Below are 132,123 nucleotides of genomic sequence, written 5' to 3'. Positions count from 1 at the left end.
GTAATGTACTGAATCCCAAGAGATTTCAAGTAGGCTTCCTTTGGCCCCCCACTGCAAGTTGCATAGACAGTGGCGCCTACGCGCTGGCAATGCTGAATGGCAATCAAGCCGACCCCTCCCGTTGCGGCATGAATAAGAACCTTGGCGCCAGGCCTGACTTGCGCCACATCTCCAAGGGCGTGCTCGACAGTAGCCGCAACTACTGGGAGTGCTGCGGAAGCCTCAAAGCCAAGCGAAGACGGAGCGCGGCGGACAAGGTTTGCGTCTGTTGTTGCATAAGTCCGCAGCGCCCCCGGAGCAATGCCGTAAACGCGATCTCCTACACGAACATGTTCGACGTCATCGCCAACAGCCACCACAGTGCCGGCGAAGTCTGCGCCAGGGGGCCCTGGATCGCCAGGATATAAATCCATGACGTTGAGAACATCCCGGAAATTGAGCCCAACGGCCCTTACACGCACTTCAACTTGGTTGTATGCAGGCGGCACCCGCGCTGCGAAAGCTTGCGGCCTCACCACCAAGTTCGAAATTGCCCCTCTCTCCGGCATGTACAATTCGAGGGCCCCCCGTACGGCTAAATCGCTTTTTTCAATCCGTGCTGCGTACAGCGTGTTGCCCCGCAGCATCAGCTCGCTTTCGTCTGAGGTTGCCATGCTTGAACGCAAGAACGTCACAATGGCCTTCGCTACATCGTCATCTTTTTCCAGCTGTTCAATATCCAGACACCCGATTTGCGTTGTCGTGCCCGTAGAGGCACCTATTTCCAGCCGCGCTGCCTTCGCCAGCCCCCAAAGGCCGGCATGGGCAGGCAGATCTGGCGGGGATGGAGTTTGTGCTTCCTCTTGCGGCGAATCCATGATGCCGCTGGTGAAGAGCCAGACGGGAGGCATGTTGGAGCCATTGCTTAGCAGAGCAGAGTAGGCTTGGAGAAGACGGATAGCTGCATGGGGAACGTCGAGGGCTGCATACTCGTCAGCCGTCAAGGCCTCCACAAAGGCGATCGCCCTCCAGTTACCACTTGCGAGGAGCTCTTGCACGTCTGCCCTGGTCGAGGGGATGTCCTCTACACTCAGCACTCTGCCGAAATCCTCGCCTCCAAGTGAATTCGAAAGCGCTTCCATGAGCTGAAGACTGCCTCCAATGACTAATACGGGCCCTTTTCCGGCGACGAAGTCTTGCGGCTGTGCGGTCAACTCGGCTCGCTTCTCCCACTTGACCTTCCAAATGAGATCTCTAGGAATGCTGGCGCCAACGCTCCCCCCAATATCCACATTTCTCAGGTAAACCTTTTCCAAGGAGGCTGCCACCTGCCAACTGTCGTCGAACAGCCTGACATTCACCATCGCTGAGCGCGAACGGCATTCGAGGAGCTCTACATGGGCCCAGCATCCCGCCTTCCCCTCCAGCTTCCGGAGCAAAATGCGGCCTGCCCCTACGGGAACCATCGAGACGTGCGCGCGGGAAGCGTGCCTCCCAATGAGCGACGCCGCAACCTGCAAAGGCGCATGCAGAAACACCCGGGTATAAATTTATGGGAAGCTAAGTAAGGGACTGCCAGCACCTCTTGCCCAGCAACAAAAGGCTCTTGGCTTGTTGTCCCCCGCAACCAACAAACAATGACACACAACTTTTTGCAGATATCCTACTAAGCAGCTCACATGAAGGGCGCCGTCAAGAAGCGCGGGATGCACCAAAAAGCCGCTTTCGAAGGAATCCTGTTTGCAGCCTTCAGGAAGCATGAGGCGAGCGAGAGCTTCGGATTCAGACCGCGAAATATGATTGACAGAGCGAAAGCGAGGCCCGTACTGCAATCCTAAGTCGAACAAGGACTCGTACAGCTGCGGAACTGAAACTGGCTGGTTGCACCTTTCCTGGAGCTCTTTCAAAGACGGGAGTGTTTCCTCCTTCTGCTGCTCGCTAAGAACAATGCTCGCGCTGCAGTGGACACTGGTTTCATCATCCCAGACGCTGCGTAGCTCGACCCCCAGGTTTTTCATGATATGGCAGCGAATCGTGAGTTCGAGATCTTGGGGAACAACGTGATCATCGGGCAAAGCTCCCCGATTCGACAGAAGGGACTGGGAGACCTCTTCGAGTTCAACTTTCAGCCTGTTGTCTCTCGATTTAGGCTCGGAGGAAGCCAGTTTCGGGGTGCTGGCCTTGCTGCTCGAAGGCGAAACAAGCCAAGCACTGGGCGCAAGCGTCGGGCTGGCATGACCAGGGGTCGACAGACCCCGCGAATCGCTATCAGCACGAGGCCTCCGTACATAAGCGTCATTGACTCTTCGCGGCGTTCGCACTGTGCGTGGACTGCGCCTGCCACAAGTGTGTGTTCCTGTTCGCGTGTTGAACTCGTACGTCACACGCTGGGAACCAATCATCATGGGCCTCTCAAAGAATACATTCTCAAGAGCGACCGCCCCAGAGGCCGTTTTCAGGTCCAGTGCGAAGGCAGCACTCGCTACAATCTCTGCCATCCCCATGCCTGGCATCATGGCTTTTCCATTGACCATGTGATCGGCGAATAGCGGCACTGCCCGGCGAGGAAACGAGGTTTCGAATAAGAACTCCCCGACCCCAAGTTCTCGATGTTTCCCCACAAAAGGATGCGGGATCTGCACCCAGGGGATCGGCTTTCTGTGATAGAGCAGCTCGTCGTGGCCGTGCAGGCCATGCTCCATCTCTAGCTGCTCACCAATGCGGTTCAGAACTGACAGGCACTTCTGCACGGATGTTGTCTGCCTTTCGCTTGTCTCCTCGTCAGCTGCCGGGAACGCAAACACCCACTCCACGTCCTTCGCCGTTTCGTCCACACTCTGCTGGCCCATCCTGATGAGAGCAGCCCTGCCGTTTATCTCCACGAGCAACTTGCACCCGGCTGACACGAGGTTGCTGATGCACTGATCGAATCGCACCGTCCGCGTCAAGTGGCGGGTCCAGTAGTGACCGCTTAGAACTTGCTCATCACAGAACTCGCCAGTCGTTGCGCAAATCATTCGCACGGACGGCCGCGAAAGCTTCACGCCGCTCATGATCCGCTCAAGAGGAGTAATGACATCCGAGAGAAGTGGAGAAGAAAAGCTTACACGGTCTTGCAAGTACTTGAAGCGCCCCGCTATGTCCAGCTTCATCAACACCGACTCCAGCTCCGACTGTATGCCCGACAGGACCAGCTGCTTCTGGCCATAGATCAGAGACATCGCAACAGATGAACTGGAACCCGCAACACCCCCAGCCTCAGAAATCGCCATTTCCACGTCCTTTTCGCCAGCTCTGCAGGCCACAGCAACGGCGTCCGATGGCAAAAAAGTCTCGACAAGCTTCGCGCGCTGGCAGGCAACCCGTAGACCGTCCTCTAAGCTCATGACGCCCGCGATAGCAGCGGCCACAAACTCGCCTACTCCAACTCCCATCACTGCATCCGGCTTGACACCCTGCGCAATCAAGCTTTTTCCAAGAGCGTATTCGAAGGCGAATAGGACGGGCTCTGCAAATCGCGTTTGTCGAAGCCACTGCTGGGGTTGCTGGCCATGCGCCCTCTCCGCAGATCTTGGCGTATCCTGGTCAGAAAAGAGAATAGAGAGCAGCGGAACGCTGACTAGCCGCTTAAGTATGTCACCGCAGTCATTTAGAACCTTGGCAAATACGGGGTTGCCGTCATAGAGCCCGCGGCATTTTTCCAAGTCCTCCACGCCTTGACTACCAAACATGAAACACACAGCCGTTGGCTTCTGCGCCTTGCATGGCCGCCGCAACTCGCACACGTGAGGCGCCTCCTGCAGGACTGCATGCGCATTTGCTCCTCCAAATCCGAAGGAGCTGACTCCACCAATGCGTTGCTTCCCCTTTGGGGGCGTTATCGGGAGGCCAGTCACTGGGCAGATGAACTTCGCCCCCTTCAAGTCAATATGTGGATTCCACGTTTTGAAATGGAGGTTCGGGGGCATCTGCTTGTGACGCAGGGCGAGTGCGGACTTGAGGAAGCCTGCAATACCTGCTGCACCTTCAAGATGTCCAATGTTGGTTTTGACGGCTCCCAAAAGAAGGGGTGAGTCCCTGCTGGACCTAAATACTGATTTGAGAGCACCCACTTCTATGGGGTCACCCAGGGAGGTGCCTGTTCCGTGTGTTTCAACAAATAGAACCTCGTCAGGGGTCACATTGGCATTGCGTAGAGCCGTTCGAATGATTCGCTCTTGCGAGGGGCCACTAGGCGCCGTTAAGCTGGCAGCTCGCCCTCCATGGTTAACTGCAGTCCCACGAACGATACAGATGATGCGGCTGTCCTCTTTCATAGCCTCTGACAGGGGTTTTATGACGATGGCACCGAGGCCTTCTCCGCGGACATAGCCATTGGCGCTGGCATCAAATGTTTTGCACCGAGCATCCGGAGCCATCATGCGAGCCTTGCAGAAGGCAACTGTGACGTTAGGTGACAGCATGAGGTTCACACCAGCAACCAAAGCAGAGAAGCAGCTTCCTGCCTTGATTTCCTGAATGGCTATGTGCAACGCTACTAACGAAGATGAACACGCGGTATCCACGGTCAACGAGGGGCCTAACATCCCCAACGTATACGAGAGGCGGTTTGATAAGATCGAGGGCGCATGGCTCGTTGCTGTAAAGCTGCTTATCCCCAGACCCATCTGAGCACATGTTTGCTGCCACTCATTGCAGCAGCATCCCACAAAGGTTCCGATATTTGCACGTAGCAAGCTGTCCTTATCGAAGCCACTGTCGTGCAGAGCCTCGTAGCCGACTTCCAGCAAGAGCCGTTGTTGAGGATCCATACTCGACGCCTGCGGGTGCCCCAGCAAGCGCAAAATACAAGGCCGCCACCTCACTACATACACCCCAGACGTGCACACTGCGTTTGCAAGAAGAACATGTGGAAGATACGACAAATTTTCAAAGAGAAACGTGCTGTTGGGGCCAACTCTCTTACCTCGGCCAAGGATATCCTGAAAAATGAGGCGTCGAAGAACTCCGCATTTTCAATAAAACCGCCTTCTCGGATGTACATTTTTCCTTCTGCGTCGGGATCAGGGTCAAAGTAGTCCTCTACATCCCACCTGCATCATAGCGAGGCAGCACACATACCCTAGGCAGCGCGTAAATGTATGCCAGCAATGCCTCTTTTGCAGCCTAAGCACGTGCGCTGCTACGCGAAAGACACATATACTGGATAAGGGCTGCTCTGCTGACCTGGACCGCGGAACCTCCACCATTGCATCGACGCCGCACATAAGAGCATCCCAAAAAGAACTGAGCGATGTACTTCCTCCTGGCAAGTTGCACGCTGCACCTACAACTGCCATTGTCATCTCCGAACCGGTGGCGTTAATGGTTAACGCGTCTTCCCCTCCTTTCCCTTCTATCTCGCGTACCAAGAAGTCTATAATATCCTCCATTGTTGGGTAGTTGAACATCAGCGTCGGCTCGATATCGATGTTCAACTTTTCGGAAACAAGCTCCGCTAGTTCCACTGCAGCAATGGAATCCACTCCCAGCTCATGCAAGGGGGCCTGCATGTCTGGAAGTTCGCCGTCATCTCCTAGCACATTTTTCGCAGCGTCGATTACTGCGTCTCTGACAGTTTTCAACACCGTCTCGTGCGTCTGTGCTGCTTCTTCATGTCCCTTGTGCGCAGATTCCGACAGCTGCTGGGTAGGAGATTTGGTAGGAGCCTGACACCCTGTTCTTGCCGCGCTTGACGAAGCTTCGACCGGATGGACGTGGTGGGTGTACGTGTGGAGGACGCCATCAAGGCTGCCATCCAGCAGCTTATCGCGAGCTAGAGACCTCCTCAGCTTACCACTGCTGGTCTTTGGTAAACTGCGAGGCTTTAGGAGCCACACCATATGCACACTCAGACCGGTAGCCGTAGCAATTACGCGGCAAATGTTTTTTACAATTTGATCGTAGCTGCTCCTGTCAAAGAGCTGTCGGCGAACACGAGCCCAGACACCCTTCAAGCCATCCTCCACGCGAAGCTCAGCAGCGATCCCCAAAACTTCATTGGAATCGGCCTCAATTGCAAAAGCAGCGACGCACCCTGGCCGAATCTGAGGAACCTCTAGAACTGCCTCTTCAATATCTGGAGGATAGTAATTGCGTCCTCTTATGATAATAATGTCCTTGAACCGTCCTGTTACATACAGTTGACCGTGGTACAAAAACCCACAATCTCCCGTGCGAAGTCCAGTAGCAGGCGTGCGATTTCCCTGTAAGTCGATTATGGACACGCGAAATGCGAGCTCAGTTTGCTCGGGCTTGTTGAAGTATCCTAGAGCCACAGATTCACTGAATGCAATGATTTCCCCAACATGCCCTTCGGGCAATTCTTTGTTCGTCTCGGTGTCCACGATTTTTACTGCAAGCATCACAGCAGAGAGCAAATGGTTCTGCCTACTTTGCACTGCCTTTTGGCGCGCCACCTAATTTTATGGCACTCAAAAGGGCAAAACTCACCAGTAACACCTTCGAATGGGAAGCCGCAGCTCACTACGTCTTGAACTTCGCCCGCAGGCCGTAAAGCAGCTTCCTCCTCGGTGAAAACTTTTACTTTGCGCTCAGCTCTCAGTGTGAGCGCATCAACGTAGAGTACGTTGGCCTTGGCTTGCCAGTTCCCTTTGCCTGTGACGATAAGCGTATGCTCGGCGAGGCCGTATGCCGGTGCCACAGTAGACGGCTTGATACCCTTCGGACCGAATTTCTGAGAATACAGAGGTGCATCACGCAATAGAGGCAGCAGATAGTAAGGTGGGCAGTTCGCAATCAATCAGGCTGAGCGCGCAGCGCTCGAACCTAGAGGGGTGCAGGGGCTTTCTTGGCCGAAGGAAGCTTTGCGCACCTCGACGAACTGCTCCACTGTCTGTCTACGAACAGGCTCAGCTCCAGATAAGATTCCGGTGACGCGGGATAGATCCAGTTGAGCATAAATATTTTCAGGCATTTTTCGCGTCACTAAGCCGAAGGCGAAGTTAGGGGCAGCACTGCAGACGCAGTCGTACTGGCTCATGGCTTTAAGCCACACCCACGGCCGTCGGATGAAGTCTATTGGCGACATTTGATATAGAGCAGCTCCACAGAATAATGGACAACAGACGAAGCCAATAAGCCTGTGGGCGCAGCACACGCATGCCATTTGAATTAGAGACACTGTGACCAGTTGTTCGCAAAGTATATATTCAATACAGAGAAGCGCTTCCTGCGTAACGCCGAGCGAAAACACACACCCTTAGACTGCACCAGCTACAACGGCGGTGCTCACCCCATATCGTGATAGACTGGTAACCATGAAAATGCTCGAACTCTGTGTCCTCGACGCGTCGTTGACACCTCGTGTCGTCTCCTCCAAAACTCTTCCAAGTCGTAAAAGTTATAGTCGCGGGTGGAAAACTGCTCAGCAGGGTCCTTGGTTTCAGAGTGAGTTGGAAACTCAAAGGAATTCCAGCACAAATGCATGTTGTGTAGCAACGACAAATGCGTTACCATGACACCTTTGGGTTCAGATGTACTTCCAGAAGTGAACTGCACAAAAGAGGCAACAAACAGGCCGCTGGTGACAAAAAAAGTGAAGGCGTGCTGCAAGCTGCTGGCAGTAATATCATGTTGGAACTAGGGCCCCACAGAAGTAGATGCACGTCAAACATTTTAAAACCAACTTACACGTGCCTAGCATACCTGAAGAAACGCGATGGAGTGAGGATCGAGAGCCGCAGGGGTGCGATTCAGCGAACTAGTTGTTTTGATCGTATCCGTGCAGATCCACTCCACATCTCTCCACCTCTTTTCCCGCGAAACCACCGACATTGCAGCAGCTACACGGCGATAAACCGTGGAGGTAAGTGCTCTTTTTGTTCCTGCACTTTCTCCGATATCACAAAAACGAGGAATGTCCGTTATTCCTTTCGTGGGATCGGGAGGATACACGGGGACTGCCGCGATGCCTGAAATAATGCAACTAAAGAATGCAATGATGAATTCTATTCCTGGAGGATAGCACAAGATCACCCGATCTCCTCTTTTTATTCCAATGTCCTCCAGGTGCTCCGCCAGCGTATATATTTGATCAAGCAGCTCCTTGTAGGTCCGTCTTTCCGCAATATCCCCCTCTCCATTGAGCCAAACCACGGCTTCTGCATCTGGAACTTCTTTTGCCCACTTTTGGAATGCAGTACCGAATGGATTGCCACAAAACCTATTCCATAATGCTTCGACTGGAGGACTCAGTGGCCGGCTTGAGGGACTTGTAGTCTCCGACGCATCGGACTGAGTCGCTGTTGACGCCTCCACCATTTTCCGCTTCATGTCCGCCATTCTCGAAGAAATGCATAGACGTGCCCCACGTTTAGAGGAGGATGTTGAAGCACTGCTAAAATAGTGAGGGCCGAAGAGCGACCCACTCAAAACACATGTATCAAAGCTTTGGTCTAAGACACATCACACCAGGTACGCCATCGAATTTGTCTTTTGCGCGGTTGCACGGCGTATGCCACCTGGTGATCCTCAAGGTGCAGAAGGAGAACTTCCGCTTCGAAATAACCTCCACAGAATTGCTGCAAGCCGACTGACTTCCTACAGGGCAGTACTAGTGCCAAAAGCAATGCCTGAAGTCAAACGGATGCATACGATGTTATTGTAATGCCTATGACCACGCCTAAGGAGTTGCTGTAATATCCTCAGGTGCAGATTCCAGGCTTATTGTGTATACTTGAGCCTAATGCACCACTGTGTTCTTCCTTCCCAGGGTTCCCTGGGTTGATGGCCGTTGGTGGAGAACCAGACGCTCCTCAGCCACAGCTTCCCGATGTACTAGACGAATATTTCCATGATCTAGATGATAGAGGCTGCGGAAATCTGCCAGCAACTCGTATTTCTGGCCGATGCTGTTGGCCAATATAGAGTCGGGTGATTCACAGACCAACCGTGCACACACCGTGGTCGCGCTCACCGAAGGATGCTGAAATCGGGTTAGACAGGAGGCTAAAGGTTCTTCCGCGTATCATGAAACTCCAAAAAGGCTTTCTAATTGAAGAAGGATGCACAATTCCAACGCAAGTCCAAGCGAAGTCGGCTCTAACAGCAACTCGCCAGCTAAGGGTCGCAGGGCTCGGAGACGGCAGCTGCAGACAACCCGTGTCTCGGCCAGCAGTGATTCCAACAGAACAACCCTATGAGAATATGGAAGGAAGTTCGCCTTATAAAACACTTCGGCCGACCTTATGTACGTGGGGGGAGGTTGAAATGCACAAATCGCTCCTTTGGAGACCCTAAGCAAACAGCAAGCAAGCAGGGAGACGTGCATGTGTGAGACGGGTCGGTGTCAGCAATGTGGAACAGCTTGGGGCTGCAACATTCGTTTGGATTTGAGCTGTGGCCTAACTAATTTTAGTCCTTTTCCCGGGGTGATGCCTTTGCCCATAATGGAAGCTTGCAGTCCCGCCTAAACGTTCCCACAGCCATCGAGGGCTGTTATGACTGTCTCCTAGCAGTCATCTTTTGAAAAACAAAGAACATCAGCTGGGAATCAATACGAAATTGCATTCTTGGCCTAAAAATTCCCTTGCTAAACTCTCCTTCAAACTGGGCGGCTCTGTTTAGGTGTCGGTCGATGCATACAAACATGGTAAGAGTATCTGGCTCAACCATGAAGCGAGCAAGATATCCTGTCACCGATGTCCGCCGATTTACGTGGAGTCACGGTGTTAACCTTTTTGGTAATCAAAGTGTAAACAACTTTGATTTGGACTTTTCACCTTTTCTCAATAAAATTCTAGCAGGATATTAAAATACATACCCCTCCCCCCGTTTCTGCATGTCGGCTGTAACGCTCCATCTAAGATCTCCCACAGGAGACATTGAACTTCCAATCCAATAGAAACCTCATAGAAAGTTTAAGGCTTTTTACAAATCGGGGCCATCACCTGCGCACAACCCTCAAAACTTCCAATATCAAGGAGGATGGGCAACCAAGGTGTATAAACCTGCACCTTCTCAGCACTCTGACAATCCATAGGTGGACGCACACAGCATCTCGAGCACCCACATACAAGGCTGCGTCTTCTTGTATCAAGATAGCAGTAATCTGCAATAATAAAGCGTATGAACAGAGAGACCAAATGGTCGATTTCTCACAAATTGTGGTTCAAATATAACCAGGGAAAGGTGACTCAGTGTAGCTCAGCCCACTGGATCCCCCTACTGCCATTTCAAACACACCCCCTCTTGCTTTGTAAATGTATGCTGAGACTAAAACGTGAAGAGCCGCTGAAGACTGCCCACCCTAGTGGCACAACCCCAGGAGGCAGCAGGCAGAAATGTGAAAGCAGTGCAGACGCTAGAGGCAAATGCTGGCTTCATCCGCCTGAATGAAATCGAAGGCAATAAAGACACACACTAGCCTAGAACGGGGGAAAAATCAAGCCAACGTCACTACTACGATGTAACGACGGCTAGCTATCATCAGAGCAGTGAAATGTGTGGGCCACTCGCTACGAGAGCAAAAAACGAGTAGAATGTATGAAGGCAAGCAGAGTATGCACTCATTCAGCAGTGCTTTCTTGCCTTCCAGAGCAATTTTGACATACAAATAGAGCCGATGCATGCCGCACAGTGAAGCTCCAAAAGAAGCATAAGGAAGATTGTAGAGAACATCTTAACACTAGGAGAGGACATTTTAAGCATGACCCATTTGCGAAGATAGTTGTTCTAAGCAGAGCATATGCTGAGGAGAGAACATTACCGAGGAACGCGAGGAGCACCGTTCTTGACACCAAGCGCTGACGAAATAGAGCCTCAAATGATCTCACAGGCCACGAAGCCCGCAGCTGCTCGTCGATAAGGCTTAGCTTTAGTCACCTCATTTTACCAGCAACTTGCGTCTAGTGTCGCCGCGGCGCTTTTGTCCCAGATTACAGAGTCTTTACAGCTTTCTCTGAGTTAATCACCTCCTTGCGGGACAGTGGCCTGCGCGGTAAGGTCCGCGAATCATTAGAGAGCTTTGAAACCTCCTTGGGTAGCCAATCTTAATAGTTCTGCAACACTTCTAGCTTTAAAGATAATCGAGAGATTTTGGAAATAACTAATATATGAGAAGAAGACAACTACTTGTATCCAACTGGCTGGGAACTTTATCGTCTAGTTACCTTCGGGCTGAACCGTAGAGATTTACAACCCATCAGGCCCAAAGCTCCAGCTTGAGACTTACAGCCGCCTTCCGCTTATCACATTCCGGTACTGGCTCTCTTTACTTCGCGTATACATTTGTGCACACTATCCAGTTGTTATCTGAGTCTCTCCGCTGCAAAGAGTGGGTGCTGAGCTCAGACCATCAGGTCCAGGGACTGCTCGGAGAGGGGCTCCCAAGTGTTGACCAAGAATTCGGGAGAGCTAGCGGTAGACCATTTTACTGTTTTATAATGAACCCATGAAACACAAGGTAGACAGTTAAGCCACGCAACTGATGTTTTGTGGACACAGAGTGGCAATCAATGCAAAAGTGTGCAGTTGGTGTATTATGCCTGCCCTTCCGCTTCAAGGTGGTTTGCAATGGTCACAACACGGTCAATGCGTTTTGGGGGACAAAGACATGCCAGAGTGCACTAACGGACTGTGGATCCGTATGTGTAATGACACTCTTGGGAAATCCGTGAAGCAGTCAGACGATATGTAAGAGTAATTGAGCTAGTTCCTGAGCTGTGACAGGGCTGGAGCAAGGAATAAAACGGGCATGTTTGCAGAGCATCGGCAAGGACGTAGGTGCAACCCTGTTCCGTAACATTGGGCAGCCAAACGATAAAGCCTACAGTTTGTTCAGTCTGGATCAGTACACAAACTGGGAGGCTTTGGACCGAGCAAGCGGTGCACGGCTTCAGCTGCTGATGATTTTGGCAGGACAGTGCATACGCCACTGCCGCAGAATCCCAGGTCACCAAAAGGACGGTGAAAACTTTTCAACTATAGTCTGACTGTAAAGACATGAGGATATACTTTGCACGAACCGGCACCGCAGAATAAAGCTAAATATACAAGCCATGGAGTCCTGGCTTTGTTTTTGAAACACAGCTGATCATCTTCAACGCCGTAGTGCTTCACCATTTGTTATTCTGGATTTTAGCATACCTCAGTGCACGCATGGAAGTGAAAAGCATAATACACACGCAGCTTTGATGCAAACTAAATCATCACAGATGAGCGTGGCTGCGCTGCGCAATAGTGGATTGCTGTGGTGTCGCGAGAGCCCGCCGGTAGCCACGTTGGTTATGACCTTGTCATACTTGACTGTGAAGTCGTACCTCAGGAGGCGCCCAAGTCCACGAGCAATTCTGCTGCTACTAAAGTCCTGGTTGTCGACATTTTCCCCCTCACATTAGATACTGGTCTTCGGAGAACAATAAGCAATAATTTGGTGCACTGGAAAACTTCTAGGACGCTAGGAGACAACAGCACCACCGTTCGGCTTCTGCCATCGTGGTCAGAATGCAATGACGCTCATAATCGGGTAGCGTAAGTACTCGAGGGTGTATAAGGCGGCCGATAAGCGTCCTTGATGCGCCATCAGCTACCTCCGCCTAGGTCATGCACTGCGCTATTAGCAAGTGAACCAGTCAAAGGAGCAGCATTTTTAGCAAACTCAGGCATGATATCATGGTAATAAAATGGCAGCCCATAGAGCTTTGCAACATCCTTGCGGATGCATATTGATAAAGGCAAGCGCCTTGATTGCATCTGTGCCAAATCTGGTTCAATGTCTGCATCCAAGGCGACCAATATCAGCATCACAATTGTCTCGTGAAGACGAGGACTTGGTGCAGCTGCAGCGCGTGCCATACGTGCGGTAGGTGCTCTTGAACGATTCGGCAGTCCTCAGATGCAGTCATTGTAAGCAGCACTCCACGCGCAATTGACAGTGTTACTAAAATTTGGATTACAGGGGCAGCTCAGTTGGAGCATAAGTAAGTTCGAACAGCAGACAGGCACACTCGAGCTTGTGAGTGCGAGGGTGGAATGTTGTTTTGTGCCTTCCTACGGAGCGAGAGAGGATTGGTGACGAAGCGTTTGTGAAGTAAAATGTCGAATGGACTCTAAGGCTGAGTGGGATGTCATGTAGTTCGCCAATATGCGGCATAGCGAACTTCTGTGTCAATGATCTTGTTCATTTCCGCATATGTGGCACCAACGTCCGGTTAGCAAAGCGATGGTGGTTAATTCCTGAACTTTTCTTTTCTGAACAGACTATTCAGCTGCTGCATACTCCTTTGTTGATGCTGTGAGGGCTGTCCAATACTGCGGAATACTGCTTGTTGCCAGCACGCGGGCCAGTTCGACACGTTGTGCTAGAGAATCAGCAGGTGTCCAGCGTGCTGCCAGCTCATCATTATTTCACACGAGCACGAGCTTTTCCCCCAAGGGTGCCCATTCCTACTGTTCTTCGGGTAAATGCTCAATCACGTGTCCTAATGAAGAATCACTTGTTAGACCAAGAAGATGGGCTGCATAGGCAGGAGCATCGTCTCCCACTGCACCCCGTAGCCGCCCACTTGAAGACTCTACTTTACCTCGTTGAGGTACCAACTCAATCTCAGTCACCGTAGATGAGTCACGCTTTGTTGAGAAGATCAGAAGGTGCCTCTGCTCAGTGCTTTGTGACACGCTGAACACCACAGCGTGCAGCGGTGGCCGTAACTGCGCCTTTCATTGGGTCGTCCATTTCGTATGCCTAGGGTTATGATGTGCTGCACGGGTCTATTCTATATTCCATAAACCATTCCTTCTGATTTGATGCAGCGTTTAACCACCCCTGTTCTTGGTAATCCCTGAGTTCTGCCTCCCGTCACCAAACCCGAGTCCTGCGGACTGCACCAACGCGTCAGCAAGCAGTTTGCACTTTTGAGCGATTTTTGGATAACAAATCCACTTTGCATCCTGTGTCGAATGACGTTAGAAATTCATGGCCAATAATTAAACGTTCATCAGCTCCAAATCGACTTGTGGTGGGTCCTGAGTTGCAGCCCTATCGAATGTATCCCCCTTATATGCGCCGCAGCCTGCTTGATGCTTTTCATTTCCATGATGCGCCTTCTTGGCTCGCCAAGCAGCCTGATTCCGCTGGGCTGAGCCCGTTGTTCAAGGCCTTAGGCTTTACATGCTCTTGTATTTCTGTATGATACGACCCAGTCTTCCACAGCAGCAGCAGGTGCGTCGTGAGGGGGCTGACTGAGGGTGCTTCGGAGAGCAGGTTTCGTATGGCCTTTTCTTTCGGTCACCTTATTCCGTATGCTGGGACGGGTGGAATAGCTCCAATATTCATGGTGTCTCAAATCTGACTTGGCTCTTTCTTCTTAGTCAAAAACGCAGGTGTTCGGCTCATTTGAATTTAGATCTGATAACTGAGTCGGCATCCACTCTGTGGCGACCTGACATGACACATCGGGCAGTCCAGGAGAAAACTACTGATAAAGCAGCCGTATTGTCTACGCTGTGGTAATCGCAAACCAAAGCTTTATGCTGCTTGAAACACCACTTTTTTGGTATATTCACATGCTTCAACTATTCCGAATTTCCCAAAACGTGCCAATGAGCTGACCGCTGCATACAACGATGAGTTAGGAAATGTGTGAATGCTTAAACAGTAGTAATCGCTGCAAGCACACACCTTTTTCTACATGCATGAAGCCAGTATTGACGGGCTTCACCCTCCAGTCAGCATACTGCAAGGAGCACCTCTATATGTGCTTCTCCAAGCGGCCGATGAATTTTTTGAGTGCTTGCCAATTCTCATATCCGTCATACTTTCTCTGGTCTCCATGACCTTATTCGCATCCGTAAATACGTTGTCGGCTAACAAGTCATGCCACATGCCTTTTTACCAGCTTTGGAGCTACTGCTTTTACATCAGCCCACAGGCCAGCCTCTGCCGCCCCGTCAGGCGTTGTGCCAATGTCCACCCTAATAGCCTGAGAATATCTTCTCGGATTATTCTCAAAGAAAGTCGGATTAGCGAATGACCGAGTAATGTGAGCAAAGCCAACCATCTGTTATAGCGATTCCCGACATCCCCACTCTACACGCAACGAGCGAATGAGCAGGGAACAGCTCGCTGCGTCGAACCACGTAGTGGTACCAACTACAAGGCTCGAGCTCCTTCCGTACTATGACGCTGATCTGTAGGCTGAGTGCAAACTTGAAGGAAAGTATTGGCTGTATTCCGTGAGGGCTCCAGCCTTGTTCCGCACTCGTCCCTGAGAGTTCCCGACATGAAGCGAGAGAGACAGCTAGGATGCGCGCTGCTGCACCCTCCGCATTCTAAGCATTCACAGCTAGCGGCGCATACCGCCCAGCGCAGACGCAGGTAACACCGCGTCTTCTTGTATAAAGCTTACTCTACTCTGCAAAAAAGATTATATGGAAACAAACAAATCGGTTAAATAATGACCTACATATTCTCAGGGCGGTATGACTCGTGCAGTAGAAAGGATGCAAGTATAACTTAGCCCGTTACATCGGATTTCTCTGGGGTTCTTCTATTTCCGCTTTATATGCTTTGCTTGCTTGGCAGTGGCTTCTATTAAGCAAAATCAGCAATACACCCTTCCAGTGGAAGGTGTTCCTCCAGCACAGCCCACGACATCCAAGTAACTTATTGAGTGAGTCATCCCTTTGGGACAAAGCTGATTTTTTCAGCAGCATGTCGGTGAGCCCAACATAGCTACTCTAATTATGATGGAGATTGGGTTAAGAAGTCCCATCATGTGAGTACTTGTCTCAGGCGACTTACTTCTCCTGATTTGATGCCAGTATGACGCCGTTGATTTTTTCTCCGATCATACAATCCATAAGTCAGTTGCATAGTATCACTTCTGCATCGTCTTGTAGTAGTCTGAGGAGGTGGAATCGCACAAACTTAGACTGAGTGGGAAAGAAGGAGGATAGCACGAAAATGCCTTGCTGTTGTTAGCAAGCAGCACTGTAGCGGGCCAGTCACACTCAGTAAGCTTCTTCTACACTAGGTACCTTTAGCCAAGAATTGAGAGTCCCTTGGAGGCTTATGCAGAGTACAGTTAACTCTTCACACGTAAAATGAACACTGCGTACTTCTGGGCCAAGCTGCAACGAGCCACTGGACCCGGTTGCTCAGGAGACCAGGATGGTTTAGAACCGTGCAAGGAATCTGCCTTTTCCTCTCATGTTGGAGCCCTGTGTGGCTATGCTCGGGAGACTTCTTTTAACCCGACAGTTAATAAATCTCTCAATGTGTGTTGTGATTCAGAGGCTACAAGCTTTCTGGTGAAGGTGACAAGAAAGCGCTACAACCATTACCCATGCAGCTGCAAAGCAACATATTTCCTAGCTTCGGCATTTAGTTTGATATTAGAGCTATTTGTGTGCATAGCCACCATAAGATGCCAATGGGAGTTTTCGTTATCTCTACAGTTGCTCTAGTAGTTGGTCTCAAGCTGTGATATGCAACAGGCAGCCACCATATTGCTGTATCAAAAACCCTAGCCTGAATCTGCCGGCCATTGAGACCGTAAAAAAAGGCTGGCAATGTGCTACGGAGCTCTTTACTGTTCGGAATTTGCATGGTCCATGCGACATTACTGCTCTGACTCAAAAGCTAAGGGCTATTAGCCCCAGAGCAATGCAATGGAGGACTGGCCAGCATGCGCAACTTCTTTGCGACGGCTATTACCGTCACCAGATATCATAAAACAGGTCCTGAGGATGCAGTCAGTATCACATGCTTAACTAGGCTACTGCATTAGTTAGCTGGGGTAAATCGATCTTGGCCGCCCAAGACCGCAATATGCCTTTCACGTCTGCAGAAAAAAGCCCAGTGCCTCCAAAGTTCAGTAGCACCTCTGCAGATATTTCAATGCAGCAAACTAGGGGTAAAATAACGACATTAGAGGTTTCATGGGATGTGGCACACTTTGCAGGAAAAGAACCGCTAGATAAAGTACAAGGTATCTGCCGGACCTACTGGAAGTCGAAAAAAACATGCAATGTGTGTATATCTTAATTAGCAAAGGCTCAGGGGTCATATTTTAAAATGTACATCATCAGCACATCTCCGCTACCCCTTCCGTGGCCAGTGCACGCTTTGTCCGAGAGGTGAAAACACGCTGCAGATCGCGCACAAATGCCTCTGCAGAGGCTACAGCTTCACTATATTCCTTCGCAAGATCCTTCTGTCCATAAAACGGCAACTTGGAATGCTTCACCGTTTCTTCCTCATCGCCTAGATCCAAGAATCTGTTCACAAGACCAGCGTTTTTCAGTCCAACACGCAGCACCTCCCGAGCATCCTTGCTGACGTCTGAGGCCGCGTTAACTACAAACTGCGACAAGACGACATCCCCAACAAGCGCATCACATCCAGCGAATACAAGGAGCTGAGAGCCGGACTGACACACGCATACGACTTCTCAGCATCGTTGAACGCAGTCACCTTCCTTACTATGCTCTAAATTCAACTACCATCCTTGCTGGTGCATTGAAGCAACTCAGCGTACGGCTCATGAGGTGTCTCTTCTATCAGCTCACACTAGAAAGCGAGCGTGCTCAATGTAAGTTATGCTTTCACTTATAGTTATGTGTGTTCAGAATCAGTGTGAATAACCCACAAGGAGGGTTCTGAAATGGGACACGAAAATGCCTGGCATGAGACGTTCCTCCTCAGCAAATGCTTCGCGCGAGGCGTGAAAGAGGAGAAGCTGCTGGTGGGACTGCAGCGGACTCTGATGCAGCAATATTGTTATAGGTCTGTCAAAATTCAGCGAATCGCCAGTCAAAACTGCAGCGCACAAGGTCAACCATTATACAATTGAGGAAAGATGGCTGTAAGCACGAGTGGCTGTGTATCGTCACTCGCAATACATATGAACGATGCGATGTAACATCTTATACATATGTAGAGTGTTACGAAGAAGCCAATGCAAATGACTGGATTTTCCATGCACGGTGCCTTCTTACTGTCTTGCAGTCGCCTCGAGGCTTCAGTGTGCTGTTGCAGTGGTACCATTCGGCTAACCGACTTCAAGGAGAAGACCCAAGAGATATCGATTGTGTCATTTCCTGTTTGAATTGCAGCTGCCAGCCAGCAGAGTTGCTGCAGTTTTATCAACAGCAGAATCACTAAAAATTTCCTTGCCCCCCAGAGGACAGATCCAGGCTTCGGACGCCGCTTTCCGTTCATGTTCAGACCTTAAAAGCACGTAAATGGAGACGCATCCCCATGTTCAATGCTACAGAGACGCGCATGCTTTTAAAGGGTACCTTGCAAAGCATACTGGAGAAGACAGCCAACCGTCACAACTGAACGACAGCAGGATCCCCAGGCGCAAATTTTCCCATGAACACCCTGGACAAGACTTAAATGTAAATATGTGGCATGTGCGATGTCAAATAACCTATTGCACAGGCCGCGCGAGGGCGTTTTCTCTGTACGAGCAGTGGATCGGCTAATACGATCCTAGGAGGCTGCAGCCCCAAAGAGCCTCCACTGCATGTGCCGCAAACCCAGAAGGCATTCGCCGATTTGCCACACATAATTTCGTGGTTTCACGTTGATAGATGTGAACAGTTCACATCCTGCTTTACCCTCTTCTCCCGTCGCTCGCGTGGAGACAAGCTTGGCCGGCTCACTTGCTGTCTTGGCACCATGGCGCCGTCAGCAATACGGAAATACTGCACCACCGTCGCCAGCCGCTCAGCGGTCAGGGTTGGCTTTTCCAGATCTGTGCGCCCCTCATATCGGCCGTTCCTTGCGTTGGCTTCCAGGGGGGCCACATCTGCGGCGGCCCCTATAACGGAAGCATTCCCATTTCTATCGCGGCGTTCTGCAGCAGAAGGCGGTATCCCCGGCAGCTTTGGTGAAGTGGCGGCTGCTTCGTCAGGCAGTGCTCCAGAAAATGTAAAGGTCATTCGGGACATGGATGCATTCGAAGCCGAGGTGTACCGGCAGCCGGCACAGCCCCTGGCAATTTTCTTCTCTGTGAAATTCAATAACCACAACAAGCAGCTGCTTGATCAATTTATGGCCATGGCTAATTCGGTTGGCTCCAATGTCAGCTTTCTCATTGTAGACGTCGACGAAGTGCCGCGTGCCGCATACCACTGTGGCGTAAGTACAACTGTGCCCATATGGGTTCTGCACACATTTTGGTTGCGTGGCTAGCATAGTTAAGTCGATGGATTCCCTTCAAAGTTCTCACCATTCCTTAATACAGAGGGGCCGGCATGGGCAGAATGAGCCTACTGATGCACAAGCCATGCTTCTCCCACGGATGCACGCAGTACGTTCCTCCAAACCAGTTCAGCTTCATAGTGGACAAAAAGCTGATGTACTCTGTGTATTCCTGGGTTGGCGTTCAGGTGGAGCAGCCGTGCACGTTTGTTGTTCAGTACAAGGGTGACGCTTTCCGGAGGCGCATCGCGGATTCTATAGGAACGAAAACTGTAAGTGCAGTTTCTTTTTCCCGAGCGTTCGAACCTCCCTATGCCGAACTCTTAGCCCGCAGATTTGCGTCGAATGCTCTCGCACACTACAGACTGGTCGAAGGCTGTCGCTTCATGGTGTGACAACTGGAAATCAGAGCGCGTTGTGAGAATGTTCTTTTTCTGCAGCCTCAGCAACTGATTGGAGATTTGCGTGCTGCCCTGGACGCATGCCTCAGTGCGCTACAGCAGCCAGAGCCACCACAGCAGAGGGTTGAGTGGTACTCCCATAGCATTCCTGTGGATAATCTGAATGTTTATCGCGTCAACTGGCCAACAGCTTGAGCGTTTGCTTGAGGAGTGGCGACCTCGGCGGGCGCCGGCATGAAGAAATAAATTTGTGGTTCTTTTTAGTGCTAGCCAAAGGAGTACGCCAAAGGCTCTCAAAATGTTTCTGTTCGGTTGCTTGTGAAATGAGCCTTTTTAGCGATACTTTATGCCACATTTGCGGGTTTGCGCACCTGTTTGGCTTATCCAGAACGGACGATGGAGTTTTCGACAAGGGCGGTGCGTCCCCGTGCTAGGCAGTTAGCTAACTAAAAAACACAATCTGTTTTTAGGGTGAAGCGATGCCACGGACTGGTCAAGCGTATCCCGTTAGATGCTCTTAAGGGCGTTGCCTATAGGCGGGGTCTTTTTTCCTCGTGTAACGGGTACAAAGTGTAGTAGGATGGAGAGAATCTAGAACCTGCCGTTCGGACGAATACTATACACTTTCAACGCCAAGTGAGGAGGCCAAACCGCTGCCTCTTATACTTGGTCCTCTAAACACACTCGCCACCTCTGACGAGCGATCTTGGGCAGAGGAACCCCGGCACTGCTAGAAGGCGCCGAAGCCTTAAGCCTCTCTGCCTTTCCTATCTTTCGTAATGGTCTTGCCGCTTGCTGAAGGGCTGTCCTCCTTCGACATTACACCAGAGGCAGGCTTCAGAGGGTCGCCCGAGTACCTTGCGTCTGTGTCGGGAAAGAAAGGCTCTTGAAACGCTGCAAGCAGCGCGCGCACTTTTTTGGGTCCAATGCCGGGGCACTGCTGTAGCGCTTGTTGCTTGGCGAGGAAGATGCTCCTCATGCACCCGAACTCCTTCGCGAGCGACACGAAATCGGCACGGTTTACTGCAGGAAGCACCCGAAGCACCTCTGCGCCGAACACAGGGAACGCGCAGGCATTAGCTAGTCGAAAGCCCACGGGAAAGGTTTTGTAAAAGATGCAAATGCCCCTCAGCACCAGCACAAAGCACCGCCCTCTCGGGAGTGCCTCTGGTACCGCGTCTCGCAACGCGAGCTTTTAAGACGAGACACTGCTAGAGGCCCAGCAGGCCAATATTTACCCACCGGCACAACGGGGTGCATGACGCGCATCTAGCGTCGGCTGCAGACAATCTGGAGCTCGGTTTTCGGACGCCTTCAACTGCTGGAGCAGTTCTGCAGCCTCAGGGGGCGAGGCCGCAACCACCAGCATGAAGCCATGGTGAAACGCGTGCAGAGTAACTTGAGCTGCGAGACATTAACGCCGAAAGTTGTCTTCGTACACGAACCTGTGAACTGGGCATGGAGGAAATTTACATCTCTTCCATCGACAGGAAGCCATAGCGTCTGGGGAGGCAGACATTTTGGTGCATACCTAGGGAGGCATGGGCCCCGTCCACGTCGTTCAGCAGGAGGAGAAAGCGCTTGCTCAGCTCACGGCACCTCTGGAGCAGAACTAAACGCTGCACCAGCTGCTTTGGGTGCAGGCGATGAAACTTCAGACTGAGGAAGACTACGCAGGTGCCAACACCCACAAGGAAGTCTGGAGCAATCGGCGCCAAGCAATAGGGAACGGAGGTAAAGTACCTGATGACATAACACGCCGTGACCCCTCTTAAACACCAATTTACAGCTTTTACTTCTACATTGGGTGTACTGTAGTAAGCAGGGAGACAGAATAATTCAAAAGTGCGCAAAGCCTAGGGCTGTCAAAAATGGTAAGAAGGCCCACATGCGTGCGTGTAGGCCGCCATAAATTTAGCTACAGTAGGCATGATAAGGCGAGAACCCACTTCAGAATTGGATTCGCTTGCTGTCTCAAAGATGCAACAACCATGCAGCTTGCTTTCGGGTGAGAAAATGCTAGAGGCTGCTGCACACGTATTGGGGTGGACGGTTGTAGATCCGCTCCGGATGCATCCGCTGGATGCTGAATCGGTTCCATCTGATATTGTGACGGCTTCTGAATCCCGCGGGTCTGCTACATGTGAGCGCTTCAGCGGAGAGAGCATTGATTCAGAAGCAGTCACACGGGTTTGCTCGGAAGTACCTGTCCTGAAGGTTCTGGCTGACGAGGCATGCGGTCGTTTGAATATTATCTGTGTTACAAGTATGATGAGTTAAAGACGTGTAAATTCATTCCCTTCAAACCTTCGTTGGTGGCCAAGAGCATGTAGATGAGCCGCACAGGAAGAGAAGGCGATGCATGTACAAGCGCATCAGTCATGGCAAGCACTACACACTCTCATTAAAAATAACTCAAAAGGAATCCACCTGCAGAGCAACACCAGCTAGCTGCAAATCACTGGGGGACATGCAATCGTTACAGCCAGGATTGACAGCCCCAAGTGCACTGAAGCCCATCTCTGGAAACTCCATTATTATGCTAGGAAACATCTAGGCTGAAAGACGTATATATTTATAAAATAGTGGTGTATGCTGTGGCTCTTCTCGATTTTGCTAGCGCTCCTAGTGAAGCACTGCCATACTCTTGCCCCAGAAAAAGGCGCACCCAGGTGCGGTATGAAGCTATTCACTCTGCAAGTACATCAATCGCCACAACCGTGCACGCATTCAATTGTAAATACTGGATTCTTTGTGAACTGAACGATTCTCTATTGCACTACAGCTCTTGCTAAGACCACCAATGGTAAGACAACTCCATGCCATGCATCGGAGTACCCTGCACGAAGTCACTAGTCAGAAGCAATAAGCATCACTTAACAGTATCGTTTTTTCAAGCCACACAAAAGCTGCCTTCTGTGTTATTAGCAGCCTACGCAGAATTAGATTGCGGGGGGCTTGATCTGCTGCAAGGCGTTGCCTGTCTGGGACTCTGAGTGACCTGGTGACAATACATGTGTTGCTCTCGCATACAAAGCCGAGTGCTATTACGGTGCAATACGCTCACAGGAGCTTCCACAGAGCATTGCTAACGAGCTGGCGGCAACTGCCAAAGCCATCGCAGCTCCTGGGAAGGGCATACTTGCCGCTGACGAATCCACTGGTGCGATTCTATACTGCCTCTCAGCTTACATGAGTGAAGCCCCTTAAACGGAGCCACCATGCACAGTGCCGTTAGCGCGCGCGACACCCCCCTCGACTGAAACACTTAGAAGAGACTGTAGCGTATCTTTCTGCACAAGCGTTTCGATGCTCACGAGGCTCGCATGAAGCGGCCTCGTTGTACGAAATCGAATTATTCCCAGTGCGCAGTTGAATACCTTCAGGGACAATTCAGAAGCGTTTCGATAGCATCAAACTTCAGAATGACGAAGCTAACAGAGCTGCATACAGAGATCTGTTGTTCTCTACCGAGGGCCTCGGACAGTTTATCTCAGGCTGTATCCTGTTCGAAGAAACCTTGTTTCAAAAGAATCAAGATGGTGTCTTGATGGTTGACCTGCTAAAAAAGCAAGGCATAATTCCTGGTATCAAAGTGGATAAAGGATTAGAGACGATTCCTCGAACTGACGATGAGAAGGCAACTATGGGCCTGGATGGCCTGGCTGAACGCTGTCAGAAGTACTACGCAGCAGGCGCTCGCTTTGCCAAGTGGCGTGCGGTGCTTTCAATTGATCCCAGCCAGGGGAAGCCTTCCGACCGTTCGATTGCAGAAGTGGCGTATGGCCTAGCGCGGTATGCGGCAATTTGCCAGCAAAATAGGCTTGTGCCAATTGTCGAGCCGGAGATTCTTACAGATGGAACCCATGACATTGCCACATGTGCACAAGTAACTGAGAAGGTACTAGCTGCAGTATTCAAACAGCTGAGTGACCAAGGAGTTATGCTGGAGGGCGCACTGCTCAAGCCAAACATGGTGACACCTGGATCTGAGTGTCCCACTAAGGCCAAGCCGGAAGAAATCGCCTTCTATACCATTCGTTCCCTTGCGCGTACCGTACCCCCAGCTCTCCCTGGAATCACGTTCCTTTCTGGAGGGCAGTCCGAGGAGGAGGCCTCTGCTAATCTCAACGCAATGAATAAGATGGGTCCCCACCCTTGGGCTCTTACCTTTTCTTACGGACGCGCTCTTCAAGCCTCCACACTGCAAGCCTGGTCAGGAAATGCTGAAAATAAAGCCAAGGCTCAGGCAGCGCTGCTTAAGAGGGCAAAGGCAAATAGCGAAGCACAGTTGGGAACATATGCAGGAGGCGCTGGCGGGGGTGGAGCAGCTGTGTCCCTTTTTGAGAAGCATTACGTGTACTAAAAGTACCTTAACAAAGTTATTGACAGTACAGAGCGGCAAGGTTTCACGCGTGCAGCGTCAATTGCTATTTCATGTCAAGCACCAAATTGTTGATTTCTCATACGTTGCTACCTTCATGCTCGATATGCCAAGTGATTGCTTACCACCGCCAAAAGTACTATGACGTCTGCGCATGCTTGATACGTTTGGCCAACTGTGCAGGCTGCACTAAGCCTTTTTACTTTGGCTAGTTCCTTAGCATTTGGATTAATGCATCCTTTACCTATGCCATGGCTCAATAGCATAATTCACACCAAAGTTGCCGAACTGCTGGTATACTTTTGGCTTCGGATCTGCGTGCCCCCCTACCTGGTTCCCGCTGGCTCGAGTATACGTGAATTACAATTTATTATGAGTAGAAGCGCTTGTCAGTAGAGTTAAAGCCATGGTCGCTACTAGCACACTCGTTTGCGTTACGCGATACCGCTTGTGGCTACGAAAGGGCAATCTTGCTAAAATACAACACTAACGGGCTATAGCTTCAGAAGGAAGCGTTTTGTTGGCTGCTGGGTGTACCGAGCGGCCAGACCGGCCAACCTCGAATTTAAGGAAACAAAAGCATCTACCATTGATTGTCGGTAAAACGTTGAAGGGTGCGTGGAACCTACCGCAGCTCGACTTGCGTACAACGTAGAAGCCCGACAAATACGGCACAGTTAACACCCATGCTTAAGCATCTAAGGATAGGGAGCCCTCCGTATTTTGTGCACTGTTGCTCTACATTCGTGTGGCATCTAAAGGCTCCTAAATGAATTGAGGAAACGACAAAGTTAGAAATATGGAACTTCAGACAAACGTGCCTACCTCGCTCAATGGCACAGTGAAAAGCTCGACAACTTTCAGACTTAGAGACTAGTCCTTAGCCCATTGGGCAGAAAATGAAGAACACTAGTGTTTTGCCGTTCATGGTTCCGTGTATTCTCGTCATAATTCACGAGGGGTCCAGCGCTTCCAACTAGGGCACTCATTATCTTTCATGGGTCACGTCGTCTTCAAGCTGTGAGTTTCACTCGCCCACGTAAGTGAGCATACAAAGCGTTTGATGGCTCCTTCGCAAGGGTTCTAAGCTGCAGTAAGAACCTTGAAAATAGAACTGAGAATGCACCAGTAGACGGGTTGGTGGTCGCAGCCTTTAAATTGGGCAGTAATCTAATACAGTGTTACACATTAATGCTCACAGCAAAGTCACTGCGGATACTATTTTGCACTCCATCAGTCAAAATGGCACAGCCAATCTTGCAAAAGGAGCGTTGGAATACTGCACAGACAGTTTATGGTGATGCCAAGCCACAGTTGTCCTGTCCTAAATCAGTGGTTGTCTGAAGTACGTTTTCTACCACACAGTTCCTACCACTCTATCGGGGCTGTTAATGTGACCCGTGACAGGACCATGTATCGTGCATACGGCAACAAAGACCTTCAAAAGATAACTTGTTGCTTGAGCTTGGTGACTTGCAATATATTGGGTTTTCCTAAAATTCCTTGCGTGATGGGCGAAGCTGGAAGCGTTGCAGCTGTTTGATAGCTCGCTCATCCAGCTCCAAAGAAAGAATTAGTCACTTTAAATAAAGCCAGTCTTCTTAGAATATTTTCTCGAGGTATAAGGTCGCCTATTAAGCATCGCTCAGGTGTGCTTTCGTGGAAGCCTGCGTGGGCATGGTGCCAAACTGCCATCAATCGACGCTACCGTCCAGGTGACGTCATATCACAGGCAAGGCACGACGTTAAAGGTTTATTTGAAAAAGTGTGCATGTTTTTGCGTCTGCACGGATAATTGGTACTCTGTCCACCAAAACTGTTGCCAGGAAGGAATATGCTAGGCAAACTTGAAAGCCTTCGGTAGCGCATGGGGCCGTACTCAGTGCTTACATTTCTACCGTAACCCATTTACTCTAATAGAAAGCACTTGTACACACGCCTTTGAACCTGTTGGGCCCAAGTCCATCACTGCAACTTCTCTGGTAGAAGTAATAGCTGCTATTGAGAGACCCTGGACGTTCACTGAAATAAACAAATACCCTGGATTTGTTAGGATCGAATTCCCTACTCAATATTGTTCAGGTGGATGTAATTTTGACTTGCTGGGGCGTTCCTGAGATGCTGCTCTAGTATCATCATTGCGTATGTTATTGTTATGCTCAGTTTCCGTGAAGGCTAGGAAGGGAGGAGTTCCTGCTGTGGAGTGTGTAAGGCTGTACGCATGCGTAACGGTAGCATTTCCTTTGTGGGTATCAAAGATTCCTATTCCCGCTACCATGCAGGAAAGCAGCACGAAGACCAAATGAGGTAATTAGACGCTTCAGATGCTGCCTGGCATTATCAGGAAAACAGGTCATTCGATTTCACAGTCGCTCCGAGAAAAGAATTATTTTCAAATCTGTGGCTTCATAGAGCACCGCTCCTTAACTGCTGACTCACTACAAACTTACTAGATTGTTCAGACGTGTTTCGAAGAAGGCTCCTGTCTTCTTGCCGCCACCCCTCGAGATCTTCGACATGAGAGGCAAAGGGAACGTAGGGTGCATGCAGCTGCACATTCTAAGCACTCCCAACTTTTACAGCTACTCGCACGGACCGTCTAACGCATACATACACAACATTGCGTCTTCTTGTATCAAGCTTAGAGTAATCTGCGATAAATGAGATATGCGGACATACAAAACACACACGCAACTTTATACTAACCCTATTTAGGTATCACCTGTCTAGTAAAAAAGTGTATATCTAACTTTGCCCCCCAAATGAAACACGTAGCAAGCATGACTGTTGCTGTGGACCTCAACAAGCTCACGGCTGTCAGTGTAGGATTCCATCCACCAGGTCTGTATCAACATTTGCAACATTCATTATCCTATTTGCTATCCGTTTCACCGAAGTATTTATGGTAGCTCAAGGCGTTGCTGCTCTAAAAAGCAAGGAGGCTTCTCACCAACCGCAGAACACTGCCTCTTCCCGTTTCCTACTCTCTGGAATGGTCTTCATTCCGACAGCTCGCGCAACGTACACTACACCAAGGAACAGCTATGATTCACATGCTCTAGGGAAGTGCAGATTTGTATTCTAAGAAAGGAAGACCTTCACAAATCGCACATATGCTGTCGAGTTAATGTTGATTCGATATCTTCTCCAGTTCCGCGATGAGCAAAGAAAGGCTCCACTACAGCTTGCACTAAATTCTCGGCCTTAGCTGCAACTTTTTGGCCCCGTGCAGAGCTGCAAAGGCAGGCTCCTACTGAGAGCCTGCCTTTCAGTTGCTTTAAGGGACGGTAAAAAGGAAGTATTTTTCATGTGCTTGTCAAGAAGGGGGACTACTATATCACCACAATGACTATCAGAAGGAACCAATAAAGAACCAAGGAGCACCAGCCGATCTGTGGCACTATAAACTTTCGCCGCGTGTAAATAACTGATCGGAGTTGGGCACAAGCATGCTGGTACATGTTGGAAGACATATAGCAAGCCATAGGTTCAAAGCTCAAACAAGGGGATATGCGTTGCGAAGAGGGCTGTATGACTGCTACCACGGAGTCGATCGCTGCTAAGCATGACAGCTCTTGCTGTCGGCAGGAGGCTCGGTATGGCCTGCTCAAACTAGAGTAGGAGCGGTCTTAATTCTTAAAGCTTTAACGGGGTATTATATAGAGGCAATAAAAACGCCAATACTAGACAAGCAGACGCGCCTTTTCGTGCCCGTGTATGCGCCTTCAGTGTTGCTGTTGGAGGTGTCCGTCTTCCCAGTCAGCTATCACGAGCCTAAGAAGACCAGCAGACTCTGTAATTCGAAGCACTTGCTATGTTTTAATGTGTCCCCCAACTCTCATCTGCATAGGTCCTGTACTCCAGCTACCAGTTAAAATTGAAGCCAAGTTCAGACAGTAGGCGAGTAAGCAGACACCCTCCTCTATTCTCGACTATCCTCTTCCCGCTCGTCAGCATGTCTGGGTGCAGCACCTGGCTAACTAGAGAGAGTTCTTCTGCAGCAGCACGCCCTGTTGCGACGCTCCAACAGCCTTGGTCGCTGCACACTGTATCACAGCGGCGATAGCAGCAACTGGAGAAACGCTAGTGCCTTTCTAGTGCAACTAGAGTTTCTTCTATTCGGTCTGCTATCCCCTGTTCTTCGGAGGATCTCTGAAGAAAGTCGTGGGCAAGGGCCTCTTCAAGAGTAAGGCGCTCCCTTGGGTTGTAAGCTAATAGACGGTACAGTAAATCCTGCAACAGCAACGGCCACAGCAGGTGCAGCACCCCCTTCCGCACTCACGCGAAGAGCGAGGCCTCAGTAACGTGCCGAACAGCAAAACCACAGAAGCCGCAGCAGTCGCAGTGGGAGTAGGAGGAGCAGCAGCAGAGGCAGCAGAAGTAGCATCAGCACCAGTAGCAGTAGAGGCAGCAGAACTAGCAGCAGAGGCAGCAGAAGCAGTAGCAGAAGAGGCGGCTGCGTCGGCGATTATACGCTGCGCTACGCAGTATCACCATCAATATCAGCAGCAGACAGCTGTTAGTGCCGCCATGGAGGGTGCTGCAGGCGATCATCTCCTACCTCTGCTCCATCCGAAATCTTGCGGGGTCCTTTGGGGATAACAAGGCCCTTCTTTGCTTCGGCGATAATGTGCTCTAACAGAAAATGCGCAACGATCTATACCAACGGATTTTACAGAGAAGCCGCAAACATAAGCCGTAAATATCCTGCAGGTAGTGTGGGTATATATTGTACTCACCCGAAGGATCGGCGCTCACTTGATGGGGAACCCGATTGAAGGGCCGTCTGCAACAGGCCAAATAATACGTAAAAGCTGTTACTCCAGCAAAATTTGGCAAGCCCCCGCAGCATTGGCAGCTGGCACGTCGATATCAGCAGCAGCAGCAGCACGACTACCACCATTAGCAGCAGCAGCACCACCACCACCATTAACAGCTCCAGAAATTTCTTTCCGAACAGTATCCACACACTTGTTAAAAAGCATCTCGAAGAGAATACAGCCCACAGCCCATATGTCGATCTGCAGCATCAAACACAGTCAGTAAACGCAGCCACAGGGTGCCATCATTCGCGCAGTAAACAGTCAGCAGCAGTGGGATAGCTGTGTTTTTAAGACCAGCAGCGATCAGGCAGGTGCTATGCGAAGGCAGCAGCAACCCTGCAGCGAATCCAGCACAAACCACCGCATCGGAACGCAGCAACCGCAACTGACCTTTTCATCTGCAGGCACCACTTCAAGCAACTCCAGTCGCTGCTCTTGCTTCTCTGTGGATGCGAGTTCTCCCTTGACATGTTCCCTCCCCATTTCCCCTGCCATCTGCTGCTGCTGCTGCTGAGGGATCTGTTGTTGTTGCTGCTGCTGCTTCTGCCGGAGGTGGTGTTGGTGCAGCTGCAGCAGCAAGCACTCGGGAGGCTGATACCAGAGAGTGCCGCCTCCGGCGAACGGCCGCGTTTCTCCGCGTGGGACGAAGCAGCTCAAGCCAAAGTCTGCCAGCTTGCAGTTGCCTTTTTGCAGCAGCACGTTTCCAGGTTTCACGTCCTACACCCACGCACCACGCAGTGCACTTGATGCGTGAAAACGCGGGGAGTTGGGCAGGCGGAGGGGGTGCTATGCCGTTTCTAAGGGGAATCTGCAACCCTGAACACCGGGTTCAGTGGACAGACACCCTAGCGTCAGAAGGGTCGCTAGGTAGACGAAGCTCACGAGGTGGTAAATACTTCCGTTCGGTTGGTGTTTCAAATAATGCAAGGCCCTGGAGAATGCACAGAGAAGCGATTCTGGCCTCAGACAGTGCGTGCATGCGCTGGCGAGCTTGCTGGCTCGACCTGCAGGGGGCTACTGGGGAGTGCAAGGAAGGCTGCAAAGGCGCTTCGGAGGAGAGTTGTGTAAGTGCAACGGGTCGATTTACTGGAGAATTTGCCGAATCCACCGGGCCGCAAGAGGCTCATCAAGTGGTCCTGAAATCTTCAAATAATGATCAAGGTCGCCCCCTGCAGCAGCAAGCCACCACACACCGCCCCCTGATGGCAGCGTTACTTCTGCTGCTGTCAACGCAGCACTCGCAAATGCGTCCACGGATTATGGCGGAAGGCTAAGCTCGGCGGGCCGCTCATGAGGCTCTGCCTCGTGTGCGAGACAGCCCTTTTCTGGAGAGCAGCGAATGGCTAGCCAGCAAAAGAGGGGGTTTCAAGTTTAGCGTCTCTGTAGATCAAACCTTCACAGAACTGGAGGATGCTGGCCAAGACGTCGTTACCCATCTCAAAGCACGCTTTCATTTCCACGATCTGCGCCCCACGCACCCCCATCACCAAACCGGAAGCCTAGAAGCGCATACTCTAGTTTCTCGTGGTTTGCAAACTCTACGCGCGATGACCTCTTCCGCACGCTGAATTTTTTAAAACCATGCGTAGTTCCTCGAGGCCAAGTCTCTGAGCTTTATGTCGGTGTCTATTCTCTCTGTGCGCCTGCACAGGCTTCGCACAGCCGGAAGGGCTACACCGCAAACTGTCCTTAAGGGCGGTGCTCACAAAAGGATGCGGTCTTATATCTTTGTGAATTTCGATTTCGTTCTGAACTCGCCGAACTATCTTAAGACGCTCCCTCTCCTTCTTCACGGCCGAAAGGACATGCAGTTTTGCGGCTGCCACAGAACACGTCAGTGGATCGAATACCTTACAAAAAAGAAGACACACACACATAGAAATCAAAACACAGGCATGAAAACATAGACATCAAAATACCCACCCACACACAAAGACATGGATATATATATATGCAGATACTTGCATCTACCCACCAAATCCCCGTGACGCTAAAACATTGGCGGGAGGCGTTATCATGTCAGCACAGACCACGCAGCAGGAAGCAACCGAGAGCAGAAGAAAGAAGGATATTAGAACTAGCGCAGAGAGAGAAAGAAAGACGAAGAAAGAAAGAAAGAACAAAAGAAAGAAGGAGACAAAGTCCACAGGACCGTTCCACCAACGGGCAAGCAAACATACATATAAATATATTTATCAAGAGCGCTGTGGGGGTTGTTGACAAGAAGTGTACGTCCAACAGCCGTGCGCGTAGGGGTAGGTTTAGTGTATGAGGAGGGATGCATAAAAAACGCGCCAACAGGGAGAGAGGGTGCAGTACCTCCCACACTTCGGCAAAGCCTCCCCTTCCAAGCATGTTTAGCAGGCGATACCCCCGCCGCAGCTGGTAGAAATTGTTGAAGGGAGAATTTGACTGAACGCAAAAAAAGCCCTGGCTCCCACTAAAAGCTCTAATGGGCTTGCTCTCCCCCAGATAAAAGGTTCTGCCCCCTGCACCTTGTTGCCGCCAATGCAAGTATTGCCCGTTCTCGCAGCGTTCTCACCTGCGCCAGCAGCAGCCTCATTTGCTTGAGGAGTCGGTAGCGTCCAGCGTCGAGCTGCCTCTTAGCGTCTAGGAGCAGTCTGTTGAGCTGCGCACCAACGGCAGCCGCAACATGGAGCAAAACACGAGGGGTAAAACAGAGGGCAGCGGCATGTCAGTAATACTCGTGGTGGTGATACCGGCCATGCGCGGAGAGCACAGAAAAGCTTCCTGCTTCCCCTCTTCTTGCTGTCTGTCTGTCTGCCTTCTACGCATTATTTTGAAGCAATATCCCGGTGTTTTTTGAAGAGAGGCTCAGGTGTTTAGACGTACGTGGAGGATGTTTGGGGTAAGGTCGGGGGGAGGAGGATTCTCGCTACCCGCCGCGCGCAGCAGCGCAAAGAGGGTCGTCTGCAAAGCACAGGTATGCACTGAACTATGGCCTTGTTGCTTGTCTCCATGCCATCAGCCTCTCACCAGCTCCCAAAGCAGAAACAGGGAAACGCCACTCACCTCTAGGTGGAGGCATTCGGTGAAGAAGGATCCATCACGATACGGATCTTGGCTAGGAGGCACGACCCTGAGCCGTAAATAATACCCCCCATTGATAAACACACACCCTACTTATAAACACACCCCCTATTGATAAACACACCCCCTACTTATAAACACACCCCCTACTGCTAAGCACACACCCCATTGATAAACACACACCCCATTGATAAACACACCCCCTATTGATAAACACACACCCCATTGATAAACACACGCCCCATTGATAAACACACCCCCTACTGATAAACACACACCCCATTGATAAACACACACCCCATTGATAAACACACACCCCCATCGATGAAAAGCGCAGCCTTCACCACTCACCACCGCGCCTCGCAAGACTCTCCCCAACGCACACATATACGGAATTTAGAGGTCGCCGAAGGGCTCCACTTGTGTGGTGTATCGACACACCCAACGAGTGGCTGCCCACTTGCATGGACACCTCAGGGGGTTCAACCTACGGTCTGTCCGTCCGTCTCTCATCGAGCCACGCCAGCTGCTGAAGTGCTTCCTGATCAAGCGCTGCAGAAGCTGCCGACAGGAGGGCAGTGTATCTGCCAATTGTTACTGCACCGTTTGCAGCTGCAGCCGCAGCAGCCTGATCGTCCTGCAGAATCAGGGGGACTGCATCCTCAGCACCTCCACGCCACGTGCTTCTGCTGTTGCTGCTGCTGCGGCTGCTGCTTCTGCTGCTGCTGCGACTGCTGCTTCCCCAAGAATCCGTGTGGCTGCTGCTGCTCTGCCCGCTGTCTCGGCTCCTGCTTCTGCTGCCCTCCATCGCACCCCACGAGGCACTTCTTGCTGCTGCACTTCCATTGGCGTGGCTTGCAGCCTCAGCGGCAGCGCCAGCAGTCTCTATCGCTGATATGTTGCTGTACTGCATCTGACCGCCGCTACAGTCAGGAGCAGCAGTCTCCTGCAAGGGAAGGCACTCCGATGCCGCTACTGCCATAGGACCTTCCAGCAGCCCCTTCTCGCTGCTGCTGCTGCAAGGCGGCTGCTCTTCCTGCACGTGAACGTACGCACACACACATACATACATACACACACACAGGCATACACGTACAGACATACATATACAGATACACAGACATACAGCTATACACACACATACATACAGACTTACAGATATACACACACATACATAGAGATATACACACACATATAGACACACATACAGAAATACAGACAGACATACACACACATACATACAGATATGCACATACACACAGACAGACATACACACACATACATACAGATATGCACATACACACAGACAGACATACACCCACATACATACACATACAGACATACACCCACATACATATACATACAGACATACAGACGCACACATACATACAGACACACACAGACATACAGACACACACAGAAATACAGATATACACATACATATAGACACACATGCAGAAATACAGACACACACAGGCATAGACACACATACACATACACACAGACACACACACACATACATACATACATACATACAGATATACACACACAGGCAGACATACGGACACACACATACACACACATAAATACACACATACACACATACACATACATACAGACCCGCACATACATACAGACACACACATACATACAGACATATACATACATAGAGACATACACAGACATACACACATACATACGTACAGACATACATACAGACATACGCATACATACAGACATACGCACACATACAGATACACACATACATACATACAGATATACACATACATACAGACACACACATACATACACACACACATACATACATACATACATACAGACACACACATACATACACACACACACACATACATACATACAGACCTACACATACATACAGACACACACATACATGCAGACCTACACATACATACAGACCTACACATACAGACACAGACATACAGACCTACACACACACATATATACACATGCATACAGACATACACATACAGACACATACACACACACATATACAGACATACACAAACATACAGACACGCACACACACACACACACACACACACACACACACACACACACACACACACATACATACATACACAGACACACACACACACATACATACATACATACACAGACACACACAGACCAAGGCTGCTACGAATCGCAGTCGCTTAGCAGCGCCACGGGTTGCAACGGTGGAAGACACCAACACTGCGCTGGCACTTTGTGTATGCGTTTTTGGAAACGGCTGGCTGAGAGTTTTATTGAACGCACATCCATCATAAGGCTCGAGCTCTCGAGGTGCTGCTGCTGCTGCTTCATAGGTGGCTTTGTTGGTACCCCCGTTGAAACCTGCTGCTGCTGCTGCTTGCTGTAAGGCCGAGAGGGGGTGTCGCTACAGCTTGCAACGCATGCCTTGGTGGTGTCTGCCTTCTGCTGCTGAGCCGGACGAGCAGCAGTCGAAGGAGCACCGTGCAGGGGACGAACCATCAGGCGCATTCCCCCTACGCTTCGGCTGTCTACCCCCGCAGTAGCAGTGCGACTTGTTAACTCCGTCGAAGCGAGAAGATTCAGCTGTTGCAGCTGCTGCAGGGAGCGCCGTCCAGGGTGTGCAGAGGATTGCTGCTGTTGCGCACATTCGGGGAGGGCGGTGCAGCGACGCTTCAATGGTGGCATTCGAGAAGCTGTCGAGCTATCTGCATGCAAGCAGACACGCAGGCAGACACCCTCCTCACCTAGCCTCTTTCGCCGCATGCACGCAACCCCCATGCCAGGCCCTGCAGACAATTAGAGCCTCGCCAGCACGAAATTCGCAGCTCTCCGCAATCCTGCAGCTGCAGCGACTTCTTGCTGTGGGTGCAGTCACTTAGAGGTCTCAGATCACCTGCAGGAACCAGCAGTCGTTTGGGAGGCAGTTCCTGAGGATGCTGCTCTTGCTGGCGCTGCTCTTGCTGGTGCTCCTGTTGCTGAGGTAGCTTTTGCTTAGACATGAGCAGCAGGTACTGCTGCCTCTGCAGCAGCTGCTGCTTCCTTTCGGCAGCGAAAAGCTCGTCTTCCGTGGAGAAGGAGTCTGCAAGCACTTGCTGCGTCTCTACTAGCAGCGCAAGTGCATCGTCGAGAGCCTGTTGCTGCCGCTCAAGCCTCTGCTGGAGGCCCTGCTGCTGCTGCTGCTGCTGCTGCTGCTGTTGCTGTTGCTGCTGCTGCTGCTGCTGCTGCTGACTCGGTTGGCGCATTAACAATGCAGCAGCTTGGCGGCCAATGTGCCGCAGCAGCAGTTGGCGCTGCTGTCTCCTCTGCCTGAAGAGAGCCGCGCGCGCAGTCGCAGCAGAGGCCTTTTTTGAACAAGCCAGCACAAGCTGCAGGTAAAGAAAAAAGCACTTGCTCAAAGCTTCCACAAAGCATGAAAAGCAGCGAGAGAGTCGCCGCGTCCACCCTGCTAGCCACGAACCCTAAGAGCAGCACTAGCAGCGCCAAGATACTACGCGCGCACCTCCGTGTATGGAGTTTCCGCTGCAGGATCCTTAGCTCGTGTTGCTGCCTCTCCAGCTTCCTCCTTTCCCCCTTCGCTGTTTCGGCTTTCTGCTGCGCCTTGAGTCTGCACCTTTCAAGCTCCTGCTGCAGCTGCTTGAACTGCTGCTGCTGCTGCTGCTGCAGCACGCGCTGTTGCTGCTGCAGCTCCAGCACGAAGGCTCGGCGCATCCGGTGATGCTCTCCACTCCAGTCTGCGAAGACGTCGCGGCGTCCATACACCCGAGAACTCTGCTCATACAGCACCATGCGCTGCTGCCTCTCGACCTGCAACAGCAGCAAAACCGCCCCCCATAGCGCAATACACATCAGATAGGACCCCTGCTGCCGCTGCATCGCTACGCTTCCAAAGCGAACCGCCTCCCCCCCCTCCCCCCCAGCCCTCATGCAACGCTACCACTTGCACCCGTCAAAGCGTCTCGCTTGCCGCTTCCCCTCGCGAATTCAAACTTTCCCACCTCCTTTGCCTCCGCGAGAAGGCGCCACAAGAGACGCGGCAACTTGTGCGTTCTGGCCGCAAGGATACGCTGGGAAGTCTGTAATCAACGCATGCCGCAGAGCAGCCACCCGATGCACAACACAAGCAGCAGCATCTCAAATAACACACACACACACAGACACACCTGCTCGACGATCTACCCATGCCCCCCCCCTTGCCAGACCACCCCTGTAACGCCGACCTAGACAAATGTAAACCTATTCACAGCAGTAACAACCGAAATTTTCCCTACAAAACACAACTATTAGTCTCACACGTTGAGCCTTGATTTGCTCCGTCAGCGCAGCTTCCACACTCTTGGCTGTCTCCCGCTGCTGCGCCAGCGTTGAGGGCCAGTGCCACACACCTAACTGAACCTCCTCTGGGGTTCTACTGCTGCCGCTGCAACTACTACTGCTGCCGCTGCAGCTACTACTGCTGCCGCTGCCACTACTACTGCTGCCGCTACTGCGACTGCGTGACTGCTCTTCATCGTGCTTTCTGTGCTTCTTCTCTATGAGGAACGCATAGCGAGACGCGAGCTCACGCCGCGCTGTCTGAAGGGCTGCAAGCGCAGCTTCTTCAGGGGGTGTTGTGCAAGGCGTTGCTCCCGACGTTGCTGTTGCTGCTCCACTGGCAAGTCGTTTTCGCAGCCACTCGGGCAGGTGCTGGGCTTCCAACAGAGCGGCAGCGTTGCAACGCCATTGCTGGAGAAAGAGTGCATGCCGTGTTGCAAGTGTGCAAGGGGGAGTTGCCGCTGCGTCGTGCCCCTCCGTGTTGACTTCTGGTGCTGCGATTCCCGCTGCTACGGTGGAGGCACTGGGAGTTCTAGGAGACGCATCGCGAGAATCCGCTGCTGCTACTTGGTGCTGCTGCTGCTGCTGCTGCTGCTGCGCATGTACGAGGATCCACGTATGCCGTGTGGGGTCGGCTGCAGACGCGACTTGACGGGAGAACTCCCGTCCAACGCGTGCTGCTGCTGCTGCGAATCCTGCGCGCCGGGCTGACGTCTCTGGACATAAAACTTGCGAAGTGACGGCGGGGAAACAAATATTCAGAGTTTGAGCAGCGGCAGCCCTAAAGGCAGGAGGCAGTATAGGGTACGCCTGCCACGCTTTGCCATCGCTGGTGCTGCCTGCAGCTGGGAAAGGGAAGGACGCGGTGGGGGGGTAGGCGTCTCCTGCAAAAGAAGGGAGACATCGCGCACGCAGCACACCCTGACCCTCCTGTGGCTCCTGATATTGCTCATTGCAATGTGCATGCCCAAAGGGTATCGGGCTTTTGTGTGTGTATGTGTGTGAGGGTGTGCATGTATGTGTATGTGTATGAGAGTGTGTTTGTGTATGTGTATGAGTGTGTGTTTGTGTATGTGTATGAGTATGAGGGTGTGTTTGTGTATGTGTCTGTGTATGAGGGTGTGCATGTATGTGTATGTGTATGAGGGTGTGTTTGTGTATGTGTGTGAGGGTGTGCATGTATGTGTATGTGTATGAGGGTGTGTGTGTGTGTGTTTGAGTTTGAGTATGGGTGTGTGTACGTGTATGAGTGTATGTGTGTGAGGGTGTGGTTGTGTATGTGTATGAGGGTGTGCGTGTAAATGTATGTGTATGAGTGTGTGTGTGTGTTTGAGTTTGAGTATGAGTGTGTGTACGTGTATGGGTGTATGTGTGTGTGCTTGTGGTAGCGGGAAGAGGGAATAAGATATGCTCGACCTGTAGTCGTATGTACAAGAGCCAGACTGGGGTGGCCCTTCTGCGTGTGCACCCGCAGAAATTTTCTGTCCTTGTGAAAACGCGTTTCTGAGACGGCTGCCAGCGCAGCCGAAGGCGCATCGTCTGCAGTCTGCATTGTCGTGCAGAGATGCAGTGTAATTCAGCAGCGCCCCCACCAGTAAGCCTCCGCTGCCGCTCCTTCTCCCCACGTCGGCTGCCTCCTTTTCAACGCCTTCCCTGCACTCGATGCTGGTGATGCTGTGTTGCTTACAGGCAGGGGCCGACTGCGGCTGCTGCGCAGTTGGGAGGCGAGCGTTCAGGGAGAGTCGCCATGAACGGATCGCGGCGTTTATTGGTACAAGCGGGAGGCGGGGGGTGGAGGGGGGGTTGTTGTTGTTGCTTCTACGACAGCAATAACTGCTGCTTCTCCTGGCGCGTATTAAGCAGGACACTCCGGATCCCTTAATTTAAGCATGTTGCCGCCTCCCACCCTTTTGCAGCTCTGCCGCGCGTTGCTAAGCTCGCTGCCGCATGCGATCCGCTGCCGCAGCCAAGGGATACCTAGCGCATGCAGCCATAGGTCCACAAGCATTCCACGCACTGCGCAAAGCTGCCCCTTTGCATTTTTTCCCCCCCCACTCTGCTTCCAAGCCTAATTTGAGCCTCAGATCCCGACCCTTTAGCCCGAAGTCGTGCACCAGTCTCCCCAGAAGTCGAAAGCCCCATGCAAGTTTGGAAGAGGAGAAAATGAAGACAGCGCAGGTTTTGCAAGGTGAATATACACCCGAGGTGCAGCAGGATCACTAGAAGGAGGAGCCTTCGCAGCTGCTTCGGCAGCGCTAGCACCGACACTGGCAAACCTGCAACCTTAGAGCTGATGCTTGTATCTCTATTCACCAAACTGCACTTGCATACTGCGGTGAAGAAAGCCTTGCAGCTGCGACTCCATACGCCTGCGGAGCTGCCACTACGGCTGCTGAAGGGGGCGCATTTCTTAAGGAGGAACGCCGCCAGTGCACGCAGTGGCCTTAAGTTTCCCGCTCAGACACCCCACCCATAGCCTGCGGTGTCGTGGCTGCCCGTGCGACTGTTGTCGAGGCATGCAGTTAATGCTGCAGCAGCTTCTCCCCAGACGTTATGTTCTCTCTCGGCTTTATCTTGCTGTAGGTCTGGCACCTGCTTGTGCTGTTGCCTCCACAGAGCCTCTAGACATCGCGCGTCTTTCCATGGAAGGGCCAGTCTTTGTCAAGTGCAGAGGCGAACGGCAATTGAAGGGAACCCTCCACGTGCGTCGTGTGCTGTAATGTAGTGTGTTGTGTATGCTGCTGCTGCTCCTGCTGGTGCCACCTCCTCCTCTGTGAAGAGGTGTTGCCCGCCTGCCCTTGCTGTGTAGCCCATCAGAGGTCTTCGTCTAGCAGCCTTGCACAGAAAGCACGCTGTATGCATCGCATTCATGCGAAGGCTTCAAATTCTGTTTTCGCGTTCATACCCGCAGCCTCCACAGCCGCTTCCCCTATTTTTCCGCCTAGCAGCAAACTGCCACCTTCCCAGAAGATTATCGTGTTATCTAGGGTGCTGTTCCTCTGTGTGGAAGGAAGCTCGCTTACTTTCATACGCATGCATGCCTGTGTGAATGTGGGGTTGCTGGGATTTTTTTCCGCGCAAAACAGGCCTATGATGTCCACCTCAATCTCGTCCTCGCAGACGCCGAGGAAACAGTTACAGTCGTGGATGAAACAACAAACAAGCTCTCCGTAAGCTCCACTCAGGCTCTCAAGCCCGTGCACTTCTGCGAAAACTAACTCTTAGGTGCAAGTTGACGTTTTCCACGGGTGGACGCCAGGAGGCCCCCACGCCAGACCCCCTTGCGAGCACTGCATGGCTGGCTGCCTCCAACACCTACACTTGCATGCTTCAGTTCTCTTCTAGGGGTATTAGGCATGAGAATGTGTTACTGCGGGTGCAGAAGACGGTCAGGAAAATGCCTCTCATTTTCGTAAGAGGCGATGCTGTTGTGCTTCTGTCGCCCCTCGAGGCGTAGAGATCATGGTGGCAGCTCACTCCCACAGCATTGAGCTAGAGCCGCTGCGCAACGCACTCACGGCCCCTCCAAACTAACTGGGAAAATTTCGTCTCTCGGTCTTCTTCCCACCTCTGAAGGTTCATCTTGTGCGCTTCCCCCTTGGTACAAGGAGGCCCCTACTGCAGTGGGGTGGTCAGAGCTGCTGCTGCCTCTCAGTATCTATCTTCTCTTGGTGAGCCTCTCGCCCCCCCTCCCTTCTGCTGGTTTGGATTCGTTTCCTCTCATAAATTTCTATCGGTTATAGTGAGAGGACCTGACAGAGAAGACCTCCCGCTATTCGGGAGCCACCCCCCGTCGAATAGGATGCCTATCCCCTACATGACGACGGCCATTTCTGCAAAGCCAGCTGTTTCTCGCCACAGCTTGCGCAGAAAGCCCTTTTCAGGAGGAGGCCTCCTCAAAGCGCCTCAGCCAGTCTACTGCGTCAGACTGAACTCCCCCTAACTAGCTAGTGTATACACCTGCCACTAGGCCGCGGCAAAGCTGAGCTGCCGATGCAAAAGACACCATAGAAACATGCCCTGAATTTAACGCTCACAACCCGCACTCCCCCCATCCCGCCCCTCTCCTCCCTGGTGTCACCCTCGCTCACTCTGATAGCGCCTGCGAGGCGCTGCTGTTAGAAAATAATGCAGTTGTATGCTGCCTCATCAAAGGGTACGGTCAGCAGCAAGTGACCCAAAGCCAGTCTTGATTTATGCGGAGGCTGCACTGCTATCCTTGCTGTTGCTATGAGTGCCATCTTCATGAGGGTTGCTTTCTGTGCTCTCCTGAGCGGTGTTGCTGTAGCTGCCGGTTCGGACCTTGTACTCTCTACAGGCCACACGACCAAGCTGTAGGCAGCCGGTGAATGCCATGACCACATTCACTGCACATCAAAACAGAATCTCACGCCGTTACATCTCTCGACTGCAACTTGCAGCACTTTCAGCACTTTGTTAAGCGGACTGACGCAGCAGCAGCAACAACCGCCATCCCCGTGAGGAGAGCGCACGAGTCTTTAAACCCTGCCTTCCCTCGCGTGCTTCCCAGACTTGCCGCTAAAAAGGTTCCAGTTCTTCGGCCTGATCACCATGCTGTATCTTGACCATATAAGACCCGTCGCTGCCACGGCTGCAACACGCAATCACCCCGTACAGCGGCAGCCGCATGCGTTGCTTTGGCCACAGCAGCAGCTGCAGCACCGACAGCACCACCAGCAGGAGCGCACCAATTTGTTGCTCTGGAGAGATGCTCGCAGCATCTTTATCCATGATATCGAGGATGTTGGCTATAGAAATCCCCCACTTCAACGTCGGTGCCCAGAAGTGGATTGTGAAGGGTCCTGCTGGATGTTCTGAATCGAAGAGGTGCAAAGAAGCGCAGTCATGAATCTTACAGAGAAAGGCGGTGTATCTCTGCAACGCGCATGTGCTAATGCGGCCGCGATTGAGGAGGCATACGACGCAGACTTACTCCAGCTTCCCCTCCCCCCCAACCCCCGCGCCTGACACGTGGATATATATGTGCACACAGGACAGGGGAAGGGTAATTGTTTACCGATTATGCTTTTTGCCTTCTGAGGTAGGGGGAGCTGCATCGCACGCCGCTGCAGCGCCGGAACGATACCAGGGAAGAAGAGCGATCGGCGGCCTGCCGCTGCTGCTGATGCTGCCATTGTACAGTGCTGCTGGGAAGGCTGCTGCTCCTAGAATTGCCTTCAGTCGTTTACCCCTAGGAAGTCAGAGAGGCGCGTTGAGGCGCTGTTCACCAAGATGTGGTATGTGCTGCGCAACGGGCACCGGGAAGGCTGAAGATAGAGGTTTGGAGTTGTGGATCAAGGTATACGGGGATAAGAAGCTTGCATAACCCCTTGCATGCTGCGTAGATTAAGCAGAGCCAGTCAAGGAGAATTCCCTATTACTGACACATATATTCACAGTTGAAGAGTGAGGTAACAGTGGCAGCAGTAGCTCCTTCCGAAGTGTGGCTGCAAGGGAGTTGCTGCCCCCGGAGTTCGCAACAGGAAAGTGCTCCGCTGTAGAGGCAAGCTGGAACGCACTTGAACGTCGTCAGCTCACTATTTACAATTTTGGGGGTTCGACGCGAACCAACAAACTGGGAAGAGGAAGGCCACTTGCAAACACCGCATGCGGTAGGACTGCGTGAAAGCCTGATGAAGGCGATGCTGTAGGTAGTGTGGATGCAGAAGGGGCACCTTCTGTGGGAAAGCTCTCCCTTTGCTTTAAATAAACATGATGTGCAACGTCTTGGTGGTCTTTACATGCCTTTCCAAGGCCGTGATTTGCATATAAGAACTGCCGCAGGAGCTTATGCTCCTGCGGCAGTTCTTCCTGTCTGGGGCAGCGGCGGAAGCCTTACTGCTGCTGATGCTGTGACTGCCGCTGCGACAGTCGCAGCTACCGCCACTATCACCGGCACATTCTGAAATTCCTCTAATATAGTGTAATAAATTTATTATTTTTCGTGTGTATCACTGTCGCCGAATGAGCAGCAGTGGTAACTGGCAAGGCAGCAGCAGTAAGGGCAGCCTCAGTACGAGCGGCGGCGCCAGCCGCGCCCAGAAGAGCTCAGATAGAGGAGGGAAACTGTCTCTGAGAACTCTTGTGGTCGTCGAACCCGCTCTTTGGCATTTCCTTCACGCAAAACTAAAACCTCTTCACGCTTAACCTGAGGATTCTTTAGACAGTACACTCGCGTCCTGTCGGAGTCGTCCGACCGATGGTTCCAACGAGCCTTAACGCTGAACCTTGAGCTCTAACCTTCTCCCCACGGTATTCCGGCCTGGTTTGGCCCATAGACACTGATCCAATTATTCTTAGCCGCAAGACTCGTAGAGCCCTGCGCCGAAGACAAGTTGATACAGAGCCAGCAGCTGTCCAACGCAACGCCTGCCGCATCCTACACGTGCAGGCTGCGGTACAACAGCAGCAAGAACCGTACAGTAGCGACAGCACCCTGTGCTGCCGCTGCAACGCCTGCTTCTAAGGACCTGTGTTTCAATAGCGTCGTAAGTGCTACTCCTCGCCCCTTACCCCGTAGAAAGGTGCAAGTCCTTAAGGATCTTTGAAACAGCAAGGGTCTAGAGGGTTACCCCGTGAAAGATCTCTTTGCCCTCAGATGCGCTTGCCAAGGAAGCCTGCTGCTGCTGCGGCGGCAGCAGCAGCTCTGCTGGTTCCCGTCCCCCTACTGGCTGTACAGCTCTCAGGTAAGGTCTTCCTCTGACCCCTCATTTAGCAGATTTTCAGCAGCATCTACGCACGCCGAAGACACTAGACGACGGCGATTGGCTGGAACGCCCTCCCCCACGTGAGGTTCTTAAAAGGAGGACTCAAGATGTAAGAACTTGTCTGCAGGGCAAAGGCTTGGTTCGACACTGTCACGGCCAGATATCCCCACCATCGAGGTCGACAGTGGTATCTCGCTGTTGCAGCGAGCGCAGCGTGTGATGCATCCGAGGGAACGGCATGCTTCTCTACAGCCCGATCGGCCGCGCTGGAAAGAGCCGGGTACCTGGCTGTCGCTCTCTCTGCAGCAGCAGGACGAGCACCATCGGTCGGAGGAAGAACAACATAAGCAGGAGCAGGAGCAGGAGCAGGCAACACGAGAAGCAGCATCCGCAACAGAGAGCTCCCAGGCTTCGGGGAATGCAGCGAGCTCTACTGCAGCCTATTCTGACTCGGCGACAGCGGCAGCCATTGCGGCTTCTCCGGAGTCCGATACAGCCGGACTTCCTCTTAAGGAGAGCCACATTTCTGCAGGAGCTGCAGCGACGCCAGCAGAAGGCAAGGTGCAAGCCAAGCACGTCTCGTCAGTGGGACTGCCTCTCCCCGCCCACCTAGAAGCTCTTGAAGCACGCATGCAGCAGAGTCTGAAGGAGACGCGCATGACGCTCAACCACAAAACGGGAGGATCCCTTCCTGAATACGGGGAGGCGGGGTCCCTTCCGATGCTTTGTGGGACCTGGCAGGTAAGAAGTCTGGGATCTAGCGAATGCTACGCAAGCCGTCCAACTCAGAACCTCTCGCATGCCTACTCCACTGGCCTTAGCACCTAAGCACGTCCCGTCGCCCCTCCTATAGCTCTGTTCTTCCTCGTCATCCGCTCTTAAGAGCATGCAGGTGTCTCAGCTTCTGCCGGGATCAGCGTCTGTTGTGTGGGGGTGTATATATGTGTCTGTGTGGATGTAAGTATGTATGGATGTGTCTGTATGGATGTAAGTATGTATGGATGTGTCTGTCTGTATATATGTACATATATTTATGTACGTGTAAATGTCTGCATGTATGTGCTAGACGCTCCCCGAGTCCCCCGCATTTGCTGCATCGACCGAAATCACCTTTTATCGCGAGAGCGACAGCGAGGCAACCGCAGCACTTGAAACGCATCGCCCGGCGCCTTACGTGACTTGCCAGTGGCTGCCACAGCAACAAATCCATATAGTGGAGACCCGGCAGTTCAGGCTGTCTCCTCAGATCGTACAAATTGACAGACAAGAGTTCCACTCCAAACAAGGATGCGAGCTCGAAGCTCTTCGTAGAGGTGACCACGCGCCACGTGCATGAAATTTTCTTCCGGCCAGCTGGCTTGCTGGGTAACCAGCGTTGCGTTCAATGAGCTGTGTTCCGCGACTAGTGTGCCTGCTTGATGACCAGAGCGCGACCACAAGGGGATTACGCTCATAGAGATGGGGAGAGATGACGTAAAGGGGTATCTGAACTCAGCGAGTTTACACCCTACGGCGCCGGAGCCACCACTACGGGCTTCTGCGCTGTGGCTTGCTTGGCTTCTCAGTGTGGGTGCAAAAGGGAACTTGGTCGGTTGCTAGCGAGAGAGACGTGCCAGCAATTAAAACGCGCAACCTCACTATAAATGTAGGTCTCCGCAGAGTGCACCTACTGCTCCTGCTACTGAGCAGCTGTCGCTGCAACACCTGCTCTAGGAAGCGTTATCCACTTCTGTGTGTGGTCATGTACGCGTGTGTATGTGTGTTTATGAATGAATATGTGTTCATGTGTATATGTGAGTGTTTCTATGTGTGTATGTGTGTGTACGTGTGTGTATGTGTGTTTATGAATGTATATGTGTTCATGTGTATATGTGCGTTTCTATGTGTGTATGTGTGTTTATGAATGTGTATGTGTGTGGGTGTATGTACGTGCGTGTTTATGTGTGTATATGTATGTGTTCAAGTGTGCATGTGTGCAGGTATATATGTACATGTGTGTTTATTTGTGCACGTGAGTGTTTATGTATGTATGTGTGTGTTCATGTGTGCAGGAGTGTGTGTGTGTGTGTGTGTGTGATCTCATGATGTATGTGTATGTTTGCATGTATGTGTTCATGTATGTATGTTTATGTGTGCATGTTTATGTTTGTTCACTTCGTGCAGATCACTTGGGAGTCTGCTGTTGTTACCGACTATCCGCCGCAGCAGGGGCAGCAGGAGCACCAAGGGGAGGCAAAGCAGGAAGAGAAGCCCCCACAGCAGGAGCAGGAGGGGACGTGCCCCGCCGATGGCAATAAAGATGTGTGGCTTTCTGCAGTGTCGTTCATCTCGGTGGACGTGGCGCGAAGTTGCACCAAGACGCAAGCCGACTCCATGTATTCATGGAGTTCTGCAGCTGAGTTCCTTGTCGAGCCGCAGGGCGTGGCCGTCTCGCACGAGGCAATCAAGCAGCGCCGACGCGTGCTTGGACTCATAAGGCTCAAGGCCCTTAAGGCCACTGTACAGACACACTGGGGCCCTAGGGCCCTCACGGCCTTCAGAGACAGACATCGCAGAGTTTGGAGTCCTCGACTCGAGTTTCTCTACCAACACACGTGGAAGCAGTTCCTCTCTGCTGCGGACCCTTGGGCTCGGTGCGCGCAGAGAATCCACATTTCCCGCCCAAACGAAGTTCTCTGGCAGAAACACTCTCCACCAGGCGAAACGCCGAAACAGCTTCGCGCGCAGGGGACTTGCCGCGGCTCTTGCCGCTGTCCTGACGACGTTGCGACGCTCGGGTGCTGCTCTTCCCACTCTTGAGGCCGTCCCCCCAGTCGATGCCTGCCACGAGCAGTGTTGTGCGCGTCTATCTGGTGAGCCTGTGCTGCAGGTCACTCTGTCGCTGGGAGGTTCTCCGAGAAGCCTGCTTCGAGCCGCCGCTGCTCGAACTCGCCGAGGCCCTCCATCGTCTCAAAGGAAACCCTCCAGGGGCGTTTGTGAAGGGCAGTCTAAACTCCACGTCCTGCAAAATCAATCACCTTGATCTGCAGCTCTCAAGGCACCCCAACGGCGCGGAGTTCCTCACCGTCCCGCTCTACCCATACAACGCCGCTACTGCCGACATCAGTCAGACTTTTTGCTTTGTTGCTGCGGCTGCTGCTGCTCTGCTCTGCTCTGCTCTGTTTGCTTTCACCACCACTGTCACTGCGCTCTCTGCTGCCGGTAGGAGCCTTTAGATTATGCTGGTGTTCTAAGGGCGGCGAGGGAAGGACGCAAGATAGTAACTTGTGGTCGAGAGGGCATGTAGGGCTTCCTTGGCCTGCAGCCGACGAACCACTTTAGGCTCAGCAACTGATATCTGTGTCTGTTCCCCTAGGCAGAAGCTGCTAACGTTGTGTGTGTGTGTGTGTGTGTGTGGCTGTGTGTGGCTGTGTGTGGCTGTTTGGCCGTTGTCTGCTCAGTTTCGCTGAGAAAAATCAGTGGCTGCAATGACGGCAGAGACATCGTGAAGGCCAAGGGTGCCCCCAGGAGACATACAATGCTGGAAGAGCAGGCGGGGGGAAAGTAGGGCAGCAGGGGGAGTGCGCATTTACGAGCGAGCAAAGTCCTTGTGCGTTACACTTAGGCCTCTGATGCACTGAAGGACCCTTTTCGGGTGCGTACAGACTCTTTCAAGACCCTTCCCGCAGAGAAGCCATAGAATTGCGGCCGCTGGTGGCTTGCTGGTGCAGTCATCACTTTGCTACAAAAAACGCCACCACGGCAACAGCGTCAGGTGCAGGTGCATCGGGGGATCGAACCCCTTGCACCGGCGGCACTAGCAACAGAAGGGGGCCTCATACTAGAAAGCAGACCCCTCTGCAAATTTTTCCAAATATTTGATACTGCGTAGAAAACTGCTTAACGGCTCTCGAGTAGTTAAGGCGGACGCGCTTGCTGCCTGCTTTAGCGAGTGGTCAGTGCGTACGCGCGTTGGGGAGTCAGTTGGTGTCGGTACTTAGACAGCCACCTAAGCAGCCGGCCGTTCGGCACTGCACGCAAGCTATTCCTCGCAGCTTGCCCTGTCCAGCAACCCTTGTCCCTCCTTATGGCTAGGAGACAGGTTTTGTAGTGCAGCGCCTGAAGCTTCCCTCTGAAAGAATGAAGAACAGCGATGGAAGGCAGAGCACAAACCTCCGGGCAGAGCACAAAGCTCTGGGCAGAGCGTGAGGCTCATAAGTCGTCAAAAAAGTCCCTGTTGGGTCGCATGTCGTGTTGGAGTTGCTGCGACTGCAATGCAGCAGCAGACAGCAGGAGGAGGCACAGGGGCGGGTAGCCTGACTCTCGGATCCAGAGAACGCAAGGCAGCAGGCACTAACGGCGAGGGGGTAAATGCTGCAGCCTCAGGGTGAGGCAAAAAACGCAGCTTGGGTGCGACGCCCGCCAGACGGTGGAGCTCACTTTTTTCAGCCGCCTCGCGACTTTTGTTTTCATCCTCTCCACCTGAGTGGCGTTGTGGATTCGAATGCGATTGTCGTGAGCTACTGTCGCTGCAGCCACAGCCCCACAGCCGCAAACTTCCCACCATGCAGGGACGTGTTCTACAAATACAAGCACACGCACCTCCCCATACACCTGCGCAACTCAGCAGCACGTCTAAAAAGGGGCACACCCAGCAAGGTCTTATCGCAATTCAAATCAAGTCGCTCGACTGGGGCTTCTCGCTCGCCGTGTGCTGCCAGGATCCCTGCACACAGCGCCTCACTCAAGCCACCCCCTCGCCTTCAAGTGTCTGCAGACGAGCCACAACACCCCACATCTCACCCTCCCCTCCCATGCCTTCAAAGCCTGCCCCCATTCGCACCCCCTCTCCCTCCCCGTCCCCCCGCGGCCGTTCTCGACGCTCGCTGCTCGTAGAAACGCAACGACGGCTTCCCGCGAAACACCTGCACGCGCTGTACATCGGAAGAACTCGCTCGATTGCTTCCCGTATCACAACGGGAAACCTACCCGCCAATCTGTTGGGATGCACCTGCACGACGCGAACGCAGCCATCACCGCAGCCAGCAAGCAGCGTGTCTTCGTCGAATTTGACCTGCTCACAAATTCCCCCCGCACGTACAAAAACACATGCATACAAACAAACAAAAACCGCAACTTGCAAAGATGCAGAGGCCGACAGGGGACTCAGAGCTCTCTCGCGCGACATCCAGTAATGCCCCCACCCCCATCCCCAGCTCCCTAGCTCCCACTAGATCCCGACTACGTGTGTGCCTTGTACGCCCCAACCAGGCCTGCTCTCTAGCTGCGTCTCCAAAGGTCAAGTCACCAGGGCGTTAACGCTCGTCTGAATATCCGTGATTCTGTCGCTGAAGTCACCAAAGTCGCCCCAACTAAAAAGGCATATCTCCCCCTCTTCGCAGCTGCAGCAAACCTTAGAACCCCCCTGCACACAGACAGACAAACAAAACGACACACACATATATATACACACACACATACATACACACACATATATATACACACACATATATATACATACACACATATATACACACACACATACATACACACATATATATATACACACACACACACAAAGCCCCCTGCGCCAAACACCAGCTCTCCAAGGCCTGAAGACGAAGAGGGAGGAAGAAGGACAGTTTCTGTCTCGCATGCATGCATGCAGTGCTGGGTTCAGTGCCGTCCGCCGAAAGATTCTTTGTAGCAACTCGCCGAGATGCACTAGAAGTACATCTGGCACGCAAGGGAAGCGGAGCATGGACAGCACCTTCGCGCATGCAAGACTGGTGAAATCCGCTTCAAGGGCATCGCTCCGCGCTTGGAGTTTAAGATTCCTCAAGTCAAAGACACACAAGTAGCCAAATCCCGCTGACAGCAAGCGACGCGAGGCGTAATACAGACCTGAGTGATGCATATATATATAATGCATACATCTATGTATATATATACATACAGCTATAAGATCGCCCTCCTATTTAAAAGTCGCGCCTCGTACGACTGGCATTTAGATTAAATTAAAAATGGGGTAAGACAGCACGGTGCAGAAACCTCAAGCGTCTTTCTGCACGCTCTTCTTCTTTGAAGCGCAAAGGCCCTTGCTTCAGCGCACTTGTGACTCCCGACATTTCCGGAGGAAACACTTTGATCGGCTTTTCTTTGCGCGTATCCCACATCGAAATCCGTCCCCCCTCATCAGCCGCCGCAAATACATTCGCGTCGATCACGGTCGCTGCCTCGAAACCCTCCCTGCACCACACAAGTCGCAGTTCTCTTTTTGTTTTTTGACGCTTGATTCCATGCCGTGAACTGGCATCCGCAGAACCTGAAGGAGCACGCAGCTCAACTAAGGCTAAAGGCAGTCCTGTCCTCAAGCGATCAAATGCGCCTTCCTTTGCCGCTCCAAACCCCAGCTTTCAGACCAGAAGTAGGCACCTTACTTGCTCTTTAAAGATCGCCAAACGCATGCTGCCGACTCGCTATCCGACACGCAGCAGCGTCCATCGGCTGCAGCGCTTAGAATAGCTGAACACCCGCAAGCCCCAACCGCCGATGCACACAGAGTCGCCGTGCTCACTGATTTGTGACATTCAGAGAAATAGCGCACATGCTACATAACAGCCTGTAGGGTCTATGCAATTGAGGCCAAGAGCTCAAAGTGTATATCTATACATGTATTTACCTTTGCCCTCTTTCCAGAAGCGCAGCGTTCTGCAGGACCGCTTGTGAGGTGTTAGGGTTTGCACTAGTGTTGGCAAACACTCCAAATCGGCTTCGCGAAAACGCTCTGGTGCCTCCTCATCCGAGGATTCACTGCTGCTGCTGCCGCTGCAGCTGCAGCGGCTGCTAACCTTCTCATCCTCCTCCCGCTGCGGCTGCTCCGCGTGAAGCCTTCGTCTTCGTTCTTCCCTCCTAAGGCTTCTCTCGCAACCTCGAAGTATCTGGCGCTGCTCGAAATGCTGCAGCAGCTGCTCTTTCTCTGGGAGCCTGTGAATTTCTACTTTGCCGCTGAAGGAAGCAGCAGCAACCGTCTTGGGTTCTGTTGGGTGAAATGCAACATCGAATAAGTGCGACCCGCAGACGCACCTGTCTGTACACTCGAGTGCCGCCGCTGTAGGGGAGGGTGCGTGGCGCTTGCTGCTAGAGGCCGCCATGGTGGAGATTAGCGGGCAGGAGCGAAGGCTGCTGCTGCTGCTGTTGTTGCTTCGGCAGTGGCGATGGCTGCTGCTGCTGCTGTTGTTGCTTCGGCAGTGGCGAAGGCTGCTGCTGCTGCTGCTGTTGCTTCGGCAGTGGCGAAGGCTGCTGCTGCTGTTGTTGCTTCGGCAGTGGCGATGGCTGCTGCTGCTGCTGTTGTTGTTGCTTCGGCAGTGGCGATGGCTGCTGCTGCTGCTGTTGCTGCTTCTTCAGTAGCTCTGGAGGCGTCGCTGCCCCTCCTTCTGCGCTGGCTGCCGCTGAGCTTGTACAATTTATACTGTCGTGCTCCTGCTGCGCTGCTGCTGCCCCAGCCAGATGAGCTGTGTGGTTCTGGGATAGAGAATCCTGGAATCCAGAATTCTGCACTGCCCAGAGACTCTCGGTCCGAAAGAGGGCTTCTACGCCATGACGCCTCAAGCACTAACCCCGAAAATATATGTGCTAACTGCATGCAAAACAATTTCTTGCGACGAAAGATGGAGGAAGGTCTTCCGGTGTTGACCCTGAGGGGCCCCTGCTGACAGCCCCACTCTGCTGGGGGGCCCCCCAGTCGGGAGTTCTTAAACACTTCAACCAATAAAATCGCTCCCTGCGCAGTAATAGGACGCTTCGAAGTGACCAATTTGAGGTGATAGTTGGTCGGATTCAATACCTTCTTGTCAAAGCGCTGAGGGCCTGCGCCTACATCTACAGGATTGCGATCACTGCTGGATGTAGAGCATAATGCAAAGGGTTTAGCGTTGCTGCTGGTTCTGGGATCTCGCCTAAAAGTTGTCTGCGAGTTTGAATCTGCGGCATTTGCAGGAAGGGAGAGGGGGCAGACTGTTGGTGCTTTTTACTTAGTGCAGGATCAGTCAGAACTCCTCGTCTAAAGGCAATGAATTATCGGAACGGCACTCTACGAAGTGCAAAAGCGACTGTCCGTTGTTACTTCGAATCCCCTAAACTAGGAATTTGGAGGCAAAAATGTGGCCAACTCGCGAGTGCCTCCAACATCTGTCTTGCCGTACATTGGTTACCGGCAAGACAGATCATGCCTCCATGCTTTATACAGCTAGCTTCTCACTCTAAAAGAGACCCCCAGAGAGCCATACGCGTATACGAAGACGCCTTTGGGCAGCAACCCAGTTGGCATTGCTAGTCAACCGTGCGCAAGCATCGCGCAACACCCGTCGCCCCCCTCTTTCTATATAGCTCTCGCCAGAATGCGCCAACCATCTCTGCCTCTCGTACCCTTGCATGCCTCTGTACGTCCATTGCGTGCCTCTGTTACCTGCTGCCTATTGCGCCCAAACACCCCGTCCGTTCCCTTTCCTCTAAAATAGATGAAACCAGTTTTATATGCACCTCACCCCAGCTTGGCTACCAACGACCGGCTGCTACCCCCGTTCTTTGTATGCCAGTTTCTGAAAAGCAACAGCCGTAGCAGCAGGACCAAGTCAAAAGAGAAGCCACGGGGTTTTTCGAAAGCCGCAAGGGCCCCCAGTGCCACCTGCCACTGTGGCGGCTTCACGAGGACGAGAGATTCTTCCACAGGAGCGCTCAGAAGCCTGTATGCTTCGGAGCAGTAGCAGCCCTTTCGCATCGACCAAGGCTGCTTTTCTTTGTTCCTTTTGTCTAACCCCATCGTATAAACAATCTCTTTCTGCTGCTATTTCCACGCTGCTCTGCCTGCCGCACTACCAAGGGTTGGTCCTCGGGTGTCGATACCCCGGGGATGACGCAGGCCGCCTCAGGTGCCTCATCAGGAGACTGTCGCCCCTTCCTTCCCAGAGCGGCGGGCCCCCACCAGGGCCCCCCCCGGGAGCCTCCATCCTTCTGTCTCTTTCCGTCACGCTGTGGGGGGGCGATCGCCTCATCTCCCAAGGAGCTGGAGAACCGTCGTGGAGGCCCCTGTGGGGGAATCCATGCATGCCCCTGTATTCGGGCATATCGCGCATTCTGCTGCTGCCCATGGGGCCCCCACGACCCCAGCCAGGCGCCTCCCCAGACTGGTGAGGAGGCCCTCCAAGGGCCTCCTCCGCGCGTCTCCAGCCACAGTACCCGCGAAGATCGCCCATGGGGGGCGGGAGGCCCCCCGGGGCCCCCGGGGGCCCCCCGCCCCAGACCAGGGGCGGCCCCCTGTCATCCCGCAACGGCGGGAGCTGTCGCATCATGGGCGGCAGCAGGGCCCTCCCCCTGGAATGCATCAGGGGGGGCATGCGCTGCGGCTGCGGCTGCTGCCTGCACTGCAACAGGCGAGGGGGGTGCATGCGTCGAGAGGGCCCCCCGAGGTGTCTGCCGTGTGGGGAAATGTCTCTTCTCTCCACGGAGACACTGCGGTAGCCTCCCTCGGGGCTGTTGAGGCTGCTGCGTCTGTTCCTCGCATATTCTTGCTGCTGCTGGCGACCGGGATGGCGGGGAGGCGAGGCGCGCAGGGAACTGGTGCTGCCTGTCTCGCCTAATACCAGGCTTCCACTGTCTCTAGCCCCCCCTCCGCTGCCCGGCTTATTGAGAGACGGTGCTGCGGCATCGCTCATCTTCCCAGAGGGGGCAGCAGGACCTGCTGCAGCAGCCGCTGCTGCTGCTGACGCTGCTACGTCTGCAGACAGCACAGGCACCCACGGATCTGGAGAGCCTGGGGGTTCTGCTGCTGTAGTGAAGCCTCCTGCTCCTCCCGAGGGGGGCGGCCTCACAGCAAGGCGCAGGTCCCTGCTGCTCCCACCGCTGCCGCGAGCACTGCTGGCAACGCTTGATGCGTCTTTTCGACCGTTTCCGCTCACGACGCGGTCTTCCTGACTCAAGCGGCTGCTGCTGCTGCGGCTTGAGGCGTCCGAAGGAGCGCTCGAAGAAGACTGCAACAGTTCTCCTCTGTTGCTGCGAGGAACGCCGCCACTGAAGCCCCCCCCTCCTGCAAGCGCGTCTGCGGGGGTGTTGCTAGAATGCCTTCCAAAGGCCTCCACTCTCCACGAGCCACTGCGGCTGCTGATGCTGAGACTGCTGCCGTCAGTGCGAGACGACCTGTCGGTGCCTCCGTCGTGAGGCTGTCGCTCTTCTACCGAGACAGAGGGAGGCAAAGGAGCCCACGGATCGCGTCCATCGTCATCCTCGTCCTCTCCTCCCTGCTCGCAAGAAGGCAGCCTCGCTTCTGCTGTCTCGCTTGCTTTCTCCTCCTCGTCTTGGCATCCCCCCGCTGCCAATTCAGGCAGTAGGCCTGCAGGGGAAGCGGACGCGGTAGTCTGCAACGCACCCTTAGGCGCTGGTGCTTCAGACAACAGCCTTCTCTCTGCTGCTGCTGCCGCAGACTCCGTCGAGGCAGGCTCTGCTGCCGACACGACACCTGCCTCCGGATCTGCCGCTTCTGCTGCATCGGGTTCGGCCGCATCCGATGCTCCGGAAGCAGCTTCCGCTAATTCAGCTTTCGCGACAACACATCTGCCTTCCAGTTCCGCTGCTGCTGTGCCACCCTGAAAATCGACCGCTGCACTCGGCCCTCCAGATTCTCTTGGTGCAGCGTCCTCTGGTGAGGAGGTCGCTGGTTTGGCTCCAGCTGATTCTGACGCCTCCCCCGCTGCAGCAGGATCTTTTGCACCCGAAACGCTTGTCGCCTCTTCTTCTAATTCCCTAGTTGGCTCTGCACCAACCTCCGCTGCTTCAGCTGCACCCGCTCGAGCTGAGCCTGCCGCTGCAGCCAGACAAGTATCAGCGTCCGCGCCTAACGCTTCGCTGAGCGTCTTGCCATCATCTGCTGCCCCTTCCGGTGCTGCTGCCGCCGCCTCTGCCGCCGCTTCTGCGGAGTCGCTCTCTTGCACAAGCGCATACTCGCTCTGTCCCTGAGAAGACTCTGCTGGAGTTTCTTCCACAGAAGCAGCGGCAACGGCCACCCCCCATCGCTCGCCATCAGTACCGCTGCTTCCACTCGCTTCAGCTCCGACAGAAGAGAAGGCTTCTGCGGCTCGCACTTCTGCTAGTTCTGAAACCTCCTCGACAACCTCTCTTTTGCTTGTTGCTGTCGCTGCTTCTGTAGCAACCGAGGCCTGCTGCTGCTCTGCTCCCGCGAGGAGCGTTGCAGCTTCAGCAGTTGCCACCTCTGCAACCTCCCCTGCCATCGCTTTGTCAGCGGCACCAGCGTCCGCTAAGGCAACAACATCCATGGCTTCGGATTGAGGAATAACAGCAGCGACTGCAGGGGGGGCTCTCCTGAGACGCTTGCTGCTTGGGCCTCCATCTTCCGAGGAAGCAGACTTGCGAGCTTGCTGTTGTTGTTGCATGTGCTGTTGTTGCTGTTGTTGCGGTTGTTGTTGCATGTGTTGTTGCATGTGTTGTTGCTGTTGCATGTATTGTTGTTGTTGCTGCTGTTGCTGCATGTGCTGTTGCTGTTGCTGCTGTTGCTGCATGTGTTGTTGCTGCTGCTGCTGCATCTGAATTGCAGGATCCGCGAGACAGACAGCTCCCAATAGCTCCCGGGTGTCTAGGACGACATGTGCCGGGGTCGCTGCTGCCGCCATAAGTCGCTTCTGCTGCTGCAGCTGTTGCTGCAGGAGCATTTGCTGCTCCTCGAGCAGCAGCTGCTGCAGGCGTTGCTGCTGCTCCGGCGTGTACATCCCGCCATCTTGCCTTTGCATGCGTCTGTACGTCCTAAGGACCTTGTGGGGAATCTGCCCGCGCAGGACGGAGCACCGCTTTTCCAGCTCCTGCGTAAGCGATGCAGCAACTTGCTGCAGCTCGCGCGGTTGCAGCGCAGCAGGAGCCACTGGGAAAGCAGAAGGGCTGTTGGGATCTCCGGCAACAACAAGACAACGATTTGGACAGTCATCTGCCGCCGCTGCCTGCGTTGTTCCCTGCGTCATCTCATCCTCGCTGCTGCTGCACGAAGCCGCCTCGCAAGGCAAATCGTCGCCCTCTTCTGCACCACTTAGAGCCTCAACTCCTGGCCATCTGACTGCATGCGCGTAATCAATCGACACACATGTGTCTACACCACTGGCAGGCGGCATCCTCGACTGGCCCTTGCTGCTGCTGCCTCCACTCAGACCCCCCTCCTGCTGCGCCTGCTGCTGCTGCTGCACGTCCAGGTCGTACAGACTGCTGCTGCTGCTACATGCGACGGCAACAACCTCCTCGACGGCGCTGCTTGGACCTGCACTCCGACGCGAACTCGAATTCATTCGCATGAGATCCAAAAGGCGAAGCTGAAGCGTCCCGTGGGGGAGCTCAGCTGCCCAACAAGTCGTGGAAGGCCCTACAAAAAGACGCCGGAAAAAAGCCGCACAAACAAAACGACGCGAGACTCTAGAGGGTGTCTGATCGCCCTCTCTCCCTCCGCTCCCTTTCCCCCCTTTGCCCCCTCTTCCTCCCCCCACGCTGCAGCGGGCAGCTCGATCTCGATGCCACGGAGAAACACTTGACACGCCGCAGGCGCCTAATTTATGAACACGGCCCCTTCGATCCGTTTCCAAGGCTCCCTGCCTGCTTACCGTCTGGACAGGATACCATGAGGCGATCTGCGACGGGGTGACTCCTGCTGGCAGCGACAGGCACCTTCACCAGCGTAACCGCCTACGGGCAGCGTAAGCAGCAGCATCCGCAGCACACCAACAACAAGGCCTAGAAGTCACCGGAAAAAGGCACAGCCTCGCCAGCAAGAACGCGTGTCTTCTTTCAGTGAACACAACCCAGCACAGCAGCACAAGAGCCGCCTTCGCTGCCAAAACAAAGGCTGCATATATATAGCCTACCAACTCTGTAGCACCAGGAGGTATCGATGCTACCAGGTCCGCTGCAGCTGCTACTGCTGCTGCTTGCGCTGCCGATGGATGCTGCTGACTGCGTAAGGCGTTCCCCAAGTCGGCAGCAGCAAGGGGCAAAGCGTCCGCCGTCACAGCCCGCTGTGCAAAGGCGAATTGCTGCAGCTGCTGCTGTTGCTGCTGCAGCACCTGCTGTGACAGCGAGGGGGGGGCCCCTGTGCAGAGGTTCACTGCCGATAAGTCGAGATCCATGCCTGCATCCGCAATCGACGCACCGCCAAACAGCAGCAGCACACCCCCCTTCCAGCAAAACGCAACACGTGCAGGGGAGGCCACTGCATGAAGCAGGCAGAAAAGGAGCGGCTTCTCGAGCACCCTGTCTAACAACGCCTCCAAAGAAACTCCCCATGCCACACAACAGGCACACAAGACACACCTGCCGACAGCCCTTCCTGCTGCTGTCGTAGCAAAGATCCCCTCTCGATCTCGGTACCAACTGCAGAAGAAGAAGAAGCCACCAGCACAGAACTCCTCGTGCGCCTCCTGTTGACAGCCACTGCCGTCTGTGCCGCTGCCTGCTGCTGCGGCTCCTGCTGCTGCGGCATGTAGTCGGCGTCTGCTTCGTCGTCAGCAGCAGTTGCAGTTTCAGCCCGCGAAGGGAACTGCTGCTGCTGCAGCAACAGCAGCTGCTGCTGCTGCTCCTCCCGGTAGTCCTCCTCTGGAACAGAGCAGCTCGTAATGCTACTATCCCAATGCGTCATCGAGCATACCCACGTCTCAGGCAGCGAATCTGGATCAATGGCTGCTGGCAAACGCCGCCACTTCCTGCAGGCTTCGCACTGCAAAAAGCACGCACATAAAACGTGCAAACAGACAGACACATACACAGATACATACACACAGATACATACACACACAGAGATACATACATACACAGAGATACATACATACACAGAGATACATACATACACACAGATACATACATACACACAGATACATACATACACAAAGATACATACATACACAAAGATACATACACACAGATACATACATACACACAGATACATACACACAGATACATACACACAGATACATACATACACACAGATACATATACACATACATACATACATACATACACAGATCCATTCACGCATACATATACGAAAAAAAGTGCCCTCTCTCCCATTGCGATTTTCCTACGAAGGCTGTCGTGGCGGCCAGTCGAGCGTGGAGAGGATCAAGAAACACACTCCCGAAAGTGTGCATCATACGCATGTTTGCCTCAAAAACAAGCACACTTTCTGGTATGTATATATGCATATATATCCCGTTAAAACTGCAATGTGTGATGCATGCATTCAGAGCATGCTGCCGCTTCTTAAGCGACCAGGAGAACGGCAGCATCTGCGGTGTTTTCTCTCAAGCAACTCATGTTGCACATGTTGTATTTTGCAGCTCCATACCTGAACCCAGTTGTCCACTGCCGCGACAGGAGCACCTTGCTCCTGCTGCTCCTGCTGTTGCTGCTGTTGCTGCAGTTGCTGCTGCTGCAGCTGCTGCTGCACCGTCTGAGCTGCTGCCGACGTAGCAGCTGCAGCTGCCGCTGCTGTGGCGGGAGAAGGGTGCGTTTTTGCAGACGGCGAGGAGGCTATGGCTGGGGAGGGGGCTGCTCCAGCCGCTTCGCCTATTTGCTGCTGCTGCTGCAGTTGCTGCTGCTTCTGCTGCAACTGCTGCAGCAGCTGCAGCTGCTGCAGCTGCTGCAGCTTGTAGGAGGACGCAACTGCCGCCGCAGCAACTGCCTGCTGCTGCATCTGCAGCAACCTAGCTGCACGCTGCTCTTGCTGCTGCCGATTCGCTGCTCCCTGCTGAGGAAGCAACGCGTTCAGGTATAAGGCCGCTGCAGCAACACAAGGCGGAAAACAAGAGCATGCGCATGCACCAGCAAGACCAGTACTGAAAGCAACGCATGCAGCAACACCCAGCGCAACCTTTAAGCCTGCTTCGCTCGTGCAGCAAACACCACTCCGTGAAAGAAAATCTTTACGAAGTTGGTGCTCTGCTGCTACTAGGGGCAGCCGCCACTCCGCGAAAAAGAGGCACACCTGATCTCGAGGCGGCTGCATGCGCGCCTGCCGCATCCTGCTGCTGCTGCTGCTGCTGCAGCAACGTCTGCTTCTGCAAAGCGGCAAGAAGAGCAGCTGCGCGACTGCCATGCTGCTGGTCAAGTAACAGACTGCGGTGTTCTCCTGCTGCAGCTACTGTTGCAGGTGCTCCTGCTGCTGACGCCTCGGGAGTTAACTGCATTAGGAGCTGCTGCTGTTGCTGCTGCTGCTGTTGCGTGCCTGCTGCAACAGCAGCGTGCTGCTGAAGGCTCAGCAGAGATACATGCTGCTGCTGCTGCTGCTGTTGCTGCTGCTGCTTCAGCTGCTGCAGCTGCTGCTGCTTCAGTTGCTGCAGCTGCTGCAACTGTTGCGCTACCCCTGCAGATACTGCAGGCGCAGCGGCAACTGCCGCAGCAGCAGCAGCCGCAGCAGCAGCATCGGCAGCAGTCATTGTTGGTGCGAGAGACGCAAGCTGCTGCAGCTTTTGCTGCAGCAGCAGATGACTTACTGCACTGCCTCCCTCCCTCCGCCTTACACCCATATCCAGGGTATCTGCAGCCGTACGAACGCAGCATCACAACGCGTTTCTCAGCACTCTCGCCTCAGCGAACCTGCCGCCTAAAGGGGAAAGCAGAAAATACTGTACGCAAATGTGTAAGCCGCAGTAATCTGCAAGCGAGAGGGATTCAAGAAGTAAAGGCACCTGCAGTAGAGAGGAACGCTTCAGTTGCAGCGCCTTCTGTCGTCACACTGCGGACCGATTGCGCTTGTGCGTCAACACCACTATCTCCTGATCCTGGGGTGGAGGTCGCTGCTACATGCTGCTGCACCAGCTGGAGCTGCTGCTGCTGAAGCCTCTGCATGCGTTGCTGCTGGAGTTGCTGCATTTGGTATTGTTGCAGCTGTTGCCGCCTCAACGCCAACAGAGCAGCAACAGAAGCACTCGCCTCGTGCTGCTGACGTTGCGGGCGCGTATCTCCCGAAGCTTCATCTGGTGGCAACAGGCTGCTGTTTGTTGTCTGAGGCTCCTGAGCAGGAGGTGATGCAGGAGTAACACTGGCCGCTGTACCCCCTGCTGCTGCAGAATCTGATGACACCCTCCCCGCTGCTGCATCCTCTTTTGCCACGGCTGCAGTTGCGGAAGGCGGCGCTGCAGAGACCACTCCCATACTTGCGGAAACACCCGAGGTGTCTCCTTGCTCTGCAGAGGGGGCTTCCGAGAGCGCCTGTCCACGTTGCTGCGCTTGCTGGAGGTGCTGCGGCTGCAGAGGTTGTTGCTGCAGTTGTTGCTGCTGCTCTAGTAAGCCTCGGATCTGCTGCTGCAGCAGCTCTGCCGCTGCTGGCTGCATTCTTGCGCATGCACAGAGCCACCGTTTGGTTGGTTCCTGCTGTCGCTGTGGCGTGCAGCTGTAGATGCTGACACTGGTGGTCTTGGAATATGTGCTATTTCTGCTGCTGCAGCAGACGTGCAGCAGCTAAAGGCATTGTGTCGCTGGAGCCTTTGCATTAGACAGCACCGAGCGGCTCGGGGCTGACGGCTCCAGCCGCAGGGGTTTGCTGCAGCGCCACTGTCGTTGACGAATAAAAGAGATTTGCTGTTGCTCGTTACAGATCTTACTTCACAGAGATAATATGAGAGGGCAAGAAAAGTCTCTGCTGCCGTTCAAACAGCTGCGGCTGTTCGAACAGGTGCTGCAGCAGCCTGGAGGGAAGCTGGCAGGATACCGATCGATTCGACACTAGCAGTGCGAAGCGCTACGTTAGATGAGGAAATGTTTGGCCTTATAGATTTCTAGTATTCTTCGCTAAAGTTGCAAGCATAAAGAAACAGGGAGCGACAGCAGCTCACTGACGGCCGCTGCAGAAGCCTGTGGAACAAAGCATGAAGTAAACGGTAGGCATCCGTATGAGAGTATGAACCCCCTTTGTCGCCTGGATTCATATCTAGAGCTAAGGAATAGGGTGTGCGATGCCGGCATCGTCTAGAGGCCTTTTGCAAAAAACGTATGCACTTCTGCCTGACAGCTTCGCTTGGTGCAAGACGTGAACGCTAGAAAGGAGATGGTAAGACTCACGGGGGGGGCACTGGGGGAAAATGCGGTGATTAGGACACATCAGAGGACTGGAAAGCGCAGTTGAGGAGAGAGCTGCTGCCGTTGTTTCTGCTGCCGCACCCTAGTTGTGGTCTGGTTTTGGGAAGTTGTGTCTGAGGGGTAACCTAGTGAAATGGTAAGGCACAATCGAAATGACCTACCGACAATGAGCTGCCTGAGAGGCGCTGATAGAGTCTCTCGTTCTGAGAATATACAAGTGCCCCTCTCTGTCCATTGGGTGATTTGCAACTCTCTTGTGTCACTAGCTAAATCCTGCGGCTGTAGCTCATAAAAGAGATTGGTTCTATTAAGGCTTTACGAAATCCCTCTATACAATGCATGCAGCGAGGAAGGGTACACTTGACAACTCGCCACTAAACTGATTATGCAAACTGGCTCACGCTGGTTAAACCAACCAAGAATTGGTAAAGCATCAACTGCTTTGTCTGTTTGCATGTCTTACTAATTGCAGAGTAGTGCTAGCTCAACACCAGAAGACGTCTCGTTGTGTGCGTATGCGGTGGCTGCTATGCGCAAATAGTTGCGAATGCTCGGTGTGCTTTGAGGGGTGCAGCTACTCGCATCCTTCTGCCCTCGTATTAGAACGGTCAGTGGCGCGGGCAGGGGAAAGAGGAGGCGCTTTTGGTAACCAGTTGCTTACTGTCGCTCAAGTTTGTGCTGAGTGGAGAATTAAAAGTCTCTCCACAAGACCCTAGATGGAGCGCTACATTGCATGCGCGTGAGGGGCTACCAATTGTCGCAGCAATGGAGCTAACCAGGACACATTCACTGCAGAGAATCACGTTGGCTGAGGTGCCGATGTAGCAGCATCCTGCTTTAGCCTTTACGCGACAAAGGAGCACTGAAGACACTTTACAGGTGGTCAGATGTAGCGGGTATGCCAACTGCATCTGACATTGTTCCCTTCGGTTTTTGACTGCCTCCTAGACGGAGGTTCTTCGTCCGCGCTCTTACGATATTCATGTAGGTGCTGCGGAATAATGCAGGTACATTTGATGCTGACTGCCATAGCCTCCCGATGTAGGAGCCGATACACGCGTCTGAGGACGCGCATGCCCCCAGGGTGCACAATTTTGGGGGAAAGCAATATGATGTACAGATGTTTATGCAGGTGTTTCTTCCTCTCAGCTCAGTAAAGGCTATTCCTCCCCTTATACAACCTTTTATGCTAAGCACAAGATGAAGACAACGCGTGCTGTCATTTGTTTACATTGAAGATCACAAAATGCTGTATGGTACCCAACAGCCGCTCGCTGGGCGCTTGCCTACCTTCTACCTATTGACTTCCTCAAAAAATTTTGGAATCCTGAACACCCTTTTTCCTCGCTGGCATAGTGTCGTAGAGTGCTAGGAAAAAAGCTGAACCCCATTAGGGCGTCTGATCTCTGGAAAATCTATGTGTACAACAAGTAGCAAGGGATCGGCTCAGTAACACGTGTCTACTGCATCAGTCGTCCCGTCCCAAAAGCCAAGACGCGGCCTGCTACGAAAGCGAACGCCCTTGGAGTTACTGCGATTGATAATGGGGAGCTAAGGGTTGCTTCCCAACCAGAGCGCTGCTACAATTTTACATAGCATAGCGGCACCTTAGAAGACATGCGCACTGCACGCATGTGCCGTCCCCAATATTCCCTAGTATGATCGGACTCTGCAATCAATGGGAACTGCCGTTGCTCCTGTTGGCGCAGAGGTACAGACCATTGACTGTTACCCTATTGAGCTTCACCTACTTTACAACAAACAGAATATTCGAGCAGACAAGCCAAATATTCAATTTTTTACCAATTCATAATAGACTATTGTTATTACCCTAGAGATGCCCAAGTGTAAGTAGCCACATGTATTCACGAGAAGCGCCCGTCTAGCAGGTTCAACAACTGTTCTGTCTGTGCATACCGCTAGCCGTGCAGCTGTTGCTATCACATTTGCAGATTTCAACAGCTTACCCCGCTGGTAGTCTCCATAAGGTGAGGGGTCATAAGAGCATTGCAAGGGAAAAAGGCTCAAATGGAAACGAGCAAGGGCATCTTGGAGTTCAATTCGACGACCTATTTGATCCTTGCTTTCAACTGACCTTTAAGTTGACGTTATTGCAGGGCGTGCGTCCGTTTCCGCGGTTTCCTTATTTATGCATTTAGTTTGCGTTGTGTGCACCTATATACACACCTCAAGTACCGTGTAGGCCAGCTTTCAAAATTAAAACGCGATTGCTTAGACGCATATAAGGAATACTTCGTACCCGGTTGTGGGCGTATGTCTTCGGGTTCCATTGTCAGCAGTCTTCTCATTGTGGGCCCTGATTTCTATGCCATAAGGGATTCAGTATTAGTACGAGTATCAACATTCCTCGTTTAGGTCAGACTATTGCAAGCCAACTCCATGGACATACCCTTTCAATGTTGTTTGAAATTTGGGAGACGAACAGCAGGCCATGGAACTTCACGACCCTCCAGCCTTTGCCGTACTAACTTTTTAATTTACTGAGAAATGACCATGCGAGCTCCGACCACCAGCAAAGTAAGCTATTGCTCACCTATTCTTAGCCAATATAAGTGGTTCAGTATAAATCGCGTCATTGTAGTTCTTCCAGTGGTATCAATTGATGCACCATGTAACTGGCAAAACCACACATGCACGCTTGGTACTACACCAGTTATATTGACAAAGAATTACGAAAGGTTAGCTAATTTCGTTGATCTGTTCATATCGATCACAGCAGAGTGGTGCTAGCTTGATATAAGAAGACACAATGTTGTGTGTTAGTGCGCTAGATGGTATTTGCAGTGAGTTGCGAACGCTCTGAGTGCTAAGGAGGTGCATCTACGCGCAGGAGCTCTCAGTGGTACGGGTGGGAGAAGGAGCAGTGCATTCTCAGGAAGTACCTAATAACGGTCTCTCACATTTATATTGAGTGCGTAGTTATGTGTATCTCTACAGAGGCTTCAGGTGGTGCCTCCCGACACAGGGGCTACACGGCATAGGCACGTTGTTCCTGCAGTTGTCTCTGCAAGGCCTCCAAAGAAGTCACTTCTTAATTGACTGATGCGCCTCTGCAGGCCTTCCTGGGACATGTTGCCGGTACTTTTGGAGGGAAAGTGAGTTACTTCTCTCCTTACCGCTGCAGGTTCACCGAGTGTGGGCTGCTGCACTAACCACTGTGGAAGCATCTACGGAAGATGAAGCTGACTGCCAGAAGCCAAAATTCTAGTAGCACGGCACTGCTTGAAGCGGGAACCTTCTGCTGCATCGAGCAGCGTGAATGGCCGGCTTTTTAGGGAAGCAGGGAGTGACCTGGCGGCGTGAGCAGACATGAGTAACCGCGAAGGCTGGGCTACACGAAGACTATGCACTCGCCTCCCTCTCCTAAATGGCTGCTAAATTTAAGCAAAAAAATACTTCTTTTAGTTTAGGGGTTCAGGCCAAAGTTACCATCTTGATATCAGGCCCGAGGGATAGGATCGCAGTGTCCAGGGGCCACTGGGCAGCCTGCGAGTGGTCGGCGGCTCAGGGTCCAGTTCTCCACAGTAGCTTTACCTCCAGCGGATTTAATACTCCAGCTGTTTGAAAATTCAAGCTGTAGAAGCAGAAAACTCGCAATATTAGAGAAAAAAGGTCCACGGGAAATCCCTGCCCCTCACTTCATGTGGATTCAGGCCCTGTTCCGAGAGCCGAAAACAGTCAGCCGACAGCTGCTGCGATCTCCTCTGCCGCAGCGTTTGTTTGCATCCTGATTGCTTCGTGCCAACAAATTTTGCTGTTTTGTTTTGAAGACACTGGAGGGCTTCACAATCCTACCAAAATTTCGGCTCTCGCTGCTCCTGCAGCCCATCCTTCCGAAGCAACAAGAGCATCGCCTGTCTGTGGCCGCGTGCTGCCGTAGCCGCGGCTACCGGCCAGGGTCTTCAGATGCCTCACGGTTGTTTTCCTTGCCTATTTTGCCTCAATCGACACTCTACACCGGATTAAAAGAATAGAGCATCTCAGGATTCCCCGTGCTTCACAGTTTTTCTTCGTCGCGCGCTGCCTCTAGAGAGGCCTTCGGGTGCAGCCGTCCCTTCAGGGGCAGCGTGTGTCTTCTGCGATTGGTTCCTGCCTTCCCGTCTTCATCTCTGTCTGCGCTGATACTTTATGCTGTTGAACTCTTATTGCTCCAGAGAAGCACTCAGAGGAGGAGCGTCTGCAGCTTCCCGGAAAAGGCCTACCCGAGTGGACTTGCTGACTGTTGGTTACACTGCGTGATCTCTGTCTTTCATCAACGGCCCATGGGTCGTCTGCATCGTGTACCTGTAGGCTAATCATTTTGCTGCAAAGTTAGGCTGTGCCTGGCTAGGTACCAGCAGGCACAGGACCTGACGAGATCACGACAAGACATACAAAAGCGCATAACAAGGCAGAATGGCGTTCCCAGCATCTCCGCTTTGGGGCACACAGCCTTTCCACCTCGAGGAGCAACCTACAGGCGAGTTTGATCTGTCAGATGACAGTCTGGAGTCGGGAGAAGAGGACAAAGTAGCACAGCATTCTCTCTCCTCGGGGGGCTGCGGGCGCTCTGTAAACATAAAAACTGCGAAGGACAAGTCCAATGTCAGAAAGGACTTGCAAAAAATGCCACAGACGCCATCTTCATGGAGGCCTGGAAGCATGTTTAACCGCAGTATCAGCAGCAGCAGCATCGGCAGCAGGAGACACTCGTGCGGATCAGGCTTGGATTCGCGGCAGGATAGCAGAGCTACTGCCACGACTGTAGCAGAAAGCCGCCTGCAAAGCCATTCTAATGGCAGAGAAGCGTCTACGACCATGCCAAAGTCACAAACCAAGCCCTCCAACCTTTCCCAGAAAGGTGCACTCACTAGCGGCACCAATTGGGCAGATATGCCGTCCCCAACGCGCGCAGCTATCCTTAAAAAACTACAGGAAAGCCACGAGATTTTGCAGCGGAAGTCTAAAGAGGACACTTCCAAGCAGCTGCGGAGGGAGCGTGCAGCATATTCCCGCAGCAGCATGGGGTCCTCAGTCTCCCACCGCACTAGCAGCGCGAAGAGTAGCTACAGTGGTCCATCCAGGTCGCGTCTGGACCGAAAATATCTCACAGAGACCAACTCAGGTGTTCGGACTGCTGTGTGCCCCCACGGCCTTCGGTACCGCAGCCTTTGCTGCTTCTGTAGCAGCCCAGATGCCAAGAGAGATGCTGCAGCCACAGGGGGACTCCGGCTGTTGCAGCCAACTGTGGCCTCTCTCATGCACTCGGCTAGCCGCCTTGTGGATAAGCAGAATCTCTTCAATCAGAGAGCTTCTTCTGCTCCCGCGGTAAGGCTGAAAAGCGAGAAAAAGCCGTGGCAGCGGCGCCAGTAAGGCGGTTTTGTTGCTGCACCGCATCCCGCTAGGCCGTTCTGTTTCTTTTTGTCTTGCTCTCCTCAGGGAGGTCATACGCCACTTAGGTCGCGCTCAAGTGCTTCTTCAGTGGCGACGAAGGGAACGGCAGTGTCCCGCAGCAAAAGTGCACAGGTAAGCACAAACCCATGCTACTGGTGCCGAGACTCGAGGTCCGGAAGTCTCCCGCTGTAGTTACGCGCATCTTTAGGAGGGCCCTGCTGTTGCTGAGTGCTACTGAATGCGTGTGTAAAGACTTGCGTTGTTTGTCGCTTCGGCATCAGGTGTTCGAGCGACTGTGGGGAGACGCTATGGAGAAGAAGCGCAGAAACAAGGCCGCAAACCCCCAGGCGGGGATCGGGCCTTGGGGAGCGCGGTTGAGTGACCCCGGGGAAGCCTTATGGGTGTCAGCCCTTAGAAAGTCAGTTCCGCAGCAGCCGCAAGGCAGATGCAGCAGTACCCAAGTGCTGCAGTTGCTGCAGCCGGAGCGCAGTCAGCAGCAGGGGAGAAGTGAAGGCGGCACCTGCGAGTTGCTCCAAATGATGGAGCGCTGCACCAAAGTTAATGCCTCCACAGTTTCCGTCGGTACCAAAAAAAGACAGGTGAGGAGGCGCTATTCGTTGTCCTTGCGTTGCAGCTTTAGCCAGCGGTCACTTCTGATAAGTGTCGGGTGTGCTCTGCACTTCCAAAGGTTTCCTTGTTTCAGGAATTTTCCGCCGCCTTTCACACCCCCCGCGAGTCACGAACAACTTCTGCAGAATCCATCCGTTGCTTGCCACCGTTGTTTTGCAGGATGTCCTCTGGGCTGCCCCCGGAATCCGAAGCAAGACACCCCCCACAAGAGGAAGAACCAAGAAAGCCTCCCCCCTCTCCACGGATGCGGATGGAGGTATCAGCACCACATCCAGCGGACACCAGCAGCCACAGTGGCCGCTCCCAAGTGGTGCAGCTGTTCGTGCCAGCAGTGAGGGCGCAGCGTCACAACCTAAGAGAGCAGCCGCCGAGGCCGCAGCTACAGCCAGAAGCGGTCCTCCTGCTGCTGCAGTGGAAAAGGTCCACACACTTGCCGCCAGCAATGAGTCTCTCTGCCTAACCGCAGCGCCCCTGTTGGCTGCTGGCACATGGGTGTCTTTAGGTTCCCAACCCCGCGTCTTTACTCCTCGCTCCGCCGCCGCTAGACAAAAGCAGCAACAACAACAGCAGCAGCAGCATGGACGGATAGGCGAGGAGCAGGGGTCAGCTGCGTCAACAGCGACAACTCCAACGAAAAGACACGAAGAGGATCTGCAGCAGCAGCAACAGAAGCGACATGGAACTCCTGTGCTGCGAAGGACCAACAGCCGCGGGGTGGCGAAGTCAATTGAAAACCTGGTGTTTACGGAATCGGCTACTGAGCAGCCGCAACAAGCATATCAACAGCACGAACTCTGGAAGCAGCAGACGTCGCTACCAGCGGAACAGGCGAATGTGCGGTACTCGCCGGTCGCAGCAGCCTCCCCTCAGCATCAGCAACCGAGGATCTACCTAGCTTACAATCAAGGCCTTGTCGGTCGAGGCCAGCAGCAGCAGCAGCAGCAGCAGCAGCAGCAGCAGCACTTGCAACATTCAGCACAGCGTCAACCAGGCCTCCAGGCGCTGCTCAGTCAAGGCCGCGCCCAGCGCCTCGAGGAGTATTTGCGGTCACAACAGACGCTTGTCTCCCAGCAGCAAAATATGCAGCAGCCATCAGCTGTACCTGCTACATCTAGTGCTCCGTTTCCTGGTAGCACCAGGGAGGTTTTCCGCCCCCGCCAGTGGCACCCCAACCTCTTTAAACAGCCAGCTGTGCAGCATGCACAGCAACTGCGGAACTCGCAAGGAAGGCAGCCACAGCACGTGCTGTGGCAGCAAACACTGCACCCTCAGCTGCAGCAGCAGAGGGTGCAGCAACAAGGACAGCAAAAGGTACGACAGGACTTCATCCGACAACAGCAGTTCAGGCAAATGCAGAGTCTTGGGATGTTTTCTCGGAATCCAATGGCCGTTCGACAACCACTCACACCGCCGCTTTCGAACGCAGCAGCGGTGGCTGGGGAAGCGATGCCTCATGGAAGCTCTCCCTTCTTCCACTTCCCCGGAAGGACTACTCTACTTAGCCGTTAGCATCACTAGCATCTCACTGAGACAAGACTTCGTAGCGCTGGCAACTGACAGCTGCATCACCTGGAGCCTTGCCTCGGCAAGAGACGCTCCGAATACATTGATGCAGTAGATAGCTAGCTAGCTGCAATAGGCTACATAAGCACCCACGATGACTCGAAAATGGAGCCTTAAGCAGGTAGCCGTAGCTGCTGGCATCCCCGCAGCGACTGATCGACTCTTTGTTTGACATAAATCTGGAAGCTGCTCCTAGCGCATTATTTAGGGGGACGAGCATGTGGCGAACCCGGGATGTCAGGCTGCGAATCTGAATGAATTTGTTTGCGCCGTCAGAAGAGCACAAACTACAGCAGAACAACCACGAGACAATAGAATAGGCGCATCTGTGTCTTATTGCGCATTACAAAGTGTGGGAAGCGTCCCAGCAAAATCTAGCAAGGAGGGGCTGCGTTGTGTGGAAAACAAGCTGTCGCGACAGTCGTGGCGAGCTGTGCTGCTGCGGCTTCATGAGGCTTCATTAGTTTCGTCTTCTCACAGAGTGTAAGGTCACTTCCTGAACACAGAGAGATGGGCACAGTTTGAAAGAGGCCCCCCAGAGAGCCGGAAAGGATCGCTACCAAGTTTTGACGGGAATGACTTACGTAGAATATCTTGTGCGGGAGAGACCTGAGGCAGACGCAAGGGGTGGGTGGCTGCTACGGAGCCTTAGCTTAGGAGCTTCACGTATTAAGGGAAGGCAAAAGAAGGTGGATGAACGGGAGAGGCAGTGCAGAGGGAAGAGTTTGATAGACAGATAGGTGGCATGCAGAGCGCACGAAGGCCGGGGGAAATCATAGTTCAAGGGAAAATTGGACATACCCAATGCGGAGGCCGATTCGCCTGAAGAAGGGCAAGACACAAGGGGGGCTTTGGAATTCATTGCGGCAAGAGAGGAGAAAGCGAGCAGCCACCAGACAGCAGCAGGAGCAGGCGTTGAAAGCACAAGACGGCATGGTGTGCGCTTGACGAGAGTGCTTTTCGCTAAAACTGCAGGGCATAAAATTACCGAACTTCTCCCGGGCAGATTCCGTAGAGGGAAACGTTGAGTGGAGCTACGGAATGCGTTCCCAGCTGAAATACAAAAGGCATACAGAATTTCATGCCTCGTTGGGGGGGCAGTTCCCGCCAACTCCTTCGCTTACAAGTTTGGCAGCTCTGTAGTTGCAAAGTTCTCACCATGAATTCTTGTTCTGCGGTACCGATTGCAGTGCCTTCTTCTTCCTCAGCTCCCTGGGAGTTTCAAATTAGAGAACTTTGAGAGAGAGAACAAGGGTGCAGAAATTTGCTGACCTCGGTGTGAAGTTCGGCTGCACCAAAGCCTGGCGCTGCGGGAGGCAGCAGCAAACGCAAGGCAAGTGTAATGTACTTGAAGAAAACACGCCACAAAGAGAGCAGCGAGACCGACAGGAGGCGTACCATATACGCGAAGTGTGGCATGTAACCAGTCGCCCTTTTTTGCCCCGCCGCCGCAGAGATTGTCAGCTGCTTCCTTGAGAATTCGCACGGTAAGGTCCTCCTGTTCCTCCTCTGAACTCAATGCAATGACTGTCGAGGCCCTGGTTTCTGCGGCGAAGGCGTGGAATACATGTGATGTTGAGCGCGGACCGCAGAGAAGCAGCAGGGTGGAAACGAAGAGGGGTAGACGAAACATTGGCATTCCCCGGAACGAAGGTAGATTTGGTGCGGAAAGAGCCCATGAAGAGGTGGATAGGAAACCAAAATGTCGAATACAAGGTGGAAGTAAGGCGTGATGGTCCCTCTGTGTCGGCTGCTCCCCAGGAACACCATGCAACAAAGGGGGGTTCGAAAAACAAAACTGCTTTCCAATGCAAAAACACCTAGGCAACGCAAATAGCTCAGTCAAATTGAGAAAAAGAAGACCGGGGCACTGGTTTTGTTCGTTTTATCTCGAAGTATGGTGTCAGTGCGGTATACCACGAACCCTAGTGGTCATTCTGTGCACGTGTCAGTGCAGAGATCCTCTGAATCCAAAGCTCAACCTACTGACATCGACGTACGTTTCATTTTCTTGTTCAGTAAGACCTCTCTGTACGCTCGAGTGTCGTACCGCAACCGTTCGCATGCAAAACTGGAGCATTCCCTGGCTACTGACATGCTCCCAAATTCTTGTTAGCAGATCTCTCCAGGGTTTCGTCTGTTCTCTAATTCATATGCTAGCGAAGCAAGTAAGCAAACAAGTAAAAGGCACATAGCTTGGCTACTTGTCCATCTTGGGTCCCGGAAATAGCTTACACACAAGGTTCTGATTGGCGCTCTAGAGTATCAGTGTTCCTGTTTATGGTTCCGTTTCATCCTTCTGCTAAATTGGTGGAACACTTGGTGCAAAAGTACGCCGTAAATTGGCTCAATAACGGACAAAATGAGCCCCTGAGACGGGTCCTTATGTTAGTGCTCCTGCTCCCTCCTTCGTACCGTGCAGCTCCACACGACGGTCGCGCGGGGTCAAAAGCATTGAGTGTTGAGGTCTTTCGAGCTGACTAGAAGGTACATAAAGAGCCAATCTAAGAAGCATGACTTCACTGAACTACTGGTAACTACATAATCTAAAGTTTCTGTTATCATGGATCCGTGCCCCCCAAAGCAGCTGCTTTCGGTCTGTCCCTCACTTCTCACGCGCTCTCGCTTCCTCACTACAGCTGCCCTATATGTATATACATGTATGTATACATGCAAATATACGAATTCCTCTCTGTGTCCAGCCCTTTGTGCACTCGCTCTGCTTCTATGGTTCCTCTGGGTGGCACTCATGGCCGTAGCCCGTACAGAGGACGCGGAACCCCCATCAGCTGTCATCCGTTTTCCTCTCTAGTTTAAACTAGACGGAGATGAAGCAACCAAAAACAAGGTGCATGACAATCCAACGAGCTGCCGCCGGGGGAAAACGTCCAGAAAAGGCAGCAGTACAACACAGCAGCCTCTTCCGCTGCTGCTGCTCTGCATGTATGGGAGGCTTTCAGCAGCGCTTCCCTCCTCGAGTCCCCCCTGGCGCTCTCACGTCTCTGTTCTCCCAATTTTAAAACTACAGATCAACTGCCAGCTTGTTTTCCTCAGTTGATCGCAAATAGTATTAAACTGAGGACAAGAAGCGCTGCCGGAAGTCGCAGCGGAGGCCCCACCCCTCCCTCGGGTGTTTACAAGCAGCTCTCGGGCGCACTTTGTTTCCTCTCCCATCATTTTCCCCGTCTCCTAGCTTCTTGACGTGTATTCTCAACTCTCAAGCGACAGTACATCGCAGCAAACGGAGGCGCCGCAGCCTCAGCTGCAGCACCGCTTGGAAGCAGCAGCAGCAGCAGCAGGGGCGGGATGAACCCTCCTCGGCCCCCCTACGGGGGCCCAGGGGGCCCCCCAGTAGGAGGCCCCCCCCCGCCTGGCCATCCACACGCCTATGTGCAGCCTCCTCCGGGGTATATGGCCGTTAGGCCCCCGAATCAGGGGCCCCCAGTCATGCCTCCTCCGGGGTATGTGGCGTCGCGACCTCCTCCTCTCCTCCCCGCTCCATCTCCTGTTGCGAATCAGAGAGGCACGCCTCCTGTTCCGGCGTGGATGCAGCAGGGGCCCCTCCCCGTCGGTCCCCCCTCACAGCCTTTCACGTATAGGCCTCCCTATGCGCTTCAGCCGCAGTCCCCTGCAGCAGCAGTATCCCCCGGAGGAGTTGTCACTTCTTCTGCTGCTGCCTTCCAGCATCACCAGCAGCCGCAACTTCAGGAAAAAAAGGAACAGCAGCAACAGATACGGACGACTCAGCACGAGAAACCACAGCAGCAACCGCCACTGCAGCCGCAGAAGGTGAAGGCGAAGACTCACGAGGAGTTGTTGCAGGAGAAAGCTCGCAAGTGGCAACAGCTGACAACGAAGCGCTATTCCTCGCGTCAGCAACCCGGCTCGACCTTCATGGAAAAGGAGCCAATGCCTCCAGAGCATCTGCGCAAGTTGGTGAAGGATCATGGCGATATGAGTAGTCGAAAATTCAGACACGACCGTAGGGTGTATCTGGGAGCCTTGAAATTCCTGCCGCATGCGGTGTACAAGCTTCTGGAGAATATGCCGATGCCGTGGGAGCAGGCGCGAAACGTCCCAGTGCTTTACCACACGACAGGGGCCATTACGTTTGTGGCGGAGACCCCCTTTGTGATTGAGCCTGTGTATCTCGCTCAATGGGGTTCCGTGTGGATTTTGATGCGAAGGGAGAAGCGAGACAGAAGGCACTTCAAGCGCATGCGTTTCCCTCCTTTTGATGACGAAGAGCCCCCGCTGGACTACGGGGAGAACGTCCTAGCCGTCGAGCCGCTCGAGGCCATTCGGATGCAGCTCGATGAAGAAGAAGATGCTGCAGTTGCAGACTGGTTCTACTCTAGCAAGCCTCTCCAGTACGAGCGCAGACACGTGCCGGGACCAAGTTATCGGCGATGGAAGCTCGAGGTGCAGCAGCTGGCTGTGCTGCAACGTCTGGCTCACCAGCTGCTGTCTGACCTGCAAGACAGCAATTACTTTTACTTGTTCAACTTGGAATCCTTCTGCACTGCGAAAGCCTTGAACCTCGCGATTCCTGGAGGCCCCAAGTTTGAGCCCTTGTTCAGAGACATGCAAGAAGAGGACGAGGACTGGAACGAGTTTAACGACGTTTCCAAAATCATCATTCGGCAGCAGATTCGCACAGAATACAAGATCGCTTTTCCTCATCTGTACAACAACAGACCCAGATGCGTTGCGCTGCCTCCGTATCACACGCCAGCCGTGGCGTTCGTGAGACCTGAGGATCCAGATCTTCCCGCCTTTTACTTCGATCCCATCATCAACCCTTTGCCCGCCTACAAGATGAGCGCCAACACAGACGCCCTTGTTGGTACGTCGAAACGCGGGGTGGGCTCAGAGGTCGGAGGCCTGGCTAGCTTAGGCTCCACTTGAAGTTTCGAGTTGGAGAAGGAGGCAAGGGGGAATAGGGGGGGAGAATGCGCTTATGCGACACACTGCGCCGGGAGTGTAGCGGGTTCGGACGGCGAAGAGGCCAGGGCTTGTGTTCATACGCCTCCGAGTTTTTGGTCTGCTGAAGCAAGCAGCATTAGGGGGCTTCTGCGCACATGATCAAAGGGATAAGCCTTATTTGTAGGAAGCCTTCAAGGCAAGGCCTCGAGGGGAAGGGCGTGATAAGTGGGCTCGCAAGAGTAGGGGTGTTTATGTGTTCAGACCCGTCGCTGGTGGAGGGGTTCAGCCTTCCCTCTTCGTTGCGGCCCTTCCTTGAGGAGAGCCCCCTGTGTACAGACACCACAGCGGCAGGGATTTCTCTGTACTGGGCGTGCCGGCCGTTCAATTTGCGGGCGGGGCGCATGCGGAGGGCCCAAGATATTCCACTGGTTCAAACGTGGTTCAGGGAGCATGCTCCGCAGAACTATCCAGTGAAAGTCCGAGTGTCTTACCAGAAGCTGTTGAAGTGTTGGGTGCTGTGTCACCTGCACTCGCGTCCCCCCAAATCCCTAAAGAAAAGAAACCTCTTCAAGGTATTTAAGGCCACGAAGTTCTTCCAAACGACGGAGATCGACTGGGTGGAAGCAGGGCTTCAGGTGTCTAGGCAGGGTTACAACATGCTCAACTTGCTGATCCACCGCAAAAATCTGAACTACCTCCATCTAGACTACAATTTCAACTTGAAACCGGTGAAGACGCTGACGACCAAGGAAAGGAAGAAGTCTCGCTTCGGGAACGCCTTCCATCTGTGCAGAGAGATCTTGCGTCTTACCAAGCTGACGGTCGATTCTCATGTGCAGTTCAGACTGGGCAATGTGGATGCCTTCCAGCTCGCTGATGGGCTGCAGTACATCTTCGCGCACGTGGGCCAGCTTACCGGCATGTACAGGTGTGTTACGAGGCCCAACCCTTTCTCCTTCCCCTTCTCCCCCGCCCCCCGTTGTACCTGCCTTAGCAACATGCGCACAAGCTGTGTGTAGAGGCTCTCCTCTCTTTTTAGCGACGGCTTTTCGCAGTTTAGCCTGTGCCTCCTCTGTATCATGCGGCGTGTTGTCTTTGCACATGAAGGGCCTTTGCGTCCTCGGCCTTTGTTACTACAACGCTTTGGTTCACGCTGTTTTGCGGGGTGTTTCTTCTTCCTTGCGGGCGTCAGATACAAGTACCGCCTGATGCGGCAGGTGCGCATGTGCAAGGATCTGAAGCACTTGATCTACTACCGCTTCAACACGGGGCCTGTGGGGAAAGGCCCCGGCTGTGGCTTCTGGGCACCCGGTTGGCGTGTCTGGCTGTTCTTCTTGCGCGGAGTGCTACCGCTGCTCGAGCGTTGGCTGGGGAATCTGTTGGCGCGTCAGTTCGAGGGGCGTGTTTCTAAGGGAACTGCGAAGACCGTCACAAAGCAAAGGGTAGAGTCGCACTTCGACCTCGAGCTTAGGGCTGCCGTCATGCACGACATCTTAGACCTCATGCCAGAGGGCGTTAAGGCGTCAAAGGCCAGAACCATCCTACAGCATTTATCCGAGGCCTGGAGATGCTGGAAGGCAAATATCCCATGGAAGGTTCCGGGGCTGCCAGCGCCTATTGAGAACATGATTTTGCGGTACGTCACTAGTCAGAGCGGCGCCACATCTCTAGGGTGCTGCACTCTAGGGGTACCATCATGCCCGGAAGCATGCAGCCTGTTCCTAACATCTGTATATATATATATATATTTATATGTTTATTGTGTATGTACATATGTGTATCTATGTGTGTACATATATGTGTATGTGTGTACATATATGTGTATGTGTGCACATATATGTGTATGTGTGTATATATATGTGTATGTGTGTATATATATGTGTATATATGTGTATGTGTGTATATATATGTGTATGTGTGTATACATGTACGCACATACATAGTGCAAAGAGGAATATGTTTGTGAGTGTTGCAGTCTGGGGTTCTCTGGGGAGCTCCCCGGGCACGTCTGTGAGCCTTTTGGCAGTGAGCCCTACGGGTGTGTCTATCTGCGCCATCATCATGTGTCTCAGATATGTGAAGATGAAGGCTGACTGGTGGACAAACGCGGCCTACTACAACAGAGAACGTATTCGCAGAGGGGCAACGGTTGACAAGACTGTCTGCAGGAAGAATTTGGGTCGCCTCACGCGTCTGTGGCTCAAGGCGGAACAGGAGCGGCAGCATGCGTATCTTAAGGACGGCCCTTACATTACGGGAGAGGAGGCCGTTGCCATATACACGACGGCCGTGCATTGGCTGGAGTCTCGCAGGTTTACCCACATTCCCTTCCCTCCACTGAACTACAAGCACGATACGAAGCTGCTGATCCTTGCTCTGGAGCGGCTGAAGGAGTTTTACTCCGTGAAGTCGAGGTTGAATCAGACTCAGCGAGAGGAACTGGGTCTTATCGAGCAGGCGTACGACAACCCCCATGAGGCTTTGTCGCGCATCAAGCGGCACTTGCTCACGCAGAGAGCCTTCAAGGAGCTGCGTCTGGAGTTCATGGATCTCTACTCCCACCTGATCCCCATCTACGAGATCGACCCTCTAGAAAAAATCACGGATGCGTATCTTGACCAGTACCTCTGGTACGAAGGGGATGCAAGACACCTCTTCCCGTCATGGGTCAAGCCCGCCGATGCGGAGCCGCCCCCGCTCTTGGTATTCAAATTCTGTCAAGGCATCAACAATCTGACCGACGTATGGACCACGAGTGACGGAGAAAGCGTCGTCCTTCTCGAAAGCAAGTTCGAGAAAGTAAGCACACCAGACCAAAATTAGAGCCCCAGCATCATTGGGTAGGGACGGGAAGAGCGGGGGAGAAAGAGGTGGCTGGTGCTGCTGTTTCCTCGGCGAGCGGATTGGGTCTGCGGGCGGGGTCGTCAAAGGGCACTCGGTCCGCGTATCGTGTTGTGTTCAGGTGTACGAGAAGATCGACTTGACACTGCTGAATCGGCTGCTACGTCTGATCGTGGACCACAACATTGCAGATTACATCACGGCCAAAAACAACGTCAGCGTGAGCTTCAAGGATATGTCTCACGTGAACTCGTTCGGGCTCATCCGCGGGCTCCAATTCTCGTCCTTCGTCTTCCAGTACTACGGTCTTATGCTGGATCTTCTTCTCCTTGGGCTGACGAGAGCCACGGAAATTGCGGGGCCTCCCACCCTCCCTAACGAGTTTTTGTCGTTCACAGACGTGCAAACCGAAACGCGACATCCCATTCGGCTGTATTGCAGGTCCGCAGCGCACCACAAGCAGTGCTTTCGTGCCAGAGAGGTGGCTGGCTAGCTAGCGAGCGCGCCGGAAGGCGCTCGGCTCGCGTAGGACGCCGCCATGCATGCCGTCAAGCGGCCTTTCTGCGTAGGAGGGGGGTGCGGGGCGTGGGGTTGTTCCCAGTGGGAAGGCAGAGGGCCTGTCGTGGTGGTGCGAGCGTGCTGCGGTCTATATGTACAGGTACATCGATCGGTTCTGGGTCGTCTTCAAGTTCAACAAGGAAGAGAGCAGAGACCTCGTGCAAAGATATCTGACGGAAAATCCGGATCCAAACAACGAAAACGTTGTTGGATATCCCAACAAAACGTGTTGGCCTCGGGACTGCAGGATGCGCCGGTACATTTCTGCTTTGTTGCCCAACACACATACGGACACTCACTTTAGAGAATTGTTGCAATTACTCAGGGCTTTAGGGCGCCATGCTTTTGCCGCGACACGGAGAGTGCGCAGTTCGATGCCGCCGCAGCGACGCTGCCGCTTTCTCGCTGTCAGGGTCTGCGGCTTGTCTGCTTTTCCGAATACCCTCCTCATGTAGCTTTTTCATTTGTTATCCACCTCTGCTCTCTGCTTGCCTGTCCGGCCACCCTCGCCGCCTTCTGGGTGCTTCTTGTTCAGCGGACGAGTCTTCCCAGGCCCGCCTTTTCTTCCCCTTAGCCCATTTTAATGTTACGTGCTGGTATTTTTGATGCGTCATTACTTCCTTCCTTCGGTTCATTTTCTTTCTTCCTGTTCGTCTTAGGATGAAGCGCGACGTCAACTTGGGTCGAGCTGTCTTCTGGGAGATCTCGAATCGCTTGCCGCGCTCTCTCGCAACGCTGAACTGGTCTTCGTCTTTCGCGTCGGTGTATTCTGTGGACAATCCAAACTTGCTCTTCTCAATGGCAGGCTTTGAGTGCCGTATTCTACCGAAAATTCGCATGCAAACGGAGGAGTTCTCCCAGAGGGAGGGTGTATGGAAGCTGCAGAATGAGGCGACGAAGGAGATGGCAGCCCAGGCCTTTTTGAAGGTTGGTGATGACGGGATGCGCCGCTTCGAGAACAGAGTGCGCATGGTTCTAATGTCCAGTGGTGCCACAACGTTCACGAAGATTGCAAACAAGTGGAATACTACGCTAATCTCCTTGATGACGTACTTCAGGGAGGCGGTCATTCATACGGAGGCCCTCCTGGACCTGCTGGTAAAGTGTGAGAACAAGATACAGACACGTATAAAGATCGGTCTCAATTCGAAGATGCCTTCGCGTTTCCCCCCCGTGGTGTTTTACACCCCTAAAGAACTGGGGGGTCTCGGGATGCTGTCGATGGGCCACATCCTTATTCCGCAGTCCGACCTGCGGTACAGCCAGCAGACGGATACTGGTATCACACACTTTAGGTCGGGCATGAGCCACGAAGAGGATCAGCTTATTCCTAACTTGTACCGGTATATTCAGACGTGGGAGAGTGAGTTCATCGAATCGCAGCGCGTTTGGGCGGAGTACGCGCTCAAGCGTGGCGAGGCAGCTGCGCAGAACAGAAGACTGACCCTCGAGGATTTGGAAGACAGCTGGGACAGAGGAATTCCAAGGATTAATACTCTGTTTCAGAAGGACAGACACACCCTCGCGTACGACAAGGGATGGCGCGTTCGAGAGGACTTTAGGCAGTACCAACAGCTTAAGGCCCATCCTTTCTGGTGGACACATCAGCGCCATGATGGCAAACTATGGAACCTTACCAACTACAGGACGGACATGATTCAGGCTCTGGGAGGCGTGGAAGGCATTCTAGAGCACACGCTATTCAAGGGCACTTACTTCCCCACATGGGAAGGTCTCTTCTGGGAGAAAGCATCCGGGTGCGCGACGGCATAGATTGCGACGCACCTGCAGAAACACAGTCCGGGGTGTGGGGCTTAGGAATCGAAACTTTGTTAACGGCTTTGTTCGCTGGCAATGTATAGAGCGACCCGGGGTGTCGTAAGCGAGCGGGTTCCTATGTAGCTAGCCAGCTAGCTAGCTAGCTCTGGGTGTTATCTGCGAATGGACGTACCGCCTAGAATCCTAAATTTGGCTGTTCGGTTTTTGCGCGTACTCATAGGTTCGAGGAGAGCATGAAGTACAAGAAACTGACAAATGCGCAGAGATCCGGTTTGAATCAGATTCCCAATCGGCGCTTCACGCTCTGGTGGTCTCCTACCATTAACAGAGCGAATGTCTACGTTGGTTTCCAGGTGCGTTTCGCAATGTTCAAAGGGTATACATGTGTGACCTATTGCCAGCGACGTCCCTATACAGCAGAGCATCTGCAGTTCATCTATCTTCCTATGGCCAGCAAAGGGCCCATGATGCGTGTCGCGCGCGCTGTTTGGCTTGTCCGTCGTGCAGGTGCAACTGGATTTGACGGGTATCTTCATGCACGGAAAGATCCCGACGCTGAAAATTTCGTTAATTCAGATTTTCAGGGCTCACTTGTGGCAGAAGGTTCATGAATCCCTCGTGATGGACTTGTGCCAGGTATGCCCTTTGTAGTAGGCCTCCATGCCCAATTTTGCTGATTTCAACTTTGCACTGCAGCATGTGTCTATGTCTGACCTAAGGCCACACCCTGTAGACGCATCCACGGAGGCTCTAGCGCGTGGCTGGAAATTGATGAGTTTTGTGCGTATGGATTTCACGTTCCACCTGCTGCAGGCGCTTGCCCCATGCTTTGCCGTGTATGTATGGAGAGCGCTCCTTGTCATCCTGTGCCGTGTGTGCGAGTGTATATTTGTTTGCTTCCGCCTGCGAATCCTGGATCCCGTCGTCCTGGGGATACAATGTAGTCACGGTGTGGAAGGGTTAACTCGTATCATGAGCATATATGACAGCTTGCACGTGTCATATTTGTATCGGCTGCAAACCCCTTCCGGGGCATCTATGTGTGCGCATGTATCATTGAACGTGCTGCTCTGTGCTGCGTCGTACGCGCATTCACTGTATGCGTCTTCGGTACTGCGCTCCTTAAGGCCTTTTGTCATCGGGGCCTCTTTTTTCATCGTACTTCCCGCATGTGCATGCATGCGCTGGCAACACTTATTTCTCCCGGGCTTACTTTTGCTGGCAAGGATGACCATCATAGTCATGCTAATTTGGAGGGGGTGGCGTTTTGTCCATCCTCACTGAAAGAAACCAAACTTCTCACAACAAATCTGACGCCTTCAAGCCCGCGTTGCCTTAACCCCGCGCTCGAATCCTGCAGCAGCTATCCTCCCTTTGCTTGCTGCACAGGTTTTGGGGTTCTTGTGCTGTTGTATGTAAAATTGTATGCTGTATGACCACTGGAAAAACGGGGGTGCAGCTTGGCGCGGTTATGTAAGCGCGTCCGGCTTCGAATTTCCATGGCTAGGGATACTTCTGAGGTTAGGACTCGTGGTTCGGATTTTGTGTCGTGTGCAGGTGTTTGACATGGAATTGGATTCTCTGGAAGTGGAGATGGTGCAAAAGGAAACGATCCATCCCCGAAAGTCTTACAAGATGAACTCTTCTTGCGCTGACATCTTGTTATTCGCCTCATACAAGTGGCCTATCTCGAAGCCTTCGCTTCTTGCTGAAAGCAAAGACATCATGGAGGGGGCAACTGCGACCAAGCACTGGTCAGAAAAGGTTATCTGTTTCTAGTTGAACCCTTTGCGCCTCTTGCGAATCAGTTGCTCTCTATTCTATCAATAAATTTCCACCGTTGTATACTCCTGCGGATGGGCTCATTGCTGTGGCTTGCTTTGTGCTGAAAGCGGAGGCGTCGTCCTTATTCTTTACGCTCGTCTTCTGCTGGCAGTCCCTTTGTGTTGCTTACCACTTTCGTGTACGTTTTAGCGTCCGCTTTCGTCGTGGCATGTGTATCTGCGCTTCAGGCTTGACGTGCAGCTGCGGTGGGGGGATTACGACAGCCACGATATCGAGCGTTACTGCCGTTCCAAGTTCCTTGACTACACTACGGATAATATGTCCATTTACCCGTCTCCTTCCGGGGTCCTCGTGGGCCTAGACCTTGCGTATAATCTGCATTCTGCTTTCGGGAACTGGATTCCGGGACTTAAGCCTCTCATGCAAAGAGCCATGAACAAAATTATGAAAGTAGGAGCGAACAGAATACCAGGGGAAAAGGGTTGTGTGTAGCTTAGGCCTTGCACAAGGCCAGCCGGGAGGAGGGAGCTAAATTTCGAACTAGCGATCCGTGGCAAGGGTGTGACAACGTGTGAACTTGACTGTGTCTGCTTGAGAAAATGTGGCTGTATTCGGTGGGTTAGGCTTCGTGGTGTGCATCTCTGTACGTGTGTCTTCGATAGGCGAACCCTGCGCTGTACGTGCTGCGTGAGAGGATTCGGAAAGGGTTGCAGTTGTACTCTTCCGAGCCGACGGAGCCGTATCTGAATTCCCAGAACTATGGGGAGCTGTTTTCTAATCAAACGGTTTGGTTCATCGACGACACCAACGTGTACAGAGTGACAATCCACAAGACATTCGAGGGAAATCTCACGACGAAACCTGTGAATGGCGTCATTTTTATCTTCAATCCTAGGACAGGCAAGCACCCATTTGCTATTGGCCTTTGGGGTTTAGCTAGGGTCTGGAGGTGTGAGGGAACGCTTCTGCTGAATTCCATTCTCCCTGTTTCTTCCATTATCACTTCATTGCTTTCTTTCCACTTGTCCCCGCTTTTGTGCTTTTCGCTGCGTCGATCATTGACCAAGCTGTATATATGTTGACCAGATTCAATACTGCCAATGTTCGTGTGTGGCGTACAGAGCGGTGCTCTGCTGACGCGGCGCTGGATGCATAGCTGCATCGTGCTGCCTTGCCTGGCCGTTCCTCCGAGGCTTTCCGTCGATCCCTGCCTTTTCTGCTGCGCTGTTATGGTGTCTTTGCGAACAGGCCAGTTGTTCTTGAAGATTATTCACACGTCCGTGTGGGCAGGTCAGAAGCGTCTGACGCAGCTGGCTCGTTGGAAGACAGCAGAGGAGGTTGCGGCGTTGATTCGTTCTCTGCCTGTTGAGGAGCAGCCCAAACAAATTATTGCCACTCGAAAAGGCATGCTGGATCCTCTTGAGGTGCATTTGCTGGATTTCCCCAATATTGTAATCAAGGGCAGCGAGTTGAACCTTCCGTTCCAGGCCTTGATGAAAATCGAAAAATTCGGGGATATGATTCTGCGAGCTACGCAACCGGAAATGGTATTGTTCAACCTCTTTGACGATTGGCTCAAGTCCATCTCTGCATACACCGCGTTCTCTAGGATGTTGCTCTTGCTTAGAGCCCTGCAGGTGAGCACCGAGAGAACGAAGATTATCCTCAAACCCAACAAGGCCACAATTACCCAACCTCACCACATCTGGCCCACTCTGACGGACGAGGAGTGGATCCACGTGGAAGTTACGCTCAAGGATCTCATTCTGGCGGACTACGCGAAGAAAAACAATGTGAACGTTGCATCGCTGACGCAGTCCGAAATCAGAGATATTATCTTGGGTATGGAAATCACGCCGCCGTCCATTCAGAGGCAGCAGATTGCCGAAATCGAGACGCAGGCCAGGGAGCAGCAGCAGGTAACGGCCACCACAACAAGAAGTGTCAACATTCATGGCGAAGAGATGATTGTTGCTACCCAGTCGCCGCACGAGCAGCAAGTCTTCGCGTCAAAGACTGACTGGCGAGTGAGGGCCATTTCGGCCGCCTCGCTGCACCTGAGAACACAACACATATACGTCAACAGCGAAGACATCTCTGACGCAGGCTGCACGTACATCATGCCGAAGAATCTCCTCAAGAAGTTCATTTGCATCGCAGACCTCAGGACACAGGTGGCGGCTTACCTCTACGGATGCTCGCCCCCTGACAACAACCAAGTGAAGGAGATCAAGTGTCTGGTCTTGCCGCCTCAGGTTGGCAGCCATCAGGGCGTCTCCCTCCCCTCGCAGTTGCCGTCTCATCCCTACATCGCAGATCTGGAGCCGCTCGGATGGATCCACACGCAGCCGAACGAGAATCCTCAGTTGCTGCCTCAAGATGCGACAATGCATGCAAAGATTCTAAACGAAAACAAGACATGGGACGCGAGCACCGCAGTCGTTATTACCTGCGCCTTCACCCCTGGCAGTTGCTCCCTTACTGCCTATAGACTTACTCCCCAGGGATACCAGTGGGGGAAAGCGAACAAGGTAAGACATCATATGGAGAACCATCGAGCCACCGTCTCTGATCCCTTTTCGCTGTATCTGCAGAGGTGCGATGTCGATGCGCACATCCGAAGAATTATAGAGGTAACCAGTCTTCCGCAGTATTGTGGTTGTTTTTGCGTTGCTTCTCCGTCATCTGTTGTTCTGCAGGATGCAGGTGCAAATCCAGCGGGATACTTGCCTGGCCACGCGGAGCGAGTGCAAATGCTGTTGTCTGATGTCTTTTTGGGATTCTTTTTGGTGCCAGCGGAAGGTGGCGGCTTGTGGAACTACAACTTCATGGGAGTGAAGCATTCCCCCGCCATGAAGTACAATCTGCTGTTGGACACCCCCAAGGAGTATTACCACGAGGCGCATCGGTACGAATGAGCTGGCGCTAGTAGTTTTTTCGTTCCCCTTGTTTTGGTATCCGTTGTTGTTTTATCCTTCGCCCCACGCTCCGCCTGTGCATCTGCTACCATCATGTTTTTATTATGTTGTGCCTTTTGCGCCGAGCGTTCACTCTGCGACGCGCGCTCTCGTTGTCAACTTTTGGTTGTTGGTGTAGGGTGTTTGGCTGTGTGTGTCTGTACGGCCCTCTTGTTTTTATAGTAGACGTCGCTCCTAAGATGCGTCTCGCTGTTTGACACATAGTCTCCCCGTCTAACTCTACTCTGTGCTCACGCATATCACGACTATTTGTGTGGGGGTTTGCACCTGCTTTCACAGGCCTGCACACTTCTTGCAGTTCACGCAGTTGGATCAACAAGAAGCAGAAGCAGGGGAAAGGGAGGATCTGTTTGCCTAGTACAGTCAAAGCCCCCTAGACTTGGTCCTACTGAGCCGTTCACATGTAGCGACGCGCACCTGGATGTTCATTTGCACGTGCCCTTCGTTCAAATTCGCCGATTGGCCACTTGCGGCCGAACGGGCCGCAGTGCAAACCTTCGGTTGGTGAAGCTGTTGCAGCTTACCAGGCAACCAATTGGGCGCCTCACCGATCAGGTTTTACTGAGCTCGGCTTCGCCGTGCGCAGAGCAACCACCGCGACTCGTGCTGCGTCGCTCATTCGTCCACCGCTTATGTGGGAATACGAAACTCTAGCACGGTTTGCCGCTGGGGCAGAGTAGGAACCTGCCGAATGTAGCTAGCTACCTAGGTAGGGGGGCTAGGGGACTTGAGGGAAGGGATCGTGGAGCTACTTAGATTCGTAACCACCCAGGGGACGCGCCACTGCTGCACCCCTGGGAAACGTCTCGACTGTCGTTACACTCGGGGCACGGCCACCAGTCAATGCGCCCGCGTCGCTATGCCCAGACAACAGACCGTCCGCTAAAACTGCTCGATAGTGAGGCCAGGCAGCCTGACAGACCTCCCCTAGCACTAGCTCTGACGCCTGTCGCTACATAGCTAGCTGGACGATCCCTCCCAACCATCACAACCAAGGACACTAGCCATTGCTTGCTCGACTCAGGACTCAGGACTTGGAAAATTTGTCACCCGATCATGTCAAGTTGCCCCAAAAGGCCACCAAATCTCCAGCTATCCACCAACGCCCTGGAGTCGGAGCTCTGATGGAAAGCTGCCGCTGACAGAGCAAGGAATATTTGTGGCACAAGTGTAATGAGTCAATCACCGAGTCGCGGCACTGGTACAGATGCGTTCATCGGTTCCTAGCTGATCGATAGGTGTACACCATCACCTTTTACTGTGGTATCTCACCAAAGTTCCCCCCGGGAAGCTCTTTTTGTTTCTGATCAGGTTCCAGCACTTCAGCCTGCCGAGGTTTCAAGTAATAGCCGCCACCAAGTGCAAGTGCGAGGGCCAGGAGAACACCGACACCCGCCATGAGGAGCTTCTTATTCTGCAGTGGGGACCTCTTGCGCTGTTCGGGAGCCTGAGGAATCGGGTCTATCTGTTCTTCCTCCACGACCAGCTCCTCCTGGAGTTCAGCGGGGAGAGCCATTTTGAGGGGGAGAATAAGAAGCTAGGAAAACGCGAGGTAAACGAAAACACAAAACAAGCAATTGATGGGGAAAAGGAAAATAACTGGAGTGACACTGTATAGGGCGCGGGTATGCTCCTCCAGCTTCAGCAGCAGCCGAGGGCGAGGAGACGAGAGAGCGGGGAGGAGGATGTAGGCCGGAGCTGCCCACGGCTATTGCGAAGTGCCAACAAGGGTGTGTTCCGTACCTATTTCTTCGTGATACTGTTTCCGTTCAGATTATTCGAAACGCTTAGACACAGCCATTTTTAATGCTAATTCAGGATATGCCCGGGAAATATCTTGCCCCACAATGCACTCACCGATTTGCGGGGTGTGAACCATTGCGCCAACCGGACGTTCGATCCTTCTCGCTCACTTCACTTTTTATTGGCATTCGGCGAAAAAGCCTGCCCGTGAGGATTAAAGCAGTGCTTTTATGCGTAAAGCAAGATGTCGAAAAATATATGGGCCCTCCATGGTGCAAACACACGTCAATTACGTTACCAGTGGCGGCAGCTGGTGGAATACGCACCGATTGAGGATCTGAAATAACAATCCTTTTGCCTTCTGAGGAAGGTATTTAGCTAAATATGTTGTATTTCCATACCTCTTTCGCTACGCTTGAGGTTTCTGGCATCGAACACATATACCGGCTCTGCCATTCAACCCTATTAAGCTCAGGGAAGGGGGATCGGGTCAACATTGGGAGTCAAGGCAAATGACCGCGTCTCTACAAGGACTCCCACTAGACTAGCGCTAAAAACAAATGATCTCTCATCTTACTATGCTTTATTCCATGCAGCTGGCTGCTGGGCCCGTATTTGTTTCTCTGTGAGCCGCAATCCACTATTGAAGCTCCAGGCGTGCAGTGTGTGTCTGTCTGCAGGCATTTAACCAGGACTTGCTGCGGAATAGACTTTGTTTTCATATCGAGCTCAATCCATTCATAAAAGTGTGTGTGCATTTCATTTCAGTATTTGGAAATATCAACTTGTAAAGCTCTCCTCGTTCGTGCTTCTTGTGAAATTCGTTGAGACATGTTGGTGCTGGGGCGTCCGTTGGCCTCTGTGGTCACTGTACCCCTTTCGTTCTTTCCTCGTTGTCTGTCTTCTTCAGTTTCATGCTTATAGTCTAGGAGGCCCGATTAGAGAGTGCATAGCATCAGGTAGAGAGAAGATGAGACCTGGGGCAAGCAGGTGGTGGCGCCCGTGCACGAGGAGGCAATCAGTGGATTGGTGAATTAAGCAGGCATTTATTTCCTTCAAGTTCCACAAAGAGAGTACTTAAATTCAATCCTTATGATTATAAAAATAAGCTCAAGCCTGTATTCCTCGTGCTGCAGTCGGCAAGGAAGCTGATGAATGGACCGTCGAACTCGACCCACAGCCGCAAAGGCGAGTAGCTCATTCTAACAGAGCACCCATGGCTCATGAGGCCCATGTGACATAGGTAATATTAGATACTGGATCCTTTTTCGTGTATTTCCGATACGATGAACGGTGAAAACAGGAGCCGTAAAGGCAGAGCGGAGATTGGGCAAAGAAGGCACAGGGAAGTGCAGATGCCAATTCATCATCTAGGTACTCCATCTCCCGTATTAATAATACTCGCATGAGCACGGGGGTTAGGCAAAATTCCAGTAATCAGCATGTCTCCCACAAAATGATGCCTCTATTTCCTAACGGATGCACAGCTAGCCAGGGGGCTGCAGTTTTCTTTGTAACGCTGCTACTAGGTGCCCTATGAAGGAATTGCCATCCTTATGGTTATTAAGTATCAGGAAAAATAGCCAGCTCAGGTTGAGCCAGTACACTGCGGCTCAAGCTATAGCCAGGCAGAAGGAGGCTTGTGCGCCTTGTTTATCCCGCAGTGCCTTGGCGTGGAGGCTTTATTGAACATATGCATATCCGTTTATTCATCTATACAAACTCTAACAGCATGATGAGTGCAACTGCTTGTAAGTACTTCTCGAAGGCAGTAGTGTCTACTATCAGGGGTGTTCACCCCCAAACTATCCCCCATATTACATCCTATGTGAAGCCTCTGCTTGGAGTCTCTCAGCTAAGAGTTGTACACTGCGAGGGTTAGACAAGCTTGCTCCATATAAGAAGACTGGGGTAATGGCACAGACTAGGAATTGAGTACGTGTGCTGTAGCTTACTCCTGCTCATTTTTCCGTTCGCACAATAATGGCACATTAACATTGCCGAGCCGGGAAATGTTCACCCGACAAGAATAAAACCCGCTCGGCAACTAATGAGGAAAAGCTAGGCGTTCATTAAAGGTAGACGAGAAAGCGGCTACAATTGGCAAGTCTGTCCAGTTACGCACTCGTGCGGGCTTTGAGACCCTGCAGTCGTTTGTGCTAGGGGGAGGATTTACTGTTGCGCTCTTGTATGGTAGGTCTGTTCTGGTTCCACCTTTCTGTCTTCGAGATACAACCTATTTGTTTTCCTGTCGAGTGCGCTGTTAGGCCATATGACCGCCGGTGTACAGTTTTGACCACTAGCAAGTGAAATATGCGTGACCAGCTAAGTGAATCTACTTCCCATTCTGGACCACGAAGCAGTCCGTTGAAATACTCGTTTGGTTGCCTTGTTCAAGGACTTTGCTAGGGCAATTAAAACGCAAACATATAAGCCACTTGTCATTTGAAAGCGCGTGTCTGCACTCTATTACACGGCGTCTTTTCGTTTACAAAAACACGGGAAGGTGTTTACGCGTGTGTGCCACAGGTGATCGGAAAGAATAAAAGTCAGTTCCCACTCTTTTAATACCGCTTTTGTGGCTCCGCGAGCTAGTGAGGCCGTTTTCGCTGCTGGTTATGGAATTGCTTCTCCGCGAACATATGACCTTATTTCTTCTGCTGGCAAGGGGGGTTGCTCAGGGGATTATTCATATCTGCTTGCCCATTGAAAGTTTCATTCAGGCCAACTACGTTTGGATTCAGTTCATGCAATTATTAAAATTGGCAATAGTTCGTGACTCGAGAAGAAGAAGCTTCTTGTAGGCTGTGTAAGGTGTGTGCGGAGAGTTCTCTGCACAATTTGCAACCGTTTCGAGGAACTTTGTAAGCATGGACGGGTTTCTCCAGTTTATGAAAAAAGTACAGTGCGAGGGAGAAGGACATGTTGGAGGGGCCACTGGAACAGATATCTCCTACTCGAGAGCTCTTGGGCGAGGGGCCTCTATGCACTTTGGGTATGTCGTTGGGCGGAGATCGTGAAGGTTAGGAATGCCAGCACTACTTGCTGGATTGTGTGGCGTCACGCCGCCATCCTCACCTTTCTACCTCTACATCTCTGTGCATTACTCTTTCACTGTACCCCTCTCTGGCCATTTTCTTTGTCTCAGTCTTTCGGCCGGTCTCACCTTCGCCCCTCTCGTTTCTTGTGGCTGACCCAATAGACGGTTGTTGCTACTGCACTTTTTTCCTAGAGTGCGTAGATAGCCAGCTCTGGAGTTAAATTCCCTGCATGGAGGCACTGGGGTATAAGGCTCAAGCGATCATGTTAAAAAAGGCGTATGTATGTGGGGCCAGCGCACGAAGGGCCTGAACAAATGGGTTTAATGAAGCTGATAACCGCTGTAACTTTATGTGAATGAGAGCACACCATGGCGATATGCATGCCTTAATTTTTGGAAGCGGTTTATGCTTACCGCTGCAGCTGGCACGGGACCCAGCCGCATGCTGTCGCCGCCAATCAACGAAGTGCCGACTCTACGCTCCAATCTATAAGTTTTGTGCCTCAATTTCGCCTTTTTCTCTAGTATTTATGCTGGAATTTATCTACACTTGTGCACAAGACGCGGCGAAGGCGGAGCTCTTCACTCTTTGCATTCGTCCGACCACTGGACCATCTGACATGAGATCTCCTACTACACGCATGGGTGCCAAGGTAAAGGGCTTACAATTTGGAGGCGGACTCCAACGAGAGCCGTAAACCACACACTCCAAACCCGAAAGCCTGGCTGCCAAAATGGCCTCTGAAGAAAGGACATTGATTGAGCAGACATCGAACCCACCCGCGCTCTCCGCTCGTAGCCATAAAACCCATGCACTTTCGTGGCTATGGAGTCGACAGCATCACACAACATCACACGAAGATGATGATGGAAGCATTCCCTCGTACGTCCTGTTGCCTTTGGCTTCGGAAGTGTCAAACGTTGCAGCACCAGCTGTGCAAGCCGAGGCAGCAAGAGAAGGCGGCGACACTGCATCCCAGCCTTGTGGAATATCCATGCTTGTTACACCCCCGACCACATTGCCCGCAGCAGTAGGATCCTCCACAGCGGAAGTAGAAACAGCGGCAGGGGACCGCGGGAGCTCGTGTTTATGCCTGTTGATGGTGTTTCTAATCTGCACTAGCTTACTTTTCTACGCAGACAGAGGCATCATTCCTGGTGCCTCAGAGGAGGTGGCGGTGCTGATTAGGAACGCCCTTGGCACGGATACCCCGAGTGTTTACGTTGGCTTGCTGCAGTCTGCCTTCGTGCTCTGCCTCTCTGTATCCGCGCCGCTCTGCTCACTTCTTCACGAAAAATGGCCTCCCTTCCTCCTTCTCTTCTACGGACTGGGACTGTGGATTGCTGCCGCAGCTGTTGCAGCTGCTGCGGGTGCAGCAGAAATGTTCGTGCTGCTCCTAGCAGCACGAGCGGTAGCAGGGGCCGCACAGGCCAGCTTTCTATCCATAGGGTTTCCCCTTGTCGCTGACACAGCAACTCCAGAGACACGCGGGAGGTGGCTTGCTGCTTACCTCGCTGCTGCCCCCGTGGGCTTCGCTGTTGGATCAGCAGCAGCAGCAGCAGCAGCAGCAAGCGTCGCCGGCTGGTACTCTTCATTCGTGTTTTTGGGACTTGGAGGCGTTGTTCTTTTGCCGCTCTGCGCTGTACTGCATCGCAGGCAGCAGCAGCAGCGGGAAAGGGTAGACGTATTAGGGCTGGAGTTAATAGGAACGACGACACCACTTCCAGAGAATGACGCCGAAAGAGAAGGCCTTCAGGAGGAGGCCCCGAGCCAGGAGGGGGCTTGTCGAATTGACAGCGATGGGCAAGGATTTCGAGATCAGATGCGAATTTTACTGTCTTCTATGCCTTTCGGGTGCCTGTGCTGCGCTTATGCAATATACGCAGCTGTGCTGCAGGGCGCAGGAACATTTCTCCCGTCGATTTCTCTGGGTTTATCATTCTTTTCTTCTGAATTAAGGGCAGCATCTATCATTGGCACCACTGCAGCCGGTGCAGGGTTCTGCGGTGCGTAAACACAGACCCCCAACCCCAAGCCTACACCCTTCTGGAAACACGGGCAAGAGGGGCCTCCGGCTGGCTGCTTGTGAAACGCTTGCACCAATCTCTCACCTCTCACCCGAAGATGCGCACGGTAGACCTCAACCTTAAACGCTTCGCTGCTCGTGTGGCGGTTCAGGGACTCTATTGGGCGGCTGGTTAGCCGAGGCACTGGAGAAAAGTGCGGTCTCCGATTCTCTTGTGTCTCTTTGTGAGGCCGCTCGGCGCGTACCAGAACCAGCAATAGCAGCGGGAATAACGGAAACGACAGGAGCGTCAACCTCTGTAGCGGCACCTGGCCACTTTCCAGCAGCCACGCAAAGTACAGCCCCAAGCTCCCTCAAAGATTCTATTACTTTAGCCACACACTTCGCGGTAGAGCAGCAAGAACACCAGCAGCACTATAAAGAGCAACCGGAAACGCCGCATGACCAACCACAAGGGAGATCGGTGGGCGTTGCTGGCAGCCAAAAAGTACTACTACTCGGTGAAAATGGCACTGACACCGCAGAAGGACGGCATTCAATCCCAGACATCTCAAATGAAGCAAGAGTAGAACCAGCTGCTAAAGATTGTACAAGCCTTGGGTCGCACGACGCGGACTTTGCATTCTATACGGAAGAGCACCGCAGGTAGATGGCGCTTTTTTTGGAAAAAATCTCCTGCTATCTCATGGTGTATCGCTGCCTAGTTCGATGGTGCCCCTCGTGGTGTGCTTGTTGCTGCTTCAGGCTGCGGTGGCTCTGTAAACTCTGTGGTGGTGCGGGTATCACCACAGCAGCAGCTCTTGTCTTTTTGGTCGCTGCTTGCTACTTCGTACGCAAGCTGTACACTCTATTTGCTTCGTCTCAGCAGGCGTTTCCGCTATAGAAGGCGGCACAACCGCTGTGCAGCAAGACACTTTGCTGCTGTACGTGCCATTGGAGTTCATGGACTAGGCCTGCGGCTTGTGGTTTGCATTCCACAGGAGCAATATCTGTGGTACCTGCTCTTGCAAACCCTAGGATTTCTGATTCTTCAGGCTTCCCAAGTAACCCCATTCCTGTGCCCCCTCTGCCTTTACCCTTAAACTCCGCCAGCAAACACCTGAAGGCATTCAACGTGCCCAACAGGGGTTTTGGACTTGGGGTTTGCGTATTCTCAGGTTTGTTTGTTCCTCGCCATTGTTCATTCCGTTCCTCCCCAAAGCCGCTATTTTGCGAACGCCATCTGCATATGCTGCATGCATGCATTTGGGTACGCTTTGCACGTTTGTAAGCCTTCTTTGGCAATGGCATACTGGGGAAAGCGTGCAGGGGCCCGTTCCTTACACTCCTGGCTGCCGGTAGGAACTTTTGTAGGGATTCAGTTTTGCGCTACGCAGGGATGTACCATCTCCGTTTTTCTTTGGTTGGCTGAAGGATATGCTTGCTCCAGCATGCTCCCAGCTGGACCCTGAAGTGCGCTTTGGGCCCTAACACCTAAGACTTGAGTCTGCATGGCAGCATCGGCACCGGATCTTGCAAGAAATATATTTCCGTTTCTTTGTTGCTCACTCTAAACTGTAATCGATGGATTGTAACCTCGCGGGAGCAGTTCACGCCTGTTGAGCAAAGTTCGAGGTTTGCTATCTTCAATTCTCAGGCACCACCTGAGGTCTCTGCGCTTTCGCTGTATGTACGCGTGCTGCTGCTGCTTCTGCTGCATGTACGCGTGCTGTTGTCACTTCAGGGAGAGGCCACTCTGGAATGCACGAAGGAAAGTGGTGGTCTGCGTCTCACGTTGTTGTGTATGTATGCTCCAACGGCTCTGATGGCTTTGTCCATTTTTGCCGCCAGAGCAAAGGGGGAAACACTGCTACAACGAAGGCAGCGGCCCTCTGATGGTGCTGCACACGCGCACTTAGTTTGAGTGCTCCCCGAGGCAGTCCGCGGAGTGAGACACGCATTCACGGCTACAAGTTTTAGCCCATCATGCTAGCCCTAATTGCAACAACCGGCAGGCATCCTGCTTGTGTAGCTGCGGCATGAAACAAGGATTGGCAGCCTTTCCATCATAGTATCCTAAAAGGGTTTGAAATCACGCCATGTATCCCCAAATCCTTGGCTTGTGGTGTTGTAGAGGAGAGCACCCCACGGCTACCGCAGCTGCACGAAGTGCTTCGCGCCTCACCGCCAAGTACCTCGTTGTTTTGATACTTAACGGTCCATGCGGCCACCGTCACACCTAAATCCTCGCCGCGCTAGCTGCTCCCTCGCCTGTTTCAGGTCCTGTACAGACACCGCCGGACAGACACGAAGCCACCTGGACCTCGCCAAGAAGCACCAAAGTGGGGTAGTGGTGTGGCTTCTCTGTTCAGGTTTTAAGTATTGTGGCCTAGGATTTACATTGACAAGCTGTTCGGCAGCTTCTGGCGCATCAGAAAGTCGCCAGACTCCCAAAGCAACGCTGCACACGCCCCAGCCCCCTACGGCGGCAATTTGAATGGCTGCAACCTGCACGCGCTCAAACAATTCTTCGACCCAAGCCCTATGCCCAGCGCACAAAGCCCAAAACTCCAGGCGCAGAAAAATAGGCAGGAAGTGAAAGGCAAGACAGGGACGAAACTTTCCTACACTCACGAAACCCGCAAACCCGTGTCTCGGCACCCCCATTCTAACCGCCTTACAGACAAGGCCTTCAGACAGAGATAGGCATTTCCCTGAGCAGCGGCACCAGCAGCTGTAATACAAGCAACAACGAAAAGACCCAGAAAAAGAAGGACTTCTGTGCGGCGAGACATCCTGCTGAGCGGTAAACTGTGCACCCTCGACCGCAGGCCCTTAGCAACGAAGCCGCTGAATGATCATATGCATGGCCCTTTGAAAGGAACGGAAATAGGATTAGTTGGACTATTCGAACCACAACGGATCTCGATCTAGCATTGCAGCACTAAACCCAAATCCTTGCCACTCGGTGCGGATGTGAGCAGAGGATAATAATCCGAAGAAAGATACGCGACGCCTGCTAAGTAGAGGCAATATATCAATGCTTTTGGGTGCCTTTAGAATTAGGAAGAACGGGTGTAGTTTGGGGGACTCAGGATGGGCGGGCCCCTTAGGCCCCCTGGCTGGGCAGTGCCACCAGTACTTGCAATGGCCACTGCAGCAGCGGATCCAAGAGCTTCCGTCAAGCAGAATCGGCGAATATCCCATGTGTCAATCCTATTTACTACGCACATTTGGTCCTATAACCGGGTCTTCATTCAATGAGTAGTGTGTGATCAGCTGGCTAGGCCAGCAACCCCACCAGCCCACCGTGTACTCCGTTACCCCGAACCCTCGATGCACAGATGTAAGATGCGAACTTGAAGGCACTACTTATGGAGCTCTTGAAGAGTCCGTCGGGTCGGAAAGGCATCAAGCGAAACACGTGTGGTGCGATACTGGCAACACGACTTGCAACTTGGGCATAGGATTGCAAGGATGAAGCGACGCCCACGCTCCCTTCTTATGCTGTCAGAACTCACACCGGATGCACTAGCAGCAGGCTCAGCAGCGGCGGTGGCAGCAGCAGCAGATGGTCATCCTTCGTGCTCCCTCTCCTGTGCCGCTCTGCCTAAGCAGCAGTGCTGTGATCTGTTGCTGCTAAAGCAGCTGCTACTGCAGTCAGACGAGGAGGCGGACAAGGTGGGGCAGAACCAGCATAAAGAGCTCCGGCACCACAAAGACCAGCTGCATCAGGTGCATTCGCCGCAGCTGTACAACAGGCAGCAGCAAGTGCCCCCGTACAGCTCGCAAGTGGTCGCAGACAGGCAGCTCATTCACCAGAATCAGCGGCATCAACAGGAGCAGCAACAGATTGTTAATCGTCGAGTTTCAGCGCGGCAACAGCATGCAGACGAAGAAAAGCAACGAGCCCACGTACGCCTTGTTTGCAAAGCACCACATCTTAAGAACCATTGCCAGTGCCTCCTATCATCCCGACTGCCGTTGCTTGTACCTGTTCTGCAGCAATTACGCCTGGATCAGGAGCAGCGCGAGAAACAGAGGTTCATGCTACAGCGGCACCAGCAAGAGCAGGAATGGCTGCAGCAGCAGCATCAACTGCAGATAGAGCGGCAAATTCATCTATTACAGCAGCTACAGCTGGACACTGAATTAGAGCGACAGATTCAGGAGGTACGAATACTCGATGTGCCTTGAGCCGGCTAGTCTTTAAAATTCTTCACGGAGCCTAATTGTGAGGAACATGACGAAGTTCAGCCCCAGCCAAGCCACAGAGTGTTTGCGGTCTGTATATCTTGGTGTTGCTTGTCTGCTGTAGGCGGAGCGTCAGCGATTCTTACGGCGCCAGCAGCATCAACAGCAGCGACAGCTGAGAGCAGCAGCAGCAGCAGCCGCACTGGCAGAGAAGAAGAAGAAGCAGCAGCAAGAGCGTTTGCGGCCCCTGCTGCGGCGACTCAGAACAAAGCAGGCAGAGGAAGAGCGAGCAAAGGTGAGCATTGGCGTAGGATGTTCGTTAGCACGGAGATATCAGGAGGATGTTACCGATTGCATGCGATTTACTGCAAAATACACTGTGCCTCTCATACTGTCGCCGTTCTTAATTACTCACTGCCCTGCTGCAGCGGATGCGCGAGGCCGCATCGGCAGCAGAAGCAAGAAAGGTCCAAGCGGGAGCAGCGTCGGCGACGGCAGCCGCATGCACAACAATTTCAACCAAAAGAGGCATCAGCGGAGTAACTCTGAGGCGACAGTTGCAGCGCCAACACGGTGACAGCTGGAGCAGCTACGCACATCTGGGGGACCTGTAAGTCCACACACAGCCATTCTCCCTCTATGTCAGGAACGGCTTTGCGACTCTACCATTAAAGCTTGCCGCACTCGCTGCACAGCTTTTCGCTCAAAAATACCCCCGGAACTCCATAGTCTCCTCCCCCCCCCGCCCCCCCCCTGCGTGGGCATGTACGTTTCCTTGCACCTGCAGCTCTCAAAGCGATGCACTCAGTGGCATGCAGAACGAAGCAGCAGCACGGACTCTGGAGGCACCACCAGGAGCAACAAACACACTCCCAGCAGCGACAAAAACTTCAGCGACCTCACCGGCATCGGCAACAGCAGCCGCTACTGAAGGTATCATCGAAAGCCAATCAAGCGCAGTGTCCCCCATTCCACGACGGTCTCCGCAGAACCACACTCAACAGGTGCAACAGGCTGACTCACATCAGCAGCAGCAGGACGGCAACCACGAACAGGAGCGTGACAGTGAACAGTCAGGGTCGGAGGATGACTGGGAGTTGCAACAGCTGCAGCGGCAACACAGGCTGCTGCTTCAGCGACTCGCACTACTGCAGCAGCAGAAGACACTTTTGGCTGCACGCGCTTCAACAAATTGGATTCAAGGCGGAAGCAACATTCCAGCAGCAAATGCAGTTGGTGATGCTCCACCAGCTGCCCACGCTCCATTAGCTGAGGCTGCTGATATGCGTACTCCTGCTACAGATGCTGTGAATTCTTCCTTAGCTGATCACACAGAAGCCGCTTTTCCATCTGAAGTGCTCTCTAGTGGTGCTGTTGCTGCTGTAGAATCCAAAACGAGCGCCGAGCCAGCTAGAAATCCATCTACGGTAGATGGGACCACTACGGCCATTACAGCAGATGCGGCCGCTGCAGCAGGTGAAGATGTTGATAAAAAGTCACTTGCGAGCTGCTTGCGTGGGTCCCCTGATGACAAATGGCAACAGCTGCGGCTGCACGCCAGGGTCATGCACACTTGCAAGAAAACCACTGCTGTACGATTTGCGAGCAACAGCAGCAGGAATAGTGCCGACTGGCGCATCCCCAGCGCTCACAGTGTGAGTGCCAGCACCACCAGCAGCCGGCCAGCCACAACACCGGCTGTCGCTGGTGTTGCAAAATCAGTAGAAGTTGTTAATACTGTCGCGCCCTCACCGCAACGACAGCAACAAGTGCAGCAACAAGGCAGAGAAAAATCTCGTCTGGTGAAGGCACAGGGGGGCCACCAGGAAAAGGGCACTGTTCACCAGCAGTGCCTGCAGAAGCCGGGATATTCCGGGAGACCGTTAAAAGGGAAGCAGAATCAGGCGATGCAGCAGCAGCATGCAAATAATGTATGTGCTGCTGCTGACGCGTTGATCGAGGAATTCGTCGCTAGCGCGTAGAGGCCAGTATCATACAGCTGGCATGTACCATTACTAAACGAACTTGAACAGGAACAGCAGTAGCAGCAACCGCCGCTGTTGCTGCTACTGCTGCACCACAGCAATCCCCCTGCCGATATTTCTGTGTATCTGCGCGATTGGATCTATTTCGCTGCACGGACGTATAGACGACTATCACTTATGCCGCTGTGGCAGTTGGCTGTTGCTGTAGTTCAACTTACAGGAGAGGGAAAGCCCGAGTCCATCTTGCAGCAAGATGTATCAGGAGTATGCCTACCAAATTCAAAAGTGACTGCAGATCTTCGAAGTCAACAACTGATTGAATAAGGCAGTAGGCCGCTCCTGTAATGATATTCCCCTCTAGTATATATGCCTCTGCGGGACCGTGGTTCCCAGTAGTGGGACCACGCAGCAACGATGTTCCAACGGGTGCGGGAGTGCGCATTCCTCATTCCAGCAGTGTTCCTCATTCAGGCAGCTAATCACTAGGTGATTCTGTTTTACTGTAGCAGGCAGTGCAAAAACAGTACCTGAGCCAATAGAGTCCTGCTGCCTTAACCAGGCAGCTTCGCAGTTCTAACTGGGCGAAATCCTCCGATGTATCGGGCTTCACGGCAGTGTCTTTTGGGGGCTTAGTGAAGCCCTGTACTATGCAGTGTTGAGCAGGTCACGTCAGGCCAAAAAAGATAGAACACATTGGAGAATGCACCCGCTAGCTCCATAGAACTGAGCGCCAATCGCTATAGGAGTAGTGGAGAGTGGTTCACAGTCGCTCCTATCTGGGTCGGTGGCGCTGGGAGTGGCCGTGCTTTGGACAGACATGTTTCTCAGTGTATGAGTAACCTAAGGTCGTGCACAAGCTCTCTTGAGGAACCTTTTGATCCGTATAAGCCTTTGAGCAAGTTTAAAAAACACTTCATCCACTATTTATTTTGAAATGAATATTGGTCGTGTATTCCAGCTGGTCTTATTTGTTGCCTGTCGAGCGAAACTGGCCTCATATAGGAACAGTGTTCTCCTGAACTAAGTACCTCTATGCGACACGAATGTGCATGAATGGTCAGACTACTCAAAGCGGATGTAGCCACTTGAATACCCGCTGGATTTTTCCTCTTCAGCCCGAGGCTCTGCGGGCTGATGGGAAGGTAGGTTGGTAGCTTTCATACAAAACCAAAAAATATTGGGCTTTGACTGTATTTGTGAGGCTTTCCTTAAGGTCCCCGCAAAAAGGCAATAATTTCCACACTCAAATAAACCCTGACTAAAGATTGTTAAGTGGTTCTCAAAAATGTTTCGTCTTCCCGTGCCCGCGCCCCTGAGCTCCCGGCATGAGGGGAGAAGGAAGGCTAGAGTTGGTTTCGCTGCACTAAGCAACGCAAGTATTTACAGCTCTTTGCACATAACACCCACTGTATATGCTTACAACGTTGCGTCTTTTTGTATCGAGCTAAAAGTACTCTGGACTAAAGAGGATTTACGTGCAGCCAAACCGAGTGGTCAACTCTTTTCTAACTCTTCAGTCAAGGCAAATTATTGTAGAAAAAGTGTGTAATCATAGCTTAGCTGACTACGCTATTCTCCACATTTCAACACAGACTCCCTAGTGTTCCGTACCTGTCCATCTACGAGAGCGGAAAAGCCCCTTCACCATCGCCGCTCCTCAGGCATGCAAAAAAAAAGCGAAAGTAGTGCTAGTGAAAAAGGTGAAGGGGGCATCAGACAGTAAAGAGAAATAAAGAGGGGAAAAGGGGTTGCTAGCCAACAAAGAACAAGGCACCAACCCAACACTTTTGTGATAGCGCGATGGGTTGCTGCCGGGGAAGCACTGCCATGTGTGAGTCTCCTGCTACGCGAGAGCAAAACAACGGAGTAAAGGGGATTCCAAACTCACAATAGTCTGGCAACGACTCCGCAAGCCATGGGGCGATTCCTGCATGCCAATACAGAACGTGGAATAGTCCGTTTCTAAGGCCCACAGGAGCCAGAAACAAGAATGTCGAAACAAATGCTTACTTTCATCTTTGGTGCTTGGAAGGTTTCCGGTTATGTGTGCTGTCTTTTTCAAATGACAAGATTTATGCAGGTGGACTCTCAACTATGTTTAGGCTCAAAACATGCAGTAGGCTGAGCCAAACATGAACCCTGTCTGCTACATTATTTATTTTTAACAAAGAACTAGTAAGGAATCGGCATCTGCTTTGTGTGCTTATATTTTCAATTTCTTGTACATTAGTGCTAATTCCACACACGAAGTCGCGATGCTGCAAGCGTCTAGGTGCTGTGTGCAACTAGCTGTGAATAACCGGAGTGCCTACAGGTTGGCGCTATGGGCGCTCAATATTTGCATCTGCTCTACGTCGGGATCACGAAGGGAGCCTTGCAGCGGAGGACGGGAGTTCTCCTGAGAAACGCTCAATAATGTTTAATGAAGTTTGTAATGCTTCTGGAGCTAGGTGTCTACGGCGACCTTAAATGGAACGTAACGGTCGGGGTGCGTGGAGGGCGTACAATGCGCACGTTGGCATTCCTTCCTCAGTATGTCTAGAATTCTGAAGGGTGTAGGTGTAAGAAAAAATCGTTTTGAGAGATTCTCGATAACTTTCTATCAAGTTTGCATTGAGCTTGGAGCCAAGTGCCATCTTCCTTCAAAGCCCCTCGACGGAATGTAACAGCTTGACTCTCTCAGGGTCAACGGGCAGACAGTTCGTTTTTTTGCGTGCAAAATCACAGTCTTTATATATAGCATTCAATGCGATTTCCAGGTTGCATGTTTTCATATGAAAACTAGACGGAAAACTAGAGATCGCCTGCTGAGGTGAACGAAGCAGCGCTTTTACGCTACACCATCTGGTTTCAGCCGTATCGCTGGTGCCTCCAAGCAATACACAAACGATCTAATACGTAGGATTAATTAAATTTATCGACCATCACCTTCTTCCCGGGTTATTTAGGAGTTTTGAGGCAGCCGCTGGACACGATTGTTAACGAAACAGTTTACATCCCAAGTGCGGGGTGGAAGCTTACGGTTTAGGGCTTGAGACACAGAGACCAGCACCTACAGCCTGTGGCGTAATACTATCTGACTTAGCTCCGGAAAATTGAAAGCAGTAAGATGGGGACTCGTAAAGCCTTCAACACCTGGCTTCCGGAAAACCAGCACTGCATGCAGCACCCCCTTGGTGACGCTGCCTGCCACCTAAACCCTTTTCCTTAGGGCCTAATCTTATTCCGTAAATCCAAAGTCGCCTCTAATTTACTTTTCCTTTTGCGGCTAACAGTTGTCAGAAGCGCCGCCTCTCTCGTGCTTATCGAATCTGTGCTGCCACTGAGGCCCCCCAGCGGCCCCTTTTTGCTCCCGGTTTAGCAGCTGCTGCGCTGTTGCAACCTGGTTTCGGCATTTACTGTTTTCCGCCTTAGGGGCTGAAACAGCCGTCGTGCAGCCTGGCCCAAAGCGTTCTACTGTACGCCAGAACTTTTCGATTGCAAGCCTTGAACCTTGCCGGCAATGGCTGAACGACACAGCGAGTCGGTGAAAGAGAAGCTTTCTCTTAGCCTTGACGAGATCATCGCTTTGAACAACAAGCAGCAGAAGCAGCAGCAGCAGAAGCAGCAGCAGCAGCACCAGGATAGTTCTCAGCAGGGGGGAGGGGGCCCTTTGAGGCGGCGAAGAAACAATCCTCCTGTTGCTTCTCCATATGCACGCCGGGTGCCCATACATCCATATCCCCACAATGGAGGTACGATATATACGTGTAGCAGCAGGAGCAGGATGAATAACCTTAACTGAAGCACCAGTGCTCAGTCGCACTGCATTTGTGTGTGTTTTCCCCTCGCAGTACCGGCGGTGGGATACTCAGTAAAGGTTTTGGGCCTTCCAACTGGTGAGATTTCCAGCTTTCGATGCTGTGCCTCCCAAAGGTGCAAAGGCCTATTCTCTTTTTGACGTGTTAGCAGATGGTTAGAGCATATCGTCTATCAGTGGTCGTTTGTCTTGCAGGCTTACCGTGGCCCCGACTTGAAGGAATGCTGCGCCGGTCCTTTGGATATTGTGGCACGATTCTTGCCGTTGTGCCCCGAAAAGATGGAGAAGCGTAAGGGTTCAATGTCGATGGTTCATGGCACTTGCCATTGCGGATTTCAGTGTGTTTCATTCAATGTGGCACCAGCTTGCGGCCACCGTAAAGGAGCTGCCGTCATGTAGCTTGGCTTTGTAAGATCAGAATATATGTGTTCGATATGCGTTCAGTTGGATTCAATTCGCTGACGTGGCAGCTTGCAGGACAGCGCTCGCGGAAATGCAGAATGCCAAGGTTGGGGGCCACGCCGTCAGCGTAGAGAGAGTGAGGCTTCTTTCGTCATTCCGCCAGTTGCTTCGTGCAGAGATGGCCAAATCACCCCCTACTTATAGTCCCTATCGCCTGCGGAACTGCTGTTATCTGTCTTAGCACTGGAAAACTGCTCCATGTACTCAACTAGCTTATGTGCCCCCTGGCTCGAATGCAGTATGCCCACCTCGGTCTCCTCTGGAGGCTTTCCAGTAATCACAACGTATTTTGATATGCTATGCTCGTATTCGTTTCATAGGGCAACCGCATCCCCACCAGTGCTCCTACTGTTGGAGGAGGCATGTGGGGGTCCCCTACACCAATGTGGACAGCCTCTGGGCCGTATGCTTTCTCGTCTAATACTGTGAATACATTGGCGGGATCATTCGCACCACCATTCAGCCGGCAGATACCGCTTCCAGTGGCTTCGGGCCCCACTGTCAGTCTATCCTCCCCCCCCAAAACTATGAACACCGCAAACCCACGTCATCTTAGGAGAAATGCTGCAATGTTCGACTGTTGCTGTACGTGCGTTTCCATGCCATCTTTTTGGGAACTTGCATGTCCTCGTGCGTGAGTACGCTGGTGCTTTTTGATTCAGGGATCTACGGTGATTGTCTCAAATGTACCATTGGACCTGACAACGGAGGAAATCAGCGACGCTTTTTCGTGCGTTGGTGGTGTGGCTGGCTGTGATTTACTCCTCAATAGCTCGGGTGTGCATACAGGGCGCGTGGCAGTTTCTTTCAGCAGAAGGTCTGAGGCCATGGAAGCGGTCAGAAGGTTCGATGGTGGAGACCTCAACGGACAAGTCATTAGGGTGTTCCTTGAATGACGGTCCCCTGGGGCACGGCTTTCATGTCTTCCCAGCTGCAAGGTGCCCCTAGGGGCAGTTTAAAGGCTTCCACATCCAATTGGAGTTGCCAGACCCTAGGATCATCAACATTAACGGGGAAAGGTGCCTATCGGCCAGCACAGGGACGACACCAACTAAACGAAGGCCATTATCCTCATCTCTTTGTTTACCTCTGCAGCATGTGCAGTGGAGACGTTTGTTTTTTCGCCTTCCTGCTTGGTCGCATCGATATAAAAGCGCTTCGTTGTTGCGGGTTTTGTGGGTCACTATAACAGCTGCGCCTTTGCATCTGGACACCTCCCCAAGCTGCAATGCAGCGTGGAATTCCATGGGTTTGCATGGATGGGGTCTTCATTTGTGGCTCAACTTCTTGGGATAATCGCGTCTAGAAATGTGTAGAAGTTTCTGTGCACCGACACAGGCGGCTACCGAACGGGAAGAGACTTTTGCCAAAGCTGCTGCGGCTGTCTCTGTTACATCTGAAAGTTTTTCTCTGTTGCATCTTCTTTCAGTGCCTCATTCTATCTCGCAAATGTCTCTTACATCGCTGGCATGCAGAGATTCTCGACCACTGCTGTACATGGCAGCGTATCAATCTTCTCTGTCTTCGCCATCTTGACGTATCCTCGTGTCTGGAGCCCAGCTTTGATAGACCCTTACTCCGCCGGCATCACTTTATTATGCGGCAGCTCATTGTATAGTAGCAGAATCCCATGGTGTGGGGATCTAAGAATTCTTCGTAGAGGTGGTATTTCAGATTTGACTGGGGAATAAATGCTTCAGTAGTTAAGCCAGTTTCAATCAAGATCCAAACGATGAAGAGGATACAGCAGGAAACTGATACTTTTATGCTGTTGGTATCGATGCCGATGATCCGACAAACGGACTTGAGTCGTTACATATTTGTTGTAGACGCTGGCCCCAGGAAAGCGCTAGTGACCCGGTGCACACAAGCTCATGTATACACCGCTGGATTCAGCAGAAGTGCCTCTTTCATACAAGAGTGTGTCGAATCTGAATATTCCATGTTGTTGAACCTCCTGTTTGGCTCTTGCCCTCCCTTACTTGCTGAGGATCCAGCAAAATTCATTTACCTGCATTCTTTGATTCACCTTCCGCCCAGGTGTCGGCACTGCTGTGCACTCATCCTAGTGAGCAATTGCCTGCTCCATAGGCAATTGTAGTTTTTCCATGGTGCTCTGAAAGTAGCGCTATGTCTTACGCAATCCCATCTGGCGTGTGGGACTCTTTAGATGCCTCAGGCATGGGTGTCTCAGCTAAGAGGTACCGCCCTGCGCTTTAAGCATCGTCTGCACGACTTTGCTGTTCGTTGCGTGTAAGCTTCTGAGCTTACCGAGTTTCTTCAATTATTCTCATTTTGTGCTGCTTTAAACACAACTATCATAATTGAGCCAGTATTCTCTTTTACATGTTGCCCTGCTTGCTGTACACGTGGTGGTTGCTGTGCTGCTGGTACTTCCTTCATGCAATTTTTGCCCTCCTAATCGAACACTGAACTACAGTAAGCAACCTTTACGTGTTCTTCGATGAACAAGCTGCGGCTCCCTAAGGTGTGCCTATTCGTGTGCATGGGCATAAAGCACGCGAGGAAAGCATCGTGAAAAGTTTTTTGATGTCTGTCCTCATATGCCCTGTACATCATGTACAACCTCATCAACTCCCTTTCGATCCTTTCCTTACCTAATAAGTTAGCTTTCTGGCATAAGCAGCTCACGGAGACCACCGGAGCGCTCAATATTTACACTATGAAGAAGGCATCCAAGCTACAGCCAGGATCCTCCCTCGCAAATTAAATTGCGGGAGCTTCCCACATTAAGCAAGGTAGAAGATGGATGTATTTTAAAAGGTAAGAAAAATGAAAGGAGTGCAACTAATGGCACCTTTAAAGTAGCCCGCGAAGTCCCAATGAGTTAAGCCGTGCACCTGTACACAAATAATCTCACAGTAGTAGGCTAGGCCAGCATTGCAAAAGATTAATTATAATATCACGTCATTCTCTTAAAGACGCAAGCTACTCTGAGGGCAATATTTATTACTCTAAGCTTTTGAGGCCACCTTGTAGCACTAAGACGGCAAGATCGTAGTCCTATACAAGGCGCTATTCTCAATTTTGTTCAGCTGGTGTTGACTTATCTGTAAATGCCCATTCAATCCTAATAACTAGCCAAGCTGGCCTGGAGATTTAAATTCGATGGACGACTGCCTCGCCAGATCCGTTATAGCATTCAACGGTTACTCCAGATTTATTTCCATTCAAACACATTTGAGGCTCACTCTCGGTTGATTCTTGTGTGATAATTCCTCAACCGCTTGGGCTGAGGAACTGCTGACCCTTTACACAGTCACTTACGCATTAGCGCAGTAGTCTTCCGATTCAGCTGAGCAACCCTCTCAGTGAAATCGTTAATTGGCGACTGGAAGCTAGAACTTTACTTCCCAGAGAAATCTTTGAATTACTTCTAGCTTACCAGGAGCTGCCTAGCTACACGTTAAGGATCATAGCTATTCAACGACGTGTGAACATGAGTATGCAATAAATGCAGGGAACTACGCATGCAACAGCGGCAGAGTAGGAAGGAAGACACTTCCATGGCCTGGCAATGTCTTCCTTCCTAGGTGCCACTTCAAGGAAAAAACTGGAGCCTTTAATTAGCCAAACATGGGGAAGAGCGAGACCTCTTCGGGTTCCATCCCATTTACGGGCTTGAGGCTTCAGAATCTTGTGAGAAAACTCAACTTAAAGAATGCGAGCCAGCGGCACTCTCAATGAAAATCTACTGGTCTAAAATGGCTCCGAATTGTCTCCTTCATACTAGAAAGTATCTGACATCAGGGAGTTCATTGAAAACGAGGGGTGTTAGTGGTCTCCATGAAACGCTCTGGCTGGCGCTGGTCTTCCCCTAAGTGACAAAAGTAAGGCTTCTTACACTATTGCTGTACCATTAAGAGAAGCCTTGGCTTCTCTTCTGAAAAGGCTGATCCGAATAGGCTTAGCTGCTCGGGGTCATGGCGGACCCCCGCAGCACATGCTGGATGGGGATGGTCTGCTGCAGCTCCATAGTCTTCCTTTCCATTAACCTCGGATACTCTAATTAAGGCCTCACAGATAGCCGCAGCTTCCAAAGCGGTAAAATCACAGCACTCCTTTATCTGCATTACACGTTTGATATTGATGCTCCGCATAGTTTGTATCTTGCTAATGCATGCGTTAGCGGGGCACCACCATCTTGTGAACTGAGGTGATAGTTCATGAAAATAACCTCACCAAATGTGAGAATCGCGAAGCTCAAGACCTAACTGACCTTATAGTAAGCAACTCTTGAAACATACGCCATGGGAGAGGAGTAGCTGTCTTTAAGGTATCTGATGAGGGACACTGTTGCCCCATCGATTAGGTTTTCGGAGAAACTAAGCTGATTGCAGGTTTTTGGGGTGCTTCCGGTGAGATCAATCATGATACTAGTATATCAGGTCTTCCCGCTGCTACCTTGCAGCTGTTTGTGGTACTGTGTGAATGTTGTGGGCGTGGCACAGCTCTCATTTACCACCAGCAACACCAGACAGAAAAAGAGCGGTAAAGCAGCTTTGGTATCAACCTGCAGAGGCACTGCACAAGCTTTCATACTCTCCATCTAAGAAAAACATGAATAGCGGGTTACATCAGGAGGGAATGACAGACATGGGCGAAGAGTGCTGCTTGTACGAGCTTGCTGGATGACTGAATAGTACATCAGTTGCAAGTACGACACACGCACCAAATGAGAAGTTTAAAATAAGGCTCCAAAGTAGTCAAGCAGGACATGCTTTTGCTTGCTGGGGTATTCAAGGATATAACGAGCAGCTCATCTGTGCCTCGAAAGGAGATACGAAACAGAGATCTGCACAAAGTTTGTTCCAGGTCCAGGGCAAAGCACTGCTGTAACTTTTCTTAAACGATTGCACCCCTGAAAATTTGTGACGGCATCTGCATTTGTTCTGAGAAGAAGTATAAGCGGGACTGTACAAGTGTCGGCATGCGGCGGTGGAGTATGGAAGGAGTCACATAGCTCTTGGCCAAGCAGCATTGTGGAGTTGTGTAGAGCTAGAGGCCATAAAGCTCTGAGCGTGCTGAGGGAAGCAATGAATTGCGAGGGCCCACAGACAATTACAGGGGAAGATGGAGCCAATACTGGTTCACGCTCGGGGCCTCTCGTACTTCTTCCTGGTAAGTCGTTTGGTTTGCTCAGTGGGTCCATTGTCCGCTTGTATGCGACCAATAACCCGAGCTGCGGTAAAAAGCAAAAACTTCCCACAGTGCTAACCAGTAACTTATTGGAGAGATCTAAAGCTGATTGTACTTTTGGCAGAAACCTATCTAAGCATTAATTCAACAAAGACTGCAACGGCAGTTTTTGTTGAATTCATGTCCAGGCAACACAAGCAGCTGCCCACCATTGGCACATCCCCTGGGGTCATTGAGGCCATACTGTTCTTTTAATCACGCCAATCCTAAGATGAATGTGGTGCCTCTCCAGCTCAACTAGATCTTAAGATCACTATTGCACGAGTCCCTGTACAAAAGGACAGTTAGTTAACAGCGCATGACTTATACATGGGGTACCAAGGAGCTCTCACAGAATATTTCCGAGATTATTACGCATCCTGACTAGTTCGTTACTCTTGACCCTAGTTTACCAGACATCTCAGAAAACCAAAATCTGGTGCATCCTATCAACGGGGCAGCCTCAAAATCGGTTTCTCTTCTTCTATAGCCCATATGGCATAATAAGGCTTTTTAAGTAAACTAAAAAACGCGATTATGAAGAAAATATGTGCCAAATACCACTTCGGTGGTGCGTAGTAGGGGAATTTCTATCTGCACATTCAGCGCGCTCAAGAAAGTCGCCAACATGCTGGTCTCTAGAGTGAGCACAGGTTGCCCTTCTATTAAGAAACGTCCACCCCACTCCTTGGTTGAGTCAGCATCAGAAAGAAAAACACAAATAATATCACATTTAAGTGGCGCGCCGTATATGCACGCTGAACAGAGAAGCCAAAACAGCACGTGCAGTTCCTCAAAAACCAAAAACTCGATGGAAAATAACAAGACTCGTTGTGCCTTACGAGAAAACGCTGCTTTTTGGTCGGTTAAAACGAAAGTAGGTGGCTTGTTCTGTCATTGTGGGTGTTACTTTAAATTTGATGTTCGGCAGTGCTGGATCGCACGGAATTTGGTGCTGCAGGGGAAGAATACCTGGGAAAGTAAGCTCTCTTTTACTAGGTAGCGGTGGCACTGGTTTCAAATATCATTCTATACTAAAAAGGGGCCTCTTTATGGTATTAAGGAAGAAGATAGAGTACAGTGGCCCCAATGTCTCCTGATTGTGTTGGCTAGCTATCGTAGAACGCAGGCATGTTAGAGATGAGCACACTGTTCCATGAGCCCATTTCCACAGTGCAACACAGTGATCCCCTTTCCCTAAACTATTTGAGCTTGCTTTAACTCGTGGTTCTTTGGGGGCTCATATCCCTGCCCTCATACACTTGGAACTCCCACCGCAGAAGCTGTCGAGGTCCCCATGCCCCGATAGAGATGCCTTCTAACAATAATTTGTTTGGCTTGGAGCTCCCCATAAGGAATATTGCTATTAACCGCTACTGTACGTGTATCTATACTTCCTATAGTGGCCAACTTCAAAAGTATACAGACAGGCGACATCAGCTTCTATGATTTGTTGCAGCAGCATGCCTAGGAGTGTCCTAGAGGCCTGAAACGACCTCCACACCGGTTTCAAGCTACATCAGCACCGACTTGTATCCACTGTCAGAAACTCATTCCTTATTCATCCGACGCTAGAGTCCCCCTGTCGCACTTACGTCGACGGTCTACACTGGGCAGCTAGAAGCTATCATCCAGGGCGCTAGCAGTGCGCCTCAAGTATAGTTCCATTAGCGTCCAAACATCCAGATCCTATTCTTTGGGGGGGTCTATTGATGGCTGGAGGCTTTAGTTGGCCCTCAACGGGCCATGCCATTTCAATTCATGGCCACGGCAGCCGAGAAAAGCTCGTTGAGAGTTCACCGTTGGCTACAGGAGGAAGACACTAACAGGGAGATATCCAATGTACGCCTCCTCCACCTCTTTAAGCCGCCCTCTCTTGTGACCGCTTCTAAGGGTGCAGTGATAATGAGAGAGGCGCTGACGGAGGAGCCCCACAGTAGCTGTGGAAAAATTTTGCTTTCCCGCCTTCATAATGGGTTGGCGTGCTGTGCGGTCACTGAAAAGGAGCTAATCCGGCTGTATACAGAAAATAACTTCTTAAACAAAAAGGTAAGTTTTAAATACTGCGCGGCGAGAAGGCAACAAGTCCTATTCGAGGGCCTGCTGTTCCTGCTGATGTTATTGCAGCAACAGCAGCTGCGAAACACGCTGCTGAAGTTGTTATTTTCACTTGGGTGCACCCTTAGTCCTATGGCTATTTTTCTATGCTATTGCTGCAGGTCAATGACTTAGTCCCTGCCGTCATTTCTCTGGAAGAGAGGCTGCAGCAGCAGGCAGCGACTGTGATTTTGACGCAAAAGTCGCTCGATACACATCGATATGATTCAGTAGGGCACTGTTGATGCTATATTCTCTGCTGAGCTGAAGCGTCTGGGCATATTTGGCCTCTTGTGCCCTTTAGATATAGCTCTAAGTTATCGAAATAGGCAGACAGTGTGCGTACAGCGCATTTTAGGTATTGTTGCTCGCCATGTTGCTACCGGTGCCATATTTTTGCCCTTGGTATTGCTCTTATCAGCTGTTAATTGCACTTGGTTTCTTGCTGAAGCTGCAATGTCAAATAGGCCACTGCTCTCCAAAGACAAGAGGAGGGTATGAAGTTGACGAACGGAGAGGTGAGTGCGTTTCTGGCTCGCACTATTCTTCTTCACCAACTATGCAAGTGTGGTTGCGCTGCTGCTTTGCTTCGAGTGATTGGCGCTCGTGTACATGTTTACTATGCTTATCGCTTAGCGTCCGATCTCAGCAGCTGTCCCCTCATTACTTCCCTTACTTTATTGCTGCAGCTAGCCAATGCAGAGCGACGTCTGGAAGCTGAGCTTCATGCTCTCTCGGAGCGGCTGAAGGCACTCCAGCAGCAGCACGAGCTACGACAACAGCAACAGGAACGGCGTGCAAATGAGCTTCAAAAACAGCTGGTATTCCACCAGAGTGCTGCTGGTGTTTCTTCTGCAGTTGTCGTGGCACTACCGATGTGTACCTAGGAATGTACCTTGTTTTCCTGGCGCCTTTTTGAATGCACTGCAGCTCTCTTGTGGTGTAGCGCTGCATTCGCTACCGAACTAGTGTTTGTCCATCGAAAGTTTGGCCCTGAGTCACCGTCCTATTCATGTAACTTTGCTCGCATTACCTTCTCTGCCACTTTTGTGGATGTTTTAGGCAGAACAGGTATCAAAGGCTGCAGAAGAGCTGCGGGCCCAGCAACAGAAGCTCCAGCAGCACTTGCAGGAGTTGCAGCACGGGCAGCAATCACTGCAACAGCAGCAACAGCAGCAGCATATACAGCTTAAGCATGAGCATGAGCAACAAGAACAGGGGCAAAGCCAGCTGCAGCAGTCTATTGAGTTACTCAGGGAGGATTGCCAGCGGCTGGCCACGGAACAGCAGCTAATGATGGGCAAAGCTGAGAAGCAAAGCGTAAAGCTGCAGCATCTACAAGAAGAAGTGAACGACTTGTCGTATCTTCGAGGGCCGCAGCAGCAGGAGTACGAGCAGGGGCTAAGACAGGAGCTTAATGAATTGAGGGAACAGCGAAAGGCAGTGGATAGGACCAGCGTGGAATGCTTCCAGTCACTTAAGGAGGAACAACAGGAACAGCGGGTCCAGCAACAAGAGGTGTTGAAAGGACAGCAGGCCCTGGCTGCACAGCTGAATCAGATACAGCTGCAGCAGCAGCGGCTAGAGATGGTCCAGGAGCAGCGTCAGCAGCTGCAAGAGCAGCGCCAGCATCATGATGATAAAGTGAAATGGAGGCTTGAGGACGAGTTAAATCGGTTGCGGAGGAGTGTGAACCCCGAAAACCGACGAAACCTCACCTTTTCAAAAGTTGGTGTTCGATATCCTGCAAAAAAGTCCACAACTCCCATGATGGCACGAGCTCTTAAGGGGCAGCAGCACGAGAAAGATCTCGTGAGTGAGACTAGTGGGGCTGGTGCTGTCCCACTCGCTCGAGGAGTGGTCAAGCCATCTGTCCAAGGGATCCATAGGGGCAGCACAGGTGACTACCTTCTGGGGCGAACATGCGAGGCAACTAGGGTACCCGCCAACACCCTGCCTCTTCTCTGCTTGTTCCGAACAACACGGCATCAAACTATTAGAGCTGGTACAATAGACATGGGGGGCCCTAGGGAAGAGTCTTCTGTTGCTGCTGTGGTTGCTGTTGACGCAGCGGCATCTTATGCAGAAAAAATGCGCAAAGATATTGTGAGGAAGGCTATACAGGGGGCTAGCAGCAGGAGGGTGAGCACGTCTGTGAACCAGGGCCCGTCACCCCCTTTTGCAGCCTTGAGGCACGACAGCGCTTCGCCTACAAGAACAGCAGCCTCAGGGGTGGCGCGTGGAACTTTACAGCAGATGATGCAGCACCAAGGTCACCCCCAAAGTGGAAGGCTCCTTTCGTCTCTTTCGTGCCTGCAGCAGGCACACGAAGCGAAGCCAGCAAGTGTCTGGGGAGCTGACGCTCTTCGTGCGGCTACTGTAGAGGCTCTCATGTTGAAAGCAAGGCTGCAAGTTGCCACTGCTGAACTTGAGGTGCTCCGTTTGAAGGAAAAAAGAGCAGAAAAGAGAGACGCTGGGGCTTCCTCTATGGTAGACGGGCAGAGCATTGTTCAGTGCCATACAACACACAGCAAAGAGCGCCGGTGGGCCGCTCCACAGGACTTCGATCAACACAGTAGGCCTCAAACAAAGACAGGCAAAGAGTGATAGCGTACCTTTGTTTTAGCATCGTTTGTGTGCCTACGGACGCTGGGGTCTTTAAAAAATCCACTGTACACAGAGTGGAATCATCTGTGGCACACAGACTCATGAGGCCTTATGCAATAGTGTCCCATCTGCGAGCAGAACGTGGGCAAACCATTGGTTTTCTGGTCGCAAAGTATTTTCAGAATCCGTTAGCCAAATGTTCATGCTTCCCAAGATCTCCTTTATCGAACACACTGTTGCAGACAAGCTGTGGACATGCCACTATGCACGCCAGGGAAATTCTTGGAGGCTTCGATATTTATTACGGGTGAAAAGGAAAAAGAATGTGCCCTTGTGTACGAAAGCGTATTTCATTGTGGGTCTCTGGATGGTCTGGATATGCTCATTACGTTGCTTCGCCCTTATACTTGTCTACATCATCTTTTGTACAATGCATTGCTCCCACAGTGTTACCATCTCGTGCATCCCACGCATATATTCACACAAAGTTTTCTGAACTGTAATTGTCACTTTCTTGGTACAACGAACGTATTGAATGAGCTGTGGGCCTTCCTAACTAGAGGGAAAATACAACGCGGTTAACTAGTAGTGGGCGACAACATCCTCTAGCTTGCAGCCCGCATGATTTTAACAGCTACGAATTTAGTGCATACACAAGGTTACTTGTCCACTTTACTATTTATTTGGTCTTCCTTTCTATTGTATCTTGGCTATAAGTACATTCAGTTTGTCGGATGCATGAGCTTTCAGAGTTGGCCAATTCTTCAGAGCACCAACCAGCTGAGTGACATGGGGGTCTTTCTACACTTTGCTCAAGTATTAAGATACCGGTCTAGTTCCGCTTGTGTTTACTTCCAGGGCTTACAGTCTAGTGCGGTGCACCATTCCCTCTGCCGGTTTTGCTTCCGCAGCAGGGCCGCATGTAACGATAACCCAGTGATGCGACGAAGGCAGCCATCCACACTACTGCCTTGGCTTTGTTAAACAAGAAAAATAACACAGCTACGGTTTAGGCTGGGACGACGTGAAAGCAGGTCTTCCTTCGGACTAAGGAATCAAGTGAATGATACCTCGCGTTGGCCTCGAGAAAAGGAATCCGTATGTTATGTACTAATCTCAGCTAGCACATACGCAGTTTGTCAAGCTATGTTTGAATGCGACGTGTCAAGGTAGCCATTCGCTGCACGTTTTGTGGTTGCGGTGGCTGACCCACAGTACTGTATTGGTCATCCGGCAACCAGGTGAGTAAGCGCTGCGTGGTGCACCAACCCTGCCTCCTTTCTACCGCTCTCGTGATGGCACTAAATAGCTCCTTCCTTCTACTCAAGATGCTGTCATAAATCTGATGCAGTGCCTCTGAACGCTGATATACCAAAATTGCTTCAGCGCTGATCATCTGTCCCGAGAGATTGAAAGGGAGCTGTGGGCAGCCCCACAAACATTCAAACAGCACCCCGAATGGCTGCAAATGCAACAGTCTCATGAACTGGTGCAATAGAAGCATTCGGTTCCCACTTAAAACGACCCTAAAACTCGCGAGAACACTGGGTTCTCCCGACTGTTGCTTAAAAGAGGAGACCCTAACAAATAAGTCGCCATCCTCCAAATCTTTGAACCCAATACGCAATTGTTGGGTCTGATAGCATTCTTATCAGTCTCAATAATGCGTGATTAAGCGCTATGCTTTTACGGTCTGGTTTGTCCCTGTTTTTTGTCGAGCCGTACAGTTGGGGTAATATCAGCTTTACGGGCCCCCTACAAATAACGGAGGCCTACGAGGACCACCATGAAAGGTCCACCGCCGCCGCACTTTGCCTTGTCGCATTCAAAGTTTTGGGGTCAAACGACCCATCACGTGCATCCTCATGCCTGAAGAACAGTCAGTAGATGCACCCTCTGCGTCTGCACCTACCAGGTTTCATGCGAGAATGAAAAAGAGGGCAGCTCAAGCAACGCAGGCCAGGCCCATCGGTCAACAAGCATCTGAGAATCCGAAGTTGCACAGTGAGGCAGCAGCTAGCAACCACAAGGCTTATATGACAGCTATAGATATCCCACCTGTGTGTCCTGGGAGACCATATAATGCAGACTCCATCGAACACCGTCTCCGACTGGGCGATTGCCCGCTGCATGGGTTGGGACTAGCCAGCAACAAGGGTTGGACCCGAAGACCTGAGCAAAGCAAGCGCAAAGGAGAGAAAACCAAACAGGTAGCAGGGGAGAGCCGAGGTAATAGGAGCAGGAGGGAGTGCACATGCGACGGTAGAGGGCACTGGGCAAAAAGCGTCAACAACACAGGCAAAAACTTTGGCATGAGCGGCTAAAAATCCAATGAGCTTGGTGCTGCATTTCCTGCTTCCATTGAAACGGCGGTGCTGCTGACCTGTTCAATGTTTCTGCCAGCTCCAAGGTCGTATCTGTTTCTGTCAAAACTAGCCTGATCCATATTCTCAATTGTTGTAGAGTTCTGCGTTCACGCAAACGACTTGATTTGTGCCAAAGCCCCATGCGACCTGCCTCTATGCAGCAGCTTTAACAATGCCTCAGCACCACGGGAGCCATAGAAAGGAGCTGCGAACAAGGGTATACGTAGCAGCATATCTAGCCAGCTGCGATCTTTTGCACTTTTCACGGGTGTGCATCGTCCTTACCTTTAAGACAAGGTTGAGGTGGAAGCGGGTGAACGGCACCAGGGCAAAGATGAGGAGCATCGACAGGAACAAGACCAAGCAGGCATAAATATACTCTGTTACCTTGATGGCCGAAGGCGTTGGGGCTCCTGGGTGTGGTAAACGCCCTGGAGGAGGGGCTGTAACCCTTTCAGCTAGCCCATAAAAGGAGCTGATGAAAAGGTGGTAAAACCTGGGGGATGAAGGAAAGAGCACGCAGCACTTGATATGAAAAGCAAAGCAGTAGCCGCGAAACCAGATAGAGCGTGTTCTTAGCCTGTAGAGTCGTCCTAAAATCCGTAACCGAGGAATAAAAGAGAATGCGGCAGGGTAGCTGCAGAGCAGCAGCTGGTTGAACACATAACTAAATTGCATGAAGTAGCTCCAGGGTATACGGGAGTAGGGGGAGGAGGTTTTGCAAAACTATTGGCCTACGTGTGGATGAACACAAAAGTGAGACACGCGAGGGCGTAGAGAAGCAACTGTAAGAAGAATCGACGGTTGAAGAAGCCCACGCAATTGTTGATCCAAGGGCAATGATGATCCATGTTTAGCACACTGAGCAGATTGGTAGACGTCATACAAGAGCAATAATCGCGTTGGGATGCACGTGAGCTTCTAGTGCCACAGTGCTACACATACTTTGAGAAGGGAAAAAATACTTCAGCGAAAGCGAAGACACACATGAAGCGGGCGTAAGCTGCCGGAGGCAGTATACACCTCACAGTATTAGCTAAGGTAAAGATCAGGACAAGGGAGGTTGGAGGGGAGACTTGAACTTTTTAGGAATACAGCCTTACCATCGCCCGCAAGCCGAACAATGATGTGTCCTGTCGGGTTTCCAGACGTTGCATACTTTGCAGTACCTCCTTCTTTTGCTTTCGTCGCCCATGTAAAATCCCCAGTGTGGAGGGACCTGGCCAGGGTCCGTGAATACAGCCTTAAAAAATGCTCCAAGTTGCAATACGAAGAGCAAGTGGAAAACGCAAAAGAGCCCCACCGAAAACAAGGAGAAAGAATCGTACAACATTGGCAGCAAAAGGATAGACAAATACCCGAAGTATATAAAAAACATCAGGAGTATCACTGCAAACAAAAAGCAGCCACCGCCACTGCCCACTCGCCTGTGGGAAATCGCTCCGAGGGGTCCCGGTGGGCCCCCTCCCTCCCCACTTCCTGCAACCCTACCAGGGGCCCCTGTTGAAGCCGCAGGGGCACCAGAGAGCCGGCGACCATTGGTTGGAGTACTCGATGGCCCTATGCTTACTGGAGAGCCCTCGGAAGGCGGCGGATGTCCATGGACCCCTGTGTACGGAGTGCCGAGAGGATACATCTTAGCCCTGCAGGAACTTTAAAAATATGCTGCTCTCGCTTTCGGCCTGTCGGCGGCAGGGAGTGGCCTATGGGGAGTGCTTGCCGGTCCAAGACTCCAGATGGAGAGATGACGAGCAGGATCTGTGTCTGCTTGCGGAAAATAAGTACGCCTTGGGGCCCGTATCTTGCCGTGCTTGTTTTACGCACTGGGGCTCTAGGGGCCCCTCTACGAAATACACTCTCGGCCTCGGTTGCCCCCGTTTCAAACACTCAGGAGCCACAAAACCACGATAGGACCCCCTAAAGGGGCCCCTGGAACGAACGTTTGCCGGGGCTTCTGGCTGCAGCGGGAGGGCCCGTGTCTACTGAGCTAGGGCATAGGGTTTGGGGTTGGTAGCAGCCTTTGACTCTTTAATATGCGCTCAATCCACTCAAGAATCAAACGGTAGCCAGGGGAAGCAAAGAAGGAAAGGGTTATGTGTGCTGGTATCGCTGTACAGCAGCAGCTGCTGCTGCGTAGTTACAGCCGCAGTCGACACGCCGTGAGGCAGAGCAGCGGAGAGTCTCCTTCTGAAACGTTGCGAGCCCCTCGATCCCTCTCCGGGTACACTTTCGACCTCAGTTATTCTCAGGAAAGGGAGGAGATTGGACGGTTCATTGGGGCCCCCAGGCGTGGCGCGCACTTGGCCGGCCGCTTCAGCTACCGTTGCAGCGGTGCTTGTTGGGTTTGCCACGAAAATTGGAGCATTACCGCTTCTTCCCCATAATCAAGTCACCAGGAAGCAATAGTATTGTCCTAGTATTAAGATTTCGAGGCAGAAAAACGTTTTCAAATTCCTGTTGTCACCTCCGGCTACCCCAGTGGGCCGGCCCCCAGTCGGCAGCGCTGTTTCCTGCGCGTTTCCACATGCCTGAAATCTGTTCAGTACGGCAGGTGGGAGGCAAGAGACAAAGCAGTGCCACAAATCAGCTTATTTTAGGCTTATATGGTGAGAATAGAACCTGTAGAACACTATTTTGAGTGTAGCCACCGTTTTCCCTCGGCGACAATTCAAAGCTATGTGCGGCAACCCCATTTTCAACATATCCACAAACAGAGGCCTTTTACAAGCCCTTATGCACTTAGTTATACTTTGAACTACGAAGAGAAACAAAACAAAATGACCAGGACTGCCGCCAGCACACTATCCATGGAACTGCATGTAGATCACCAGAAGATGGATGAAGACGTGCAGAAGCGGTTTGTCTTCAAGTCCATCCTCTGCCCCCAACTTTGGTTGACCTCCAATATAAAGTACAGATGTGGGTAGCTAGTAACTGAAACAGGTTTTCCACAGTAGCCCCAGATCGCTACCCGCCGGGGATCCAAGCACTCTTTACTACTACTTCAGGGGACGGAAAGCAATATGCCACTTATTAGAAGCGCTCAGATTTTCGATTTTTGGCTACTGTTCAATTTGAGGAGGAGGGAATCTGGAGGGGAGCAGCGCGGTGTTGAGTTACTGCAGCTCGCCCTCCGGGGGTGTCCTTAAAAGTCTAAGCTGCCCTTAGGCAGCCTTAAGGGCCACAGTCTGGGATCCGTGGATGCAGAGGCAGGCGTGATCGCCTAGGTAAATATCGCTCAAACTGCAACTGCACACACGAGGAAAACGCTGGCGAAAATTCTTTGCTCACATCCTCCACTTTATGGGCGGTAACACCTAGTGCAGCTGCCAACAGTGTCCCTGTTCTAGCTAGAAAGTCGTACTTTCTTTGTGGCTTTCCTCTGGAGCCCCGCTGGGGCCCCTTATCTCAACTGAGTTTGCTTATTGCCATTTGTTTCTGCACCAATAAAATAAATGCAAAGAAGATACAAGCATACAATACTAGCAGAAGAGTCGTTTCGGCATGTCGCTGCACTTGTCGGATGGCATCTTGTTTACTTTGTGCTGCCTCGACAGAGGGCTGCGACTCTTCGTTCTGAACAGCTGAGGACCTCATTAAACCCTCCGAATAAGGCATCAAAGGTATCCCTAATGGTAACATCATTACAAAACCCTGGGCTTTCGGCTTGCTCTGTGGAACCATAGCTTGAGGTACACGATCCGCTTGCATCGGCAGGGCAATGGGGTATGGCTGAACTGCCATCAATTTATCAGGTGCACCTTGGGATGGATCCGACGAAAGCTGGCCATGTGAATCCGATACACCTCTTGCTTCTCCTGTTACTTGGACTGACGTTCTTGGCCCCGCACCTGGTATTGCCAAAGTGAATCCTGGCTTATTTACTTCTCGAAAAAGTGGTGCTGTCGGTGTTTCTTCAGCCAAAGGCATATCGTGTGGGTACAGCGGCACCTGTTGTCCAAGTTGTTTGGAGTGTTCGCCTGTTGTAGATGCTGGATGGCGCTGCTCTTCCGTTGCCGCTTCGTAGCGCTCCCCGAGGTATATCTCCGGAGCCCCTGCTGATGCCACCACGGATATTTGGGCCTTGAACAGCATCAGCAGTATCAACATTGCCCTCAGCTGATTCGCAAAAGGGACATATCTGATATTCCAGCGTGGAAGAATTTTCGTTGCTACACACGCTGGGGCTGCTTCCATTGGATTGGCTGATGAACTGGGACACCTAGAAGCAAACCAGATGGTTGTAGTCTGACCACATCTGATTCATTTCACCTAAGAGGAAAGCCGCAAGTATTGAGCTGATGGGGATTGGGTATTTATCTTCGAGCGTGTTTGCACAGATGTTCTAGTGAGTACACATAAACCGCTGGCCTCGTTCTGGGGGTCTCTGTGTTAACGCTGGTGAAATACCGTACATTGATTATTGACATGATATATTCAAACTATGCACAATGAAATTCAAGGTTTCAAATGGATCAGAATTAGGAACGGCTTAAGAAATGCGATATCTTGTGCCCAGTGGGTGGAAAGCCCCGTTCCCCTGCATAAAGCAAAAGCATTCAGAACCCCTAAACTCTTACTTTATCCGCCAGCTTTACAGCCTCATATCCCGTTCTCTAAGCCGGAGGATTCTGTCTTCTGCCTTCCTAGATCAATTGACAGATCATATGTTTTCAGGGTGCCGACGGTCAATACCCTCGTCGGACGCGGAGGTGGCCTGTATCAGTAAGAGGGAGCTCATTATCAAAAAGCAGCCTTTTCATAAACACACCGGCAATTTAAGGGTCTAATTTGATGTAATCGCGCTTTTTTAGGTTATCGTAGGTTTCATACGAAATAGAAATTGATGCTGGTTGTCCTATTGAAGTTTACGTATGGTGGCCTCTGCCTCTAACAAACAATATAAGAAACCCTCAAATGCCACTATTTATGTCATATACCACCCGGTTTATCTCTCATTCCATTACAGAGAAGTTCGGCAATGAGAAAGACCGTATTGCTAGTGTGCATGCACCTTGTCCCCTGGAGCGTTGCGAAAATTCGCCCACAGTTGCGTATAGGTACTTAGCACATGGCCATACGGCACTCATTCAAATAGTCGTATGGCATTGATTTCTCTTTTCAGCAAAGAGGACAAGTGAATAACCTTAAAATTCGATACCGAATGTTATCTGAATAATAATACAATAGAACTTACTCAAGCATGACGTTGCCCACTTTTCGTGCTCCCCCCTCCCCTTCCCAATCTGGTGTTAAGGATCATACGCCTTCATGTCACAGGTCTATAGTTCAGAAATTCTAACATCCCACAGTAAACCTCGAGGTGCCGCTTCCCTGTTTACACCCTCAGCACGGTTCCAATGAAGGAAACACGTATGTGACCACGCTTTGATTGAATTTAAGAAAAAACATTTTAGCGTGTTTCATAAAGAGTTCCTTTGCCCTTCTGCTCTCCTCTCTGCACTGCTCCAACATGAGGTGAATGAGGACAGCTCACGCGCGGGTTGCACAACGCTGTGAGCACTTCGAGTTTTCCTGTAAAGGGCCACTAAGTACAATCCTCGCTATAGCTGCAGCACTTACGCCTAGCTGTGCCCTAGTCTCTTTTTTCTTCCTTTTAATACGGCCTAGGCCCTTCTACTACACCACTTTTAATATTGAGTTAACGGTCTTCTCCAGCCAGTCAAATACATTAACAACCGAACCAAGTAGTCAGTTCTTTACTAATTCTTTGTCGATATAGGTAATATTGCTGCGGTTGTGCACAATAGCTTCTATGTAAACTCAGCTGTGAAACTTGAGTTGCGGGATGGGTGTAGTAGCTCTCACTTTAGTTGCTTTTCTTCCATGAAACCCGTCCTCTGGTGATTTCATTGTAGATTCGTGCCTCTAGCTGCTTTAGTCACAGTAGTCAGACCGCTCTAACAGGTACTATACCTGGCAGTCTACGGAACACTAGTAACATTTGATCAGAACCTAGCAGAGTACTGACTCTTTTCGGTGGCTGCTTGTATACATTCTCCGGTGCAGAGTACCTGAATTCGACAAGAACCATTGCTTTACCTACTGCGTGTGCTCTAGTAGCTACGTACAGCTAGCTTTGGATGGCTATACTGCCTAGAGGTTGCAGCTATGATTAACCGGCACCCCAAGGGATTTGAGCACAACGAGCTTAGTGGGCAGCGCTTTACTTTGGAAATTTCCACTACACTACCTACTCTTAGTATGAAACTAGTAGAGGGCTCTATATTTGGATTGTGTGCTCTTATATCTTGTAGCAGTCCACATAAGGTCTCCGTATGGAGACGCTGAATCCCAGAATGCCTAAGAGCTTAATAAATGTAATTCGTCGTAGCGCAAGAGAGCTTCCTTCTTCGGTTGCGCCCGTCCCTCATGGTTCCGAAGTGAAGGAAGAGTAACAGTTACGGTTTAGCTGTACCACCTGAAAACTCCGACCATTGACAGCCAGTTGGACATAGCACGCTGTGCACATGTAAACAGCATTGGGTGTTGTTGCACTGAGCTAACAGTACCCTGCAGTATAAAACAAATGCGAACAGAAAGTCGGTCGATTTTCTATCAAGTCTTTCAAGCTTGACCTGAAGAGTAGAGAGCGCTCATGTGAATGCTTAGCCCAATCTTCCCTGAGTTCGCGCAATTTGAACATATGCCTCTCTATTTCGCACCTGTCCGCCGACACCAACTGCGTGCAGGACAGCCAAAGTGTTCCTGACCTGTTGCCACTCCTCAGGCAGGCATAAGTGTGAAAATGAAAATCAGTGCAAATGCGAGAGGGCAATATGCATCAACCGCTTGGGAGAGGTAAAACGGTAGAATATTATACCATGGTTCTTCATATTTTCGCGCAGCAGAAGGCTCACAATTTTTAGCGCTCCGACGACAGCGAGGCATCTTGTCCTTGATGTCGTAGTGGTTTCGCCCTCGTTGGTTGTTGGATAATGTCTATCTCACTAGTCTCAAAATAAGCAGTAGATCAGTAGTGCCCGCGACCCTCAGAAAGCAAGGTTTGCATGCTAACACAACCAATGAATGCAGCATGGTCGATTTTCAAGACGTAGAGCATGCATCGGGAAGAATGTAGAGTGAGCACAACTGAGTACCTCTGCATAAATCTGGGTGTACAGAATACCTTACCAATCAGAAGTGGCAACATTTCAATCAATGCGCATTGATAAAGGAGTGCTTTTCCGACGGAAAATGCACTGGCTGGCAGCTGTGACTGTGAATCTAGGAGAGCCCCAAAATTATTGCTAGCAACGAAGCTCGTGCTCCTTTTTTATCCATTGTGGGCGGAGTTCCCCGGCACATTTGTCTTCTGCGCTCAACGATTCCAGAAGCCAGCACTTCTACGGCTCCGTGAAGATCCTCTACATCCACACGGATCTTTTGCCTCCACGGCGAAGCCCGAGAAAAATTGGGGGAGCGTTAAAATCTAGAAAGCCAATATTTATAGCTCTTGGGCACCCCTAAATTTTATGGAGATCGATCAAGAAAGAATGCCGATATGTGAGAGGGTGGCAAACGCTTATGAGTACATGGTCTCACACATTGCTTGGTGCACTCGATTGTGCAACGAGCAGAGCAATTGATTCCACATATACCAACTCTACAGGCTTGGAGCACACACCCCGTTGCCGCTTTTCATAAATAGCGTGCTTGTCTCTCATGAGTTATTGCACATTCATTCGCCTTAAATCCACCAACTGTATCTTCGGTCCTTCTGCCTCAGAGTGTGGCTGCGGATCTCGAGCCATCAGGTTCAGGCCCAGCTACGAGCGAAAACCCTTCATGTAGACCAAGGATGCAGGAGGCCACCTGGCAGGCGAGGTCGTGCTTTAAATCCACTCATCACATGGAAGCAACTTAAGCCAGGCAATCGCATTTGTAACAAACGTCGCAAACAGTGTAGAAAAGTGAGATTGACGCTTTTCGTTCATCCATATGCCTTAGAGAGCTCCGCAGTTGTCATAGACCCAAGCTAGGCTCGTTATCGACATAAAAATCTGGTTTTAGTCAAGGCGTTCTACTCAGTTTGCATGGAATTAAGTCAACATACAGCAAGCACCCCTTACTTAATGGCCGGCAAGCAGACCACCATTTCGCAGCAAGGTGACTGCTTTTCGTGTATCCACAGCAAAGTAGGCGCGCTATTCCCCGACACGCCAACGCAATTACTTGTGACTCACTGGCGTTTCATACTCGCAGAAGCGAGTAGGGCTGTGCACTATTTTAGGAAGTATTTTAGCTTGTTAATGCCATAGCTTAACTGCAATGGCAAGTTAGTCGGGATTCTAATAAGCATACAAAGGAAGGCTGGATGCTTTTCTACATGGATAGTGTCTAAGCATTTAGCTTATTTGAGAGGTAGCACCTTTCTCCTCGGCATGGACCTTAGCTGCGCGGCACAATCAGTAACATGTAAAGGCATGCAAGTATTTTCCTTATTAAAAACCATTGAGCTTGTGTAATTCCGGTTTTAGGCTGCAGGATTTGAGCCAGATCCGGCAAAAACTTGAGGTAATCAAGGCGTGCACTTTACATTTGCGCACCCTTACAGGTGCTGAGAAATTCTATGAACTTGCAGCATATTGCCCAAATTTCGTTCTTGGATTTGCTTGCATTGCTGCTCCTTTGACTGCTCCTCTGGAGCACTACAGTCTATGACTTGGATAGAGGTGGCTGATGCTGCTGCAACGACGCGTATCGGCTGCCTTGCAACTTCTGCGGTTCTTGCGCTACCCAATTGTCAGCATCCAAAAGGATAAAGACCAATGCACGTGATTTGGCGGCGGGTACCATTCTCTCCCAACAGGCTACGAGTTCTCAAAAACACCAAATTATTGCTTTATTTTGTATATTCACTTCATAGACACCGAGCAGCAACAAGCAGTGCGGTAAAAGAAATTATGTGGTGCGATGGGGCTTGTCAAAATGCCGGTGCTATCTTATGGGCGTCCTCTTTTGTTCATAACAAGCCTCACTCTTTGCCCACCGTACACAGAGTTGCCAGGACACACATGACTCTATTGTTCCCTGGCTTTGGCGCCTCGTGCAGTATCAGTTTACAGTCAAGTATGTAAAAGGCATTACAAACGTGATTGTTGACGCGCTTTGGTCATGCCCCAGCGACTCGCTATTGTGCAGCGCAACCACCTATATCTGTCATGCCTAACGGTTCCTATCAAAATTGCACCAGTCTTATACTTTTGAAAGCCGTGCATTCGCTATGAATGCCAAAATTCAGAACAACGAAGAGGTGAAGCAGTACCACGTCGAGGATGGCCTGCTGTAGTTTAAAGCAATGCGACGACTCCGCCGCTTGTACATTTCGACTTCGCCCCTAAGTGTGGTTCTCCACAAAGTACGCATTCACATTGCTTCGGGCCATGTTGGAATCCACACCATAATGTTAATGCCTTTTCTGCCTAGCATGCATCCCGTGGCAGAGCAGTATGCACTGGTATGCTTAGATGATTAGCAGGTGAAGCCACGCAGTTGTGCATGTAGGTTGCTTTTCACACGCTCAACACAAATGTTTAAATTGCCCCCTGCCCCAGGTCTATCACGACTTGGGACGGCGCCCAATTGAAAATGGCTCATGTCTGGAAGTTCCACTGATCCCTCGCCAGCATTAATGCTGATAAGATTCCGACGTTCGTTAGTGTTCTTCAGGATACCTTTCACAACCACAATACGACCGCTGCAAGCCACCCTGAGGCAGATGGGGAGGCACATTGCGCCAACAGCACTGTTCTACAATAGTTGAGACTTCGTGTTCACAAAAGTGTAAATGCTTGGCTTGAACCTCTTTGCAATGGTGAGCGGGAATTTAATGTGCAGCAGTTGTCTATGGGGGCCCCCTCCAATCTGGGCTGAGACTTGATGCTACGTCAGCAACATCCATGCTTCACACACAAAAGATCCAGAAATCAGCTAGCTCGTGCATGAGAATGTATGGGCAAACGCTCGAAAAAGATGCCTAAGTGGTTGCCGGTTGTGTGCTTCAAGCTTCGAGATCGGTCCTGGTGGATCGACCTTTGACAAAAACACTACAAGGCGGAGAGACGAAGGGATTAGCGTCCAGATGGCTAGTTTTGTTTGACTTTTACATAAGAAAAAGTGCTCTTTCGTACTCTATCGCTTTCCCTATAAGTTGTAAAACTGTGTTTTCGGCTCTCTCAAAGAGTTTTGAAGCGCCCTGAAATATTCGCGAGCGTTGTGGCACAACGGAGAGACCCGTGTGGACGCGGGGGATCAACAGGGATCCGTAGAGGAGCTGGAATTGTGAGCGCCGAAGGTATATTGGACGGGACCTTCTAGTGCCGAAGGGCGGAGAACCCCAATCTCAGTGGTTGGTGGAAGAACGATTGTGGGCTTCGTTTCCGCAGACGTTTTCGTGGTTCTTTTTGGTTAACCGTGCAAGTCGCTGTGGACAGTCTTCGTCGCGTTGCTCGGAAATTGCTATTCCTCAGCGCGTGCTCCACCCCACATAGCTACCTCGTCTTTGAACATTGCTGGAATAGGTCTTTCATAGTCTTGGCAAGGTGTGATGAACACTCGGAATAATGCGGAGGCACTCGCAGCTCTATTCTCTCTGCAATCTTTCTCATGGGGTTTTGGAGCTTGGAGGGTCATGAAGCTGCATGCACCCTATGTATTTGCCTGCAGAGCCTAATAAAGCGGCACTACTGAGGCAATGTATGATAAGATTTCCTCATCACATTTTACTTGTTTGCTTCTTCGTAGCAAGAGGCTCACACATTTCAGGGCGCTCACGACAACGAGCCACTGTCACCCTGGTTAGGTTAATTTGACCCCTTGTCCGTTGTATACTAGCTTCTGTCTTGCTTCCCTCGAATTCTCTGTGTGCTGGTGCACGCCTTTGCTTTTTCGTGCGCACGGTTTTCGTGTTCCTGCCTGCCTGGGAAGTGGCTATGGGGCGATGATTCCTCCGCTACCCTGCGTGGAGCTTATCTCAACGAACAGGTAAGAAAAATAAGGGCGTGTGTTTGCGATGTGGAAGGCAACATGTGGGGCGCTAAGCTACATATAGGCACTTCCTTCTATACCGGTTACTCTTAAGTTAGACTTGGCTGGGGATTACATAACTGCTTTGTCTGTTTGAGGTCTTATCTACTGCAGAGTGCGCTTTATTTGCTTCAAGAAGACCGATTTCTGAGTGCACTTGCGCTAAATGATATGGATGGTATGTGTAACCAGACGTGAATGCTCAGACTGCGTAGGGGGTGTAGCTTTATGCATAGCTGTGTGCTCGTGTCGGGGAATCTGGGAGGGGGAGGGCGGGAGTTCTTTTACACGATCTGTCTGCAACGTTTTATGAAGTTTATTGTAGTGCCAATATCAAATGTTTTTTCCGGATATCTTATGAGGAACACGCATCAGCAAGTGCTTGAGAATGCTACACGCTGTGGGCCCTCTGACGTGTTTTCCAACGGTTTACCTAAATAAAGTGTCGCGTGGAACTTGCTTTTTCTGATGGCATGAAGAACAAATAGTAGCCAGTTTCCATACTGCTTTCTAACTAACCGCCTATCCTGCAGCATCCAACGTCGGACCGTCTGGCAGACGTCCGAGGTAGCTGTACCTCCACTGACGAGACTCTCAGCTATAAGAGCTCAGCCGACAATTTCTCGATATCACATTAACCGTAAGGAAAAAAAAGGGTACGACAGTCCTGTGCTGGATTTCTTGAGAGTTTCATGTACACATTACTCACACGATACGCAGCAGCAGCCACCGGCGCTGCAGCTCAGGCTTCACCAGGAATGACGTCCATAAAATGAAAAATATCCTCTTTGTCCTGCCATCCCACTAGTGTTCCGCAGCCTTCGCATAGTACCTCATTAATCGCATTCAATTCCTCATTCTGCAGCTGCCACTGTGCGGAATCGTGATCGGTGAGGCGGTCCACAATGTGCTGTAAAATTGGCAGATCCGATGCACTCGTCCCTCCCCTCCACAGCTTCTCCTTCTCGCCTAGATGCTGCTGCAGCTGCTCTGCCCCTATAGGCCTAATCATCACATGGAAAGCGGCGACAGCTCTGAATAGATGCCGCGCCGATTCATGCCTGAATCCAGCAGTGACAAATTACACATTCCAGATCAGCTTTATAGAAGCTAGTCCTTGGGAATTAAGCTGCAGGGTAGTAGTAGCACAGCTCAAATGGCCTCGACTCTACATCTCGACCAGCTTCATTCTCTGGTTTACTGCATCAAATAAAACAAACGGCCGCAAAAGGAGCACCAACAATAACATTACCTTACCTTTGGCATTGGTAGCATATTGGCAAGAAGCATCCAGGGCAAGAGAGCACTGCATCTGTGTCGCCTTCCCCACATCTGAGTTCCTTTCGAACCCACACGGAATCCCTCTCATCCAGGGAGTCATCGTATAAGAAGCCAAAATCGGCAGTTTTACTCCTCAGAGCTTCTCCCCCATCGCTTTCCTCGCTTTCCCCATCCACAGCACCCGCCTTTCGGTCACCGGAGATATCCTCTTTCTGTGTCGCCCCTACATCGGGCTGCAGTATTACTCGCAAACGGGGCCTCGAAAAGGCCCCCCAAGGCATCTGACTGGAGGGTAGGGCTTTTTGTTCAGAGGTTTTGATGACGCTGCTAATGCAAGCTTCAGAAGTGCAGTCTGCTGATGCTGTGTTGCCCGCCGATTGCCTTTCATCAGGGATAGTCGGAGGCCCCAGAATACACCGTTCCCGCAGATACGTGGCTAGCTCCCTCATGACCGGTCCTGCAGCGAACTCCCGCAAACGGCTCTTAGCGCTGCTGTCTCCTCTTGTGCTGCTGGTGTTGTACACTTCTGGATGAGGATCTGTTGGACGTTGGTCTGGCTGGGAACCAAGTTCGGCAACCCTGTTCAAGTTACGCTGAGGGCCCAAGGGCCCCACAAAGGGCCTACCATCGTGCATTGAAGAATCCAGGAGATACTGGACAGAATACTAATCCGGCTGAAGGCACAAAGCCCTTTGCGCAAGAGCCCATATAGCAGCTACAACCGACGAGCCTGCTACTAGCGTTAGATAGGCTGCAGGTGCTTGAAAGAAAAACTTAAAAGTATAAACAGGGAGCTACCTGCTAAAATGTAGACATGAAAACCGCAAAACGAAACAAATGGAAATGTGCATCCCGCTTTTGTTCTACCTGCCGTTGCTGCGGGGCCGGCATGCACCGATGAACACTTTTGGGGCCCCGCATTTGAGAGAAGATTTTGAGCCTTCCTTACAAGCCTTCTCCTTTTCCTTTTCATATTGAAACCAGTAGCATCCGCCACGAAGGTGTAGCATGTGAACTTGTCGGAAAAAGGACGATTCTGGGGGAGACTTCGTCATTGGGCTACGCGGGAGAGGTTTTAGGTATTCATAGTCTCACTCCTTCCCACAGGGGAGAAGTGGATATAGCGTGCTGCTTCACAGGAGCAGCGGTAGGAGCAAGAGCAGCATCAATAGCGGCAGCAATAGCACCAACAGCGACGGGCCATGTGTGTGGAACCCGACTGCGGCCCAACTGCAGGTAACATGGTGGGAACAAAGGTTAGCAGAGGCGCTTTTGAAAGCGGCATCCATGACAGTGGTAGCAGAGGAAGTAGCAATGGGGAAAGCAGCCGACAGGGGAAAAAGTTTCTCCAGAGTGGGGGACTCGATGCTCGAGATAGCATGACGGAATACTTGCTACAGCTGCACGGCGCTTCACCGTTGCTACACCCCGTGCCTTGTGCCTCTTTCTTCACCGTGAAGACCACTGTCAAGGACCTAACAGACTACAGCAATGATGGAAACTACAATTGCAGTACCATGGCGAAAGACTTGTTTGTGGCAATAGAACAGAGGCCACCAGAGGCCAACCCTAAGGCCTTTAAGGCCTTTGCCAGGGCCTTTCATGCAGTGGCACTCCAGCGGATCGCTGCTACCAAGACATGCAGTGTATGTGGGGCGTCCTGGCAACAGCAGCAGGTGCAGAATGAGCAACACGGCGCAGATCAGGGGGACTGGGGCTTATGTCTGTTGCCCCATTTGAATCCATCGCAGCAAATAAAGTCATATACCCTTCCACAAGTAAGACCATTGTTTTTGCTACTGGTGTGACAAGTGCTGATTTTCGGTATTGGTGCGCATATTTTTGCTTCGGCTTGGATTTTTGGCTTTGTCAGTATTATTCCACATCGCCACCTAGTGTATGTAGAACCTCGAGGTGTTCGGTGCTGCGGCGAGTGACTGTAAACTCGTATTGGTGCTGGTGCTGCTGCAGGTGGCATGTGGCATGTGCATTCGTGTCCTCGGGCTAAGTTGGCTGCTAGCTGCTGCAGCAACCAACGTTGCAGGGGAGCAGCAGCCCGAATGTGTCACCAGTCGTCATCTCACTGCTGCACTGAAACACTACCGATCTGTCAATTCGGTTGGGGGGCTTGACTGTGCGTCCAAACAACCCTGCTGGGACGGCAGCAGCGAGAACAGCCGGAATGCGCTAAAGCAGCAGAAAGCAGCAGCCGGTAGTTGCTGCAGCAGCTTTAAAGCGTTACCCCATGAAGTGCAGCAAAGGGCCCTTGATATATCTATCGCTACTGCGTTTTCCATTGAGCAACTCGCGAAGTAAGCCATAAAAACCGAGAAGTTGGCCATCACACCACGTGGGCCAATCCTTGTGCAGGTAGTCGAGCTCCCTGTCCTTACTGCCAGTTTTGGTGAGGTATGTGTATCTTTTGCTTTCTCATTGCTCTTGCTGAATAATCACTCATACTATGCACACTGAATGCAATAATTGGGATCTACAGTCCGTTGTGTGCCATACGGCTGGTCGGGACAGTTACTTCTACGTGGTGGGTAAGCTAGGGTCTGTTTACATTTTCCTCATCCACTTCTTGAATGTTTCATGTAACAAGCTTCTAAGTAAAGTGTGCACTTTTAGGTACAATTATATATGTATGTTCCTCCTTTGGTTCTGTTCATCTGCTTTTCAGAGAAATACCGTGGAAGCTGAAGGGCCCCACTGGGTCACTAAAAACGCTGATAGAGGCATTAGGGAACCCCAATGCTGCTACAGCAGTTGCTTTGAGTAACCGATTATTGTTATCTGCAAAGGAAGAACCGGACGAGGTATTGCAGCGGCCAACGAAGCAGCATCAGCAACAGCACCATGAACGATTGGTAGAGAAGCCGCCGCAAAAAACGAAAAAACATAATAGCGGCGGCAGCTGTGTCAGCGCAAGGATCAAAAGGAAGGACAGGGGTCCCACTGATAAAGTATCTCAGGCGCAGGTCATCACCAGTCGGCGCAAACGAATGACCCTTGCTTGTACTGCCGGTGCACAGGCTTTGTCTGTTGCTATGGGTCCGCCAGAGCGAGAGCAGGCGAAAGAACAAAAACAAACTTCGAGGAGCAAATAGAGCCAGTTTGTGTATTTGTTTTGTAGGTGCATACAAAAGGAATTTCCCTATTTCCATTACGCCATGCCATCAGTGGGAACTCTCTGGATAGTCTGCATGTAAATAGCCGTTAGCTAATGGACAACCGTTTAAGGGAAAAGTACAATTCAAAGCGTTAAATTAGTTGGCCAGGACGTATGTACATTATACACATCCAAGAGTCTTAGGTGAGAGGAGGCAAAGGCAGAGTACCTATTTTGAAAACTGGGAAGCAGCTAGAAGTATGGCAATGTGTGGCGTGGGCCTGAGATCGACAACCTGCGCTTCCTGACAGTGTGGTAAGGGTCATGTCGCAACGCTCCATTCAAGGTCTCCTCATGAAGGCACTGAACGCAAAATTCCATAGGAGCATTGCCGAATAATACTGAGTGTCCTGTAGCAGGTGAAATTGCATTTCAGCGCTTTATTCTTCAAGGTTAAATTTAAATGAGAATTGGTGGCAAACTGACTAGTTGATTTGCATGTAAAGCTTGTGCATTGCAGATTAGCGGTAGCTCGATACAGGAACATGCGAAGTTATGTGCATGTGCGCCGGATGCGAAGTTCCACTAGTTGAAGGTGCTCACAGGGCCCAGGTACGCTCACTCTGGCTTTAGTGGTCATAAAATGCGGGCATCCAGGGCCCCTCGCAGTCATCAGTGAAGCTGCAGCATCAGCGAACGCTCCACAGCAGAGTTATTCACCATCACTTCTGCGGCGCCTAAGCATTGGCTACTGGAGGACCCTTCACGCCACACTTTTAGAACTTCAGCTCTAGGCAGATGCTACTGCGGCTCCCTTGCTAGTGCAAGTGAAGGCTAAAGGAAGTTTAAAACCGTCAGTGAGTGTATCACTGTTAAGGTCGATGTCAAACATGGTAGTTGTTTCGGTGGGCTCAGTACGCAAGGGGCCCCGACTTTCAAACCTTGAGGCCTCAGAGGGCCCCAAAAGAAGCAGCTTGAACCTGAGCTTCTGATGAATTGAGGATTCCAAGAAGCTTTTCTACATAATAGAGTTAATGGTTTTTCCCCCGAATATTGCGAGTTTCTTTTGACTCTTTCACTACTTTTACAGCAGAAGCGCTAGGGTCTAGATTCAGTGGTTCCTAAGGAAGGAAAGCGCCCCACAGGACACTGGAGTGCGAGGCCTCTGCCTAAAGCCTCGCGCCTTCTGGTTTTTAATTTTTTGGATCGGGAACATGGGGAAAAAGCTGAAAAAGCATCAAAAGGGGGAAGTGGCCCAATACACGACAAGGGCAAGGGCCCTCAGGAAGTTGCAGGTAAGGAGCCACCTCGTCCACATTTAGGGAACTTTTACGTTGGTTTGGCGCTACACTCTGAGATTTCCTCCTATCTTTGTCTCCCCGTGCAGTTTAAATGTGCCTTTTATAGCAAATAGGGGCCTCTGTTGCCCTCCTTGCAGTCCCTTGGTGATTCCTTGGCGCCACAAGCCTCGCTCCTTCCAGAGGTCCTCAGGATGAACATGGAGGCTGCCTTATGAATGTATATGTGTGATCCCTGAGAGCTACTTCCTCAGTCTTCAGAGAGTGTGTAGACCTCGGGCCGTGTTAGTTGTTTTGCGTGGTTTACACACACTCCAATGACCACATGTGGCTCATCTGAGGCTCAGAGAATGTACCTTCTGTGCGTTCATTATTCTACGCCGCTTATGTTGTGTATAGTGGCTGTAGCTCTTTTAAATGGCTGCCTTTGGTGTGCGGCTCAAGGTTTTACGGTTTATGTTATGCGGTATTTTTTTTACGTTTATGTAGGTCTCCCTAGCGGACTTCCGTCGCTTGTGTATATTGAAGGGCATCTATCCTCGTGACCCAAAAAAGAAACGGTTTGGCGTAAACCAGGTTTACTACCATAAGAAGGACTTATTGCACCTACAGGCAGATGGAGTGTTGCTCTCTGCACTGAGAGATATTTCAGCAACCAACAAAAAGATCAGAAAGAGCGTGGGAAGGAAGGAGCACAAAGATGCCAAGAGGAGGCTGAGACTTAGGCCTAAACTACCGCTTCAGCATCTCATCAAGCAAAAGTTCCCTTCGCTTCTTAGTGCCATAGAGGACATCGACGACTGCTTGTGCACCGTCTTCCTTATCGCCAGTAAGAACCGAAATGGAAATGCGTGTGTTTGTCCCAATGCTACTGCCTTTGCCGTTCTGCCTTGTGTGCTAGTGCTGATATTGTGACTTTTATCCCCCCGAAATCCGTCGATCCTGCTAATGCATCATTTGCGGGGTTATGCTGTTCGTGTACTTGCTTTGCGACTGCACACACTGTGTATAGTCCTGTATGGCTTTGCATCTCTCTATGTAAGCTGTGACATGCCTTTCCACCCCCTGTATTTTTTCCTCTCTGCTTCTGTTTGCTCGTGTAATTAGGCCTCCCCTCTGCCGCATCTCGCGGTTTGCCTCCTGAGAGGTCATTGCTGTCCGTGCAACTTTGTGACGAGTTTCTGCTGTTGCTATCACACCTACGGGCTTTGCGAAAGGCATTTGTCTCCATCAAGGGGTTCTTCTTCCAGGCAGAACTTTTAGGCAGACAAGTCACCTGGGTTCTCCCACATGCTTTTGCGCAAGTAAGTCCGAGCCTTGCAAGGGGGCTCCGTGCTATAGCTGGTTTTATTGCTGCTTATGGGGCGTTCGCTGTGTTTGTCGGGGCGTTGGCTACTGCGGCTTTGCTGCACTGTAACAGCTTTCAACCAATGGTTTGATCATCAATGCAGTTGATAGAGCTACGTCGATGCTGCGGACGGTCATTTGTATGTGGTGTTTAGGCCCTTCCCCCTGAAATCGACTGCCGCGTGTTAGATACCTTTTCATTGATGTACTGTTCATCCTTGCGGCACATTCTCTACAAGCTTTATAAAATGGAAGGCCTTCGGTACCCCCCTGCGCCACCTAAGGGGGCCCCTACTGCTGCTGCCGGCTCTGCACACCTCTCTTGTCACAGTCTACAGCAAGCCGTCAGCAGATTCCACATGCTGAAGGTCACTAAGGCACCACAGCAGCAGCATGATTCTGCATCTGCTGCTGCTGGAGAGGATGAGCATGCTACAAATCCATTGGAAGACGCTACAACTGCCGGAGATAGCAGCAACGCAGAGCAAGACACGGAGACCAAGGAGGAAGGCGAAGAAACTGACTCCGCGGCAGAGGAAAGAGATGATACAGGGGAAGAAGAAAGCGAGGACGAAGAGTTGGAGGAATCAAAAATAGAACTGGCAGAGGCCGATCAGCGAGACAATGCAGCACCCCCAGCCAAGACCAGCAAACCAAAGGCTTCAGCCGGCGTCGTACGGCACGACACAAAAGCAGCACCGGAAAGCAACTCAGAGGGAGAGGAATCAGAGCTGGAACGGCCAGACAGAGAAAGTGATACAGACAGTGAGGAAGAGGGAGAAAGCAGTGAGGAGGATAGTGAAGACGCCGATACAGCTGCAGGTGCAGAGCAGGTGAGGCAGTGCCCCGCTGGGCACCTAGAGCAGCGGCTGAAGCTGCGCTTAACGAGCAGAGGAGGCTGGTAGAAGTTTGTTGCTGTTGCTGCCTTTGTGCAGAAGACGACAAGCAGCCCGCTGAAGGGCTGCGGTGTTTCGGAACATCCTGTGCAATGCCTCTTTGAAGGCCTCGTCTTCTTCGTCTGCAGGTATGTTACCTCCACATTCGATCTGGTTGATGCAGTGCCTTTTGGGGCCTACAGTTGAAGGAAGCTGCATTAGTGTTTGTTCCCGATGTCACTCCAGCGTGTTTGTTATTACTTGCTCGATATATTTTTTGAGACTACATACCTCTTTTGGCTGCCGCTGTTGCAGGGAGACACCGTTGCTTCCTCTGTCATTCGCAATTCGGAGTTGCGGGGGCCGTGTGGGTTGGCAGTCAGAGGGCTCTCCAATTGTTGTTAGTGACAAGAGCATCACGCACCAAGTCGTCGACAGGCCCGCAGAAGGTTAGCCAGGGTTTGCCACTTTCAGTTTAAGGTTTGGTGTCTGTGGGGTTCCTATCTTGGCTGCCGGGTTTCGAACGGTTCTGTTTGTGAAGGGTATTTATCTTTCTGTGCATCTGGTGGTTGCTTTTGTGTGCGTCTTGTTGATGCTGGTCCCGTTCGTAGTTCTATTTTCTTACCGTGGTTCTCAGCCTGATGGTGCAGCAGCATGGGCTTGATTATTTTGTTGAATATGTGTTGAATGTACTGTTGTTGCTGTGGCTGATGGTTTGCCGCAGCGGTGTTTCAAGGTTTTGGAGGCTCTAGTCCTTCCCGGGAGTTTGTACAGCCCCAATGGATTTTTGATTGCCTCAATGCTGGCATTCTGCTGCCCACAGCAGACTACGCGCCTGGCAAGGCCTTGCCTCCCCATCTGTCGCCTTTTGTGGTGAGGCAGCAGCAACTGTAGTATTGTTTGTAAAACTGAAGGATTTTTGCAATTTTTGTGGGTACAAGTCCTGAGCTGATTCCTCCAAAGTGTCTTTCTGTCGGTGCCTCCGTGTTTGAATTGTTGCTGCTTTTCCCCTGTGGTTTACAGGATGACGAGGCCGAGGGTTACATTCCTCGGCAGAGGGAAGTCCTAGCTAAGCTTCAGAAAGCTCACAAAGAGAAAACGGCGAACACAGAGACACAAGAAGGCCTTTCAGACAGTGATGGTATGGCGATGTCCACAGCGGCAGGCAGCACCGTTAGCTGCTGTAGTACAAACTGCAGCAAGATGCAGG

General features: G+C 51.8%; 20 protein-coding genes across 20 annotated transcripts in view; 11 read left to right on the top strand and 9 right to left on the bottom strand.

Moving 5' to 3' along the window:
• Positions 1-8: 8 nt before the first annotated feature.
• On the bottom strand, positions 9-8,322 carry LOC34621740 (the record flags this gene model as incomplete). The annotated part of the gene is made up of 8 exons (XM_026334702.1): positions 7,687-8,322; positions 7,274-7,533; positions 6,854-7,121; positions 6,472-6,715; positions 5,206-6,373; positions 4,946-5,072; positions 1,659-4,799; positions 9-1,493 (listed from the first exon to the last, which is right to left on the bottom strand). Coding segments are annotated over exons 1-8 (7,329 nt in total), but the record flags the coding sequence as incomplete, so codon positions are not given.
• A 9,290-nt stretch (positions 8,323-17,612) lies between these two features.
• On the bottom strand, positions 17,613-18,555 carry LOC34621741. The gene is made up of 3 exons (XM_026334701.1): positions 18,417-18,555; positions 17,980-18,210; positions 17,613-17,800 (listed from the first exon to the last, which is right to left on the bottom strand). Exons 1-3 carry the CDS (start codon positions 18,553-18,555, stop codon positions 17,613-17,615), a joined length of 558 nt encoding a protein of 185 aa, XP_026190486.1.
• Positions 18,556-18,667: 112 nt separating this feature from the next.
• On the top strand, positions 18,668-19,788 carry LOC34621742. The gene is made up of 3 exons (XM_022734936.1): positions 18,668-19,129; positions 19,381-19,464; positions 19,633-19,788. Exons 1-3 carry the CDS (start codon positions 18,668-18,670, stop codon positions 19,786-19,788), a joined length of 702 nt encoding a protein of 233 aa, XP_022590676.1.
• A 553-nt stretch (positions 19,789-20,341) lies between these two features.
• On the bottom strand, positions 20,342-22,128 carry LOC34621743 (mating-type switching protein swi10). Its single transcript, XM_026334700.1, has 5 exons — positions 22,024-22,128; positions 21,543-21,694; positions 21,125-21,336; positions 20,836-20,997; positions 20,342-20,640 (listed from the first exon to the last, which is right to left on the bottom strand). The coding sequence occupies exons 1-5, from the start codon at positions 22,126-22,128 to the stop codon at positions 20,342-20,344; spliced, it is 930 nt and encodes a 309-aa protein (XP_026190485.1).
• A 284-nt stretch (positions 22,129-22,412) lies between these two features.
• LOC34621744 (fructose-bisphosphate aldolase 2) lies at positions 22,413-23,959 on the top strand. The gene is made up of 3 exons (XM_026334699.1): positions 22,413-22,568; positions 22,663-22,756; positions 22,980-23,959. The coding sequence occupies exons 1-3, from the start codon at positions 22,413-22,415 to the stop codon at positions 23,957-23,959; spliced, it is 1,230 nt and encodes a 409-aa protein (XP_026190484.1).
• Positions 23,960-27,075: 3,116 nt separating this feature from the next.
• Positions 27,076-31,849, bottom strand: LOC34621745 (serine/threonine-protein kinase TOUSLED). The gene is made up of 11 exons (XM_026334698.1): positions 31,772-31,849; positions 31,343-31,429; positions 31,120-31,212; positions 30,507-30,650; positions 30,205-30,263; positions 29,683-29,731; positions 29,191-29,517; positions 28,891-28,998; positions 28,539-28,634; positions 28,068-28,210; positions 27,076-27,238 (listed from the first exon to the last, which is right to left on the bottom strand). The coding sequence occupies exons 1-11, from the start codon at positions 31,847-31,849 to the stop codon at positions 27,076-27,078; spliced, it is 1,347 nt and encodes a 448-aa protein (XP_026190483.1).
• Positions 31,850-38,340: 6,491 nt separating this feature from the next.
• LOC34621581 (probable U6 snRNA-associated Sm-like protein LSm3) lies at positions 38,341-39,634 on the top strand. Its single transcript, XM_026334697.1, has 4 exons — positions 38,341-38,365; positions 38,794-38,879; positions 39,264-39,347; positions 39,560-39,634. The coding sequence occupies exons 1-4, from the start codon at positions 38,341-38,343 to the stop codon at positions 39,632-39,634; spliced, it is 270 nt and encodes an 89-aa protein (XP_026190482.1).
• Positions 39,635-40,371: 737 nt separating this feature from the next.
• On the bottom strand, positions 40,372-42,576 carry LOC34621582. Its single transcript, XM_026334696.1, has 5 exons — positions 42,375-42,576; positions 41,216-41,326; positions 40,887-41,012; positions 40,715-40,789; positions 40,372-40,544 (listed from the first exon to the last, which is right to left on the bottom strand). The coding sequence occupies exons 1-5, from the start codon at positions 42,574-42,576 to the stop codon at positions 40,372-40,374; spliced, it is 687 nt and encodes a 228-aa protein (XP_026190481.1).
• A 220-nt stretch (positions 42,577-42,796) lies between these two features.
• On the top strand, positions 42,797-46,452 carry LOC34621583. Its single transcript, XM_026334694.1, has 7 exons — positions 42,797-42,884; positions 43,033-43,646; positions 43,972-44,218; positions 44,471-44,550; positions 45,069-45,538; positions 45,775-46,010; positions 46,346-46,452. The coding sequence occupies exons 1-7, from the start codon at positions 42,797-42,799 to the stop codon at positions 46,450-46,452; spliced, it is 1,842 nt and encodes a 613-aa protein (XP_026190479.1).
• Positions 46,453-51,795: 5,343 nt separating this feature from the next.
• Positions 51,796-52,522, top strand: LOC113146660 (formin-like protein 18). The gene is made up of 2 exons (XM_026334693.1): positions 51,796-52,315; positions 52,392-52,522. The coding sequence occupies exons 1-2, from the start codon at positions 51,796-51,798 to the stop codon at positions 52,520-52,522; spliced, it is 651 nt and encodes a 216-aa protein (XP_026190478.1).
• A 335-nt stretch (positions 52,523-52,857) lies between these two features.
• On the bottom strand, positions 52,858-59,258 carry LOC113146659 (histone-lysine N-methyltransferase 2D-like). The gene is made up of 12 exons (XM_026334692.1): positions 58,613-59,258; positions 58,505-58,527; positions 57,910-58,330; positions 57,271-57,704; positions 56,298-56,643; positions 56,088-56,194; positions 55,796-55,984; positions 55,535-55,616; positions 54,456-55,299; positions 53,884-54,326; positions 53,222-53,772; positions 52,858-53,112 (listed from the first exon to the last, which is right to left on the bottom strand). Exons 1-12 carry the CDS (start codon positions 59,256-59,258, stop codon positions 52,858-52,860), a joined length of 4,341 nt encoding a protein of 1,446 aa, XP_026190477.1.
• Positions 59,259-68,573: 9,315 nt separating this feature from the next.
• On the bottom strand, positions 68,574-69,228 carry LOC34621586. The gene is made up of 3 exons (XM_026334691.1): positions 68,938-69,228; positions 68,748-68,801; positions 68,574-68,642 (listed from the first exon to the last, which is right to left on the bottom strand). Exons 1-3 carry the CDS (start codon positions 69,226-69,228, stop codon positions 68,574-68,576), a joined length of 414 nt encoding a protein of 137 aa, XP_026190476.1.
• Positions 69,229-70,895: 1,667 nt separating this feature from the next.
• On the top strand, positions 70,896-82,814 carry LOC34621587 (pre-mRNA-processing-splicing factor 8). Its single transcript, XM_026334690.1, has 16 exons — positions 70,896-71,228; positions 71,355-72,435; positions 72,777-73,443; positions 73,708-74,151; positions 74,588-75,314; positions 75,478-75,797; positions 76,015-76,170; positions 76,574-77,671; positions 77,914-78,046; positions 78,201-78,329; positions 79,251-79,447; positions 79,706-79,928; positions 80,141-80,378; positions 80,727-82,009; positions 82,178-82,386; positions 82,736-82,814. The coding sequence occupies exons 1-16, from the start codon at positions 70,896-70,898 to the stop codon at positions 82,812-82,814; spliced, it is 7,317 nt and encodes a 2,438-aa protein (XP_026190475.1).
• A 5,159-nt stretch (positions 82,815-87,973) lies between these two features.
• On the top strand, positions 87,974-97,490 carry LOC34621589. The gene is made up of 8 exons (XM_026334689.1): positions 87,974-88,313; positions 88,644-89,246; positions 89,419-89,911; positions 90,011-90,095; positions 90,424-90,515; positions 90,643-90,718; positions 90,990-91,132; positions 97,403-97,490. Exons 1-8 carry the CDS (start codon positions 87,974-87,976, stop codon positions 97,488-97,490), a joined length of 1,920 nt encoding a protein of 639 aa, XP_026190474.1.
• Positions 97,491-98,926: 1,436 nt separating this feature from the next.
• On the top strand, positions 98,927-100,581 carry LOC34621590. Its single transcript, XM_026334688.1, has 6 exons — positions 98,927-99,158; positions 99,258-99,302; positions 99,419-99,512; positions 99,668-99,761; positions 100,006-100,251; positions 100,348-100,581. Exons 1-6 carry the CDS (start codon positions 98,927-98,929, stop codon positions 100,579-100,581), a joined length of 945 nt encoding a protein of 314 aa, XP_026190473.1.
• Positions 100,582-107,478: 6,897 nt separating this feature from the next.
• On the top strand, positions 107,479-109,588 carry LOC34621592. The gene is made up of 3 exons (XM_026334687.1): positions 107,479-107,802; positions 108,044-108,097; positions 108,314-109,588. The coding sequence occupies exons 1-3, from the start codon at positions 107,479-107,481 to the stop codon at positions 109,586-109,588; spliced, it is 1,653 nt and encodes a 550-aa protein (XP_026190472.1).
• A 696-nt stretch (positions 109,589-110,284) lies between these two features.
• LOC34621593 (probable protein S-acyltransferase 14) lies at positions 110,285-113,590 on the bottom strand. The gene is made up of 7 exons (XM_026334686.1): positions 113,446-113,590; positions 113,058-113,376; positions 112,693-112,815; positions 112,240-112,450; positions 111,972-112,055; positions 111,647-111,760; positions 110,285-110,389 (listed from the first exon to the last, which is right to left on the bottom strand). The coding sequence occupies exons 1-7, from the start codon at positions 113,588-113,590 to the stop codon at positions 110,285-110,287; spliced, it is 1,101 nt and encodes a 366-aa protein (XP_026190471.1).
• Positions 113,591-123,745: 10,155 nt separating this feature from the next.
• LOC34619423 lies at positions 123,746-125,339 on the bottom strand. The gene is made up of 3 exons (XM_022732714.2): positions 125,152-125,339; positions 124,261-124,863; positions 123,746-124,064 (listed from the first exon to the last, which is right to left on the bottom strand). The coding sequence occupies exons 1-3, from the start codon at positions 125,337-125,339 to the stop codon at positions 123,746-123,748; spliced, it is 1,110 nt and encodes a 369-aa protein (XP_022587724.2).
• A 147-nt stretch (positions 125,340-125,486) lies between these two features.
• Positions 125,487-127,391, top strand: LOC34619424. The gene is made up of 3 exons (XM_022732715.2): positions 125,487-126,062; positions 126,256-126,596; positions 126,965-127,391. Exons 1-3 carry the CDS (start codon positions 125,487-125,489, stop codon positions 127,389-127,391), a joined length of 1,344 nt encoding a protein of 447 aa, XP_022587725.2.
• A 1,216-nt stretch (positions 127,392-128,607) lies between these two features.
• LOC34619425 (pescadillo homolog) overlaps positions 128,608-132,123 on the top strand; it is a 4,429-nt gene continuing 913 nt past the window's right edge. The window contains exons 1-8 of the mRNA XM_026334684.1: positions 128,608-128,688; positions 129,181-129,520; positions 129,799-129,995; positions 130,194-130,871; positions 130,998-131,062; positions 131,229-131,362; positions 131,638-131,786; positions 131,937-132,123. The exon at positions 131,937-132,123 is cut by the window's right edge and continues 61 nt beyond it. Of these exons, the coding sequence (XP_026190469.1) occupies positions 128,608-128,688; positions 129,181-129,520; positions 129,799-129,995; positions 130,194-130,871; positions 130,998-131,062; positions 131,229-131,362; positions 131,638-131,786; positions 131,937-132,123 (1,831 nt within the window). The remainder of the gene's footprint in view (positions 128,689-129,180; positions 129,521-129,798; positions 129,996-130,193; positions 130,872-130,997; positions 131,063-131,228; positions 131,363-131,637; positions 131,787-131,936) is intronic.

This window comes from Cyclospora cayetanensis, unplaced genomic scaffold (genome assembly GCF_002999335.1).
Source record: "Cyclospora cayetanensis isolate NF1_C8 unplaced genomic scaffold, CcayRef3 CcayRef3_contig_48, whole genome shotgun sequence".
Lineage (NCBI taxonomy): Eukaryota > Apicomplexa > Conoidasida > Eucoccidiorida > Eimeriidae > Cyclospora > Cyclospora cayetanensis.
Note: the sequence above shows the minus strand (reverse complement) of the source record. Positions and strands in the feature narration are given on the sequence as shown.

What these genes read in the sequence shown, in the direction of transcription:
- LOC34621745 (XM_026334698.1), bottom strand. Translation starts at nt 31,849, where the DNA reads ATGCCTCCACCTAGAGGTGAGTGGCGTTTCCCTGTTTCTGCTTTGGGA. An exon ending in GGCTGATGGCATGGAGACAA is followed by an intron (nt 31,430 to 31,771) that starts GCAACAAGGCCA and finishes GTTGGTGCGCAG; the next exon opens with CTCAACAGACTGCTCCTAGA. An exon ending in GCTTTGCCGAAGTGTGGGAG is followed by an intron (nt 30,651 to 31,119) that starts GTACTGCACCCT and finishes CTTTTTTGTAAG; the next exon opens with GTATTCGATCCACTGACGTG.
- LOC113146660 (XM_026334693.1), top strand. Translation starts at nt 51,796, where the DNA reads ATGACGCAGGCCGCCTCAGGTGCCTCATCAGGAGACTGTCGCCCCTTC. An exon ending in TGCTGCCTGCACTGCAACAG is followed by an intron (nt 52,316 to 52,391) that starts GCGAGGGGGGTG and finishes CTCTCCACGGAG; the next exon opens with ACACTGCGGTAGCCTCCCTC.
- LOC34619423 (XM_022732714.2), bottom strand. Translation starts at nt 125,339, where the DNA reads ATGACGAAGTCTCCCCCAGAATCGTCCTTTTTCCGACAAGTTCACATG. An exon ending in CGGCCCCGCAGCAACGGCAG is followed by an intron (nt 124,864 to 125,151) that starts GTAGAACAAAAG and finishes TAACTTGAACAG; the next exon opens with GGTTGCCGAACTTGGTTCCC. An exon ending in ATATGCTACCAATGCCAAAG is followed by an intron (nt 124,065 to 124,260) that starts GTAAGGTAATGT and finishes TGCTGGATTCAG; the next exon opens with GCATGAATCGGCGCGGCATC.
- LOC34621744 (XM_026334699.1), top strand. Translation starts at nt 22,413, where the DNA reads ATGCCATGCATCGGAGTACCCTGCACGAAGTCACTAGTCAGAAGCAAT. An exon ending in GGCTTGATCTGCTGCAAGGC is followed by an intron (nt 22,569 to 22,662) that starts GTTGCCTGTCTG and finishes ATACGCTCACAG; the next exon opens with GAGCTTCCACAGAGCATTGC. An exon ending in TGCCGCTGACGAATCCACTG is followed by an intron (nt 22,757 to 22,979) that starts GTGCGATTCTAT and finishes GAATACCTTCAG; the next exon opens with GGACAATTCAGAAGCGTTTC.
- LOC34621590 (XM_026334688.1), top strand. Translation starts at nt 98,927, where the DNA reads ATGGCTGAACGACACAGCGAGTCGGTGAAAGAGAAGCTTTCTCTTAGC. An exon ending in GGTTTTGGGCCTTCCAACTG is followed by an intron (nt 99,303 to 99,418) that starts GTGAGATTTCCA and finishes TTTGTCTTGCAG; the next exon opens with GCTTACCGTGGCCCCGACTT. An exon ending in ACGCCGTCAGCGTAGAGAGA is followed by an intron (nt 99,762 to 100,005) that starts GTGAGGCTTCTT and finishes TTCGTTTCATAG; the next exon opens with GGCAACCGCATCCCCACCAG.
- LOC34621743 (XM_026334700.1), bottom strand. Translation starts at nt 22,128, where the DNA reads ATGGAGTTTCCAGAGATGGGCTTCAGTGCACTTGGGGCTGTCAATCCT. An exon ending in TAGCTGGTGTTGCTCTGCAG is followed by an intron (nt 21,695 to 22,023) that starts GTGGATTCCTTT and finishes TCACAATATCAG; the next exon opens with ATGGAACCGATTCAGCATCC. An exon ending in TCATGCACCCCGTTGTGCCG is followed by an intron (nt 20,641 to 20,835) that starts GTGGGTAAATAT and finishes TGTTCGGCGCAG; the next exon opens with AGGTGCTTCGGGTGCTTCCT.
- LOC34621581 (XM_026334697.1), top strand. Translation starts at nt 38,341, where the DNA reads ATGAAGACAGCGCAGGTTTTGCAAG. An exon ending in AATTGAAGGGAACCCTCCAC is followed by an intron (nt 38,880 to 39,263) that starts GTGCGTCGTGTG and finishes CGCGCAAAACAG; the next exon opens with GCCTATGATGTCCACCTCAA. An exon ending in AAACAACAAACAAGCTCTCC is followed by an intron (nt 39,348 to 39,559) that starts GTAAGCTCCACT and finishes CTGCGGGTGCAG; the next exon opens with AAGACGGTCAGGAAAATGCC.
- LOC34621742 (XM_022734936.1), top strand. Translation starts at nt 18,668, where the DNA reads ATGGCGCCGTCAGCAATACGGAAATACTGCACCACCGTCGCCAGCCGC. An exon ending in GTGCCGCATACCACTGTGGC is followed by an intron (nt 19,130 to 19,380) that starts GTAAGTACAACT and finishes GTTGGCGTTCAG; the next exon opens with GTGGAGCAGCCGTGCACGTT. An exon ending in ATTCTATAGGAACGAAAACT is followed by an intron (nt 19,465 to 19,632) that starts GTAAGTGCAGTT and finishes CTTTTTCTGCAG; the next exon opens with CCTCAGCAACTGATTGGAGA.
- LOC113146659 (XM_026334692.1), bottom strand. Translation starts at nt 59,258, where the DNA reads ATGCAGCCAGCAGCGGCAGAGCTGCTGCAGCAGCAGATCCGAGGCTTA. An exon ending in GCAGGTTCGCTGAGGCGAGA is followed by an intron (nt 58,331 to 58,504) that starts GTGCTGAGAAAC and finishes GCTGCTGCGGCT; the next exon opens with GCTGCTGCTGCGGCAGTTGC. An exon ending in TTCTTCTTCTTCTGCAGTTG is followed by an intron (nt 56,195 to 56,297) that starts GTACCGAGATCG and finishes GTTTCTTTGGAG; the next exon opens with GCGTTGTTAGACAGGGTGCT.
- LOC34621582 (XM_026334696.1), bottom strand. Translation starts at nt 42,576, where the DNA reads ATGCGGCAGGCGTTGCGTTGGACAGCTGCTGGCTCTGTATCAACTTGT. An exon ending in GAAGGCAAAAAGCATAATCG is followed by an intron (nt 41,013 to 41,215) that starts GTAAACAATTAC and finishes TCTTCGATTCAG; the next exon opens with AACATCCAGCAGGACCCTTC. An exon ending in CTCTCCAGAGCAACAAATTG is followed by an intron (nt 40,790 to 40,886) that starts GTGCGCTCCTGC and finishes TGCGTGTTGCAG; the next exon opens with CCGTGGCAGCGACGGGTCTT.
- LOC34619424 (XM_022732715.2), top strand. Translation starts at nt 125,487, where the DNA reads ATGTGTGTGGAACCCGACTGCGGCCCAACTGCAGGTAACATGGTGGGA. An exon ending in AGTCATATACCCTTCCACAA is followed by an intron (nt 126,063 to 126,255) that starts GTAAGACCATTG and finishes GTGCTGCTGCAG; the next exon opens with GTGGCATGTGGCATGTGCAT. An exon ending in TCCATTGAGCAACTCGCGAA is followed by an intron (nt 126,597 to 126,964) that starts GTAAGCCATAAA and finishes TCTGCTTTTCAG; the next exon opens with AGAAATACCGTGGAAGCTGA.
- LOC34621587 (XM_026334690.1), top strand. Translation starts at nt 70,896, where the DNA reads ATGAACCCTCCTCGGCCCCCCTACGGGGGCCCAGGGGGCCCCCCAGTA. An exon ending in TCGAAAGCAAGTTCGAGAAA is followed by an intron (nt 75,315 to 75,477) that starts GTAAGCACACCA and finishes TGTTGTGTTCAG; the next exon opens with GTGTACGAGAAGATCGACTT. An exon ending in TATTACCACGAGGCGCATCG is followed by an intron (nt 82,387 to 82,735) that starts GTACGAATGAGC and finishes CTGCTTTCACAG; the next exon opens with GCCTGCACACTTCTTGCAGT.
- LOC34621741 (XM_026334701.1), bottom strand. Translation starts at nt 18,555, where the DNA reads ATGTGTGGCAAATCGGCGAATGCCTTCTGGGTTTGCGGCACATGCAGT. An exon ending in TCGCGCGGCCTGTGCAATAG is followed by an intron (nt 18,211 to 18,416) that starts GTTATTTGACAT and finishes CGTGCTTTTAAG; the next exon opens with GTCTGAACATGAACGGAAAG. An exon ending in CTCGAGGCGACTGCAAGACA is followed by an intron (nt 17,801 to 17,979) that starts GTAAGAAGGCAC and finishes TGTGCGCTGCAG; the next exon opens with TTTTGACTGGCGATTCGCTG.
- LOC34621593 (XM_026334686.1), bottom strand. Translation starts at nt 113,590, where the DNA reads ATGTATCCTCTCGGCACTCCGTACACAGGGGTCCATGGACATCCGCCG. An exon ending in GGCTTCAACAGGGGCCCCTG is followed by an intron (nt 113,377 to 113,445) that starts GTAGGGTTGCAG and finishes CCCACAGGCGAG; the next exon opens with TGGGCAGTGGCGGTGGCTGC. An exon ending in ACCTCAACCTTGTCTTAAAG is followed by an intron (nt 112,056 to 112,239) that starts GTAAGGACGATG and finishes GCGTGAACGCAG; the next exon opens with AACTCTACAACAATTGAGAA.
- LOC34621586 (XM_026334691.1), bottom strand. Translation starts at nt 69,228, where the DNA reads ATGCCAATGTTTCGTCTACCCCTCTTCGTTTCCACCCTGCTGCTTCTC. An exon ending in TTGTGGCGTGTTTTCTTCAA is followed by an intron (nt 68,802 to 68,937) that starts GTACATTACACT and finishes TGAAACTCCCAG; the next exon opens with GGAGCTGAGGAAGAAGAAGG. An exon ending in CCGCAGAACAAGAATTCATG is followed by an intron (nt 68,643 to 68,747) that starts GTGAGAACTTTG and finishes TTTGTATTTCAG; the next exon opens with CTGGGAACGCATTCCGTAGC.
- LOC34621583 (XM_026334694.1), top strand. Translation starts at nt 42,797, where the DNA reads ATGCGCTTGCCAAGGAAGCCTGCTGCTGCTGCGGCGGCAGCAGCAGCT. An exon ending in ACTGGCTGTACAGCTCTCAG is followed by an intron (nt 42,885 to 43,032) that starts GTAAGGTCTTCC and finishes ACTTGTCTGCAG; the next exon opens with GGCAAAGGCTTGGTTCGACA. An exon ending in CGCCGCTACTGCCGACATCA is followed by an intron (nt 46,011 to 46,345) that starts GTCAGACTTTTT and finishes TTGTCTGCTCAG; the next exon opens with TTTCGCTGAGAAAAATCAGT.
- LOC34621592 (XM_026334687.1), top strand. Translation starts at nt 107,479, where the DNA reads ATGAAGTTGACGAACGGAGAGGTGAGTGCGTTTCTGGCTCGCACTATT. An exon ending in ATGAGCTTCAAAAACAGCTG is followed by an intron (nt 107,803 to 108,043) that starts GTATTCCACCAG and finishes TGGATGTTTTAG; the next exon opens with GCAGAACAGGTATCAAAGGC. An exon ending in GGGCCCAGCAACAGAAGCTC is followed by an intron (nt 108,098 to 108,313) that starts CAGCAGCACTTG and finishes GTAAAGCTGCAG; the next exon opens with CATCTACAAGAAGAAGTGAA.
- LOC34621589 (XM_026334689.1), top strand. Translation starts at nt 87,974, where the DNA reads ATGGCCTCTGAAGAAAGGACATTGATTGAGCAGACATCGAACCCACCC. An exon ending in TGGTCGCTGCTTGCTACTTC is followed by an intron (nt 90,096 to 90,423) that starts GTACGCAAGCTG and finishes GCGTATTCTCAG; the next exon opens with GTTTGTTTGTTCCTCGCCAT. An exon ending in TGCTGCATGCATGCATTTGG is followed by an intron (nt 90,516 to 90,642) that starts GTACGCTTTGCA and finishes TGCGCTACGCAG; the next exon opens with GGATGTACCATCTCCGTTTT.